General features: G+C 40.6%; 2 protein-coding genes, 2 long non-coding RNA genes and 2 pseudogenes across 4 annotated transcripts; 5 read left to right on the forward strand and 1 right to left on the reverse strand.

Annotated features, from left to right (window-relative positions):
- The first annotated feature begins 16,111 nt into the window (after positions 1 to 16,111).
- slc7a5 (solute carrier family 7 member 5) lies at positions 16,112 to 51,267 on the forward strand. The gene is made up of 10 exons (XM_088339657.1): positions 16,112 to 16,757; positions 23,821 to 23,946; positions 30,199 to 30,304; positions 30,395 to 30,439; positions 30,514 to 30,637; positions 35,541 to 35,644; positions 35,755 to 35,851; positions 40,212 to 40,361; positions 46,310 to 46,487; positions 48,548 to 51,267. The coding sequence occupies exons 1-10, from the start codon at positions 16,229 to 16,231 to the stop codon at positions 48,592 to 48,594; spliced, it is 1,506 nt and encodes a 501-aa protein (XP_088195783.1). The 5' UTR covers positions 16,112 to 16,228; the 3' UTR covers positions 48,595 to 51,267.
- LOC148362236 (U2 spliceosomal RNA) lies at positions 28,222 to 28,400 on the reverse strand (annotated as a pseudogene).
- Positions 51,268 to 57,063: 5,796 nt separating the features above from the next.
- Positions 57,064 to 57,183, forward strand: LOC148362237 (U2 spliceosomal RNA; annotated as a pseudogene).
- A 15,127-nt stretch (positions 57,184 to 72,310) lies between these two features.
- Positions 72,311 to 87,544, forward strand: klhdc4 (kelch domain containing 4). The gene is made up of 13 exons (XM_088339654.1): positions 72,311 to 72,556; positions 72,656 to 72,747; positions 73,730 to 73,808; positions 76,574 to 76,672; positions 78,822 to 78,958; positions 79,107 to 79,199; positions 79,393 to 79,555; positions 79,708 to 79,786; positions 80,821 to 81,029; positions 82,409 to 82,637; positions 85,078 to 85,257; positions 86,356 to 86,466; positions 87,041 to 87,544. Exons 1-13 carry the CDS (start codon positions 72,458 to 72,460, stop codon positions 87,223 to 87,225), a joined length of 1,755 nt encoding a protein of 584 aa, XP_088195780.1. The 5' UTR covers positions 72,311 to 72,457; the 3' UTR covers positions 87,226 to 87,544.
- Positions 87,545 to 92,340: 4,796 nt separating this feature from the next.
- LOC148362239 (uncharacterized) lies at positions 92,341 to 94,890 on the forward strand. Its single transcript, XR_015850808.1, has 3 exons — positions 92,341 to 92,568; positions 93,134 to 93,204; positions 94,763 to 94,890. It is a non-coding gene; the product is annotated as an uncharacterized LOC148362239 (long non-coding RNA).
- A 374-nt stretch (positions 94,891 to 95,264) lies between these two features.
- LOC148362240 (uncharacterized) lies at positions 95,265 to 98,205 on the forward strand. The gene is made up of 4 exons (XR_015850807.1): positions 95,265 to 95,387; positions 95,445 to 95,489; positions 96,633 to 96,704; positions 97,788 to 98,205. It is a non-coding gene; the product is annotated as an uncharacterized LOC148362240 (long non-coding RNA).
- Positions 98,206 to 103,593: the final 5,388 nt, after the last annotated feature.

Consider the following 103,593-nt stretch of genomic DNA (forward strand, 5'->3'; position numbering starts at 1 on the left):
TCTGGCTTTTTTTCTTAATTTTTCCTTCTTTTTTTCTCTTCCTTTTGTTTCTTTTTTTCCCAGCTTTTCACTACTTTTTCTTTTTTTTTCCCTTTTTTGTTCTATTCCCCCCTTCTTTTAAGTCATTTTGTGCATAGTTTTACATAATATTTTGTCATGTTTGGATTAAAGAAGAAAAAACAACCCGAAGAGCCGTTTGGGACCCGAAAGAGCCGGTTTCTTTTAGTAAGCCGAGCCGAAGAAGCCTGTTCTTGACAAACTCTACTAACTCTACTTAACTTCGTTCTATTTCGACTCAAAATATCGCATTTAGGACACAACGTCAGGGGAACCCGTGTATTTTTACCTTCATGCACTGTAACTTTGACTTAAGTCGCTTCTTAATAAGTAATTTTGAGCCCTCATTTTTGTGCACTGGCTAGATTTTCTTGTGCGCTGAGAACGTGCGAGCAGTGCGCAATTGCGCACGCGCGCAGCTTAGACATAGTCCCCCTCGGGCAAACAGAATGGAGCAGGAAATGACCTGAGTGCTGTAAAGAATGCGCGCTGCACCTGATGCATGCGTGAAAAAAAGTGAACATTCCTAAAGCGTGGAGAAGTGTTGGGTTTGAACTCTGGCCAGGTTTATCACGAGCGCAGCACATTTCCGTTGGTGACCTCGTCTGCTGCTACACAAAGACGAACAGCAGCTGCAGAATGCGCAATGAACAGTTCCTTTAAACCAGGGGTGACAAAAAGGCGGCCTGGGGGCCGGATTAGGCCCGCTAAGGGATTGAATCCGGACGGTGAGATGCAGCTCAGAGAAGCGCAAGAGAAAAACGAGCTGCAGGTTGAGATATGTCCACTTGATGTTGCCAAAGCCAGGTGCCTCTCACAAAGACACTGTACTTGTATTTTTTGGTCTGTCTTTCTCGCTTACTCTCTCTTTTTCATCCCCCTTTTTCTTTCACTCTATATCTCTCTCTTTTTCACTCTCCCCGTCCCTCTTTTTTTGTTCTCTTTCTTTGTCTCTTTCTCTATTTCTTTTACCTTCTTTGCTCACTCTTCCTTTTTTCTCTTTTTGCTCTTTCTCTCTCTTGCTTTCCCCTTCTCCCTTTCTCTCCTTCTCTTTTTCTCTACTTCTCCAGTCTCTTTCACTATCCCTTTTTATCTCTTTTGTTTCTCACTTTCTCTCTCTCTCACTTTCTCTCTCTCTTTCTTTCTCTCTCCCCCCTCTCTCTATTTCTCCCTTTCTTTGTCCCAACCTCTCTCTCTCTTTTTTTCTCTCTCTTTTGTCTCTCTATCTTGTGATTAAGGGCTATACAAGTAAAAATGACTTGACTTGAAATGACTTGACTTTTCTTTGTCCCGACCTCTCTCTCTCTCTCTCTCTCTCTCTCTCTCTCTCGTTCTCTCTCTCTTTCTCCCTTTCTTTGTCCCAACTGCTTTCTCTTTTATCTCTTTAGCTCTTTCTTTGTCCCAACCTCTCTCTATTTTCTCTCTCTCTCTTTCTTTGTCCCAACCTCTCTCTATATTCTCTCTCCCCCTCTTTCTCCCTTTCTTTGTCCCAACCTCACTCTCTCTCTCTCGCTTTTGTCTCTCTCTCTTTCTCCTTTTCTTCGTCCCAACCTATCTCTCTCTCTTTTTCTCCCTTTCTTTGTCCCAACCGCTCTCTCTTTTCTCTCTCTCTCTCTTTCTTTGTCCCAACCTCTCTGTATTTTCTCTCTCCCTTTCTCCCTTTCTTTGTCCCAACCTCTCTCTCTCTCTCTTTTTCTTTTTGCCAATTTGACCACGCTCCGATCTCCCGCCCCGGGAAATCCACTTCCTCATTCCATTCACGCTCCAATCCCGTGAGCTGCTTGCTTCCCCCGTCCAGCGAGCACCGGATCGCTGGCGTTTGTTTCCTCAATATCCCAATAAATTTTGAGTGAAAAGTTACGCGTTTGGGTTTACAATTTGTCCTGGTTCTGACACTTACAGCAATGTCCGGATACTTTTTTACATCCCGAAATTTTTTTTCGCATCAACCGTTTTGCGTAAGTCGAATGTTAGTAAGAAGGGGAGCGTCTGTACACCGAAAGTCACTATCTAGTTCAGGGGTATCAAACTCATTTGAACTCGGGGGCCACACGATAGAACAAACATTCTGTCGGGGCCGGACTAGTAGATTAAAGAGAAAGAAAAAGAGAGATAAAGAAATAAGAGAAAGAGGGAGGGAAAAGGAGAGAGGGCAGGACAAAGAAAGAAAGAGAGAGAGGGAGAGAGCTTGAGAAACAAAAGATAGAAAGTCGTGAGAGAGGGGGAAAAGAAAGGGAGAGGAAGAAAGAAATCCAATGAGTAATAGAAAGACCGAAGGAGAGAAAATAGAAAAGAAAGTGCGAAGGGTATGAGAGAGAGCAAAAAGGAAAAAAAGAAGTTAGAGCAAAAGAAGTTAAAAGACACAGAGAGAGAAAGAGCAACAAAGGAAGAGAAAAAGAGAGACACAGAGGGTGAAAGAGACGGAGACAGAGTGGGAGAAAAGGAGTGGAAAAGAAAGAGAGAGAACGAGAGAGAGAGAGAGAGAGAGAGAGAGAGGTCGAAAAAGGGAAAGAAAGAGGGTGAGAAAGAAAGAGAAAAATAGAAAAAAAGAGAATCAAAGTGTAAATTAGAGAGAGAAAATAGAAAGAGAGCGAGACAGAGACACAGAAACAGTTCGAGAGTGAGAGAGAAAGAGAGAGTGAACAGGAGAAAGAAAAAGAGGGAGGAATAAATAAAAAAGAAGTGAGTCAGAGAGAAATGGAGAAATACTACCACAATTGTTTTGCAAGTGTTAACTGGCTTTGGTGACGTGCGGTGGAAAACTACAGCTCATTTTCCTCTTGGGCTTCTCTCACTGTTGTCTTGCAGGTTGGATTTAGAGAGAGAGAGAGAGAGAGAGAGAAATAAATACAAGTACTGTGTCTTTGTGAGAGGCACCTGGCTTTGGCAACATCTCATCTCATCTCATCAGCCGTACCGCTTATCCTCATTAGGGTCGCGGGGGGGCTGGAGCCCATCCCAGCAATCTCCGGGCAGTGGGCAGGGGACACCCTGAACTGGTTGCCAGCCAATCGCAGGGCACACAGGGACAGACAACTCATTCGCTCACTAACAACTAGGGACAATTTGGACCGCCCAATTCACCTGAAATGCATGTTTTTGGAACGTGGGAGGGAACCGGAGTGCCCGGAGGAAACCCACGCAAGCACGGGGAGAACATACAAACTCCGCACAGGAAGTCTGGAGCTGGATTTGAACCCACAACAGGTTCCCATGACATGAACTGTGCCGCACAAGCGCTAACCACTGCGCCGCCGTGCTGCGCTTTCAAGTGGACATATTTCATCCTGCAGCTTGTTTTTCTCTTGCGCTTCTCTGAGTGTTATCTGTTTGACTAGTTACAAATTGCACGGCGGCTCAGTGGTTAGCGCTTGTGCAGCACACTTCTAAGGTCTTGGGAACCTACTGTGTGGGTTCAAATCCAGCTACCGACCTTACTGTGTTGAGTTTGCATGTTCTCCCTGTGCTTGCGTGGGTTTCCTCCGGGCACTCCGGTTTCCTTCCACATTCCAAAAACATGCATGTCAGGTGAATTGGCCGGTCCAAATTGTCCCTAGGTGTGAATGAGCGAATGAGTTGTCTGTCCCTGTGTGCCCTGCGATTGGCTGGCAACCAGTTCAGGGTGTCCCCTGCCCACTGCCCGATGATTGCTGGGATGGGCTCCAGCACCCCCGCAACCCTACTGAAGATAAGCGGTGCAGCTGATGAGATGAGACTCTAAAACTGCTTTAAAATAGCCACATAGTAGATCAACCTGCAGAAGCGGTGAGGCTTCATGTTTCTTGTTTAATCTTTACAAACAAACTCCGTGTTTCCCTTACGGCAACTGTTTTTCTTGAACAAATAAACGACTGTGTTTGAAATCAGATACAAGGCTAAGTTCATTAAGAAGTATTCTGCATAAAAAAACTAAAAAGCTGTCCAGTGAACGTTAGAAACGCTCCTTACCCTCGGGCTAATCACAGCTTACTGTAAATAGAATCTGGACACCATTTTGAATATCTGTAAAGAGACTTGGCAGGATCAAAGACGTTCAATTTATGATCTGAATCGTAACTCTCTGGGAGTTTTTTTAAGGTCATTAGAGGCACGCTTTATCTACACGTTAAATATGAAAGTACCGTATTTTCCGCACTATAAGGCGCACCTAAAAGCCTTTATTTTTTTCAAAAGCTGACCATGCGCCTTATAATACAGTGCGCCTTATATATGGATCAATATTAAGTCGCAAAGTCTTCCAACTAACTTGCAGCCGCCGACTAGATTTTCCCCCGAACACCAAGTAGTCCGCGGTGTATGCTGGGATTTATTTACCGGCGTTTCATTGGCTAACCAATGTGTCAATCATCATTTGAATCGATCACTATTGGCTAAAGTTATTCGGAGGTCAAGGGGGCGGATCCTTTTTATCAATTACAGGCTCGCATAGGCTAAAGGGGCAAAACAAAGCCTGCAATTGGCCAAAAAAGATGTGTCAATCATCAGTTGAATCGATCACTATTGGCTAAAGTTATTCGGAAGTAAAGGGGGCGGATCCTTTTATCATTTACAGGCTGGCATAGGCTTAAACGGCAAAACAAAGCCTGCAATTGGCCGAAAAACATGAATGTGTACAGCACGTGGTTGACGGCATACAGAAAGCATTTTTTACTATTCTGTATTTGTAAATATTTTATTCTCCTGGATTTACTAAACTCACGGATATAAGAGGACCACGGCTGCACATTATTATTGAACACAACGACTTCGGTGAGCTACTCCGGCTATATATTTTCCCTGTATCTTGTTTCAGACTGAACTCGATGTTTCTGTGATAAGCGGTGCAGATAACGGATGGAATGGAGTGTCTATTTTTAAATTCAACTCAATTACAAGTGTTTATTGTCATATGCACAGTAAAGTTGCGAGCGAAAATGAAAATAGAAACTAAGGAATGGTTGGCATTTCTTGAATCCCAAGACTTTAACCTTCCGAATGATATTTGGAACGATGCATTTGAGTGACATCGTACGGACACCGCATCCGCACGTGTCTACGACACGTATTTGCTTCTTTGCAAGCTTTGGGAATGTTAAGGGGGTAATAAGTTGGACTGAACTATCTGACTGTTTTGTCCACGTTCCCATTGTAGCGCCTTATAATCCAGTGCGCCTTATGCATGTCAAATATAGGACCAAAAACTATTTTTTCGGCGTGCGCCCTATAACCCGGTGCGCCTTATAGTGCGGAAAATACGGTAGTTCTTGAATTTGAGTACTAGTACAGTAATCCCTGGTTTTTCGCAAGGGTTTCGTTCCAGGAACGTTTTGCGATAGTCAAAACCCCTTAAAGTAGAACCTTTCATTTATTTTATTCATCATTCAAGAACAAACCCAATTTCCAGGGTCAAGTATTTGTTAAACAAATAAAAATACTGTACTTTATAAATGTGACTTTTTTTTTACAAACAACTTCTGTACTGTCCAATTATAATTCTTAAAATAATCTATGGATTAAGGACATAATCCACTATACTTTACATGATACTTTGCTGCCATCATGTGTCATGATTGCCGATTTGTTTCATCTCATCTCATTAGCTGTACCGCTTATCCTCAGTAGGGTTGCGGGGGTGCTGGAGCCTATCCCAGCCATCTCCGGGCAGTAGGCAGGGGACACCCTGAACTGGTTGCAAGCCAATCGCAAGGCACACGGGGACAGACAACTCACTCGCTCATTCACACTTAGGGACAATTTGGACCGGCCAATCCACCTGAAATGCATGTCCTTGGAATGTGGGAGGAAACCGGAGTGCCTGGAGGAAACCCACGCAAGCACGGGGAGAACATACAAACTCTGCACAGGAAGGCCGGTAGCTGGATTTGAACCCACGCAGGAGGTTCTCGTTTCCGGCTATTTTGTTCTGTTTGTTATTGATCTCCAGTTTTGTTCCTGGCTATTTTATTCTGTTTGATATCGATCTCCAGTGTCTGGTATCGTTGCCATTTGGTTTGTCCTGTTTAATTTTGATCTCCAGTGTCTGGTATCGTTTCCATCTTATGTCGTCCTGCTTGTCATCGGACTCCAGTCTCCGGTACCTGATAACAATCCTGTCTGTCTCATCCTGTTCGGTTTTTGGTCAGGATCAAAATCGGGTTGAAGCCGGGGGACAGACAGAAGCAAAAACAGGTGGGAGTCAGGGTCGAAAAAGGCCCGCCTAGTGTTAACTGAGGTTTGCAGATGGACTGACCCCAGGGGACGGACGTGGGTTTTGACTCCGTTCGGTTCCCTGCCTGTGTTTCCTGTCTGGTATTGTTCCCGTCTATTTTGTCCTGTTTAATATCGTTCTCCAGTTTCGTTCCGGTCTAGTTTGTCCTGTTTAATTTCAATATCAATCCTGTCTGTCCCGTCCTGTCCTGTATCGCCCCATCTGTCCGATATCTGCTCGTGCAATTGGTATCGATCTCGTCGGCCTCTGGGTTCCTGTCATTCCACGCCAGACTGCCGCCTTACGTCTTCCGCCCAACGATGGCCGAATCACTGGCGTTTGGGTTAACGTGCATGACTGTCCCGTTTCCCGTAAAATAAAGCTTGTGTGAAAAACGTCACGCATTTGGGTCCTCTTCCTGTTCCGGTTCTTGACAGATTAAGGGCTAAAAGCCCTCCCCTTAGTCTTTGTTTTAATCACATAAGCAAAGTTACATAACCAGATTCGCCTTAAAGCAGGGGTATCAAACTCGTTTTAGCTGGGGGGGCCACAAATGCTATAAAAAATCTCACGGGGGCCGGACTAGTAAGTTTAAGAGAGAGAGGGAGAAAAAGACAGAAAAAGAGAGGGAGGGAAAGAGAGAGCGATAAACAGATAGGGAGAACAAGGGAGACAGAGTAACAGTGAGAGAAAAAGAGAGCAGAATACAGATATGAATGGAGAAGAGGGGGGGAATGAATATAGAGAGAAAAAGAAAGTGAAAAAAGAGAAAGATAAAAAGAATAAGAGAAGTGAAATGACAGAAAGAAAAAAAGTCAGCGGGAGAAAAAGACAAAGTGAGGTAAGAGAGAGAGAGAGAGAGATCGAAAAAGGGAAAGAAAGAGGGTGAGAAAAATAGAAAAAAAGAGAATCAAAGTGTAAATTAGAGAGAGAAAATAGAAAGAGAGCAAGACAGAGACAAAGAAACAGTTCGAGAGTGAGAGAGAAAGAGAGAGTGAACAGGAGAAAGAAAAAGAGGGAGGAATAAATAAAAAAGAAGTGAGTCAGAAACAAATGGAGAAATACTACCACAATTGTTTTGCAAGTGTTAACTGGCTTTGGTGACATGCGGTGGAAATATGTAAAACTACAGCTCATTTTCCTCTTGCGCTTCTCTCACTGTTGTCTTGCAGGCCGGATTCAAACCATCGGCGGGCCTGATCTGGCCCGCGGGTCGCCTGTTTGACACCTGTGCCTTTAAGGGTGTGGAATCAAAGATCAGAGAATACTCTAATAGTCGAAACAACAAAAAACAGAATAAACTTATCATATCCCTCGTTTTATTTAACATAAAACCAATATATTTTTCAAATGGATTTCCATTTTTTACCACTAGGAGGCGCTAAATAATACACACTGTCTTAGAGAGTAGGGAATTCACCCCCCAAAAAAGGTTGAGAAACACTTATCTATACAATAGTTAAGCAGCTCATCAAAAAGGATATTTAAAGAAAATTACAATCAGCCTCTTAAGACATTGGTAAAAATGGCGGCGCCCTCTGTTGGCTGCGGCTGCATCGGCTCGCTACAACGGGTCAGGTGTATCGACATTTCGTTCTGTGTACATTGTTACAAAGAATGACAATACAAAGGAAATTATTATTATTATTTTTATGATTCTAGCACAGGGGTGGCGAACACGCGGCTCTAGGGCCGCATGCGGCTCTTGACCAATCGGAATGCGGCTCCTCATCATATTTTCTATATACTGTGGCTCCTTACCTTGTTTCCTGTTTAGTTTTTTGTGTGTGTATTGAGGGTGGACACTTTCCTTGAAATCAATACTTGTTGTATTGTGAGGAGAGGAGTGTGTTATGGGAAATAATATGTTTTTAATTGTTTGTGTTTGTGTGTATCAGTCTGTCATGGCAGGTCAGTGCGTGTTGTGGCTCTTTGACTCTCAAAGTTAAAAATTTTGGCTCTTTGTGTCAAACGTGTTCGCCACCCCTGTTCTAGCGCTACAAAACCTGTCTTGCAGGGTTGGGTAGGGTTACTTTAACTGGATTACTTTCAATGACTTTTGGATGACTCCAATACCAAATATGCTAATAAAAGACAAAAGAAACTAAATATGAACAAAATGACTAAATTTTGTGCAGGCTTGGGGTGTCATGGTCGCCGTGGCGACCAATCTGCCCCGCCCCTGGTCACCAGCTGAAGCAGATCAGCTAATTGCATGGCTGCTACTTAAGGTTGGGTTGTGGGTATTGCGGGGGTTGGCTCATTACATCTTTTCGGTTCTGTTATGCCTTGTTCTGTTTAGTTTAAGTCGGAGGAAACCTGTACCTGACCATTCTGAGTGTAAGAATGTTTTTGTTCTGTTTTGTCCCGGAGTTTTTGGACAACTTTTGTTTTGGTAAATAAAAGCTATGATCGTACGCAATTGAGTTCTCCCTTCCTGCCTCCGTTCTGGTCCGGTCACCCCTTCCACCTCGTGACATGGGGAGTAACGGAAGACATGGAACGGCAAAAATAATGTTGGCAAGCTGTTTGGATTTATTTTCATTTTGTTTCTGTCGCATTTTATGTTAGTTTTGCCGGAGATCAAAGCCAGGGGGGAAAGCTTACCACGTGTTGTGAGTCATCATTGTGTTCATATTTAGTTTCTTTTGTCTTTTATTAGCATATTTGGTATTGGAGTAATCCAAAAGTCATTGACAGTACCGTAAATTCCGGACTATAGAGCGCACCTGATCATAAGCCGCACCCACCACATTTTAAGAAGAAAAACGATTTTGTACTTACACAAGCCGCACCTGTATATAAGCCGCATGCGCCCACATTGAAATATGTCACACAATCACAAAATTAGCCCAAACCCGGCTTTGAGTCCCGCGATTATAACTGAATATAAAGTACACAGTCTAAATACCACAGCCGGCAAAATGAACAGAAAATGATACCGGTACTTAAGGTTTGATGCAGACCTGCAGAGTCCGGGTACTCGTTGAAACTAATCCAAGGAAAAAAAGTCTATATTTCCAAAGGTAAGGGTGGGAAAATATATATCCACTATTGTCCGCCGCGACAACAGGTCTCACTCACCTTTACCCCACTTCCCTTCAGCCCGCGTTTGCTTCGCCGCTTTTTTAATTCGCAAATCATATCAGAATAAGTGTCTCAAATAAATACATTACAAAAATATACAGGTGCTAATACATATTATACATTGGTTACACATATTTACAAAGAAAGACGGTACACCGAGAGAGTTTTAATTATAACATTATATATTTCATCCCAAACCGTGCCTGTGAAGGGTAGCAAAACGCTACTAGCAACACGCTCGCAACACAGTAAACGGGTCAGTTAAAAAAAACATACTGTACTTGTCGGGTATGGGTTAATTTTGTGTCTATATTGCCGGCTGTGGATTTTGGACTGTGTACTTTATATTCAGTTTGATGGCGGACAGACCAGGTTAGCACTGCTTATCCTCTGTGTTTACATTCACACTCGTGTCAGTTTTGAGCGCGCTATTAACCAAATAATTTTACAATTCTAATTTGTGCACAAGCTAAGAACTTGCAGTCTTCCTCGGCGCATATATTCCACCGGTCTAAATCGTACCTTTTGTACTCGAGCGCCGCTGGCGGCTGTTAGAAAAATTACATAAATTGGGCGTATCACTGAATAAGCCGCAGGGTTGAAGGTTTGGGAAAAAAGCAGCGGCTTATAGTCTGGAATTTACGGTAATCCAGTTAAAGTAACCCTACCCAACCCTGCCTGTAAGAAATTTGAATCCACTAGTGTAGCCACTTGTTATGTGGTTGCACAATAGGAGAAAACTTGGTAAGGAACGTGTACAAGTAACCTTCTCCAGGAGTTAACCAGCTGGTCGGTTGGGTAGGGTTACTTCTCAATCCTTCTCATTTTTACAATATTGCCACAAACTCTGTTAGAAGTGTAAAAGGAAGTCTGACAAAACAAATCAGGCACAGATGTTTAAAAGCGGCCTGTGAAAGCTTGTAAATGGAAGCTATTTTTTACCCATAAAAGCTGCAGCCAATCCCGACCGAGCGATGGAGAGGCGTGGCACGTGCTGCAACACACCCCAACCAATCACTGCAGGCGCAACGGCTGGCCATGTAAAAAAAGGGAAGAAAAAAAAACGTACTTGTACACATTCCAACAACATACAGTATATGCAGCCCCTCCTTGACGTCAATGACTCAAAGCTATAAGAAATACTAGTGAAAACTGATTATCAGGGTTGGGTAGGGTTACTTTAACTGGATTACTTTCAATGACTTTTGGATTGCTCCAATACCAAATATGCTAAATAAAAGACCAAAGAAACTAAATACGAACACAATGATGACTCACAACACATGGTAAGCTTTCTCTCCCGGCTTTGATCTCTTTGATCTCCGGCAAAATGAACATAAAATGCGACAGAAACCAAATAAATCCAAACCGCTTGCCAACATCATTTTTGCCGTTTCATGTATTCCGTTACTCCCCAAGCCTGCACAAAATGTAGTTATTTTATTCATATTTAGTTTCTTTTGTCTTTTATTAGCATATTTGGTATTGGAGTAATCCAAAAGTCATTGAAAGTAATCCAGTAAAAGTAACCCTACCCAACCCTGGTGACAAATGTAGCCACGCTCTTAGGATGATGTCAGTTCTATTGTAATCAGGGTTGGGTACGGTTACTTTAATTTGATTACTTTCAATAACTTTTGGATTACTCCATTACCAAATATGCTAAATAAAAGACAAAATAAACTAAATATGAATAAAATTATGACTCACAACACGTGGTAAGCTTTCTCTCCTGGCTTTGATCTCTTTGATCTCCGGCAAAACGAACATCAAATGCGACAGAAACAAAATGAAAATAAATCCAACATTATTTTTGCCGTTCCGTGTATTCCGTTACTCCCTAGGCCTGCGCAAAATTTAGTAATTTTATTCATACTTAGTTTCTTACTTGTATTCTTGAGCGTGTAACAAAAGCAAAGGACGTACTGTAATTTGTATTTTAACAAAATTATGAAAGCCACAAGCAATGTTCCCTGTAATTTTCCACGTGTCTGAGCGTTCACACAAAGTTAGTGAGCAGCGCTTGAAACAACAGTGAGCAACAGCAATCCCAAGTGTGGCAAGATAATTATCAAACATGTCCAAAACTTGACATCAAGTTACATTTTGCTGAGTTCCTCTACCCAAAAAAATGTCTTGGAGAAGAATGGGCGCTGCCAGGCTATACTTGCCCAAGACACACCACAGGAAGTGGCGCCTCTACGAAACAGGAGGTTAAGGGATCCAGCAACCGTGTACTTTTTACCATAAATTTTAAAACAATATTGCGTTGTTTCATGTGGGGAGTTACAAATACAAAACATACTGGTACATTATTCACTCGTATATGGTTTTGAAGAAAATATATGATTACTTATTCTTAATTACCATATTTTCTGCACTATAAGGTGCATCCGATATTAAGGCGCACTCCCAAAAATGTGTCTTTTGTTATATATTTTTCATATATATATATAAAGCGAACTGGACTACGGGGCGTATTATATTAAAAGATAGGGTTTCAAAAAAATAAATAAGTAAGTTTAAACTAAAAGAATGTATTTCATGAAACAAGTGTGCCCTGCGATTGGCTGGCAACCAGTTCAGGGTGTCCCCTGCCCTCTGCCCGATGATAGCTGGGATGGGCTCCAGCACCCCCGCAACCCTACTGAGGATAAGCGCTGCAGCTAATGAGATGAGATGAAAAGTTAACGCGATGAAATCTCATTTAACCACAAGAGGGCACTCGAAGACCACTTTATATGTTTCTCAACTGCAGAACAGTTATTGATTGCAGGATGTGAGTATGCATTTCCAAATGTATCTGCCGTAAATTCTGTCATACAGCGGTACCTCTACTTAAAAATGTAGTATTTGAACGGGAAAATATTGACTTTTGTTGCAAAGACGTTTCAGGATACAAAGTCAAAAAAAGGTAATTCAAGACACTGAAGACCTTCCAAAGTGCTTTACTCTTACCCATCCACATACACACTCACACACCAATAGCCAGAGGCAGCCATGCAAGGCACCTACCTGCCTATCGGGGGCAAAAGGGGTTCAGTGTCTTGTTTAAGGAAACTTTAACATTTAACTCTGAGGGTCTTGGAATTCAACATGCAACCTCTTTGTCGCAATATGAGTGCTTTACCTCCTGAGCTACTGCCGGCCCCGACAATATATTCTAATATGATGAAATACACCTACATTGTATTCTAGCTTTGATAGTAATCTTTAATCTTCAACAGGCACAAAATACACATTTCTTTCATACAAAAATCCCCATCAGTAACTTGTACTTTCTATTCTAGGAAAGGTGGAGTAAATGTACTTTAAAGAAACAAAATACCAGAAATTTTCTATCATTCACTCAACTGAGATATTTTTAAAACACATTTAATTGAGATACAATAAAACGAGAAAAATCTATTAAATCAAAAAAAAAAAAAAAAACTTTCTTCAAGGGGGAAGAACAGTAAAAGAAAATACACACTAACTCTGGTGTATGAAATAAATAATGAATCAGAAACATGAACTGACTACAAAGCTACCTAGATAACAGACAACAATATGTTACCCTGGATGGTTATACAACAAATCAGCACTATCAAAAATGTGGTGTCCCCCAGGGATCTGTTTTGGAACCAAAGCTTTTTATATTATACATATATTTTCCGTCATTTTCGGTATAGAAGAATCTTAAATTACTATTGTTTGCCAATTAAACAAACATACTGTGTCTAGATAACGACTAAAATAGTCTTTAACAAACAGTTAACCGTGAATTTGAAAGGTTACACGTGGTGTAATGCCAAGAAATTAACCCCAAATATATAATACTGGGCAGCACTGCGGCGCAGTGGTTAGCGCATGTGCGGCTATGTTCTGAGGTCGTGGGAACCTCCTGCGTGGGTTCAAATCCAGCTCCCGGCCTTACTGTGCGGAGTTTGTATGTTCTCCCCGTGCTTGCGTGGGTTTCCTCCGACATTCCAAAGACATGCATTTCAGGTGGATTGGCTGGTCCAAATTGTCCCTAGGTGTGAATGAGTGAGCGAGTTGTCCGTCCCTGTTCACGGTGTCCCCTGCCCAATGGTTGCTGGGATGGGCTCCAGCACCCCCGCGGCCCTACTGAGGATAAGCGGTGCAGCTAATGAGATGAGATATAAAAGTACATACAATTGAGAAGACAAATATATCGTTTTACATTTCTTATCTGACTTTATATTAACTGAAGTGTGTATTACTATTTACTTTCTTTTTGAAATGATGATAAGTTGTGATTCATCTTCAATAGAATACATTGTCACAAAAACTTGGTTACATGATTTGATTAAAGTGACAGTCAAGGAGATAGAACCAAGGTAAGTTCCGACTTTTTCCCGTCAGCACTTTATTTTCCTTTTTATCTTCTTAATGGTTTATCAAAGTTAATGATTTTGAATGATTTCACCTAGGATTTTATGAACAGAGGAAATAATAAAAATGTCAACCAAAAGATCATCTCAGGGACCCTAGAGAACCTTCTCGTGGGACGGATGTGGCCCGTGGGATTTGACTTTGCATTACATTTTTATATTTTAGATATTGAGAAAAAAATAAAATAAAACTAATGCTACATTTACACAACTTGACATTTTTTAAGATGATGTTTTCACAGTAAAACATAAAAGCCATGGCCCGTGGGCTGGATGTGGCCCATGAGTTTTTTTTTTGGTTTGTTTTTTACGGCCCTTGAGATAAATGAGATTATTATTGGGTGATTTTCTTAACTGTACATTACTACTCCTTGAAGACATTTTATTTAAGTTAATAGTTCTAAAAACTGTGTTTTATTGTATTTCCATTCAATTATATTATTACAAATATTCCAGTTGAGCGATTGATAGAAAGAGTTTATATTTTCTCCCAGTTAGAACTACTTAAGTTAGACCTTGATATCCACCAAAAGATAGTTCTGGCTTAATTGAAGTATTATTTTATTTATGTTTATAGAAAATCAAGAGTAAAACTTCAACATTGTTTTAATAAGATAAGTGTGCATTTGCCCCAAAAGGTTGAGAAACACTGAATTAGAACGGCAAATAGTAATTTGCATTTTACCACCCTTAAATGCGATAGCAATGCGAGCTGATAGTCTGTTATTTTGAGAGTTTTTGTGAAATAAACGTCATAAAAAAACATCACCGACACAGGGACAGTGCGTGTCGCCAGTGTTATACCAACGTTTGACTCTAGAGGGCAGAAAAGAAACAGTCGCGATTGCTGAACGATCAGGAATTTGAACAGAATAGTGATGGGAACTCTGGCTCTTTGTAGAGAACCAGCTCTTTCGGCTCACTGAAAAGAGCCGGCTCATTTGCTCCCTGACGGCTCTTCGGGATTTTAAATAAAATGGTATAAATGATCAATAATAATGAAACATTGGCACGAAAAGGATTAATAATAAATGTAAAAATGTATTATTCTAACTATATTATAAAATCATTTATTGTTTTGTGTTTAGTGAACTTCCTTGGGCAAGACACTGAATCCCTAATGTCCCCAATAAGCTGGTAGGCGCCTTGCATAGCTGAATCGCTATTGGTGTGTGAGTGTGTGTGTGAATGGGTAAGTGTGAAGCACATTGTACAGCGCTTCGGGAGGTCTTCATTGACTTGAAAAGCGCTATATAAATACAGACAATTTACCCTTATTTAAAATTGTTTATACTGAGCAAACAACATAAAAATAACGATCCGTCAGAAGTGCCTTCAAGAGAGAAAGAGAGCTAGGTAGGTAGAGAGAGAGGGGGGGGGGGTGAGAGAGAAAGTTAGAAAAAGAGAGACAGAAGCGATAGTGGGAGCAAGAAATAGAGACGAGACAGGAAAATAGAGAGAAAGAAAAAGGGAAGGGAAGTGATCGATGGCCAGGGGAAGAGAAAGAATGAGAAAGAAAGAGATAAAGGATAAAGAGACAAGTATTGTTAGATAAAGAGTGAAAGACAGAAAGGAAAAGAGAGAGAAATATGAGGGAGAGGAAAGAGAGAAGGGATAGAAAGAAAAATGGGAAGTGATATAGGGAGGGGAATATATCCAAAGAGAGAGAAAGGTAGAGATAGATAGAAAGAGGGAGATAAGATAAAGAAGAGAGAGAGAGAGAGAGAAGAAAAGGGAGGGAAGGAGAGAAAAAAGATAGAGAGACAGAAAAGGAAAGGAAATAAAGAAGGAGAGAGATAGAAAGAGAGGGATAAAAAGAGAAACAAGAGGCAGGGACCAAGAGAGAGAGAGGAAGGTGACGAGAGAGGGGACAGAAGCAGGGGAGAGAGAGAAACGAAGAGAAAAGGCAAAAGTGAAGAGAGTGAAAAGAGTGGGAAAGAGACAGAAGAGATAGAAGGGAAGAATAGAAGAGACAGAGATAGATGAATACAGAAGAAGGGAAGACATGGACAGGGTTGAGAAAAAGTGAAAAGAAGAGAGAAAGAGAGAGAACAACAGAGAGAGGGAGGGAAAGAAAGACAGAGAGAAAGTCATGAATATTCAATATCCGAAATGGAGGGATAGAAAGAGAAACAAAAAGGAGCAAGAGAGAGAAAATGAGAGACAAAGGAGGAGAGAGAGATGAATAGAATAGAAAGAGACAGAGAAGAGTAGAAATAATTAGAAAGGTAAAGATATAAAGAGACAGGGAGTAATCGAGAGAGAAATAGAAAACGATTCGAAGTCAACAGGCTCCTTGTTGATGGGGAGGCTCACTTCAAAGAGTCGGCTTACGAAGCCGTTTAGTTCGTGAACGACCCATCACTAGAACACAGGGCTGGCCTTGAGGGAGGGACGCCATAGTAATATCGACTACTTCTCAGCACACTGTCACACTTTGCGTAGTAGCGCGCACGCCGTTCCCACTCTTATCGACCCCGCCACCAGAGTACCTCCACTCAACATGTCGGCGGCTAAGAAAAGAAACTCCAGTTCTTCATTAAACAAGGAAGACGACCCGCAAGTCTCAGAGAAGATGCTGGGCAGCCCCGCCGCCGCCACCGAAGAGAAAGGCGAAGGAACCGTCGTTTTGAAACGAACCATCACGTTAGTCAACGGCGTGGCCATCATCGTGGGCACCATCATCGGCTCGGGCATTTTTGTCACGCCGACCGGCGTAGTAAAGGAATGCGGCTCCGTGGGCTTGTCCCTGGTGGTGTGGGCCATCTGCGGGGTTTTCTCCACCATAGGTGCACTGTGCTACGCCGAGCTGGGGACCACCATCACCAAGTCCGGAGGGGACTATGCCTACATCCTTGAAGTGTACGGCTCCCTGCCGGCTTTCCTCAAACTCTGGATCGAGTTGCTCATCATTCGGCCGTCGTCTCAGTACATCGTCGCCTATGTTTTCGCTACATATCTCCTGAAACCGATTTTCCCCGTGTGCCCGGTGCCGGAGACCGGGGCTAAGCTAGTGGCCTGCCTCTGCATCCGTGAGTATTGCCTGCCTGGATGATGCAACATCTCGCCGGTCGAGTTTTAAATTGCGAAAAAAAAGGAACAGAAATTCCTTTCTGGGACCTTATGCCGGTTAAATTAACCCCCGTATTATTTCCGAACAGTCTCAGGAAAAGCTACCAAAAAAGGCGGACGCGAGTTGTGACTACACCGCGCCACACGAGGAGGAAACTGGTCGCACGATATATTACGTCATTTTGCTTAAAATGCCAAAATAAATCATCGCTACTGTAAATGTAATATTGAAGAGAGTGTACAGTAAACAAACGTTTCAGAAGATATTAAAAACAACTAATACATGATAATAACATACCTGCTCCATGCCCTTACAAAATGTTGTATTTTCCCTTACAAAATACAAAATAATCTTACACCATATTTTTTTTCAAACGTATTTATTTATGTAGTTTAACATGTTATATTGTACATTTGTTTCGTTATATCATACATATAATTAACATTTTCTTGTGAGATACCGAGTTGCTCGTCATGAATGAGGTATATTATTAAAAAAAGTTCAAAAATGAAGTCGCTTGGACGTTCACTGTAGAAGGAAAAAATACATGCAAATATAATTAAGTAGAATAATACATTTTCTTATTTAAATTATGAATTCATTTTCTGCATTCAATTATTGTTGGTAATATACTGATTAAAGGGTTCACCACAAACCTGTCTTTTTTCATTTTCTCCTTTTATACTTCCTTTTTTTCTTAACTTCTTTATACAACATCATCATTCGTAATATAATGCATCAAAGCAAGTGAGCCGTTTGAGAGCCGGCTCTCTTTAACGAGTTGAGCCGAAAAAGCCGGTTTTCTAAAAAGAGACAGACTTCCTTTCACTACACAACTCGAACTCGTTTGACTTGATCGATTTCGTCATCGTCGGTGTATACCGAATGGTACCCATAATTGACAAATTTGCGTTTTTCTCTAAAAAGAGACGGACTTCCTTTCACTACACAACTACGACATGAAATCCGAGGCGGCAGACGCATGCGCACAGTCGCATCAAAACGCTCGCTTCGTTTGCAACGGGAAAAACAATACCGAGATAGAGGCTACCACGGCGAACTCATTTGACTGGATTGATATGCCGTTTCGTCATAGTCGGTGTATAATGGATGGTACCCATTATTGACAAATTTGCGTTTTTCCGTACAGATTTTCTTTTACGTCGTACACGTCTTAAAATGCATAATAAACGTACTTTGTACGGCAAAAACGTACAGGTTGACAGGTATATATTCACGTTAAAATCCATCTTCCAGTAAATTACAGGTGAAGCTCTCAAGCTAGAAGTAATGAAAAACGACTATTAAGTCATTTAATGCCAGACGTTTTTCATTATTGGAAGAGCCGCTGCCGCCCAATTTTTCTCTATTTTTTGGAGGCCTAAAAAATAAGTTCTGTAACTATATAGGCACAGGACTTATCAAAAGAAAGTCAAGTCATGTTTATTTGTATAAGTGTTAACTTTCTTCTTTTATTTGGAAAAATGGACGTATCTCTTACCATTGTTTAGTAAACAACAGTTGAACATTGCTAAGTTTCTTGAAAATACTCGTTTCCAAGGAAATTTCTGAGAAAAACAGCTTTCAGTGAAAGGATCCATTTCCAGCAGAACTTACACAACTTTTTTGGACATTTGTGATACCTCCAATATCTGAATTGTGCTTCCATGAACAAATTTACCAACAAATTTGATTCAAAATAACAGTTTATTGCAGGAACACTGAACTGATGCATCAACAATGCATGAACTTTGCAATAACTTTTCATCGCCCTGGAGCCGAGGGATTGCCCTGGATTCCAGCAAGTTGTAATTTAGTGTAGAAAAAAATGCAGCATAGAAAAATTGCTGCATTTTAGTGGAGGGAAAAAAAACGAGAAAATTGCTGCAGTGAAGTGGAGGGGAATACCTATAGTTGCTCACGGGTTGCACATTTCTGCTATATACACACACACACTTATAAAACCTTAACGACTAGTGTCGTAAGGGCACCATTTTCTGTAGTGTGTCTCAGGAAAGTACAGCGGTCAAATGCAGCTACCAGCCTTCCTGTGCGGAGTTTGCATGTTCTCCCTGTGCTTGCATGGGTTTCTTCCGGGCGCTCCGGTTTCCCCCTACATTCCGAAAACATGCATGCCAGGTTAACTGGCCAAATTGTCCCTAGGTGTAAATGAGCGAGTGAGTTGTCTGTCTCGTGCAGTGTTTCCTCTAAGCTGCACGCGTGCGCAATTGCGCAGTGCTCGCACATTCTCAGCGCACAAGAATATCTAGCCAGCGCACAAAAATGAGGGCTCAAAATTACTAATTAAGAAGCGACTCAACTCAAAGTCACTGTGCATGAAGGTAAAAATACACGGGTTCCCCTGGCGTTGTGTCTTAAATGCGGTATTTTGAAGTCGAGTCGAAGGAGAACGAAGTTGAGTAGTTTGTTGAGTTTGTCGTGGAACGGGCTTCTTCGGCTCGGCTCACTAAAAGGAACCGGCTCTTTCGGGTCCTAAACGGCTCTTCGGGTTGTTTTTGCTTCTTTAATCCCAACATGACCAAATATTATGTAAAATTATGCACAAAATGACTTAAAAGAAGGGGGGAATAGAACAAAAAAGAAAAAAATACCAAAATGAAAAAGTAGTGAAAAGCTGAGAAAAAAAGAAACAAAAGGAAGAGAAAAAAGAAGGAAACATTTAGAAAAAAAGCCAGAAAAAAAGAAAATAAAGAAATGTAGGAAAAAAGTAAATAGAGAACAAAAAGAAAAAAGTAACAGCTCGGAAAAAATAAACACAATGAGATTTTTTTTTAAAGGAATTTAAAAAAAAGTAGAGAAAAAAACCACGGAAAAAAGAAGAAAAAGTTTGTGTTGCATTCAAATAATTTCCAATTATATCAAGTGAATCTTGTTGCCGGCATTGTACTTCCACTAAAAAATGTGATTAAGTACAGTTCTGTATCTTACATCTGACTAAATAAGCCCCCAAAAATGTTAATATTATGCGACAAAATATATCAGGAAATAAAAAGAAATGGATATCGAACGTTTTTAGGCCGTACAACCTTTGCAATAGTACATAAGTCAATTCATTCAAAAGAGAAAAATAATTTTGCATTGCCGAAAACTCCGCAAAATGTAACTTGATGTCAAGTTTTGGACATGTTTGATAATGAATTATCTTGCCACACTTGGGATTATGGTTGCTCACTGTTGTTTCAAGCGTTGCTCACCGACTTTGTGTGAACGCTCAGACCCGTAAGGAACCGTACAGGGATATTGGTCTGGCTGGCAACCACTTCAGGGTGTCCCCTGCCCACTGCCCGAAGACAGCTGGGAAGGGGTCCAGCACCCCTTGCGACCCTACTGAGGATAAGCGGTGCAGATGACAAATATGTACTGAAGTAAACATTAGTTATCCAAATAATTACTTAAGTAAACGTGAAAAAGTACTTGGTGAAAACGCTATTCAAGTACTGAGTAACTGTAGCAACATCTCATTTATTTATTTTTAAAGCAACCATCTAATCAGATCTTCAAAGTCCACAAGAAATTACAAATCTGTGTAATTTTAAATCTGTGTACTCAGTTTGTTTAGGTAAACCCGCTGTGGGTTAAAAAAATATCTATGTGTGAGTCTACATCTATACACACTGCACATTCAGTACAGTTTAAAAAAAAATCCTAACCCTACTCACAAGTGTCACCTGGTGGTTGTTTGGGGTCAAAACAAGGTCTCAAAATATGGAAAAAATATGCCCTAGCAGAGACAGACAGACGTGTACTTACGTGGAGGGAATTGGAGTGTATGGCTTCTTCTTTACAAATCTACTCAAGTAAAAGTAAAAAGTACAGTGATTTAAAAATACTTCCAGGAGTACAAAATGTCCCAAAACATACTCAAGTAAACGTAACAGTAAATGTAACCACCATCACCAGCGGTTAGGAACTTCCGGTGAATTGATAATAGAATTTCGGTCACCTTGGCATTCCCTCGGGCGGCCACGTTACTGCAGATTTGCACCGAACGTCATCCCTCTCCGACCAGACAATGACGAAGGGAGTTTCAACCTTTTCCGAAAGAAAAAAAAGCTCGGGTGAAGAGTTAACAGCTCGTTTGTCCATGGATCGCGATTCTTACCACATTGCTTCACTACGCCTACTCGCCATATGGGGCCGTATACACACACTCATTCGACGGATATAGGAAGCAACTCTAGAAGGTTGGGCATCCTTTATGTGTTGACTGAGCACCGATCAAAGCTACTACTTCTGCCATGTAACAATGAATAATCATTCTAAAATCATTACCAGAGGTTTGATACTTACAGATGAGCAGCACCGAACCCTTTATAATAGTACTTAAAACAAGAATTGTCACGAGACCGGACCAGATCGGAGGCAGGAGGCAGGAAGGGTGAACTCATTCGCGTTAACGATTAGTTACTTTTGTTAAGGAAATAAAAGTCGTCCAACACTCAGGGACAAAAACAAAAACAGGCCTACAGGCAAACAGGAACTCAGACTAGGAATACTCACAAAACAGGCTTTTACTCAGAACGGGCAAGTACAGGTTTCCTCAAGTCAAACGGAACAGAATAATGCAAAGTAATGCAATGAACCCGCAACCGGCAATCCCCAACCCGCCCTTAAGAAGCACACACGCAAATTAGAAAATCTGCTACAGCCGGTGCCAAGGGGGCGGGGCCAGCCGGTCGCCACGGCGACCATGCTGGACATGACAAGAATAATAAAACATGAAAAACTTATTGTTATGTTTTGGCACTTAGGGACAATGTTTCTAAAAATGTATTTGTACGTTATGGCATTGAATAAGATCATATATCTAATAACAATATCGATGATAATAATAATAATGGGGATAATTACCGGGGATTTTAGCAACTACATTTTTCTACAAACAAAAGCCAATACAGATACTCAAATATTGAACAGTCATCAATACCATAAATACTCTCCGAAAAAACGGCCGGGGGAGGTATGGGCGCCACAGGAATTGGTGTCCTACGACTGTCACGGCGCCAGGAACGGAGACAGGACCCAATAGCGTTCGTTTACTCAGTTTTATTGATAAGAGGGAGAGAAGGGCTTGCTTCCACGATCTGAGGACCGACAGACAAGTGTAGCAGGAGACGCGGAAGTGGCACTTCCGTGTTGAGTGAGGAGGGTCGATGACAGGCAGGAATTACAAGTCGTTAGCCGGGACTGGAGAGCAAGGGCGGTGTCAAGTTTGGAAACGAGGTCGGCAACAGGAGGCAGGCAGGTAGCGGGGCAAAACAGATCGGATAAGGGGCAGGCAGAACAGGGCAGAGTCAGGTCCGGAAACAAATTGGCAACGAGGATCAGGCAGAGAAAAACAGGGCAGGAACAGAGTCCGACGTAAGAGCTCGCCGAGCTGGGAGCGTCGGTTCGCCTAGCGATCTGACAGGGATCTCCTGGAAGTTGGGGGTTTAAAAGGAGTTCAACAGCCAATCAGCTCTCAGGGCTGTTGGAGCCAATTGAACAGTCACAGGTGTTCTGAATCAGCAATCATGACAACGACCAAGGCGGTTAAGGGATCAGTGAACTTTGAACTTATGCTACATTTAAAAAGCTTAAAAAACATATTAAAATGTATCCGATTAATATAGTAATGGACATAGCAATTAAAATATTAATCAATTGTTAAATTCATTGCCAGTGGCAGCCCTCATCTGAAACTAAAGACCAACCTGTTTAGACACTTAGCATGTCAGGTGCGTGTATGCAGTGGAACCTCGGTTCTCGACGATAAACCCGTTCCAGAACCCTGTTCGAAAACCGTTTTGTTCGATCACCGAAATAATTTTTCCCATTAAAAATAATGTAAATCGTTTTAATCCGTTCCAACACCCTGAATGTTTACCTTGAATGTTTAACGTAAACATAAAGCTAACCCAGGCTAATCGTACGTTTGCGTTATCGTAATCTTCCGTACGAAACATTACGCTAACATGAATGTGTAAAAATTAAAAAATCAGATCGTTTACAAGTCATTTAGCACCTGGGTCTCCACAACAGGTGTTGATCGGTCTATTGGAAAGGGGACTCCGTTCCAACACCCTTGATGTTTACCTTGAATATAAACATAAAGCTAACCCAGGCTAATCGTACGTTCGCGTTATCGTAATCTTCCGTACAAAAGATTACGCTAACATGAACGTGTAAAAAAAAAAAAAGGATAAAGAATGGAATTATGCATAGGATTTCTTACCTTTGTGGTGGTCAGCAGAAGGCGCAGTTGGGCGGTGGGGAGAGGATCAGACACTCGCACACCTCCTTCATATTTTGCTATTATTTCTTTCTTAAATGCAATAGTTGTACGCACTACTTTTCTTTTTTCACCTGTAGCAACTTTGCTGCTTGCACTGAGGCAGAATTAGGAGCTAAAACACTTCGTACACCTATATTAAAAGCGAAAGCAAAACAAAGCACGTCCGCACCTGAAAAGAGCGATCTACACCCGTACGCCGCTCAGCATCGCACCCTAGCGTACGCACTCACGCATTACCGGCGTTCGAACTCCGATTTTTTGACCGAACAGCGAAGCAAGAATTTCTGGAAATTTTTGGTCGGACTCCGATTTGTTCGAATTGAGAGGCGTTCGAAAACCGAGGTTCCACTGTCCTTGGATTGCTGTGCTTTAATTTTTGTGAAGGGTATCTGTGTTCTCCACTGTACTGATCGTTAGGGATAGACTGGTTTTGCTAAACACAGAGCCTCATTGTGCTCATCCTCATCTTTGTGCTGAGGCTCCGACCTAATTTAGGAACTGTGAACTGACCTGTTGCTTTGGTTAATCACTTTGAATGGGTCGCAGTGCCGAGTGCCAGATGAGGCATGCAGGCACTGTACATTCGTGGGTAGTAGAACAAGTGCAACACAGGGGAGATTTTAGCGCCTTTGAATAGGTTTTATGTTCTGTGTTCAAAGCAAAGAGCATGAACACAAAAAGTGTTCTCTGTCACTGTCTAACTCTTTTCTCTTTTATCACTTTGCAGTCCTGTTGACCTTTGTGAACTGCTACAGCGTGAAGGCGGCAACCAGAGTTCAGGACTTCTTTGCTGCAGCCAAGCTTCTTGCTCTTGGCCTCATCATCATCATTGGCTTTGTCAAGATTGGCCAAGGTACTCCAATTGTCAACTAATCCCATTGCGTTCATTTTTGTTGCATTTTATTACCATCAATTTAAAAAATGTCTTGACCATCAAGTGTATTAGATTTACAAAACAGCCTATACCCTAAGGCAGTGTTCCCTCTAAGCTGCGCGCGTGCGCAATTGCGCACTGCTCGCACATTCTCAGCGCACAAGAAAATCTAGCCAGCGCACAAAAATGAAGGCTCGAAATAACTAATTAAGAAGCGACTTAAGTCAAAGTTACAGTGCATGAAGGTAAAAATACACGGGTTCCCAGGACGTTGTGTCCTAAATGCGGTATTTTGAAGTCGAGTCAAATTAGAACGAAGTTGAGTAAAGTTAGTAGAGAACCGGCTTCTTCGGCTCGGCTCACTAAAAGGAACCGGCTCTTTCGGGTCCTAAATGGCTCTTCAGGTTGTTTTTGCTTCTTTAATCCCAACATGACCAAATATTATGTAAAATTATGCACAACATGAATTAAAGGAAGGGGGGAATAGAACAAAAAAGAAAAAAATACCAAAATGAAAAAGTAGTGAAAAGCTGAGAAAAAAAGAAACAAAAGGAAGAGGGAAAAAAAGGAAAAATTTAGAAAAAAGGCCAGAAAAAAAGAAAAGAAAGAAATGTAGGAAAAAAAGTAATAGAGAACAAAAAGAAAAGACTTACAAAAATGTAGAAAAAAACACGGAAAAAAGAAGAAAAACTTTGTGTTGCATTCAATTAATTTCCAATTATATCAAGTCAATCTTGTTGCCAATATTGTACTTCCACTAAAAAATGTGATTAAATACAGTTGTGTATCGTGCAACCGACTGAATAAGCCCCCAAAAAAGTTAGTACTATGCGACAAAAGATACCAGGAAAAAAAAAGAAATGGAAATCCTGTGAAAGAATTGTTGTAAAAACAAATGACGTTTGTAGGCCGTACAACCTTTGCAATAGTACAAGAGTCAATTTATTCAATTGAGAAAAATAATTTTGCATTGCCGGAAACTCAGCAAAATGTAACTTGATGTCAAGTTTTGGACATGTTTGATCATGAATTATCTTGCCACACTTGGGATTATGGTTGCTCACTGTTGTTTCAAGCGTTGCTCACCGACTTTGTGTGAACGCTCAGACCCGTGGAAAATTACAGGGAACATTGCTCTAAGGGAATAATACCCCTTAACACTGCAAAATAACGCTGCAACAATTACAAGGGATGATTCATTATATTTATCGATCTATTTATTTATTATTTAACATGACTTACTTTTTTACGATCACCTGTAAGTTATTATTTTTAACTGTGGTATTTTCTCTTGTAAATGTCCTTGCACCATCAAGATGGCAACTTTTAATTGAGTTGTGCATTTATCATGTTACGATGAAGATAAATCATATTCTATTTTGTTCTATTCTATCCTATTCGATTCTATCCTATTATATTCTATTTCATTCTATTATATTTTATTCCTTAAACCATATTTGGCTGAGACAAATAAAAACTTTGCAGCCAAAATCAATCAAGTTATTAAATCAGATAATCTTACAATTATGTTAACATTAATATTTTGGATCTTTTTAGAACATTGGTTTTACTTTTGCTAGTCAAGTCAAGTCATGTTTATTTGTATAGCCCTTAATCACACAGATCAAAGACTGTTGCAAACTACAGATTAACCAATATAAACAGGGATCCAACCAACAGTCATTATTTAAATCAATATGAACAAACTTAAGTAATGGCTTGGACAACGCTTGACCCAAATTGGGTTATTTTTGACCCAACACTTTTTGACACCTGACTCAAATAGTCAGGAAACCAGCAGAGGTGAAAGGTAGATGTAGTAGTATGATAACTGACTCATCCTCATCAACTCAACATTTGGAAAAATGGTAGAAAAGAATTTTGTGGGCTCAGGTGGTGGGTCAAGCAAGCATGTGGTCTTCTCTTGGTTTGCTAGACCATTTTCCTTCACTAGAGGCTATGTTTTACGGAGGTTAAGTGGCTACCTTCAGAAACTAAAATAAAATGAGAATAGAATTAGGAAAGGCAGGCTGTTAACCACAGACACCAGTATCTTGGGTCAAGTCAAGTCATTTTTATTTGTATAGCCCTCAATCACAAGAAGTCTTAAGGGCTGCACAGACTATTGCAGACTACAGACTATTCCCTGATCTAAAACCTACATGACGGCAAGGAAAAACTCAGAACTTCAGTGTGGGGCACATGAGGTAATCCCCTTTCGGGATGACCAGGCTGCAATGGGTGTTGCAATACACAGACATCGTCAACACGAAACATCGGTCATTCATAAGCTATAGAATATAAGTGTGTTTTAAGCCTCGATTTAAATGGTTCCACTGAGGTTGCAAATCGAATCTCAGACGGCAGAGCATTCCACAGCACCAAGGCCTGAATGTAGAACTCTCTTGAACCTGCAGATCTCTGTTTGGGATCACTAGCAGATCAGTATTTTCTGAGCGAAGGCTCCTTGTAGCTACATGGGGGGAATTAAAACTGAAAGTTATGAGGGGTCAAGTCCATGCCTAATTTTGTATAATGCCAACATAACTTAAAATCGCATGTTAAACTGACACAGAGTGATCAAACTCACTTGTCTTAGTTAAAAGCCTAGCTGCAGCATTTTGTACCAGCTGCAGGCACTTGATACAAGACTTTGGGAGACCGGAGAGTAGTACATTACAGTAATCAAGGCGGGAGGTAACAAGCGCATGAATTATAACCTCAGGACCAGACTGGGTGATTTTGGGCAAATTTTAGCAATATTGCGAAGATGAAAAAAATCTGTTCTAGTAATATTCTTAAAGTGTAACTGGAAGGACAGATTAGGGTTAAATGTGATACCTAGATTTTTGACTGAGCCACTCTGGGTAATATTACATTTGTCAATGTTCAAAGCAAGTCAAGTCAAGTCATTTTTATTTGTATAGCCCTTAATCACAAAGAGTCTCAAAGGGCTTCACAGGTTATTACACAGACTATTTTTTCAGTTTATTATTACAGCATCCCCTGATCTGGAACCAACATGAGGGCAAGGAAAAACTCAAAAACCTCAACATGTGGAAACTGAAGAAACCTTGAGAAGGGACCGCACATGTGGCATCCCCCTTTCAGGATTACCAGACAGCAAAGGATGTTGCAATCACAAATAATACAGAGATATTGTCCAAGAAAAGTATAGTTTATTCATATGCTATAGAGTAGAAGTGTGTTTGAAAACAAGTCACAGCTTTCAGATGGACCAACATCTAATATTTCAGTCTTTTCAGGGTTGAGGTGAAAGATGTTAATTGACATCAATCTATTAACCTCAGTGTGGCAAGTCTTCAAATGTCCACAATTTAGTGGAGCAGATTTCACCAATGGAAGATAAAGTTCAGTGTCATCTGCATAACAATGGAAATTGCCATAATTGAGGACAATATCACCTAACGGAAGCATATAAATGCTGAAAAGAAGGGGACCAATTACTCAGCCCTGCGGAATGCCGCAGGTAACACTAAAGGTAGATGGGACAGTGTGATACCTGACTCTATCCCCGTCAACTCAGCATTCTGAAAAAAAAGGCACAAAAGAATTGTTGGCGTGATTATATAATTCATTTCACAACATTGAGTTCATACTGCTACCAATAAAACGGAAAAACTGTTCCCTAAATTATTTTTCCATGACATATCGTGTATATCGAGGTACTGTAACTACTGTGTATGCTACCACGGCATATTATACTTTACAATCACGTCAAAGACTTATTTCAGTTTATTATAAACAAGCAGGAAGCATGAGCACCCTGCCAAACCATTATTTGCATGAAAGAATATTGTAGTCAACAGCTCTATGTAAATACTGATTACAGTGTTTGAAAGATGTAAGGCAAACATGCTTTGGTATCACAGTATAATTGAACTACCGCAAATTCCGGACTACAGAGCGCACCTGATTATAAGCCGCACCCACCACATTTCAAGAGGATAACCGATTTTGTACTTACACCAGCCGCACCTGTATATAAGCCACATGCGGCCACATTAAAAAAATGTAACACATAATTAACCCAGACCCGGCTTTAAGTCTCGCGATTGTAACTGAATATGGGGTTTGGGGTTTTTAAGGGTTATTGATCTATCTTCGTTATTCATTATCCATTATCCGTTATCGGTCAGTTCATAATACGCTACAAAGCCTAGGAGCCGGGACACTTACTCTCAGCCAAAAGGCCAAGCTAAGGTCCTAGCCCTAAAGCCTTGCTGCGATCATTGCGAATGCACCGTTCCCGGAGGTACTGCAATACCGGGCCGATGCGTGGAGTGGACAGAGCAAGCTCATATTCCATCTCCGAAATGCAAAAATCAAAGATAGTGACTTCATAGAAAGTACACAAAAGGCCAAGCTAAGGACCTAGCATCAAAGCCTGGCCAAAAGGCCAAGCTAAGGACCTAGCATCAAAGCCAAAGGCCAAGCTAAGGACCTGGCATCAAAGCCTTGCTACAAACCGCTGCAGTGCACAGTTCAAAAACCAAATCCATGCCGAATCCTACCCACCATCCTTCATTAAAGAATGCAGTCCAATAATCACAACCGGCTAAATGAACGTAAAATGATACCGGTACTTAAGGTTTGATGCAGACCGGCAGAGTCCGGGTCCAGTTAAAAGTAATCCCAAGAAAAAAGTGTATATTTCCAAAGGTAAGGGTGGGAAAAATATATATCCGCTATTGTCCGCCGTGTCCACAAACACTCACCTTTACCGGTCCCGACTTCCCGTCAGCCCGCGTTTGTTACGCCCCTTCTTTTTAATTCGCCGGTCCAAAACATATCAGAATAAGTGTCCAAAATGAATACAAATAAATACATTACAAAAATATACAGTTTCAAATACATATTATACATGGTTACACATATTTACAAAAAAAGACGGTACACCAAGAGAGCTTTCAAAGCTTTAATAATAATAATATAACTTTCATCCCAAACGGTGCATGTTATTGGTAGCAACACGCTAGCAACACGCTTGCAACACAGTAAACGGGTCTGTTAAAAAAACATACCGTACTTGTAAAAATCACGGTAAACCGTCCTCATCTTCCTCCTTAAAACTGAAGCCATCAAAGTTGTCTTTCTCAGTGTCGTCCCACGCTCCCGCAGCCTCACTCGCACTGTCGCTGGTGTGCCCCTCCTCTCCGTCACGGCTTTTCGAAACCCGTTGGTGATGGTGGATTTTTTGATGCTGCCCCACGCTGTCAGGATCCACTGGCAGACTTGCAAAAAAGTTGCCTTTCGCATGCGGCCAGTTTTAGTGAAAGATTTCTTGCCGCTAGTCAAGCCAAGAAGTTGCAGTCTTCCTCGGTGCATATATTCCACCGGTCTAAATCTTACCTTTTGTACTCGAGCGCTGCTGGCGGCCGTTAGAAAAATTACATAAATTGGCCGCATCACTGAATAAGCTGCAGGGTTGAAAGTTTGGGGGAAAAGTAGCGGTTTAAAGTCCGGAATTTACGGTATATTACATAGGTGTGTTCTTTGTTTGCTCTCTTTGTTTTATCACGAGGTACCCTTGCACCACTAGTGTGTTTTTAAAAGTACTTGTGTGTCTACATGGTCTACCTACTTATGTCTGCATAATCTGATTATCTGCAGGCAATCTTGCGCTCAGGGAAGGCTTTTCTCTGTATATAGGTAGACTCAACTCCATCAGTGTTCAAACTTTATCCAATCACATTTTGCACCTTGACTACAGTGTCTGGTAACCTAAACAGCAATGGTTCTTTGACTCGCGGGCCAAAACCTAGAAAGCAACAAATGGACATTCACAAGTCAGTCAGGGTACAGTTTCTTGGAATGATTTGGTCACAAGTTCAGGGGGTGGGTTTTTGTACTGTACAGCTCTTTGGTCATCCGGCGTTTCTCATGCGTAGCATGTTAGGATTAAGGGCTAACCCATCCAATAGCAACATGCCCGGGGGTTGTTGAGTTAGTAACCGACCATGTGTCTGAGAATGTGTGTGCATGTTGCGGGGATAAGCTTTGCCAGGAATGTGGCTCGGATGCCCTGAAACCGACAGAAATCAGGAGATCTTCAGTGGGGGCTACAAGCTGAAGATAATAATTGATGCTCCTGCTCAACTTTTGTTGTTTTGGCACTTCTTATATGGAGTTTGAATCCTGCACTCTGTCCCTCACTGTATTCGATCGCTTATCGTCACTTGTTTTTGCTTTCTTGTTCTTCTTCACCAGGTGGCACCGATTCACTCCTTCCAGAAAACTCCTTTGAGGGCTCCAAGTATGAAGTTGGCAACATTGGTTTGGCGCTCTACAGTGGCCTGTTTGCTTACGGTGGTTGGTAAGTGTGATCACATTGCTAGCAACTATCTATCAACACATGTTTCAATTTTTATATGCTTATAACTAAACCTCCAATGCTATTTTTCAGGAATTACTTGAATTTCGTTACTGAAGAAATGATTGAACCTTACAAGTAAGTTTGGGAAAGTCTAATTGTCATGCAATTGTCATGTCATGTGAATTAAGTGGATCATTTTTCAATGTCAGAAACCTGCCCCGGGCTATCATCATCTCCTTGCCAATCGTAACAGCAGTTTATGTTCTTACCAACCTGGCATACTTCACTACCCTCTCAACTGATGAGATGCTCAACTCAGAGGCTGTGGCTGTGGTAAGGGCTTTCAAATGTTTATTGATAAAAATTAAATATTAAATATTCGGCAGTGGCTCAGGAGGTATAGCGCTCGTCTTGCGATCAAGAGATCGCAGTTCGAATCCCGGCTCCTCTGTGTTACATGTGGAAGTGTCCTTGGGTAAGACACTGAACCTCCAATACCCCCCAATATGCAGGTTAGCGCCTTACATGGCTGCACGGCCGCTATTGGGAAATGTGAAGCTCACTGTAAAGCACTTTGGGAAGTCTTGACTTGAAAAGCGCTATATAAATGCAGATCATTTCATTTCATTTCATTCTTGTGTTAACTGTTGAGGCTATTTTTATACTGAGATCAAAACACTTTTTAAAGTTTTTTCTCCGAGTGCCACAAAGCAAAAAGTTGCAAAAATGTCATTTTATTTTTACTTTTTGTCACCAAACCAAAGTCTGACAATCAAGCAATTCTATGTTATAGTTTTACATTTAAAAAAACACAACATCAGTTTTAAATGAGACAAATATTTCTGTATGTGCACTTTAGACCCTGTAATCCACCAGAAAATGTATTTTTTCTGCATTTAAAATCACTTAAACCCCATTTCTACATTTAAAACCAAACCTGGCGAAAGTTTTCACAAATTGGCCATTTTTACAACCCGTAATTCAACATATTCTAAATCTGATCCCTAAAACAGAACAGATAGCTTCTTCACTTCCACACTTTATACTTTTTTATTTAAAACTGACTATTTATAATTTTACATTTTACTAAATCACTGCTGCTTATAAAACTGAGGAATTAGTAGCAGGTGTACATTTTAGTGTGATTCACGGACCCCTTTGAAAATTATCCTTTGGCCACAGTTTGGATACCAGTGATGTAACGCTACCATACAAGTAAATATACCGTTCCAAAACTCAAGTTTAATAGTCAAGTTATGTTCATTGTACGGGCCTTAATAAAAAAGTCCAAGAGGGCAGCAAGAGACAACCATTACAACATCCCCTGAACTGAAACTTACAGGAGGGAAAGGAATAACAAAAAAAAAACAGGATGAGAAAAATGGAGAAACCTTGAAAAGGGGCAAGACATACGATAATTCCTCTTCAGGGTGACCAGGCTGCAATGGATGTTGCAAAGGCATCAGTAGACAATACACAGACATCATTAACATTGGCGTTCTGCAGGGCTTAGTACTCGGTACCCTCCTTTTCAGCTTCTGTTAGGTGACATTATTTGCAAGTATATTATTTTCCATTACTATTCAGATTCAGATATACTTTATTGTCATTCTTGTACACATGTATACAGAGCGAAATGTCGATACATCTGACCCGCACAGTTTCCTTGATTGTACAGATATAAATATGTAGTATTGAATTGAAGTATTGAAATACTAAATAATATACTAAATAATTATAGCTATGAGTACTATACAGAAGTGCAAAGAGTGCAAGAGGAGCAGCTGAACAGATGTGCAAAATGGGCAGTCAGGTAAACAAGTCACTATACAAAAACAATGCAGATAAAACTCAATTTTATCTGCCAATGGAGTAAACTGCTACATTAAGTCGAGGAATTCTGGAGGTCTTCACCACTGAGATAACAAGACGGATGTCACTAACTTCTTGCGTCTTGACCCTGACGAACAGAGTTGCCGGACACAACCGAATGTTTGATCTTACATTACACAGTCCAGCGTTTTTCCGAATTGCTCAGTCCACAATTTAGTAGATTTGGGAGTCCACAATTGAAAGGATTTGGGAGTACAGTCAATAAACATGCCCGATTAAAGTCGCCGTCGACGATAAAGCTCCGTTGGGGTAGTGCAAGCTGCTGTTTAGCAGCGGGCAGAAGATTTCGCGCTATGCTAACGTTAGCATCTGGTGAAACTGTTAGCGGTGGAAAGTATACAGCAAACACAAAGACCACAGTTAACTCTCCCGGCACATAGCTAGAAACTCCATATCGAGTGAGCAGTGTGTGTCAATGGTTCCGCTATTATTGTAGCGCGTAGTCTCCAATTCGCTCATTGTGGACGGATGGATCTGGCGTTGGTTGAACATGCTTGGGAGCGCTGGTCTGTGTGGTCGCCTTCTTAGCTTAGCTCAGTCTTTTCTCCATCGTTGTCATTGTCGGCAGGCGGCAAATCTTCCAGGGAGATCCGGTGGTCTCTGTATATCCCTCGGGATGTAGTGGATATTATTGTAAATGCGAAGGGAGTCGAAGGGAAAATAAGAGGGATCAGGGGACACTGAAAAACAAAAGACGAACTGGAGCCCGAGCCGCAGCGTCTACCCGACGCGCCGCCATCTTGATGCCATTTGACCCTAATCTGTTGTTTTTAATTACATGTTAATAATATTACCCGAATAGCTTCTTTCCATCTTCTCAACATGTTGAAGATAATAAAAAAAAACTAGACAATTCCCGCGGCAATTGTAAGAGTTGTGATTGATCTGGCAGATGTTGGTAGAGAACCGGTAGCGTTGAGTTGTTAGCATTATGAGTTAGCATAAAGTTTAGTTTTTTTCAGAGAGATGTATTTGTAATTTTTAACTTGGTTCTGTGGGGGGGACTCCGCAACCGCGGGCTCATTCTGTCACGAGGCGGGTTGGAGTGGAAGGGGTGATCGGACCAGAACGGAGGCAGGAGGCAGGAAGGGAGAACTCAATTGCGTAACGATCCAAAAGTTTTATTTAACAAAATAAAAGTTGTCCAAAACTCTGGGACATGACGAAACAAACAGTTAATTCTTCCAACTCAACTAAACAGGACAAGGCATAACAGAACGGACAATGTTTTAAACTAAAACAGGACAAGGCATAACAGACCGGGAGTGTGTATATGTAATGAGCCCGCACCCGCAAAGCCCACAATCCAGCCTTAAATAGCAGACACTCGATTAGTTGAACTGCTTCAGCTGGGCCCAGGGGGCGGGGCAGACCGGTCGCCAAGGCGACCATGACAGTAACAGCACAAGTAAAAGCCAAATATGGCAACTAGACTTTCCTACAGTATGAATAGAATAGAATAGAATAGAATAGAATAGAATAGAATATACCTTTATTGTCATTGTTACAAAATGGGTTAACATATTGTGACAACGAAATGGTAACCATGACAACAAATATCACATCATAGTTTCAAATTATTAAAAGTACAGCCCTAAAACCTCATTTTTGCAATGATAGAGTGAAAAAATATGGCCTTTCTTCCCATGTCATACAATCAATAGCATTTTTAAATAAAATATATGGGATGTTGAGAGACTTTTTTGAATAAATAAAAACAATAAACTAGTTACAGTGGAACCTCGGTTCTCGACCATAATCCGTTCCAGAACCCTGTTCGAAAACCGATTTGTTCGATCACCGAAATCATTTTTCCCATTGAAAATAATGTAAATCGTTTTAATCCAACACCCTGAATGTTTAACGTAAACATACAGCTAACCCAGGCTAATCGTACGTTCGCGTTATCGTCATCTTCCGTACGAAAGATTACGCTAACATGAACGTGTAAAAATAAAAAAATCAGGTCGTTTACAAGTCATTTAGCGCCACAAGTGGCTAAGCGCTTCATTGGAAAGGGGGCTCCGTTCCGACACCCTGAATTTTGGGCTCAGTTCCAACACCCTGAAAGTTTACCTCGAATCATAACGCTAACCCAGACTAATCGTACGTTCGCGTTATCGTAATCTTCCGTACGAAAGATTACGCTAACATGAACGTGTAAAAATAAAAAAAAGGATAAAGAAAAGAATTATGAATGGGATTTCTTACCCCGTTCCTCGATATCAAAAGCAAAAAAAGAGGGACGTGTGCACGTTGTTACAATGTATGTGTTTCACCCGGTGCGGTTAGAAGGGGGCACCTACTGTCAATGTAAACACTGAAGTTTCCGGTCCTTTGTCTTTGTTTCCTTATCCTCACTGTAAATGTGGAACTGGAGTCGTCCAATTTTGTTGTCACAGCATATCCCATGTTGTAACAATGACAACAAAGGCATATTCTATTCTATTCTATTCTAAAGCTGAGTGACATACTTCAGTGTTTACATTGACAGTTGGTGCCCCCTTCTAACCGCACCGGGTGAAACACATACATTGTAACACACGTGATAAAAGTTGGTCACGAGGGGTGGGGGCCATCTACACCCGTGCGCCGCTCAGCATCGCACCGTAGCGTACGCACTCACACATTACCGGCGTTCGAAGACCGATTTTTTGACCGAACAGCGAAGCAAGAATTTCGCGAAATTTTTGCTCGAGCACCGATTTGTGCGAACTGAGAAGCGTTCGAGAACCGAGGTTCCACTGTACTAATCTAGTTACTAAAGAATCCCTAGTTACCTCATGGTATTCGCTGCAATTTACACACTTGATTATTTTGAAAGACTGCATTTTGCAGGTGAAGCTCGAAAGAGGTTTTGTCTCCTGTGTAGTGTTTCTGTCACGAAACGGACCGGGAATCAGGAAGTTGGAACTCATTAGAGTGGACGGTCTGTCACTTTAATTGAGAAAGAAAAGTTGTTCAACACACAAACGGACCAAAAACAAAACAAGGCAGGCTCAAATGCAGGCAAAACTACAGACAAGGCATTTAACGGGATTAAACAGAACTTGCAGGAATCTCTCAGAATGTTACACCGAAGTGCAACAAGAATAAACAGGTATCAAACAGGCATGAACAGGTTTTCAACAAGGGTAAACAATGATCTGGCAAAGGGCAGTTCCCTTTCAGGAAAATGCAGGTCAGCCGGTGTCAAGGGGCGGGGCCAGCTGGGCAACATGACAACCGTGCAGGACATGACAGTTTCCATTGAATTGATGACCATTGATTGAGTAAATGAAGAAAATAGTCAATGAATTGTGTCAATCTTGTTTACCAGACATACCATTTTATGTCCTTATAGGATTTTGGCAATAGGCACCTGGGTGTGATGTCCTGGATCATCCCAGTCTTTGTGGGGTTGTCCTGCTTTGGTTCTGTCAATGGTTCTCTCTTCACATCATCAAGGTAAATCGTCTGCACGAATTCTTACCAAAGTATGAAAGTCAGGGTCATAGAAGAATGGCCTGAACATGCAATACCTTAATACATGTTGCATTTATACTGGTCAATCGTAGGTTGTTCTTCGTAGGCTCCCGTGAAGGTCACCTTCCCTGTCTGCTTTCAATGATCCACCCGACCCTGCTGACGCCTCTTCCATCGCTGATATTCACTGTGAGTAGAAATGCTCATATTCAGTGCTTGAAATTCTTGAAAATGCTTGAAGTTTATTGGAGAGTTTTCAAGGTTTGAAAAGGGCTTGAATTTTGGGAGATGTGCTCGTAAATGCTTGAAATTTTTACCATGTTTCTCGGCAGTCTGACTCGATAAACAACTCAATAAATATAGCAAAAATTAAAAAAACAAATCTGCTTAAAAATGATGCCAACACGCCTGCTCTGGTGGCTTTACTTCACTTCCTCTTCCATTGTGATTAAGGGCAGCTGGCATTAGTTTGTATGGCGTTGTCACGTGAAGCGTCATCGCCCCGTACACATCGCCCTGACGATGAAAAGTACCAAGATGCTGGCAGGCTGCTGTTTTAATGAACGATGTCTAGAAAACAGAAAATACAAACGATGGCTATAACATTGAATAAATCCACGCACAGCATGCTGCAAGGTATCAAAAAAATCAAATATATCCAACTTTTCATATTGGGAGAGTCAGGCTGATCCAGTCATACAAAAGGTACCGTATTTTCCGCACTATAAGGCGCACCTAAAAGCCTTTATTTTTTTCAAAAGCTGACCATGCGCCTTATAATACAGTGCGCCTTATTTATGCATCAACATTAAGTTTTCCAACTAACTTGCAGCCGCCGACTAGATTTTCCCCCGAACGCCAAGTAGTACGCGGTGTATGCTGGGATTTATTTACCGGCGTTTCATTGGCTAACAAATGTGTCAATCATCATTTGAATCGATCACTATTGGCTTAAGTTATTTGGAGGTCAAGGGGCGGATCCTTTTTATCATTTACAGGCTGGCATTGGCTTAAACGGCAAAACAAAGCCTGCAATTGGCCGAAAAAGATGTGTCAATCAACAGTTGAATCGATCACTATTGGCTAAAGTTATTCGGAGGTCAAGGGGCGGATCCTTTTTATCATTTACAGGCTGGCATTGGCTTAAACGGCAAAACAAAGCCTGCAATTGGCCGAAAAAGATGAATGTGTATAGCACGAGGCTGACGGCATAGAGAAAGCATTTTTTTCTATTCTGTATTTGTAAATATTTTATTCTCCTGGATTTACTACCCTCACGGATATAAGAGGACATTGGCTGCACATTATTATGAACACAACGACTTCGGTGAGCTACTCCGGCTATATATTTTCCCTGTATCTTGTTTCAGACTGAACTCGATGTTTCTGTGATAAGCGGTGCAGATAATGGATGGAATGGAGTGTCTATTTTTAAATTAAACTCAATTCCAAGTTTTTATTTTCATATGCACAATTAAGTTGCGAGCGAAAAAGAAAACAGAAATTAAGGAATGGTTGGCATTTCTTGAATCCCAAGACTTTAACCTTCCGAATGATGGAACGATGCATTTGAGTGATATCGTACGAACACCGCATCCGCACGTGTTCTCGACACGTATTTGCATCTTTGCAAGCTTTGGGAACGTTAAGGGGGTAATAAGTTTGACTGAACTATCTGACTGTTTTGTCGACGTTCCCATTGTAGCGCCTTATAATCTTATGTATGTCAAAAATAGGACCAAAAACTATTTTTTCGGGGTGCGCCCTATAACCCGGTGCGCCTTAGAGTGCGGAAAATACGGTAATTCACAGAGACGACCATCTTAACTATGATTTTTTTTCTGCTACATGCTACACCTAAACAGGGTACCATTAAATGGGTATCAGTGCAAGGATTATGTATCAACTATGAACATTTATTATGGGCGATGAAAAAAATTAAGGTAGCGTTTCCCAGTGGTAAATTATCCATCCGTCTGTCTGTCACCAAACATTTATTCGCTTTGGACGAACATTAAGCCCACAGCACAACAAGGTATGTTTCTGTGCCATGCAGAGAGGCCCAACAACATACACTGGTTTACCCCCTCCGCATCATATGCGTCAATAGCAATTATTCTTAACTATACTTCACCATTCACGTCTATCCCTTGCACACACTGTTGCATCCATTGAATTAACCGACCTCACATCCAGAGCACGTTTCATCCCATCCATCCAACCAGATTAGTAAATTGTAGTGAGAAGAATTTCCTGCAACTGAAAATGTAGGCTAATTGTTGCAGTCATTTTTACCCAACACCTATACCGAGAGATATTTGTCTCAAACATATTTACACATTCATTGTTCAGATCCACAAATATATGAGTAATTTACTCAAAATCTAAAACTCGTATTGATTAATTCACACGGAAGATAAAAATCTCAGATGTACCGTATTTTCCGCACTATAAGGCGCACCTAAAAATCTTAATTTTTTTCAAAAGCTGACCATGCGCCTTATAATACAGTGCGTCTTATTTATGGATCAACATTAAATCACAAGGTCTCGCAACTTACGCAACAGCCGCCGACTCGATTTTCCCCCGAACGTGGAGTAGTCTGCGGTGTATGCTGGGATTCATATACCGACGTTTCATTGGCTAACCAATGCGTCAATCATCATTTGAATCGATCACTATTGGCTAAAGTTATTTGGAGCCTCAGATAGGCTAGAGGGCGGAAACAAACCCTGCAATTGGCCAAAAAAGATGTGTCAATCATCCGTTAAATCGATCACTATTCGCTGAAGTTATTCGGAGCCTCGGATTGGCTAGAGCGCCAAAACAAACCCTGCAATTGGCCGAAAAAGATGTATCAATCATCCGTTGAATCGATCGCTATTGGCTGAAGTTATTCAGAGCCTCGGATTGGCTAGAGGGCCAAAACAAACCCTGCAATTGGCCAAAAAAGATGTGTCAATCATCCGTTAAATCGATCGCTATTGGATGAAGTTATTCGGAGCCTCGGATTGGCTAGATGGCCAAAACAAACCCTGCGATTGGCCGAGTTTAGCAATGGCGTAGCAAGCTTAGCAAGCTTGCTGAAGAACCATAAAGAAACATGTTTTATTAGTCTGTATTTGCAAATAATTTACTTTCCTGGATTTACTTCACTCACGGTTGTAAGAAGACCATGATTGCGTATCAATATTGAACGTGAGAACTTAGGTGAGCTATGCGGCTTTATATTTTCCCGGTATCTTGTTTTAGAACGATCTTGATGTTGCTGTGATGAGTTGAGTGAATTAAACTCAATTCCAAGTGTTTATTGTCATATGCACAGTAAAGTTGCGAGCGAAAAAGAAAATAGAAACTAAGGAATGGTACGCATTTCTTGAATCCTAAGACTTTAACCTTCCGAATGATATTTGAAACGATGCATTTAAGTGACATTGTACGGACACCGCATCCGCACGTGTCTACGACACATATTTGCTTCTTTGCAAGCTTTGGGAATGTTAAGGGGGTAATCAGTTGGACTGAATCATCTGACTGTTTTGTCGACGTTCCAATTATAGCGCCTTATAATCCGGTGCGCCTTATCTATGGAAGATATAGGACCAAAAACTATTTTTTGGGGGTGCGCCCTATAACCCGGTGCGCCCTATAGTGCGGAAAATACGGTACCTTAGATATATTTGTGGCTTACAAAATACACATCTCACACTGAACTTCTTATTTTAATGATACTAGAGAAATTGGAAATCTAGCTTTATTTATAAGTCCTTAGGGCAGCACGGCGGCGCAGTGGTTAGCACGTGTGCGGCACAGTTCTGAGGTCATGAGATCAGACCTCCTGTGCGGAGTTTGCATGTTCTCCCCGTGCTTGCGTGGGTTTCCTCCGGGCACTCCGATTTCCTCCCACATGCATGTCAGGTAAATTGGCCCGTCCAAATGGTCCCTAGGTGTCAGGAAACGGACCGGGAAGCAGGAAGTCGGAACTCATATGCGTAGACGATCTGTCACTTTAATTAGGAAATAAAAGTTGTCCAACACACAAACGGACCAAAGACAAAACAAAACAGGTTTAAAGGCAATCAAAATTACAAACTAGGTATTACTCAGATCGAACAGGCATGAACAGGTCTTCAACAAGGTAAAGCCACGGGCAGTCCCAAAAGGAGCGTTTCAGTACTCCACAAGCAATCAGTTCAATGCGTCTCAGCCGGTGTCAAGGGGCAGGGCCAGCTGGATGCCATGACAACCGTGCAGGACATGACACTAGGTGTGAATGAGCGAGTGAGTTGTCTGTCCCTGTGTGCCCTGCGACTGGTTGGCAACCAGTTCAGGGTGTCCCCTGCCCACTGCCAGAAGATAGCTGGGATGGGCTCCAGCACCCCCGCGACCCTACTGAGGATAAGCGGTGCAGATAATGGATGGATGGATGGATATAAGTCCTTGAAAAGTGCTTGAAATTGGCTATTAAAAGGTGTTGGAACCTTGCATATTCTCCATTACGTGAAACAAAAACTTATTGTAGAACTTGTTTTCTTTTCCCTTTGCCTAGTGCTTAATGACTCTGCTTTACGCCTTCTCTGATGACATCTTCTCCGTCATCAACTTCTTCAGTTTCTTCAACTGGCTCTGCATCGCCTTGGCCATCTTAGGGATGATGTACCTCCGTTATAAGAAGCCTGAGCTAGAAAGACCCATCAAGGTGAGACAATACAAACGTGTCAATTGATTTGGGGCTTGTGAATATGAGACCGGTTACCAGATATAGAAACTGATTTACAAATGGGGCCCACGAAGGATTGTGTCTGTCAAACAAGAAATATTGCTTGGAGTTATGTGATGTATCAAACCAGTGATGAATTTTGCTAATTGATTCTGTGCCTTAACATGTCCCGTCTACAAGACAGGCCCAAACAAACCAATATGTCAGCTGTGCCAAATTTAGCACAGGCATGGAGAACCTTTCTGCATGATTAATCATCGCTAATCCAGGTTCTAGTACGGGTGCTTTGAACTCCTTGAAAATGATTGAATTTCAAAGTTGTGTTTCAAGGGTTGAAAGGGGCTTGGATTTTGGGTGACAAACTTGTAAATGCTTGGAATCGTTGCCTTGTATCACAACAAATCTGCTTAAAAATGACACCGACACTGCTCTCTGGTGTCTTTGCTTTACCATTGCATTTCCTTTTCCCTTGTGATGAACGGATGCTGGCATTAGTTTGTATGACATTGTCCTATGAAGCGTCATCTCCCCCTACACTTTTTCTGCCCCCCCCCCAAAAAAATCCTCTCGCGCTCTCCCAGAAAATCTGTTTCCTTATACGAGTTAATTATTTTTCATGGGGTCACTTGAGCGTCTGCTCCACTTTTGTGTCTACACTTCATACTCAATGCTTCTGTGCTATATGCAGTGTGGAGGTTAAATGTAAACAAAACACTACCAATAAGTGTCACTGCTCCCTATTGTAGAAGAGGTGCAATTGCACTTGATTCTTTTGAAATTTAAATGAAAAAAATCAACCCCTACCCCACCGGTTGCACCCACGAGGAAAAGAGCATGTTACACCTAAATAGAAAAATCCTGTCTTGATAATTGTACACACAAGATAAAAAAATCGCATGTTAATCATAGAGATATCTGCAAATCACACGATTTACACCGGATTTCTTCATTTAATGTCATGATTCCCGATGTGAATCACCTGTGCCCGCTCCTTTGGCGCCAACTGCCTCGGACTCTGATTGGCTCCCTGTCCCTATTTAAACCCACTTCTATCTGTCCCCTTTGGTCAGTCTGTCTGCGAACCTCAGTTAACACTAGGCAAGCCTTTTTTCGACCCTGACTCCAACCTGTTTTTTGCTCCCGTCTGTCCCCCGGCTTTGACCCGTTTTTGATCCTGACCACGTTTACTCTCCCGTCCCGGCTTTCGATCCCTTTTTGTCCCCGACTACGTCTAACTCTCCTTTCCTGGCTCACGACTCGCTTACGACCCCGACCACGTTTTTGTCCCAGCTACTGACCTGTTTTTCCGTTCCTGACACGCCATCGCTCGCCACGGAAGATCCACTTCCGCGTTCAGAGCGACCTGCTTCCTGTGTCTAGCAATCACCGGATCGTGGGCGCGACCCTTTCTCTTTCTTCCAATAAAACTTGTGAAAAACGCAACGCAAGTGGGTCCTGTCTCCCTTTGAAAGTCCTTCAAAAGTGCTTGAATTTGGCCATGAAAAAGTGTGCGAACCCTATTAAGGGTGTGTTTTCTCTGCAATGAAATTGAAAAAAAAACATTAATGCTGAAGGTTTGTGTACCATTTTCAATGATATACCTGGGGAAAATAATTTCAGTGTGTATTATGTGTGTTTTTCCTATACCCAATAATACATTCTTAGCCTCGTGTGACTTGTAGTCCAGGAAACGGGCTTGTTGAAATCTAATTTGGATATGATTTTAAGATTAACAACATTTTGTCCTGCGTCTCACGCCACCCACAAAGACACATTCATTCGTTGACACAAATGAATGCACACTGATCTGAAATTAAAGGCCAGAAGAGAAGTGGAATGCTTGTCAGCTGCTGGTATAGTGACTGGTCCACTTGCTGGAGGACACTCCAAATACACAGAGGGGCCATTGTGCCATGGCGGCACTTTGTTTGCAAAAACTCACATGCAACCAGGGTTGGGTAGGGTTACTTTATCTTGATTACTTTCAATAACTTTTGGATTACTCCAATACCAAATATGCTAATAAAAGACAAAAGAAACTAAATATGAATAAACTAACATAAAATGCGACAGAAACAAAATGAAAATAAATCCAAACAGCTTGCCAACATCATTTTTGCCGTTCCATGTATTCCGTTACTCCCCAAGCCTGCACAAAATTTAGTAATTTTATTCATATTTACCGTAAATTCCGGACTATAGAGCGCACCTGATTATAAGCCGCACCCACCACATTTTGAGAGGATAGTCGCTTTTGTACTCACACAAGCCGCACCTGTATATAAACTGCATGCGCCCAAATTAAAATATATAACGTAATCATAAAATGTACCCAAACCCAACTTTGCGTCCCGCGATTTTAACTGAACACGAAGTTCACAGTTCAAAAACCACAGCCAGCAAAATGACGGAAAACGATACTGGTAGTTAACATTGGTTGCAGACCTGAAGAGTCCGGGTCCCGTTAAAAGTAATACAAGGAGAAAAAGTGTATATTTCCAAAGGTAAGGGTGGGAAAAATATATATCCACTATTGTCTGCCGTGTCCACAAACACTCACCTTTACTGGTCCCCACTTCCCGTCATCCCCCGCGTCTATTACGCCCCTGCTTTTTAATTGGTCAGTGCAATACTTATCAGAATAAGTGTTCAAAATAAATACAAATAAATACATTACAAAAATATGCAGTTGTAAATACATATTATACATGGTTACACATATTTACAAAGAAAGACGGTACACCGAGAGAGTTTTCAAAGCTTTAATAATAATATTATATTTTTCATCCCAAACCGTGCCTGTGAAGGGTAGCAAAATGCTACTAGAAACACGCTCGCAACACAGTGAACCGACCTGTTAAAAAAACCAATCCATTCTTGCAGAAACCACGGTAAACCGTCCTCATCTACCTCCTTATAATTGACGTCATCAAAGTTGTCTTCCCCAGTATGGGTAAGAGACTTTGTCATATAGACGACGTTCCACGCTCCCTTAATCAAAAACACGCTAGCAACACGCTCGCAAGGTAATTTACCTTGCGTGCAGTAGCTCTGTTTCCTTCTTTATCGGACTGCTCGATTGCGTTTAGCTTGTAAGCTGCGTCATGTGACTTGAACCCGAGCGCCGCTGGCGGCTGTTAGAAAAATTACATAAATTGGCCGCATCACTGAATAAGTCGCAGGGTTGAAAGTTTGGGAAAAAAGTAGCGGCTTATAGTCCGGAATTTACGGTAGTTTCTTTTGTCTTTTATTAGCATATTTGGTATTGGGGGCAGCACGGCGGCGCAGTGGTTAGCGCGTGTGCGGCAGTTCTGAGGTCGTGGGAACCTCCTGAGTGGGTTTAAATCCAGCTCCCGGCCTTACTGTGCGGAGTTTGTATGTTCTCCCCGTGCTTGCGTGGGTTTCCTCCGGGCACTCCGGTTTCCTCCCACATTCCAAAGACATGCATTTCAGGTGAATTGGCCGGTCCAAATTGTCCCTAGGTGTGACTTAGCGAGTGAGTTGTCTGTCCCCGTGTGCCCTGCGATTGGCTGGGGCAACCAGTTCAGGGTGTCCCCTGCCCACTGCCCGATGATTGCTGGGATGGGCTCCAGCATCCCCGCGACCCTACTGAGGATAAGCGGTGCAGCTGATGAGATGAGATGAGATGAGATTTGGCATTGGAGTAATCCAAAAGTAATTGAAAGTAATCAAGTTAAAGTAACCCTACCCAACCCTGCATGCAACCTAGTGAGTCTTAGTCTGATTCAAATATGGAGCGGACTGCCATAAATTTGAAACAAGCCTGAATGTTAATCTAACCATTTGACATATTTACCATCTTATAATGTTGTAAAAAGTAGCTTTCTAAAGAACCTCAAACAGCCTTGTGTCGCAGCAATAAAGATCTACAAGGACGGGTGACACTGCACAAATAGCAACTTTGGAAGGCAATGTTTATTGTGAAATGAGATGCCGAGTAGACACTGTGTGTGTGGTGGGACTGGAAGCCATTGTCTCCTTTAATCCCACTGTTTTCCTCTCCCTCACTGTCCCTTTTATTTGCCTGTCACATTCCTTTTGCTCACCAGTTGCATTTGTACCGGTTGCGAAGCCGCCAGAGCAATTGACTGCCCAGTTTCCCGATACTCACGAGCTAAGAAAATGCTGTAACACTTATAAGACAACTTCAGGGGTGTCCGAAATTTTTGGTCTAAGGCCAGGGTAGGCAACCCGCGGCTCAGGGGCCGCATGCGGCTTTTTAGTGCTGCTGTTGGCAATCATCCCAAAATAATCAGGGTTGGGTAGGGTTACTTTAACTGGATTACTTTCAATTACTTTTGGATGACTCCAATACCAAATACGCTAATAAAAGAGAAAAGAAACTTAATATGAATAAAATGATGACTCACAACACGTGGTAAGCTTTCTCTCCTGGCTTTGATCTCTTTGATCTCCGGCAAAACTAACATAAAATGCGACAATAAATCCAAACAGCTTGCCAACATAGGCGCAGTGGTTAGCGCATGTGCGGCACAGTTCATGTCTGGGGAACCTCCTGCGTGGGTTCAAATCAAGCTCCAGACTTCCTGTGCGGAGTTTGTATGTTCTCCCTGTGCTTGCGTGGGTTTCCTCCAGGCACCCACTTTCCAAAAACATGCATTTCAGGTGAATTGTCCGAATGAGCGAGTGAGTTGTCTGTCCCCGTGTGCCCTGCAATTGGCTGGCAACCAGTTCAGGGTGTCCCCTGCCCACTGCCCGATGATTGCTGGGATGGGCTCCAGCACCCCCGCGACCCTACTGAGGATAAGCGGTGCAGCTAATGAGATGAGATGAGCTTGCCAACATCATTTTTGCCGTTCCATATATTCCGTTACTCCCCAAGCCTGCAAAAAATTTAGTAATTTATTCATATTTAGTTTCTTTTGTCTTTTATTAGCATATTTGGTATTGGAGTAATCCAAAAGTAATTGAAAGTAATCAAGTTAAAGTAACCCTACCCAACCCTGAAAATAATGGAGGAGGAAATATATTTTCTTCTAATATGGTTAGGATAGGGGCAGCAGTTCTGAGGTCATGAGATTGAACCTCCTGTGTGGAGTTTGAATGTTCTCCCCGTGCTTGCGTGGGTTTCCGGTTTCCTCCCACATTTCAAAAACATGCATGTCAGGTTAATTGGCCGGTCCAAATTGTCCCTAGGTGTGAATAAGCTAGCGTGATGTTTGTCTTTGTGTGCCCTGTGATTGGCTGGCAACCAGTTCAGGGTGTCCCCTGCCCACTGCCCGAAGATAGCTGGGATGGGCTCCAGCTCCCCCGCGACCCTAATGAGGATAAGCAGTGCAAATACTGGATGGATGGTTAGAATAAATGTGACGTTTGCTTTAAAAATGAGTAGAATAAATATCACATTTCAACTCCGGGTGTTACGTGGGAACTGAGGGAAATCGGCTCCTTCGCCTGTTTTCCTTTTGTTAAGTGGTGAGCCGGCTCCCGTCGCTCACTTCAAAGAGCCGGCTCAAAGAGCCGTTACGTTTGCGAACGAAACATCACTTCCAAAGATTACTTGTGTAAACTATGTAAACTCTTAAATCATTGTTGTAAAGCAACTATTTTAATGAGCAGACCACATCCTCAGATTTTAGGCTCAGATACTGTTTTTCGGATTACCAATGTAATGATATCTCTTTTTTTTCTCTCTCCCTCCTTCTTTCTCTTTTTCTCTCCCTCTCTGTCTCTGCCTCCCTCTTTCTATCCTTTTCCCTCTGTTGCTTGCCCGCTCTCTTTCTCTCTCTCTGTTTCTCTGGTTCTCACTCTGTGACCCTCTATCTGTTTTTTTCTCTTTCTCTGTTTTTCTCTCTCCTCTGTCTGTCTTTCTCTATCACTATTTCTATCACGCTGCCTCTCTCCATCTGTCTCTCTCTCTGTCTCTCTCTCTCTCTCATTATCAGGTGAATATCCTGCTCCCGGTGGCGTTTGTGCTCGCCTGCCTGTTCCTCATCATCGTATCCTTCTGGAAAACACCAAAGGAGTGCGGGATTGGTTTTGGCATCATCGCCACTGGTCTGCCTGTCTACTTCTTTGGTGTGACGTGGAAAAACAAACCCAAGTGGCTGTTGAATGGAATCTGTGAGTGCCTTTCTTTTTTTCATTAACCCTCATTTAAAAAACAGAAGCAAAAAACAACCTGAGGAGCCGTTTAGGACCGGAAAGAGCCAGTTCCTTTTAGTGAGCCAAGCCGAAGAAGCCGGTTCTTGAAAAAAACTCTAAAAACTCACACACGCAGCTTAGAGGGAACATTGCGCAAGATAGATTTTACTGTACTAAAGTCTTGCAATGTCAATTTAAAGAACTCCTTCCTGTCTCTATTATCCACCGCTCATTGTTCTTCTTTGTCTCTCTGCCTCCCTCTTTATTAGACATGGAAAATGTAAAATCCGGGTATAAAATTAAGATTTAGTCTGTATTTTCCAATGATTTTCTAATGCATTTTGAAGACAGCATGTCCGCCATATTGTTTTACCTGTTGATTAGTCAAAGAGGGGGCAGCACAGCGGCGCAGTGGTTTGCGCGTATGCGGCACAGTTCTGAGGTCATGAGATCGAACCTCCTGTGTGGAGTTTGCATGTTCTCCCCGTGCTTGCGTGGGTTTCCTCCGGGCGCTCTCGTTTCCTCCCACATTCCAAAAACATGCATTTCAGGTGGATTGGCCGGTCCAAATTGTCCCTAGGTGTGAATGAGCGAGCGAGTTGTCTGTCCCTGTGTGCCATGCGACTGGCTGGCAACCGGTTCAGGGTGTCCCCTGCCCACTGCCCGGAGATGGCTGGGATGGGCTCCAGCACCCCCGCGACCCTACTGAGGATAAGCGGTGCAGATAATGAATGGATGGGTAGTCAAAGAGGTTACAAGTGTTTCAAGCAAAGTTTTGGTAATTTTTGTGGCGAATGCCGTGGCCGTAATCAGTGTTCCATCTAAGCTGCGTGCATGTGCAATCGCGCACTGCCCGCACATTCTCAGCGCAAAAGAAAATCTATCTAGTGCAATGTTCCCTCTAAGCTGCGTGTGTGAGTTTTTCGAGAACCGGCTTCTTCAGCTCAGCTCACCAAAAGGAACCGGCTCTTTCGGGTCCTAAACGTCGCTTCGGGTTGTTTTTGCTTCTTTAATCCAAACATGACAAAATATTATGTAAAATTATGCACAAAATGACTTAAAGGCAGGGGGAATAGAACAAAAAAGGAAAAAAATACCAAAATGAAAAAGTAGTGAAAAGCTGAGAAAAAAAGAAACAAAAGGAAGAGAAAAAAGAAGGAAAAATTCTGAAAAAAGCCAGAAAAAAAGAAAAGAAATAAACAAAGGAAAAAAGTAAATAAAGAACAAAAAGAAAAAAAAGTAGCAGCTAGGATAAATAAACACAATGAGATTTTTTTAAAAGGGATTTAAAAACGAAAAAAAAAACAGGGAAAAAGAAGAAAAAGTTTGTGTTGCATTCAAATAATTTCCAATTATACCGAGTCATTCTTGTTGCCAACATTGTACTTCCACTAAAAAATGTGATTAAATACAGTTTCATATCGTGAAACCGACTATATAATCCCCCGAAAATGTTAGTATTATGCAACAAAAGATACCAGGGAAAAAAAAGAAAAAAACAAATTGCGTTTGTAGGCCGTACAACCTTTGCAATAATACATTGGTCAATTCATTCAAAAGTGATTTTTTTTTTGCATTGCCGGAAACTCAGCAAAATGTAAGTTGATGTCAAGTTTTGGACACGTTTGATAATGACTTAGTTGCCACACTTGGGATTGCTGTTGCTCACTGCTGTTTCAAGCGTTGCTCAACGACTTTGTGTGAACGCTCAGACCCGTGGAAAATGACAGGGAACATTGGCCGTAATGCAGTAATAGTACAATAAAGGGCGGGAAGCCTAAACACATGGATAGCAGCCAACGGCAAAAGGCGGCCACAGCTTAGGCAGGAAAACACAAGGCTGACCTCACATCTTGTGTTAATCGGATTCGCCAGGCTTTCATTTGTTATCATAAATCACCTCTCCTCCCGAGTCCTCGCAAGTAAAATATGAAATTTAGGGTTTCCTGCAAAATCAAGTTGATCGCTCGGACCTGGGTCGGGTCCGGATGGATTTTTTTCCTCTGCACTGAGAAACTCTGTATGTGTATGTTTTGCAGTCTCAACCACGGCCTTTTGCCAGAAAGCGATGCAGGTGGTGCCTTAGAACTCTCCAGTGCGGCAAGGGTGACCTCCCGACTCCGACATCTCTGAGCCCCGAAGAGCTCTCTCACGTTTTCGCTCTGTGACTCTCTCATAAACACTCTCACAAACTCACACATACAGACACTCCTCTCACGATGATGCCAAGAATGGAGAAAGACATGCAAGAGCCTTAAGTGCATCAGTACTTCGGTGTACAACTTTTGTTCGCTGCTGTGTTGACTGCCGTTAGTCACTGACTAATCTGCACTTATGTTAGCATTTTCTAGACGTTGTTCCTCATTTTTTGTTGTTGTTGAATTCATGAGAACCGTTGGTTTTTACTGCCACGAGACAAGGTATTGAAAAGAAAACGTACAAGTCAACTGGATTTGTTTTATCTTTATTAGTCATGTTTAGTGAACTAGTTACGGGTTAGTGATGTTTTCATTGTCGTTTTGTTTTCAAATTGTCACATCATTTAACTGCAATATAAAATTAACGTGCACATTTATAGGCCACACTTAACAGGGTTGGGTAGGGTTACTTTAACTGGATTACTTTCAATTACTTTTGGATTACTCCAATACCAAATATGCTCATAAAAGACAAAAGAAACTAACTAAGCACGGCAGCGCAGTGGTTAGCGCATGCGCGGCACAGTTCATGTTTTGGGAACCTCCTGCGTGGGTTCAAATCCAGCTCCAGACTTCCTGGGCGGAGTTTGTATGTTCTCCCCGTGCTTGCATGGGTTTCCTCCGGGCACTCCGGTTACCTCCCACATTCCAAAAAAAACCCATGCATTTCAGGTGAATTGGCCGGTCAAAATTGTCCCTAGGTGTGAATGAGCGAGTTAGTTGTCTGTCCCTGTGTGCCCTGCGATTGGCTGGCAACCAGTTCAGGGTGTCCCCTGCCCACTGCCCGATGATTGCTGGGATGGGCTCCAGTACCCCCCCTGACCCTACTGAGGATAAGCGGTGTAGCTAATGAGATGAGATGAGATATGTTGGATATTCTACGTGTATTTGTGTCATTTATTGCGTATGACCCTTATGTTAGTCCAGCACAATAGTTCTAGTCCCTGTTTGAAGTTCCATTACACTTTTAGAAAATGTAGCACTGCAAATCTTGATCCATCCCATTGCACAGGCAAGCCATTTTATCTGTTTTTAGTCAGGTCATCTCTAAAAAAACTATTTAGTATATTATTTATAAATTGTATAACCAAAAAAGGTTGCTAAAATTCTTATACTATTCGGTTTTACAATTTTTAATTGGATGATGACAGTTGAGGAAAAAAGTCAATCCGTGTCCGCTTTGTAACAATAAGTAAAAAAAAATCTCTGAAGACAGTACTTGTACACGCCTTTAAAGGAGCACAACAATGTTGCATAAAACAAGTCTGTGCATAATTTCTAAAGCACAGTTAAGTTTTATATCAACAATTTAAAGAAGAATTTTCCAACTTCTTATTCCAAACCCCCTAATTTCTCTAACTGCTACCTTCCCTTTTGCAGTATTTCCACGGTGAGAGATGAGGGAAAACTAACTATCAATATAATTATGACTCACAACATGTGGTAAGCTTTCTCTCCTGGCTTTGATCTCTTTGATCTCCGGCAAAACTAACATAAAAAGGCGACAGAAACAAAATGAAAATAAATCCAAACAGCTTGCCAACATCATTTTTGCCGTTCCATGTATTCCGTTACTCCCCAAGCCTGCACAAAATTTAGTCATTTGATTCCTATTTAGTTTCTTTTGTCTTTTATTAGCATATTTGCTATTGGAGTAATCCAAAAGTAATTGAAAGTAATCAAGTTAAAGTAACCCTACCCAACCCTGACACTTAACTATAAATGGGTAGATGCTGCACAAAAAGACTTCAAAGTCTAAAAACTGAAGTGTTATCGACATAGAAAATTTAACTGATATCCTAATCGGCTTTTATGCCTCAAGAAAGATTATTGCTGTCATCATTTTTTGCGGTGCGTTTTTTTTTTTTTTTTTTGAGCTGTTGTCAAAATTGGGACAGCCCCCCCTGTGACAATCTTTTGTGTAACCAAATCATCGATCAAGAAGCAAGGTTAAAATCTTTTTAAAAGTATTCCAGAAAATGTGTTTAATTCCAGCTGGATCCATTTTGAAGCAAAATCTTATTCTAGTCTTGACAAACGATCATAATACGTTCTGTATATTTATTTGATTTTAGCACCTTAGTATTTTAATTCTATGTTTTCCATTCTCTTCTATGTAGTTCAAAAAAGAATTTGTGGGTGGGTGCATTTTTTTCTTGACATAAGCAGAGTTCAACGTAAAAATATTTCCTTTAGGTTGTAGTTAGTTTTTTATATTTTTTTAATATTCCTGCTTTGGGGAACAGTTCCTGTTTTTTCTTTTCCTATTTTTTCTTGATTAAAAAAAAACCAACCCTTTCACATCATTTGTAAGTACCAAATTGGTGTCCGACCGTGTTCCTTGTGCAGGTTGGTGCAGTCAATGTATTTTTTTTTTTTTTTAAACAACAACCACACAGTCATTACACTAAACTGGGGGAGAAACTAACTTGTTTAGGGCTGTAGATATTTTATTTATTTATTTTTTTTAGAAAATGCTGTCGGTTGATATTAATCTACTTTGTTTACAATGTGTTTTATGAAAAGTGCTTTTCAAATAAACGTTGAGGGTTTTTTCTGTATTCTTGTGTTTTGTCATTTGCTGTTGTGTCTGTTGTTTGTTTTTTATATTGTGTGGAATATTGGCGATACTATTTATTCTGCAATTTTTTTTCCCGTTACGATAAAAATGTCACAATTACAATATAATTTTAGTTAATGTAGATCTTTTAACAATTAAGTTCAACTCACAATAACGCAGACTAAAACAAAAGGGCAACAAATGACATCATTGGTCAAATCATGTTTATTTGTATAGCCCTTAATCTCAAAGAGTCAAAGGGCCTCACAGACCACAGATTAATCCTAACCACTGTCTATTATTACACCATCCCCTGATCTAAAACCTACAAGAGGGCAAGGAAAAACTCAAAAACTGTCACGGTTGCCATGGCGCCCAACTGGCCCCGCCCGTGTGGCAGATTGGCTTTCTGTCTATTTAAGCTCAGTGGTCTCACTCTTACTTTGTCAGTCTGTCAACGAACCTCTGACGTGGGTTTTCACTCTGTCCGGTTTCCGGCCTGCGTTTCCTGTCCAGTATTGTTCCCATCTATTTTTGTCCTGTTTATTAGTCTCTCCAGTTTTCGTTTCGTCTAGTTTGTCCAGTTTAATTTCGATATAGTGTTTCAATATCAATCCTGTCTGTCCCGTCCTGTCCGATATCGACCCCATCTGTCCGATATCTGCTCGGGCAATTGGTATCGATCTCGTCGGCCTCTGGTTTCCTGTCATTCCACGCCAGACTACTGCCTAACATGCATGACTCCCCATTTCCCGTGAAATAAAAGGCTTGTGTGAGAAACGTCACACATTTGGGTCCTGATCCTGGTCCGTTTCATGACAAAAACCTTTAACATGAGGAAAATGAAAAGAAAGAAACATTGAGAAGGGACTGCACATGAGGTAATCCCCCTTCCAGTATGACAGGGCTACAATGGATGTTGCAATAATAAATAATACACATATATTGTCAACATAAAATTTAGGTTATTCGTATGCGATAGAATAGAAGTGTTTTTTTACCCACATTTATTTAAAGTACTTTTTGCATTGTTCAGTTCCTTTTGATTATTTGTTTTGGCAACAGTACTTTAAAACCTGACATACAATATGGATATTAATAATACCAAGAAATACCTTAGCATATGCCAAGCTAATAGTGCCTTATGTGTTACAGAAATTTACATTTTAACTGTTAACGTAGGAATTTGAGTCCCAGTCTTCCCATCAATGGAGTTTAATTTATAAATATATTTCCCCCAGAAATAGGTGTGACTCAAATTGAGATGAAAATTAGCTATAGGAAATGTTCAGCCAACAAATAATTAGGCTTACAACGAAATAACAAACTTATGGGAAAATCTATGGGGCAAGCGTGAGAATATAGTTAAAAGTAAAAGTATTTATTTTAAGTTGTAAAATTATTTTTGCAATACACCATTACCCCCAGAAAAAAGGAAAATGTCTTGGACACCACCATGAATTGAAGGATATATTTGTATGTGTTGAAGACCGAAGACAAAATGGATGTGGAGTGTCTCAGCTAAGTGTTCAAGCTCTCAAGATTGCACAGGCCAAGAAATATAAAGATTGCACCCCTTTCACAGGCTGTCGTATACATTTTCATCTATTTATTTTATTATGTGGTTATTTTAATGGCGTTTAAGGGAGTCAGTATGTACGGTAATCTGTAACGAGTTATTTTTAGTGTACGTGGTACTTTTTTGGCATCAGTAACTTGGGGGCTAATTAAATTACTTTTTAACTGGAGTAACTAACTACTTATTTCAGTAATACGCTTAACACTAGTAGCAGGAAGGAAAATTACAAATTTGAACGTTGTAAAACCACAAAGCCAAAACATCATAGAGGTCTGCTAACCCAACTGCTATGACGGACAGTAGCACAGAGGGCCTAAAAGTAACTACCATCAAGACACTAAGAGGTGGTTAAATTTGTGTTTTCGGAATTAAAAAGACAAATTAACCAGGTCATTTGAATGTCATCCATCTCCAGGGTTGGTTAGGGTTACTTTAACTTGATTACTTTCAATTACTTTTGGATTACTCCAATACCAAATATGCTAATAATGGACAAAAGAAACTAAATATGAATAAAATGACTACATTTTGTGCAGGCTTGGGGAGTAACGGAATACATGGAACGGCAAAAATGATGTTGGCAAGCTGTTTGGATTTATTTTCATTTTGTTTCTGTCGCATTTTATGTTCGTTTTGCCGGAGATCAAAGAGATCAAAGCCAGGAGAGAAAGCTTACCACGTGTTGTGAGTCATCATTTTATTCATTTTTATTTCCTTTTGTCTTTTATTAGCATATTTGGTATTGGAGTAATCCAAAAGTAATTGAAAGTAATCCAGTTAAAGTAACCCTACCCAACCCTGTCCATCTCACAGAGGACGGCCATTTTGAATCTTGCTGTTTACTGAATGGCATTACAGAGGACCGCTCATAAAACGACCAATGATAGATTGTCTTTTTAAAAAAAGCAAATGTGATGTCATAAAGCCTGGCAAAACTATGGGAAAACCACGGGTAGATTTTGCTTATTAATTAATAATAATCAATTTTTTGACAGAAAAAAATCAAATCACTGAGGGGTATCATACAATTTTAAAATATTTGACCTTGTAGAGACTTAAATTTCCCTTCAACTGTTCCCCCAAAATGACGGTCTTGAGGTGACATCCTTTGTTCTGTTGTTGTAATGTATAACCCAGGATTATTTTGTTTCTGTCGCATTTTATGTTAGTTTTGCCGGAGATCAAAGAGATCAAAGCCAGGAGAGAAAGCTTACCATGTGTTGTGAGTCATCATTTCATTCATTTTTAGTTTATTTTGTCTTTTATTAGCATATTGGGTATTGGAGTAATCCAAAAGTAATTGAAAGTAATCCAGTTAAAGTAACCCTACCCAACCCTGCTCACTTTGCACCAGCACAGTGATACCTTACATACTAATTATATTAACGATATTGCATAATATAAAGTAAAAATTGAGTGATTTTGGAAAAAAAGAAAATCCCAAAATTGTGAATGAGAAATAATAAAAAAGAACTTTAACCCCGACTGAGTATGACTATCTCATACATTTTTTAATTTTAAACTTCCATGATGAATGAATGAATGAATGAAAACTTTATTCGAACATTGAAATAAAAACAGAACAAAAACAAAGACTCAACAACAAAATAATAGTCAGAAGCAAATGCTTATATTCCCTACCCCTTCATCTTCCCTACTAAACACACCAATTATATAACAACAATTGTAATACTATTAACAATAACAGTAATGGTATAACAACAGCAACAATAACACAAAGTTAATCATAGTTCTAGACGCACTATTCCCAATCTCTCGTATCACTCATACCCGATTTTCTTCATCTCTGTATTCCGCCAGGAATGTTTTTTTTTTTGTATTTAAATTTGAACAAGTGAATAGTTGGACATTGTTAGATCTCGTCTTGCAAACCGTTCCAGAGCTTGACTCCACACACAGACACACACATACTTTTCCTGGTGGTTCTCACCTTTGGGATCATGCATTCACTACAGCCCCTTAAGTCATAATTTCCTTCTTTCCGGGTTAATAATTTATGGATGTTTTATGGCACTATGTTTTTGTTGACCTTAAATAGCAGTTGTGCAGTGAAAAATTTTAATAATATGGACTGCAGGAATAAAATATGAGTATGATCTCGATATCCTACCCTGTGTATAGTTCTAATTGCACGTTTTTGGAGGATAAAAAGAGGGTTTTGGGGAGACCTTTGTAATTATTGCCCCGGACTTCTGCACACTATGTTAAGTAAGGCAGAACTAGAGAACAATATAATAAATAATAATAATAATAATAATAATAATAATTTCCTTGTATTGTCATTCTGTGTAACAATGTACACAGAACGAAATGTCGATTGCACCTGACCCGTTGTAGCGAGCCGATGCAGCCGCAGCCAACAGAGGGCGCCGCCGACCACTTTTTAAGTCTTAGGAATGACTCGGCCGGGGCGCGAACCACCGACCTCCCAGTCTCAAAGCGGGCGCCTTACCATCTAAATACAATGCATTATAGTTTAAAATGTATTTGGCTTTATTAAATATTGAAATGCTTAGAGATACTTTAGTTTGTATGTGTCTGATGTGTGTTTTCCAGCTTAATTTAATGTCTAGTATGACCCCTACCGCTTCTATTGCAGCACCTTGACAAGTGAGGCACGGCCTCACGTGCCTCCTCTGACTGCACCTTTGACTGCATTGCTGTGATTCTTAATCCTGAGTGTGTGTCAGACAAAACAAACACCTCAAATGTATTTTTTTTAATCATAAAAACATAAACGTCACGCTAAAATAGAGTGCATCCATGTCTGTTGTGTAGAAATCCCCGCGCCACATTTTACATTACAATTAGTTTGAATAATGCACGTCTCACAGTCTGTCTCTATTCACATGTTCTAGTTCAGAAATAGTCTTTGTGCTTTCAGGATTGTTGGTTGTCACATGCTTTTCTCACACTCTGTCCCTCCTCCGGGTATCCGGACTGGAATAGTGCTGATGGCGAGTTCTGCAGAATGCATAATACATAAACATGTACAGTAGGTGGTAAATTCCCATGGCCTACAAATTTTCACTGACGACCTCAGCATACACAACAGACTACATGTTACCCATACTAAAGAGAAACTATTGAGTTCAAGTCATGCATTTTGAGTTGTATTCTTTTAATTTGTTGACAAATGAGTTGTGCCATATGCAGCCATCAAAGTTTAGACACCCCTGATTTTAACTTTCATAGGTGCAGCACATTCAGTTCCATGAGAAACTGAGACATAAACATCATACATGCCAACCTTTTGACATTGAAAATATATGGAAAATCTCAAAGAAGCCACTAGGAAAGCACTAAAGAACCTACTACTGACCTCTGAGTTAGAGCCTATTTTTGCTGTTCTCTGAAAAGAGGAGTATATACCGTTTTAGGGAATCTTCCGTTTCTTGAGAATTTCTTGCCTTGAATAGCCTTTATTTTTCGGAACAAGAACTGTCGAGTGATACGTAAGAGTTGTTGTTTTCTGGCCATGACGAAAGTTTAATCACAACCACAAATGTGATGCTCCAGATACTAAACTACTGTAAATTCCGGACTATAAGCTGCTACTTTTTTCCCTAACTTTCAACCCTGCGGCTTATTCAGTGATGCAGCCAATTTATGTAATTTTTCTAACGGCCACTAGCGGCGCTCGAGTGTTGCTACCATTAACTGCCCTGTCAAAGCTATATTATTATTATTAAAGCTTTGAAAACTCTCTCGGTGTACCGTCTTTCTTTGTAAATACGTGTAACCCATGTATAATATGTATTTGCAACTGTATATTTTTGTAATGTATTTATTTGTATTCATTTTATAGACTTATTCTGATATGTTTTGAACGGGTGAACGAAAAATGAGGGGCGGAACAAACGCGGGGTGCCGAGTTTAAGTGGGGACCGCTAAAGGTGAGGGACAGACAAGGAAAGAAGAGGGGGTAAAAAGTTGGTTAAAGAAAAAGGAGTTGTGTGAGTAAATGTGTTCATCTGATATATTTTTCCCACCCTTAACTTTGGAAATATACACTTTTTTCCTTGGATTACTTTCAACGGGACCCGGACTCTGCAGGTCTGCATCAAACCTTAAGTACCGGTATCATTTTCCGTTCATTTTGCCGGCTGTGATTTATGGACTGTGGACTTTAATAAAGGACGTTTAGTTTCAATCCTAAAGGTGGTAAGGATTCATGTTGGCCTTGATGCCAGGTCCTTAGCTTGGCCTTTGCCATGATCTTTGATTTTTGCATTCTGGAGATGGAATAAGAGCTTGCTCTGTCCACTCCACGCATCGGCCCGGTATTGCAGTACCTCCGGGAACGGTGCATTCGCAATGATCGCAGCAAGGCTTTAGGGCTAGGACCTTAGCTTGGCCTTTTGGCTGAGAGTAAGTGTCCCGGCTCCTAGGCTTTGTAGCGTATTATGAACTGACCGATAACGGATAATGGATAATGAATAACGAAGATAGATCAATAACCCTTAAAAACCCCAAACCCCCCCGTTTAGTTTCAATCGCGGGACTTGAAGTCGGGTTTGGGTTAATTTTGTTACATGTTTAAATGTGGGCGCATGCGGCTTATATACAGGTGCGGCTTGTGTATGTACAAAATCGGTTTTCCTCTTAAACTGTAGTGGGTGCGGCTTATAATACGGTGCGCTTTATAGTCCGGAATTTACAATAGTTCAAAACAAGGTCATTTTTATAGCTTCTCTAACCAGTTAGGACGGGTTTCCTGGAGAAGGATTGGGGCCGCCAGGTTTTACTTGCCAAAGACACACCACAGGAAGTAGTACCCGATGACTGGTGGTTTAGGGATTCGGTAAACGTTAACCAGCTAAAATGTTTTAGGCTATGCTGACATCACTGTACAAGTATTTTGAAATCATCCATTAGCAAACAGTTTGCATGTGTGTGTTCATGTATGTTTGTATTGGGTGGATGTGACTGTCCGTGTGCGCAACTGTGTTCGGCTGATGAATGCTGTCAGTCGATTTCGGGCGCAAAAGTCAATGTGTTCGCCCAAAACAAACTGGAAAGCATGGCGAAAGCTAGCTTTTCGCGGCTCGTTAAATTTAAAATAGATTAATCAATTCAATCAGACTCATTACGTAGATATTAAATATAAGTATACTGGTAAAAACGCTTAAAATATAACATTTAAGCCATTTACTGTACTTTCCAGCAGCGCATCGATGGCAGACATTTGTCCACCATTTTGGTATTTCGCAATCATTTCCATCTTTGACTCCATCATTGTTGTCACTGTTTTCCACTTTTCTTTTCCTCTTCTCACTAACACCCGTGGGACCCATTATTATGGGCAAAGAAAGGAAATAAAACCAACAAAAAAATCATAAAATGAGATATGGTCCCTCTCAAGCCCAGTTGGACAGTGTCGATTGACTGGATAAAAAGAAGAGATCAAGTAGGATAGTTTTTTTTCAAGCCTTTGTGAACCAAGGTACACTTTTATTTATAAAAAAGTTCCGAGGCACACCGTCTGTCGAAAATGTTTGAAAATGAAGTTATGTCAAATATTTTCGCCAGGAAAACACCCCCACGTGGCCCCACCATCTCGGAGAAGAGCGTCGCGATGTCTGTCCTTGTGCGTCTGGCCTTCTCCGTCAGAGTCCTGTTATCAAAATTCCCCAGCCAAAACATTCCGCATTTGGAACGGCGTGACCTGAAGCTCACTCAGTGAAAATCTTCATTGCACTCGATAAATGTAACTTGTACTCAATCGTATAAAATATAAAATCCTTCAATACAAACAATAATTGTCCAACGCAACAACAAATTGAGGAATTTTGACAGAGCGTAACACCAAAGTGCTTCACGTGTTTCTGTTGCTTTCACTTTCTTTTTCAAAACATTTAACATGTTGAACTGAAAAGAGAGCTTAAGAGCACTTCATATTTTTTACCACAAGGCAGAATGCTAGTGTATATTATATGATAGTGAGATCTGATAAAAAATCGAATGTTTCTTCTTCAGGGGTTTTTACAATCGCCGGCCTATTTTCAAACACAACCTTCGCAAAGAAAAAGGGATAACTGTGTTCAATGTTCCCTCTAATTTTCCACGGGACTGAGCGTTCACACAAAGTCGGTGAGCAACGCTTGAAACAACAGTGAGCAACAGCAATCCCAAGTGTGGCAACTAAGTCATTATCAAACATGTCCAAAACTTGAGTTGCCGGCAATGCAAAAAAAAAAATCACTTTTGAATGAATTGACTCATGTACTATTGCAAAGGTTGTACAGCCTCCAAACGTCGTTTGTTTTTACAATTCTTTCACAAGATTTCCATTTATTTTTTTTCCTGGTATCTTTTGTCGCATAATACTAACATTTTTGGGGGCTTATTTAGTCGGTTGCACGATACAGAACTGTATTTAATCACATTTTTAGTGGAAGTACAATGTTGGCAACAAGATTGACTTGGTATAATTGGAAATTATTTGAATGCAACACATACTTTTTCTTCTATTTCCCTGTTTTTTTCTATATATTTTTTAATTCCTTTAAAAGAAATCTCATTGTGTTTTTCCTAGCTGTTACTTTTTTCTGTATCAATCACCCGGATTGGGAACACCTGTGCTTAGGATTTGGCGCCAGCAGCCAGGACAGCTGATTGGCGCACCCTGTACATTTAAATCCCCAGCTTCCGGAAACACCTTGTCTGATTGTATTATGCGATCTGTTGCCATCTGCTCAGAAAGCCCGTAACTCAGACTCTTTGCCTGCCTCCTGTTTTTCTACCTGATCTCTGTTGCCGACCCGTTTCCGAATTTGCCTACGACCTGCCCTGCCCGCCTGACTCCTGATCTCTCTTCCGAACACGACGACGCCCTTCTTCTTCAGCCCCAACCAACAACACGACGACTACGCCTGTCCACGACCATTCCCGCCAAGCCTTCACCCGCCTGTCAAGCCTCGACAATCCGTCAAACAACGGATCGAATAATCTCGCCTTGTCCTTCCTTCCTTCCAATAGAAACCAAGAAACGAGTGCAAGTGATCTCAGTTTTCCTTCCGTCCCGCCTGACATTTTCTTTTTGTTCTCTATTTACTTTTTTCCTACATTTTCGGGATTCGAACTGGGATCCCTCGATCCCAAGATGAGCGCTCTACCTCCTGAGCTACTGCCGCCCGCCCCTTTAGAAAAAATCTCATTGTGTTTATTTTTTCCGAGCTGTTACTTTTTTCCTTTTATTCTCTATTTACCTTTTTTCTACATTTCTTTCTTTTCTTTTTTTTGGGCTTTTTTGTAAATTTTTCCTTCTTTTTTTTCTCTTCCTTTTGTTTTCTTTTCTTTTTTTCTCAGCTTTTCACTACTTTTTCATTTTGGTATTTTTTTCTTTTTTGTTCTATTCCCCCATTCCTTTAAGTCATTTTTTGCATAATTTTACACAATATTTGGTCATTTTGGGATTAAACAGGCAAAAACAACCTGAAGAGCCGCTTAGGACCCAAAAGAGCCGGTTCCTTTTTGTGAGGCGAGCCGAAGCAGCCGGTTCTCGACAAACTCTACTAACTTTACTCAACTTCGTTCTACTTCGACTCGACTTCAAAATACCGCATTTAGGACACAGCGTCAGGGGAACCCTTTTATTTTTACCTTCATGCACTGTAACTTTGACTTAATTCGCTTCTTAATTAGCAATTTCGAGCCCTGATTTTTGTGCGTTGGCTAGATTTTCTTGTGCGCTGAGAATGTGCGGTCAGTGCGCGATTGCGCAGCTTAGAGGGAACATTGCTCCTTGCTCTTGTGTTGAAAATGCAGCCATCAGATGAATGAGCTTTTGCTTCCTATGGGAAGTGTTCAACAACAGCGCCACGTGATGTTGCGTTCACAGTCAACTGTTTCGGCAGCGATTACATTAAGGACGAGTTGGCTCACTCGTGTCAAAATGACACTCTGTCGCCGAATGCTCACAGAAGCAAACAACTTAATCCTCTCAAGAATTTTAAGCGTTAAGCTATGGCCGTAGCAAGTGTAAAGGATTTGTGCACTGTGGATTTTACACGCAGTCGTGAAGTGTGCGTTGCTGCGAATTCTGCATCACATTTTGGATTGCTGCCGACTGCACACTCGTTAAATCCGAGTCATTAGCCGCTTTTCAAACCTCGATAATGACGACAACATCTCCCTGTGAGATGTGCGGAATTTCTTTACACTCATCCTCCAACTTGAACTTGGTTTTGAGTAGGGGTCTCAAACATGTGGCCTGGGGGCGATAGCAGCAGGTGGGATGACAGTTTAAGGCCCCCGTCTTCAGGGTTGGGTAGGGTTACTTTAATCGCGGGACTCAAAGCCGGGTTTGGGCTAATTTTGTGATTGTGTTACATATTTTAATGTGAGCGCATGCGGCTTATATACAGGTGCGGCTTGTGTAAGTACAAAATCGTTTTTCTTCTTAAAATGTGGTGGGTGCGGCTTATAATCAGTTGCGCTCTATAGTCCGGAATTTGCGGTACTTTCAATGACTTTTGGATTACTCCAATACCAAATATGCTAATAAAAGACAAAAGAAACTAAATACGAATCAAATGATGACTCACAACACGTGGTAAGCTTTCTCTCCTGGCTTTGATCTCTTTGATCTCCGGCAAAACTAACATAAAATGCGACAGAAATAAAATGAAAATAAATCCAAACAGCTTGCCAACATCAGTTTTACTCCCCAAGCCTGCACAAAATTTTGTTATTTCATTCATATTTAGTTTATTTTGTCTTTTATTAGCATATTTGGTATTGGAGTAATCCAAAAGTAATTGAAAGTAATCAAGTTAAAGTAACCCTACCCAACGCTGGGAACACATAACGACAAAACAACTCATTTAATGCCTTAATATATAAAACCGTTTTTAGAAGCATTGTCCCTGAGTGCCAAAATGTAAAAATATGTTTCTTTGGTTTTATTTTTTTGAAAAGGGTTCGGCGCTGCTCATCTGTAAGTATCAAGCCTCTGGGAATGGTTCCAGCATTGTAAATCACCTTTAGATGGCTTTGATCGGATCTTTGTCCACACATCGAGCAAGCCCCCATTTCCTATATCCAGGGTTGAGTAGGGTTACTTTACTTGGATTACTTTCAATTACTTTTGGATTACTCCAATACCAAATATGCTCATAAAAGACAAAATAAACATAATATGAATAAAATGATGACTCACAACACGTGGTAAGCTTTCTCTCCTGGCTTTGATCTCTTTGATCTCCGGCAAAACGAACATAAAATGCGACAGAAATAAAATGAAAATTAATCCAAACAGCTTGCCAACATCATTTGTGCCATTCCATGTATTCCGTTACTCCCCAAGCCAGCACAAAATTTAATAATTTTATTCATATTTAGTTTCTTTTGTCTTTTATTAGCATATTTGGTATTGGAAGTAATCCAAAAGTAATTGAAAGTAATCCAGTTAAAGTAACCCTACCCAACCCTGCCCGCCTTATTATGAAAACCTAAAAGAACATCGTTTTATGTGGCCTCCGAAAGCTTAATGGTGTTCCCAAATTCCTAAACGTGCAAAATGAGGGAAATTGGACATGGAATTTCCATAATATCTAGCTATATTCCATCAGTATATTCCAATTATTTTAAGAGATACCGCAACACCTCGCTACTGTAGTTTTTTGTCATCAGGGTTGGGTAGGGTTACTTTAACTTGATTAAAGGCCAGATCAGGCCCGCTAAGTACAGAGAAGCGCAAGAGAAAAACAAGCAGCAGGTTGAAATATGTCAACTTGATTTTGCCAAAGCCAGGTGCCTCGAACAAAGACACTGTACTTGTATTTATCTCTCTCTCTCTGTCTGTGTCTTTCTCTCTCTCTCTCTCTCTCTCTCTCTCTCTCTTCCACACCTTTTCTCCCACTCTGTCTCTTTCACTCTCTTTTTCTCTTCCTTTGTTGCTCTTTGTCTCTCTCTCTCTGTGTCTTTTTAACTTATTTTGCTCTAACTTCATTTTTTCCTTTTCTCTCTTTTCGCTTTCTCTCTTCGCGCTTTATTTTCTCTTTTCTCTCTTATTCTGTCTTTCTATTTCTCTTTGGATTTCTTTCATCCTCTCCCTTTCTTTCCCCCTCTCTCACGACTTCTCTTTTTATCTCTTTTGTTTCTCACGCTCTCTCTGTCTTTTTCTTTCTTTGTCCCGCCCTCTCTCTTCTTTTCCCTTCCTCTTTCTCTTATTTCTTTATCTCTTTTTTTCTTTCTCTTCAATCTACTATCCGGCCCCCGACAGAGTGTTTGTTATATCGTGTGGCCCCCGAGTTAAAATGAGTTTGACACCCCAGACCTAGGGCGCAGTATTTTCCTGTTATTGTTGTTCAGTCGTGTGTTCGATTCTGGTTTTTGTTTGTTGTTGTCTAGTACGCTCCAATTGGCAGACAGAAGCAATCGAGCCTCCATGCAGAATGTCCCGATAAACTCTGTAATTCCGGGTTTATTCAATAATAGCAGGTTCAGAAGTATGAGCGTGTTCCCATTTTTTTTTTTCCCTAGTCATTTTTGTTGTTTCTTGGCAAAAAATGTTTAATACTTCTTGATTTCTTGACTGTTTTGTCTTTTTTGGTCTTATTTTTTGTTGTTTTAACGCTCTTTGGTGGGTATTTTATCCTTTTTGTTGATTTCTGGTTGTTTTTGCTTCCTACTTCGTAGAAATGAATACAGGCAGTTACGGAATGGATTAACCGAGAAAATCGAGGTAATACTCATCTCATCTCATCAGCCGTACCGCTTATCCTCATTAGGGTCGCGGGGGGGCTGGAGCCCATCCCAGTCATCTCCGGGCAGTGGGCAGGGGACACCCTGAACTGGTTGCCAGCCAATCGCAGGGCACACAGGGACAGACAACTCATTCGCTCATTCACACCTAGGGACAATTTGGACCGGCCAATCCACCTGAAATGCATGTTTTTGGAACGTGGGAGGAAACCGGAGTGCCCGGAGGAAACCCACGCAAGCACGGGGAGAACATACAAACTCCGCACAGGAAGTCTGGAGCTGGATTTGAACCCACGACAGGTTCCCATGACATGAACTGTGCCGCACAAGCACCAACCACTGCGCCGCCGTGCTGCCCCGAGGTAATACTGTGCATGAAATTTGATGTTGTTTGTTATTCCAGTTTGCTGTTTTTTTGTTCACATTGTTTCAAAATGAAAGAGGGGAAACCGGACAAGAAGGACTGGACCTAGTACATCAAACGGTGTTTGCGTATTCTCTTCCTTATAGAAACACGAACAAACGAAGTGAAATTTACAAACAAGACACACACACATTTATGGAAGTTCAAGTAAATTGTCTGTATGGAATGTATGTGTTGACGCACATGGTCGGACAAGCTGTGTAAAACACATGTTTAAGTAGTATTTCTTGTAATAACACTTTAAACCAGGGGTGTCAAACTCATTTTAACTGGGGGGGGCAACACGATAGAACAAACATTCTGTCGGGGGCCGGACTAGTAGATTAAAGAGAAAGAAAAACAGATAAAGAAATAAGAGAAAGAGGGAGGGAAAAGGAGAGAAGGCGGGACAAAGAAAGAAAAAGAGAGAGAGGGAGAGAGCGTGAGAAACAAAAGATAAAAAGTCGTGGGAGATGGGGGAAAAGAAAGGGAGTGGAAGAAAGAAATCCAAAGAGAAATAGAAAGACAGAAGGAGAGAAAAGAGAAAAGAAAGCGCAAAGGGTATGAAAAGAGAAAGGAAAGAGAGAAAAGGAAAAAAGGTAGTCAGAGCAAAAGTGTCAGGAAACGGTCCGGGAAGCAGAAAGTGTGAACTCAAGAGCGTAGACGATCTGTCACTTTAATTTAGGAAAGAAAAGTTGTCCAACACAAACGGACCAAAGACAAAACAAAACAGGCTTAAAGGCAATCAAAATTACAAACTAGGCATTTACTCAGAACAAACAGGCATGAACAGGTTTTCCTCAGGGGTAAGCAATAATCTGGCAACGGGCAGTCCCAAAAAGAGCGTGTAAGTACTCCACAAGCAATCAATTCAATGCGTCTCAGCCGGTGTCAAGGGGCGGGGCCAGCTGGGTGCCATGACGACCGTGCAGGACATGACAAAAAGAAGTTAAAAGACACAGAGAGAAAGAGACAAAGAGCAACAAAGGAAGAGAAAAAGAGAGACACAGAGAGTGAAAGAGACAGAGACGGAGTGGGAGAAAAGGGGTGGAAAAGAGAGAGGGAGAGAGAGAGAGAGAGAGAGGGAGAGAGAGAGAGAGAGAGAGAGAGAGAGAGAGAGAGAGAGAGAGAGAGAGAGAGAGAGAGAGAGAAATAAATACAAGTACAGTGTCTTTGTGAGAGGCACTTTTCTTTGGCAACATCACGTGGACACATTTCAACCTGCAGCTTGTTTTTCTCTTGCGCTTCTCTGAGCTTTGTCTCGCGGGCCGCCTGTGCTTTAAACGCACATTTAGTTTCATTCTATTCTATTCTATTCTATTCTATTCTATTCTATTCTATTCTATTCTATTCTATATTAGCGCCTCGTAGTGCTGAAAACAACATCATTCATTAAAAAAAAAACAATATTGATTTGAATAACAAGCAAAATACATGAACTTTGCATTTTTTAAATACACGTAGGTTGAGAAATTTGCATTTATTTTACATAACATGAGGCGCATCTAGAGGGAACTAACAAAATAATCTGACATTTTGCTACTAAGTGTATCCCGCACTGCCACTGTTTTTAGACATAGTAAGACACCGATCTTCTCCTTGTTCGTAGTCCTGCTTCCTCATATTTCCTCATCTTGGCTTTCGTTTATCTAATATCTGTTTCTCTCCGTCTACTCATCCCTGTTAAATATTGTTTTGATAGTTTAAGTTGAGGTTCTGCTACATTTCATGTGAATTTCTCACATGCTCAATGTAAAAATACTTCTTCACCTTGGGCGCAAATTCGGCCAAGGAGAGCGCTACAACCCCAAGAGTAGTGGGGGCGCAATTGTACAGTAAAAATACACAGTAAGAATAAAATCCCCACGGTCACACGCGCCCGCCCTCATAACCAATGTTTCCTGTAATTTTCCACGGGTTTGAGCGTTCACACAAAGTCAGTGAGCAACGCTTGAAACAACAGTGAGCAACGGCAATCCCAAGTGTGGCATCTAAATCATGATCAAACATGTCCAAAAATTGACAACAAGTTACATTTTGCTGAGTTTCCGGCAATGCAAAATTATTTTTCTTTTTTGAATGAATCGACTCATGTACGATTGCAAAGGTTGTACGGCCTACAAACGTCGTTCTTACAATTCTTTCACAAGATATCCATTTCTTTTCATTTCCTGATATAGTTTGTTGCATAATATTAACAATTTGGGGGCTTATTTAGTAGGTTGTACAATACAGAACTGTACTTAATCACATTTTTTAGTGGAAGTACAATGTTGGCAACAAGATTCACTTGATAGAATTGGAAATGATTTGAATGCAACACAAACTTTTTCTTCTTTTTTCCGTGTTTTTTTTCTACTTTTTAAAAAATTCCTTTAAAAAAATCTCATTGTGTTATTTTTTTCCTAGCTGTTACTTTTTTCTTTTTGTTCTCTATTTACTTTTTTCCTTTGTTTATTTCTTTTCTTTTTTTCTGGCTTTTTTCAGAATTTTTCCTTCTTTTTTTCTCTTCCTTTTGTTTCTTTTTTTCTCAGCTTTTCACTACTTTTTCATTTTGGTATTTTTTTTTATTTTTTGTTCTATTCCACCCTTCCTTTAAGTCATGTTGTGCAAAATTTTACATAATATTTGGTCATGTTGGGATTAAAGAAGTAAAAACAACCTGAAGAGCCGTTTAGGACCCGAAAGAGCCGGTTCCTTTTAGTGAGCCGAGCCGAAGAAGCTGGTTCCCCGACAAACTCTACTAACTTTACTCAACTTTGTTCTACTTTGACTCGACTTCAAAATACCGCATTTAGAAAACCGCGTCAGGGAAACCCGTGTATTTTTACCTTCATGCACTGTAACTTTGACTTCATTCGCTTCTTAATTAGCAATTTCGAGCCCTGATTTTTGTGCGCTGGCTAGATTTTCTTGTGCGCTGAGAAGGTGCGAGCAGTGTGCAATTGCGCACGCGCGCAGCTTAGAGGGAACACTGCTCATAACCGATCGTGGGAATGGGCGCGGGGCGCACCCCACTTTTTGAGAAGCACTTGCCTTGGCTCTGTGCTAGTTTGTTGTCTTCCATGTCATGACCCAAGCACCCTCGTCTCAGCCTTTTGTTCCCTAGCGTACCAAACACTTTCCTGCATTTCTGTCTCACGAGTACTACCTGACAAATTCTTGGAATCTCGCCCTCGCTGTTTGGATTTCCTATAACACCGACCTCTAGCCTGCATCTTGGACCACCACTGTTGCCTCTCTACCTGACTTTCCCATGTGCCGAAACAGTCTTTTGTCTTCATTTCCCTCCTATCACGACTCTCCCTTGTCACCATTTAAACACTGTCTCCTAAGTTCAGTGTCTACAATGTCATGTCAAAAGACCTTTTGTCTGGGCCACTTGTTATTCCAGTGTTCCGAGGCCTTGCCTACCTTTCCAGAGCACGAGTGCCGCCAGACAAACTCTCGGAATTTCACCCTCGCTTTTTGGATTTACAGGAACACCGACCCCTTGTCTGCATCCTGGACCACCACTGTTGCTGCGCTACCTGACTTTCTCATTTACCGAACTTGAATAAAAGACCAGTTTGCTGTACTAATCAGTATTTCTGCAATTTGCTTGTGCACCACTCCAAGTGGTGCACAAAGGATAAACATGCAATAAAGAGATGAAGGGACATTGTGTATTATTAAGCGCCTCCTAGTGATGTAAATATAACTTCCTTAAAATAAAAGTCCATCTTGTGATGTCTTATCTCATCTTCTAGCATACAACTATTTAGTTGAGAGGGGGAGATAATAAAGGCCTTCCTCTTTGAGATAACATAAATGTCATATTGAGATATTGGTTATGTCGTATTGTCACGTAACACCCAAGGCATATGATGTCAATGCTTAGCAAGGATTAGATAAAAATAATTCATTCAGTGGGTGCCAACTTTAAAAACAACGACAGAGCGGATCCTCACATGAGTAGTTTCCTCTTGTGCTTTTTCGAGCTACTTGCTTGTGGCTGAATAAATAATAATACCAGGGACATCAGATGCTGGATTAAAGTCTCATCTCATCTCATTAGCCGTAGCGCTTATCCTCAGTAGGGTCGCGGGGGGCTGGAGCCCATCCCAGCAATCATCAGGCAGTGGGCAGGGGACACCCTGAACTGGTTGCCAGCCAATCGCAGGGCACACGGGGACAGACAACTCACTCGCTCAGTCACACCTAGGGACAATTTGGACCGGCCAATTCACCTGAAATGCATGTCTTTGGAATGTGGGAGGAAACCAGAGTGCCCGGAGGAAACCCACGCAAGCACGGGGAGAACATACAAACTCCGCACAGAAAGTCTGGAGCTGGATTTGAACCCACGACAGGTTCCCATGACATGAACTGTGCCGCACAAGCGCTAACCACTGCGCCGCCGTGCTGCCCCCTGGATTAAAGTATTACTCTTAAATTTCAGGCAGAAGTAACTAACACTTCAACAACTCACATCTTTAAGATTTATGTTACGGTCCGGAGCCTTCGCTCTGAAAATGCCGGTCTACTAGTGATCCCAAGAGCCAAGAAGAGATCCGCAGGTTCTAGAGCGTTCTCCATTGCTGTGGAATGCTCTTCCCCCTGAGATTCGATCTGCAACCTCAGTGGAAATGTTCAAATCTAAGCTTAAAACACACCTATATTTGATGTTGACAATATCTGTGACTTAATTGGTTTTAGATCAGGGGATGGTGTAATAATAGTCTGTTGTTTGCAATAATCTGTTGTCTGTGCAGCCCTTTGAGACTCTTTGCGATTAAGGGCTATACAAATAAACATGACTTGACCTGACTTGTAAGGAGTCCCGTGCTGTCGTTTTTAATAATAATAATAATAATAATAATTTCCTTTGTATTGTCATTCTTTGTAACAATGTACACAGAACGAAATGTCGATACACCTGACCCGTTGTAGCGAGCCGATGCAGCCGCAGCCAACAGAGGGCGCCGCCATTTTACCAATGTTATAAGTCTTAGGTATGACTCGGCCGAGGCGCGAACCAGCGACCTCCCAGTCTCAAAGCGGGCGCCCTACCATCTAGGCTACTGACCTGGTATACACACTTGTTGTATGACACTAAAGTTCCCTATTGACTCTTCTTATCAATTTATGGGAGATCCACAAGAAAGCAGTTCAAACTTGTTCAATCACATTTGCAGAAGTTGAGGGGCGGCACGTTCTTTCAGCTGGGCATAAACATCCATCGGTTAGGAATTTACCATGCCATCTCACTATGGACTTCCTTCTCTGGTGGCTCCTTTCCAAATTTTCTGTGAAATGCCCCAAAACTTCTTCTCTGGTGTAGTGCACGCAATTTATGGGTCTGAAAAGAAAAGAAAAAATCAATGCCCAAACACCCAAAGAAGTTAAGCACCTCGGCACCCGAGTTGGTCATGCTTTCGTCCCTCCAGATGAAAATGGGACACAAGAAAGCGGCCATGTCACTCGGATCACGGTGACACAACACACTCTTCTGTTTAATAGCAGGGCCCGACAGCTTTCACTGGTTTACCCCTGCCGCATCATACAGGTGCCCTGCCCATCCCTTAGAACGCGTCCAAACATCCTCCTATCCTTTCACAACACCTCTCCTCTCATTCCTATCACCAACAAGTGTAACAGACCAGAAACAGACACAGGACCCAATAGCGCTCGTTTTCTCAGTTTTATTGATAAAGAGGGACAGTAGGGCTTGCTTCCACGATTCGATGGTTGACGGACAAGGGTAGCAGGTGGCTGGAAACGCGGAAGTGGCACTTCCGTGTCGAGCGAGGATGATCGTAGATTTGCAGGACTACTAGTCGGGACGGGAGAGCAAGGGCGGTATTGAGTTCGGAAACAAGGTCGGCAACAGGTGTCAGGTAGGTAGCGGGTCGAAACAGGTCGGATGTCGGGATGGCAGATCAGGGTAGAATTGGGTCCAGAAACAGGTCGGCAGCGGGTATCAGGCAGAGGAAAGCAGGGCAGGAAAAATGTCTGAATGTGTGAGCTTGCCTCGCTGGGAGCGTCGGTTCGCAACGATCCGACGGTGTTCTCTTGAAAAGCCGGGGGTTTAAATAGAGTCAATCAGCTTTCAGGGCTGTTGGCACCAATTGGGCAGTCACGGGTACCTTGAATTGGCAATCACGACGACAAGAGGTCTAGCTTCCACTAGATTTAGACCTCTTTCCTTCAGTGGACTCATAACACCATCCATCCACGTCAATCGCGGCCTTCCTCTTGGTCTCCTTCCATTGACTTCTGCTCTGTAGATCCTCCTCAACATTCGCTCCGCAACTACCATTAATAGTTAAGGAGATACGGGACCTTAGATATCCCAGATATTTTTGGAACGCCCTGTATTTCTTTTTTAAAATCCAGACACAACCTCGCACTGCACGTGAGGGAGTCTCAGAAAAGCAACAAAGGCATGCATCCCGTGCCGAGAGGAGAAAAGGTCATCAGCCATTTGCTCAACTGCTACCTATACAGTTTGGCCGGTCCAAATTGTTTCTAGGTGTGAATGAGCAAGTGGATTGTATGTCTCTGTGTGCCCTGCGACTGGTTGGCAACCAGTTCAGGGTGTCCCCTGCCCACTGCCCAAAGATAGCTGGGATGGGTTATGGTTAGGGTTTGGGCTCCAGCACCCCCGCGACCCTACTGAGGATAAGTGGTGCAGATAATGGATGGATGGATACATATGTAACGGGTGTAATAATAACTTTTTTTTATTGAAATTTCTGCTGAAATATGTTGTATAGTTTCTATACCAGCTCAGTAGCCTAGATGGTAGTGTGCCGGCTTTGAGACTGGGAGGTCGCTGGTTCGCGCCTCGACCGACACATACCTAATTGGTATAATGGCGGCGCCCTCTGGCTGCGGCTGCACCGACTCGCTACAACGGGTCAGGTGTATCGACATTTCATTCTGTGTACATTGTTACAAAGAATGACAATACAAAGGAAATTATTATTATTATTATTATTATATAAGTGTCCTGCAATGATGAGTCCAACAGTGCCACCTGCTGGTATTTGGTAAGGTTTGGCTTGGCTTTAGACTTTGCGACTGGAAGGTGGGGGTTTTTGGCAGTCTACAACGAGCTGCCAACGGTAAGACAAAATCTTTTGGTGCTCCGCAAAAAGTTACTTTCAAACATTAAAACCACAGCTGACAAATCTCTCAACATGCACAGTAATGTGATTGAACTTTACAGACATCACAAACAACCTTTACAAACATATTTCCACATATTATCCTCCTCACAGTAAGTGTGTTACCAGTATAAACATCTCACCTGCAAAATAGATGGTAAATGTCAGTCTCACAAGACACCATTTACTTGTTGACATTAAGAGTGATTTATCGAACAAGTCTCATTAAATCACGTGAGGTCCCGTGAGACTTGCCCCAAACACCCTTCTCTGACCTGTGAGACTATGTTATCTAGTGGTGATATACTGGTACTTCACTTTTTCTGCTTTACAAAACAACACCAAAATCTCAAAATATGACATTTTAACTAGTCAACAACCCTTGTTGCGCCGAATAAAATAGTTACTAATAGTTAATAATGAAAATAGTTCATAACTAAGGAACATTTTAATGCAAAAGTCCAACTTTATTATCAAATACAACTACACATATATGAAAAAAAAAATCAAAATGCTTTCTGGTATTGTTCAGGGGGCCGGACCAAATGTGAAGGCGGGCAACAAATTCCTAAGCATACTGTATATTATACAGTATGCTCAGGAATTTTACCTTTAAACATGTCACAATGTTGTTTTTTTAAATATTTATTTTCAGTTTCTTTTCTCTATTTTTCTACAGCAGTTTCTGTTCCCTTCAAAATTGTTAACGTGTTTGACTGTTTTATGTCCATTTTGTTTATAATGTAATAATGTTCAATTAAAAACAAGAACAACAACAACAAAGAAACAAACAAAAAACAACAACTCCAAAACCGGTTAACAACAGGAAATACCTCCTATACACTAAGAAGCGCTGTGACTTCAAACCGTTTCAATGTTTACATTCTGGATGCCAATACTGCTCGAAGGAAGAACATAGGTATGAACATTATGTAGATACGCTAGTGCTGTGTGAGCCGTGTAGCTATCGAATATAACCTTAGAGGGAGAGAGGGCTTGTGAATCCGACAAAATTGAAAAATAACGCCTCATATTGCACACAATGTTTTTAATTATAGGAAAGCAATGCATTTAAATCGAACAAAAGTAGTTTAGAACACCGATAAGGTGTATTGATGGTAATGTTGCCCCCACTTGCATGTACATTTCCCAAGCACGTCTCTAGTCTCGTTCTCACGAGCCCATGTTCGCATCCGGTTGCACTACTTCCGGAAGCAAAAGTCTCCGTTGAGGGATCTCATCCGATTTTTCTAAACATGTGGCAATTTTGCGTAGATGACAAGTTAAAGCTTTAACTGCTTATTGTGGAATACGATCACCAACAGCCATGGGGAAAAAAGGAAAGAATGAAAAGAAGGTGAAGGGGGCCGAGAAGACCGCTGCCAAAATGGAGAAAAAGGTTACCAAGAGATCCAAACGTGAAGAGGTGACACAATCAGTGCACTAATAGTTTCCTAAACATTTTGTGTTGTCATGGCCCCTTTGTATTGAATTCAAATGCAACACAACATTTTTGTTAATGTAGGAGGATTTGGAGGCTTTGATTGCCGAATTTCAGAGCATGGATGCAAAGAAGACTCAGGTATTAGAGACTTCATGCCCTCCTCCATCAGCAAGGTGAGCTTGAAGTGTCCATGTCATCGAATGTATTTATGTAACCGCGGTGTACTTGTCCCACCAAAGATCCACATTCACGCTGACTGGATGATGAGGTTTTTATTATTACATTTACTGCAAATGTAATGAGTCACAACATTAGCTTTTCTGCTGGCTTTGATCTCTTTGAATACTGCCCAACAAAGCATATCAAAGAGCTTTCTTTTCAATTTACATAAGATACATTTTAGAATATCACAATACATTTTTACATCCATTTGAAGAAGATACTTTTAACAAGAGATTGTATAGTGGATTTTTAACGTTTACAATGAATTCAACATATTTTCTTTAGTCTGAATTTTAACCAACATCATCCTTTTTAATATATATGAGAAAATAGAAATAAGAACAATAATGAGTATAAAAACGGGTACAATTTACCCGCAAATGAATGAGTCACAACATTAGCTTTTCTGCTGGCTTTGATCTCTACAAGGGGAATTAACATTTTAGTAAAACCGAAACAAAACAAACATAAATCTAAACAGCTTGACAATATCAATCACATTACTGTGCATGTTGAGAGATTTGTCAGCTGGGGTTATAATGTTTAAAATCAACTTCTTTTGTGGAGCACCAAAAGATATGTCTTACCAGTAGCATTCTCTCTGAATACTGCCAACAAACCCCGCCTCCCGGTCACATGTCAGAAGCCAAAACCAAGCCCCACCCCATACCAGCAGGTGGCACTGTTGGACTCATCATTGCAGGACACTTTCCAAAAACTATACACATATTTCTGCAGGAATTTCAATAAAACAAAAGGTATTATTACACCCGTTACATTTAGAGTCAGAAACTCTTAATTTACTTACTGTTGGGAATCAAACTATTTAAAATGTAGCGTTTACCAAATTGTTCGAATTAGTTATCTGACTCCATTTACCAAACATAACTGATTTTTTATCGTGATGTTATAGCATCTTTTCATGATTTTCAGATTGAGTGCATCCCTTTGTGCTCATCCGGAGAAAGATGAGCTCATCCTGTTTGGTGGTGAATTCTTTAATGGGAAGAAGGTAATGTATTCACAGAAGTTGATGATGTATTTTTGCTATTATGTAGGTATTGATGTGAACTTTTGGCCTCTTTGTGGACTCAACCAAGCCCAAACTAGTTTAAAATATTAGATTTATTGTGGTTTAATAGCATTAAAGAGAATGGATGTACATTTGTCTCCAATAGTCATTCATGTGTGTTGCTATGTGCAGTATACAACTTAAAGGACAGGCAAATTATTCATATTCAATAGTATGTGAAGTTAAATTTCCAAGTAAGTTAATCTCCTTCATGTCAGTCAATATTGTGCTCGTAATTTGCCAACTTTTAGATAGCAAGCGACTAACAAACAATGCAATCATTTGACATGACTTGATGAAGGTTTAGCCAGTGCTAGTATATTTATATATACTTAAGGTACTTGGGTTGTGATGTGACTGCAGTTGGTGGAATGGAGTGCGAGGTATTGCACAGAGTGAATCAAGGAAGCAAGGTTTTGGGTGCTCTGAGGAGAGTGATGAACAACAAGAGTATGAGTATGGATGTTAAGAGGGGACTGTATGAGAGTGTGATTGTGCGGACTGTGTTGTATGGTGCAGAGACTTGGAGCCTGAACGCAGATTTAAGAAGGAAATTGAATGTTTTTGAGATGAAGTGTTTGAGGACTATGTTAGGAGTGACAAGATTGGATAAATTGAGAAATGAAATTGTGAGAGACAGAACTGGAGTAGTCGTGGAACTGAGCAAGCGTGTTGATAAGCGAGTACAGTGGAACCTCGGTTTTCAACCATAATCTGTTCCATTTCTTTGTACGAAAACCAATTTGTACGATCACCGAAGTCGTTTTTTTTCATTAAAAGTCATGTAAAATTGTTTTAATCCGTTCCAACACCCTGAATTTTCACAACGAACGTAAACACGAAGCTAACCCAGGCTAATCGTACGTTCGCGTTAGCGTAATCTTCCGTACGAAAGATTACGCTAACATGAACGTGTAAAAATAAAAAAATCAGGTCGTTTACACGTCATTTAGCACCCGGGTCTCCACAAGTGGTGAGCGGTTAAAGGATAAAGAAAAGAATTATGAATAGGATTTCCTACCGGTCGGCAGAAGCCACGCTCTATTCCTGAAAGAAGGGAAACTCGCACACCTTCATATTTTGCTATTATTTCTTTCTTAAATGCAATAGTTGTACGCACTACTCCTCTTTTTTCACCTGTAGCAACTTTGCTGCTTGCACCAACCTTCTTCCAAGGCATAATTAGGGGTTAAAACACTCTTTTCACCGCTTTTTGAAACGTAAGCAGAAAAGGAGTGCGCGTTGCCGTGACAACAGTTCTTCACTAGGGTGGTCCTTAATGGGGGTCGAAAATTTTATTTTTGAAATATTGGGCTCTGACCCCCCGCATATGTTCTTATATCGATAAAAACACACTGTGTGCAATTTTGAACAATTTGGATAATAGTTAGAGGTAGCTCAACGACTTTGAAATTTGCCAAAATGGTAAAATTTTGGCAATTTTCGAGAAAAAACGGAAATCTTAACCCTATGTGTACGGCGTTTTAGAACATCCAATTTCAGTCCATTGCTTATAATTGTAACACAAGAAAAGTTACAAGTAACTTTGTACACTAGGTCTGATATAATGTGCGAAAAATCCTTATTTTTCATACCAAAATTTCAGAGGCCTTGAGCGACCTCTAAATATCCTTTGATTTTGATGAAACTTTGCCTAATTACGTTTTGTATATATTGGAACATATTCAAGGGGTCAGAGCATGAAATTTTAAAAGTCGAAAAATAAGGACCACCCTATTCTTCACGACGGGTGGGGGCAATCTACACTCGTACGCCGCTCAGCATCGCCCCTAGCGTACCGGCGTTCGAACTCCGATTTTTTGAACGATAAGCGAAGCAAGAATTTCTCGAAATTTTTGGTCGAGAACCGATTTGTTCGAACTGGGAGGCGTTCGAAAACCGAGGTTCCACTGTACTCGGTTGTTTGGACACATGGAGAGGATGGATGACGAGCGAATGTTGAAGAGGATCTACAGAGCAGAAGTCTATGGAAGGAGACCAAAAGGAAGGCCGCGATTGACGTGGATGGATGGTGTTATGAGTGCACTGCAGGAAAGAGGTCTAAATATAATGGAAGCTAGAGCTCTTATTGGTGATAGAAAGGAGTGGAGAGGTGTTGTGAAAGGATAGTGGGATTGTGGACGCGTTCTTAAGGATGGGCTGGGCACCCACCCGTATGATGCGGCAGGGGTAAACCAGTGAAAGCTGTTGGGCCTGCTGTTGAACAAAAGAGTGTGTTGTGTCGCCCTGACCCGAGTGACATGGCCGCTTTCTGGTGTCCCTTTTCATCTGGAGGGACGAAAGTATGACCAACTTGGGTGCCCAGGTGCCTAACGTGTTTGGGTGTTTGGGCAATTGGGTTGGCCATGGTCCAAAAAATGTTGTGTGTGTTTTTTGCTATTTTTTTTCCCTTTTATTTTCCTTGTTATTGTATGTGTTTGTCTTGCTGTCGGTCACGCCTCTTGAGGGATATGACCATGGTAGATAGATAGATAGAGAGTATATTTTGAATGCTTTAGAACGGCAAATGGCAGTACTTATCCTCATCAGTCGTAAATACGGAAGCGATGCCTACATGGAGCCCATTCCTCATCCATTCCATGTTATTCATCAGCAAATATTTTTTTCAAATAATCTGCATATATTTCATCTGTTTTACTTTATCTCAGATCTCTAATCTATGTCTTTGTTTTCATTTCTTGCAGACGTACTTGTACAATGATCTGTTTTTCTACAACATTAAAAAGAACATCTGGGTTAAGTGTGAGATCCCGAATCCTCCTCCGCCAAGATGCTCTCACCAGGTATGTCAGTTAAACCCTCTGTTTGGCTTACCCGTCTATTTTTACTGTAATAGTAACAACGGGATCGTGATATTTAACTGACTGAAGAGACCAGGTTGATTTCTATTTCTTTACAGTTTGCACCCAATAGTACTATTTTATTTAAAATACCCAACTTTGAGTTTTTTGTCTCCTATGTAAAGGACTACTAATCCCCAGGTGAAGGAAAAAATGGCAGAAGAACTCAATTATTTTGTTAAGTGTATTGAAGTTAATGTTATTATTATTACAATTACCTTGACTCCTGCATGGGTGTAATTATGATTTCAGCATTATATAGATGGTATTCAAATTAAGGTCTGGTCTAAGCCAATATCTTTTGGTCTGCTGTTACAGTATACACAAAATAGGGCTGCAACATTTAGTCAAGGTTGTCGACAAAAACGGATAAATAGAAATAGTCAGCAATTAATTACGTTGTCGACTTCTGTCGCCAGACACATTTTTCCAATAGAGGCGTCTATTAATGAATATGATCTATGCTGAGAGTTGCACATGCGCAATGGCATCTCAAGCGGTAACATACAGGACATCTAATTCTCGCACCAAATCTTAAAAAAAAATTCTAAAGTATAAAGTCTAATATAATGCCACTTGATAAATATGTAATACAGTGGTACCTCGCTAGTTTGCGGTTCAATTTTCGTGCGTTCAGAGCTTCACGGGTCTAAAAAATACACCTTACCTCCTCAATAAAAGCATTTACTGTATTGACTTGACGCCATTGAGCGTGAGCTTATGTCAACTGAGGACACGGTGTGGACACTCTTATTGTGAAGGGGAGGGGGAGGCCCTGACAGAATGCTTAGTCATGGTGAGTTACCGCTTTGCTCACCCCCCCTCCTTTAACTCCTCCTACCTCACCCCCTTCTTATGTGGCGCTCAGTTTATCGAAGAGAAACTCGGCGACTCGACGTAAGTATATTCTCTTCCGTCACATTTCATCTCAAGTTTGACTTTATTATACCAAAAGCGAGCGGTTGTTTGTACTACCTAAACACGACTAATTGTGTGTGGTTTTGTGTATTTGTTGTAAAAGCCGTTAAAAAGCTAGCTAAAGTATGTTGTTATTGTCAGAAGGTAGCTCTTTCACTTTCATTAAAATGAACACAGACCATTTTTTTAAACTGTTGTTTCCCAAAACGCTTCACAAACACTCATCAAATATCACATTTTCACTGTTTTTATTTTCAATATGTAACCGGTAGTGTTAACAAGCGAAATAAACTGCGATGGCTGCATGTGGTTGAGAGCGGTTAATACAATCCTAATGAATGGTTCGTAGTGGTTTCGCCGCAGTCTTATTCCGTTTAAATTGATTATGTAAGACATGGCTACACTTGTGGGTCATGTTTTGGTACATTCAGTTCCAGTGTGAAGAGTTCTGGATGAGTCACCCAATAACTCCTTGCCACCATGTCAGCGATCACTTCGGTTTAATGGCGGGGGGGTATGTTGTACACCTGTATACGTTTTTTTAAGCATTTTTGAAGGGGCGCTGCTACTTCGCGGATTTTCAGTTTTCGCGGGTGGTCTCGGTCCCCATTAACCGCGATAACCGAGGGATTACTGTATATATGTTTTCTTAGCCAAGGCATGTGTGCCATTCAGTATTGAAACTCTTGTTTTATGTTTAGCCTGATGTTTCACATCATGAAGACATCCATGATCACATACATAAGCACTTTCTGCTACAGCTCTAAGTTATTATCATGACAATATTTGGTCATAATCATGGTAGTTGTTATTGACAAATATTGAAGGTATTGATGATCTTTTTAAAGACATGTACCGGAGCTCTGTAATGTTATTGTGGTTTTAAACAAAAGTAAAGACACACATGAAAACAATTCATATGTTTTTCCCGCCTAAATATAGGCCGTTGGTTATTGATTTTGGTCCTCAAAGGCAGGATTTTATAGCTTATCTGTTTAGGTATGAAAAAAACGTTACTGTGCATCCCTAATTTTGTATCATTTCTTTTTGTTACGTGATCTAGTAGTAAATACTACTACATGTCATCTGACTGAAATACACAATACCGTTTATCCAATTTCTTTCAAATGCAATATATTCCTTCCTCCTACCCCCAGTGTGTCCTTTCCTTCAGGCATTGGTGATTTCTCAAGGAGGGGGCCAGCTTTGGGTGTTTGGAGGAGAATTTGCATCGCCAAATGGGGAACAGTTCTACCATTATAAGGACCTTTGGGTGCTGCACCTTGCTACGCATACCTGGGAGAATATAAAGTATGTAAGGCTCAATTAAAAATCAAACTTAGCTCGTCGGGCACAGCCTCTTTTGTCAGAATAAATGCTGATAATATCATTTGATAGTTGACAAATGTATTGTTAGAAACATTTCCTTTCTAAGTACTTGCTTAATGTGTTTTTGTAGAGCACCCGGTGGTCCATCGGGTCGCAGTGGCCATCGAATGGCACTCAGTCGAAGACAGCTGCTGGTCTTTGGAGGCTTCCATGAGAGCACAAGGTAGACAGTTTTTGTCCAATTTGATCGGATTTAGTACAGGCTGTGAAAATATTGTCAGACAATGAACTGGTCTTTCTTACAGAAAAGCTTGCCGACCACTGTTTTAAAAGGAGGGGTTTTGGTACTCTTATGAGACTGGTTGGTTCACAAGGCTCTTTTTTTCCTTACTCTGCATTTTTTGTTCACCTTTCAGAGATTTTATCTACTACAATGACATCTATTCCTTCTCCCTGGACACTTTCTCTTGGTCACGCATTTCGGTTTCAGGCGTGGCCCCTGCACCACGCTCTGCCTGTCAGATGACCTCTACACCTGATGGTTCTGGTGTTATTATCTACGGAGGATACTCTAAACTGGTGTGTTTTCAGTTTTAAGTGTAATCCTTTAAAAGCATTCCAAGTTGAAACTTTTTGTTAAATGTGTAACCTGACGAACAAACTTGGTCATTAACACGATTCTAAATTTTGTCATCTGTGTAACTGTAAATGGACCCTGTGTTCACATATAGAGACTAAAAAAGGACATTGAGAAGGGGACTATCCACTCTGACATGTTTCTCCTCAAGCAAGAGGGTAAAGATGGCCAAGGTAGGACCAACATATTATTGGTTTATTGTAAAAAAAACACATTATTATTTGTAAGTTCATTATCTAAATTTGTGCTTCTTAAGTGGTCTGACTCAAGGACCCACACTTTGGCCCCCTAAATACAAGCCATGACCCATAGTCAGAAAACAATTCCTCTTCATAAATGTACTGAATGAAAATATTGTGGCGTTTAACCCAAAGATAGGAGGATCAATTCATGTTTTTTAAAAGTAGACTTCTGAGTTAGCAGGGCGACTGAGTTGTTCTGAGGTCATGAGATTGAACCTTCCTGTGTGGAGTTTGCATGTTCTCCCCGTGCTTGCGTGGGTTTCCTCCGGGCGCTCTGATTTCCTCCAGCATTCCAAAGACATGCATGTTAGGTTAATCGGCCATTCCAAATTGTCCCTAAGTGTGAATGAGAGAGCTAGTTGTCTGTATCTGTGTGCCCTGTGATTGGCTGGCAACCAGTTCAGGGTGTCCCCTGCCCACTGCCCGAAGATAGCTGGGATGGGCTCCAGCACCCCCGCGACCCTACTGAGGATAAGCGGTGCAGATAATGGATGGATGGACCTCTGAGTTGATTCTGGTTTTTGTTTTCTTCTGTCTTGTTCTTATTCGTATTCATTTTGTTTTTGTTCTTCTTGTCTTTGTTCTTTTAGTTGTTTTTCTTCTTGTTATTTTTCTTCTTATTCTTCTTATTCTTAATCCTGTTCTTCTTTGTTTTCTAGCATTGTTCTTTTTCTTCTTATGCTCCTTTTGTTCTTCTTGTTGTTCTTATACTTATTATATCATACATGTTTTTGGTTTTGTTGTTGTTTTTGTATTTTCCCATTCTTGTTCGTTTTGACATTTCTTTTTATTCTTGTTTTTGTTGTTCTTGCTCTCTTCCTCTTATACTTTTCTCATTCATCCTTACTTCATGCTTTATTTTTCTTTCTCTTCTTTGTATCCTTTTCTTCATCACTTGTTGTTGTTCTGGCGGTTGTATTACTTAAGTTCTATTTTTAATCTTGTTTTTTGTCTGAATTTTGCAGAGAAGTGGACGTGGTCCCGATTGAATCCATCAGGAAGCAAACCTCCTCCTCGCTCTGGCTTTTCCATGGCAGTAGGCCCAGCAGGGCGTGCCGTGCTTTTCGGTGGAGTCTGCGATGAGGAAGATGAAGAAACACTGGAAGGCGACTTCTATAACGACCTTTACTTGTACGACACAGTGAAGAATCGTTGGTATCCAGCTCAACTTAGGGTGAGGTGCCATTAACTCATTCATGCCAAAATGTAAAAATACGATATTCTTGTTTTATTTAAAAAAAAATCTTTTAGAAATGGTTTGCCACTTCTCATCAGTAAGTATCAAGTCTCTGGGACTTAATTCAATATTACAAATCACCATTAGATGGCAGGAGTGGCTTCGTTCAGATCATCAAAGCAGCCCCCACTTCCTCTTCTCCCTTTTATCCAGCAATTAGGTGAGTGTAGGCAGCCCCATATGCTGAGTAGCTTTAGTGATGCAATGTGGTGATAGTCGCAAGATTTTTGACAAATAGTAATATGCAGTCGACTCCTCAACAAAGCTTATTCCTTAGAAAAAAATTACTAAGTCCCATCCTCATCGTCTGTTCAGAGAGCAATATTAGCAATGTTCAATTGTTTTTTATTAAACTGATAAAAGAAACATACTTGTTTTGTAACAAAATATGAGGGTTCAAAACAAGGTGCAAGCAGAGTCATTTAGCAAAAATGTCACCAAAAACTGCAAACAAAAAAGTTCACCGATCCATTTCCATTCACCGCAGTGAGTGTGTGTAAAATCCAGGGGAGCGTGCAGAGATCCAATCAAATTGCTCTGTGTGCTTGGCTAGCGTTTTTGAGCGTTGACAGTTTGTCGTGTGGGTTTTGATAACATTTCTTTACAGTGAACATCCATTATACAATGAGCTTTCATATAAAGGATTCGTTAGCGACATACAGCCAAAATAGGCTCTGTTGGTTTGACACCTTGACTGTAAACTGTAGTTAAAACAGTGCCCTTTATTACTGCACCAAACAGCCCAATTATTAGCATTGCTTTGGCTATGCACGCACCCATCTGGCTCATGCGTCATAAGTTCCCGATCCCTGTCCTATGCATTTACAGCTATAGAACAACATTTTCTGTAGGCCTTCAAAAATGAGTCAAAATGGAAAAAAATATCTTCCAATTTGAACAAAATATCTGGTATTAGATGAGTTAACAAACCGCAAACATGACTTGATTGCAAAAAATACATTTATTAATTCTATTTGAGTTTCAAGAAGTAAATAACTATTCATAAATACGTGGTTAATAATAATGTGCATTATTAACCACTACATAAATTTAGTTATAAATGATTGAAATTATCAAATGGTTATAGCTGAAAACTTATACAATCATGACTGTATATGCAGTGACACATTTTTATATTACTAAAATAAAGTGTAATTTGAGTTCTTGCTTTCATGTTTTATTTTAAACGGCAATAAGCTAAATCTATTTTGAACCCACTAACCACTATTTTGACATTCCACAATATGGTGCATATGCGACCAAGGAAATATGATCCAGCAGTGGGATATTCCAAAAATGTACATCTCCCTTTTCAGGGTAACAAGCCGGAAAAGAAGAAACGTCGGCGAGGGAAGAAGGAGGAAGTTGACGGGGAGGCGGCAGATAAGGAGAAATCCGAGGACGCTTCTGCGGGGCCCACCGAGGTCATTAAAGAGATTGTTACGGACGACGGCACAGTGATGACCATCACGGAGGTCATCCCGGGAGCTCAGGAGGCAGAGGAGGTTATTGACGGTGATGATGAAGAGGAGGAAGAAGAAGAAGGTACGTGGGATCGAAATCTTCGGCCATCGAGAGCCTTTTGTTTTCTTGTTATTGTGGAAGCGACAGCATCATCGATTTTGCACCGGACATGAGGTCACATAAGCTTAGTCAGGGCAGGAGGGTGATGTGCAAAAACAAATCGAAGCATATGCAAGAATCATGTTTGAAAGGATAATCGACCGATTTATTGATTATTAAAATGATCGTTAGTTGCAGCTCTACGATAAAGCACAGATAACCTTCCCGTTTTGCACCTGTTACAGTATGTGTTATACAGGGTTGGGTAGGGTTACTTTCACTGGATTACTTTCAATTACTTTTGGATTACTCCAATACCAAACATGCTAATAAAAGACAAAAGAAACTAAATATGAATAAAATGACTAAATTTTGTGCAGGCTTGGGGAGTAACGGAATACATGGAACGGCAAAAATGATGTTGGCAAGCTCTTTGGATTTATTTTCATTTTGTTTCTGTCGCATTTTATGTTCGTTTTGCCGGAGATCAAAGAGATCAAAGCCAGGAGAGAAAACTTACCACGTGTTGTGAGTCATCATTTTATTCATATTTAGTTTCTTTTGTCTTTTATTAGCATATTTGGTATTGGAGTAATCCAAAAGTAATTGAAAGTAACCCTACCCAACCCAGGTGTTATATGATTAATGTAAGCAAAAACTTCGACTAATTTCTCCTCTCAAAGGCCGTCATAAGTGTTTTCAGACGTCATTGCGTCATTTTGTATTTAAAGCGCAAGCATTTTGTTAAAGGGCAGTTCGCCACCACGAAAAAAAAGAAAGAAAAACTGCTCCGTATTTATAGCCAAAGTGTTTAAAATGGTACAAAAAGTAGTGGTAGTCGAGAATTCTAAATTAAAATAAAATTAAAAATAAAATAAAAATGAATATAAAATTGCTACTTGACCGCACATCATACTGAGACTTATTTTGTATTTGATTTTGTTTGTTTGTTTTTGTATTAAAACGTTTTTGTTGTTGTTCGTGATGAAAATGTTATTGTTTTATTTTGTAATTGAGCTATTGTAAGGAATTAGAGGTAAAATGAGACTTGTCTTATTTCTGTGGTATCATTTTTAATTTTGACAAATGGATGACATAACCCATAAAACCTTAAAAAGGAAAAATGCAAAGGCACAAAAACGCAATTACATTTTTGTCCAAGCCCTTGCCCCACTCCAACATAATGGCTGTCTCTACCTCCTATTTAAAGCATTAGTCAGATGAGGTTTTCCGCGTACTCCCCTTCTTTGGCCTGATTCCTCTGGACCGCACAATCAAAAGATTGACTCTTATTCAAACACTTTTTCATACTGGACACGCAGTATATTTACAGTGCATGACTCACGAAAATATTGGTGTTGTGAAGCGTTTCTTTCTAAGGCCAGAACAGTACAAGGCCAAAAAGGTCTACTCTACTCTACATGTAACATATCCAATACAGTGGAACCTCGGTTCTCGACCATAATCCGTTCCAGAACCCTGTTCGAAAACCGATTTGTTCGATCACCGAAATCATTTTTCCCATTGAAAATAATGTGAATCGTTTTAATCCGTTCCAACACCCTGAATGTTTACCTTGAATGTTTAACGTAAACATAAAGCTAACCCAGGCTAATCGTACATCCGCGTTATCGAATTTTTCCGTACAAAAGATTACGCTAACATGAACGTGTAAAAATAAAAAAATCAGGTCGTTTACAAGTCATTTAGCACCCGGGTGTCCATAACAAGTGGTGAGCGGTTCATTAAAAAGGGGTCTCCGTTCCAACACCCTGAAAGTTGGGCTCCGTTCCAACACCTTGAATGTTTACCTTGAATGTTCAACATAAACATAAAACTAACCCAGGCTAATCGTACGTTCGCGTTATTGTAATCTTCCGTACGAAAGATTATGCTAACATGAACGTGTAAAAATAAAAAATAAGGATAAAGAAAAGAATTATGAATAGGATTTCTTACCTTTGTGGTGGTCAGCAGAAGGCGCAGGCAAGATCAGACACTCGCACACCTCCTTCTTATTTTGCTATTATTTCTTTCTTAAATGCAATAGTTGTACGGACTACTTTTCTTTTTTCACCTGTAGCAACTTTGCTGCTTGCACTTACTTTCTGCGGAGGCATAATTAGGGGATAAAACACTTGGTACACCTATATTAAAAGCGAAACGAAGCACGTCCGCACGCAATAACAGTTGGTCACGAAAAGAGCGATCTACACCCGTACGCCGCTCAGCATCGCACCCTAGCGTACGCACTCACGCATTACCGGCGTTCGAACTCCGATTTTTTGACCGAACAGTGAAGCAAGAATTTCTGGAAATTTTTGGTCGGACTCCGATTTGTTCGAACTGAGAGGCGTTCGAAAACTGAGGTTCCACTGTATATACATCTAAAATCGATTATTTCTCTCTCATCTGGATCCAGAATCGTCCCTCGTGGAGCCCTGCCCAAGGTCCAGCGCTATGACAACGGTCCGTCAGGGCAAGCTGTTTCTCTATGGCGGAATGTTTGAGGTGGGAAGTCGCCAGTTCACTTTGAACGACTTCTACTGCCTGGATCTCCACAAGATGGACCAGTGGGAGGTCTTAGTTGAGATGGATCCAAGTGAGTCAGCAGACAGTTTGGAAAAATTGCTCGTACCGTAAATTCCGGACTATAAGCCGCTACTTTTTTCCCAAATGTTCAGCCGTGCAGCTTATTCAGTGATGCGGCCAATTTATGTAATTTTTCTTACTGCCACCAGCGGCACTCGAGTACAAAAGGTAAGACTTAGACCGGTGGAATAAGTGCGCAGAGGTAGACAGCATCCTCTTAGTTTGCATACGAATCGTCAGTCTGTCAAAGGTTCTTTCTGATAATGTGGAAGTCGCCCTTGATGGCGGCAGTTATAAGGAGAAAGATGTGGACGGTTAACTGTGAATTTCGCAATTACGGTATGGCTTTTTTTTAACAGATTCGCATGTTGCTTTGCGAGCGTGTTATTAGTAGCGCGTTGGTACCTTTCACAGGCACGGTTTGGGATGAAAATATATTATTATTATTAAAGCTTTGAAAACTCTCTCGGTGTACCGTCTTTCTTTGTAAATATGTGTAACCCATGTATAATATGTATTTTCAACTGTATATTTTTGTTATATATTTATTTTAGAGACTTATTGTGATATGTTTTCTACGAGCGAATCAAAAAGAAGGGGCGGAGCAAACGCGGTCTGACGGGAAGTGGGGTGTAGCTGAATTAAATCTGTTTGTTGTTGCAGCGGACAATAGTGGATACCGGTATATATTTTTCCCACCCTTCACTTTGGAAATATACATTTTTTTCATTGGATTACTTTCAACGGGACCCGGACTTTAAAGGTCTGCATTAAATTCTGATTACAGGTATCATTTTCCGTTCATGTTGCAGATTGTGGAGTTTGGATATTATACTATATTTATAGTTCCAATCGCGGCACCTAGTCAGATTTGGGATAAGCTTTTGACTTTGCTACATCTTTTAATGTGGGCGCATGTGGCTTATTTACAAGTGCGGCTTGTGTAAGGACAAAACCAATAATGCCCGTAAAATGTAGTCCGTGCGGCTTATAATCAGGTGCGCTCTATAGTTCGGATTTTACGGTACAGATGACTGTTGAAGTCTCACAAATAAACATCAGGTTTTTTTTTAGTTCTGAGGTCTTCTTTTTAATTCACTCTTTTTAGAGACCCAAGAATGGTTGGATGAGTCGCAGTCAGAAGACGACGATGAGGAAGAGGAGATAGGGGAAGGTGCAGAGGGAGGGGAAGAAGAAGAGGAGGAATCTGATGAACAAGGTAAGGATTTTTTAATGTTTATTTTGTTATCCTATTTGCTAACAGTTAAAGAGACAGAGATCTGACCACCCTTACCACTCACCCAAACAAATTGCTCTGGGTACTTGGCTGGCGTTTTTGGGTGTTTACAGTTTGTTCAGTGGGTTTTCATCATTAAGTGTCTCAACATTGTACATAGATTGTTTAATAAGAATTTCTTTGGGACGTACAGCCAAAACAGGTTTTGTTAGTTGCACCCTTAGACTGTAAACTGTAGCCTAAATGATGGCCTATATATTCTGGACCGAGCAAATAGTCTACGGTGTCGCTTCAGCTTTGCATACATTGACATTTGAAAGGCCGCATAAAAAATATTTATTGTCCTTAATTTTTTTTCTCCAAGTCAGATGTCGTCATCGAAAGAGCCGTATCTGTCTCGCGAGTTGTTCATTCCCGAACCTTGAGCTAAAGGAAGAACTGTTTAAGTTACACGTTATGATCATTGGATTTGTCTTTGTCTGTAAACAAACCTAAACTTGTTGCTGATTTGAGTATAGCATTTGTCAAGAACAAGGTGAATCTTATCTTTGTCCAGATGAAGACGAGCACCCAGCGGTAAAGGATGGGGAGACGTTGACGGACTACCATGCCCGCACGGAGCAGTACTGGATCGAACTCTCACGAACCAACTTGGGAACGGAGACCAAGGACAAAAAAGTTGCCAAGGTGGCCTCAGCCATGGCCAAAGTCTTCTATGAAGACCAGACAAGGGACGTTTGAGCCTATTTTGTAAACAGTTTGGATTATGCTTTATGAAATCGATTTCATTGAAGATTTCTTTAATTGATAGAAGACACTGACATAGCTGTCAACTGCTATGTTTTCCCCGTATTTTATAATTTTTCTGATCATTTCGAATTGTACACAGCGTATAACAACTTTTGCATTGGAATTGTTTTTTGTTTTTGTTTTTTTTGCCCATTTTTGCTATAATCCGTATCGTCTGGTAGCAGACGACAATGTCATTGTAGATTGCTAATGAAGAAGTCTGCAAAATCCTGCACTGCTACGTATAAAAGTATCTATCTATCTATCTATCTATCTATCTAAAAGGAACACTAAATTTACTGCATGGGGGAAAAAAACTAAGAAAGATGCTGAAAGAATTGTTTTTGTCATACCTGTCAACCTCAACCAAGTGCTCCCTTCATTAACAGGGTTGGGTAGGGCTACTTTAACTTGATTACTTTCAATTACTTTCGGATTACTCCTATACCAAATATGCTAATAAAAGACAAAAGAAACTAAATATGAATAAAATGACTACATTTTGTGCAGGCTTGGGGAGTAACGGAATACACGGAACGGCAAAAATGATGTTGGCAAGCTGTTTGGATTTATTTTTATTTTGTTTCTGTCGCATTTTATGTTAGTTTTGCCGGAGATCAAAGAGATCAAAGCCAGGAGAGAAAGCTTACCACGTGTTGTGAGTCATCATTTTATTCATATTTAGTTTCTTTTGTCTTTTATTGGCATATTTGGTATTGGAGTCATCCAAAAGTAATTGAATGTAATCCAGTTAAAGTAACCCTACCCAACCCTGTTTTTAAATGATTTTGCAGTATTTCCCCTTATTAAGGGATGATGAACCTTGCAAACACAACGCAGTACTTATTTACTCACAGCAAGTTTGGTAAATAACTATGGTAAATAAAACAATGATTGTAAAGAACTTTATTTTATTTACCAAATAAATGCATTTTTCTAGGATTACACTTGCTGAGCAATTTACTATGACATTGTCATCTGCAACCAGGGACATAGATGTTCCAAATTTGAGCCGTAATGCGCAAGACAAGAGCTGTCTCAACAAATGAGTTAAAAAAATGTTCCCTTACAAAAATGGTTGTACACATTTTGAAATAATCAAAAAACATATACAAATCATATGGTGGTTTTTGGTGGATACAATTGTTTTCACTAATTATTTTTTTCAACACCGTATGTCTTGTTGTCAAGTCAAGTCATTTTTATTTGTATAGCTCTTAATCACAAAGAGTCTCAAAGGGCTTCACAGGTTATTACACAGACTATTTTTTCAGACTATTATTACACCATCCCCTGATCTGGAACCAACATGAGGGCAAGGAAAAACTCAAAAAACCTCAACATGAGGAAAATGAAGAAACCTTGAGAAGGGACCGCACATGTGGTATCCCCCTTCCAGGATTACCAGACAGCAAAGGATGTTGCAATCACAAATAATACACAGATATTGTCCACGAAAAGTATAGGTTATTCATATGCTATAGCGTAGAAGTGAGTCTTAAGCGTAGATTTAAACATTTCTACTGAGGTTGCAGATCGGATCTCAGGAGGAAGAGCATTCCACAGCGGTGCCCGGATGGAGAACGCTCTCGAACCAGTGGAACACTTCTTGGCTCTTGGGATCACCAGAAGACCGGCGCTCTCAGAACGAAGGCTTCGGACCATAACATAGGGGGTAATCATATCTGAAAGATATGAGGGAGCAAGTCCATGTATGATTTTGTATAATACTAAGAGAACCTTGAAATCACATCTTAGGTTAACAGGGAGCCAATGCAGGTTAGCCAAAATCGGCGTGATGTAATCGGACTTTTTTGTTCTAGTTAAAAGCCTTGCTGCGGCATTTTGTACCAGCTGAAGACTCTTGATTCTGGACTTTGGGAGACTGGACAGTAGTGCATTACAGTAATCGAGACGGGAGGTAACAAACGCGTGAATTATAATCTCCGTTATTGTAAGTAAATAAACGCTGCGTTGTGCTTGTAAAATTATAATTGCTAATTAATTATTAATTAGGCGAGCAATGAGCAGAGTTTGACAGGTATGCCCTAATGCAGATATGTCCAAAGTCCGGCCCGGGGGCCAAATGCGGCCCGCAGCCTCCGTCATAAAATCAGTTACGCCTGGCCCGCGTGTAGAATTATGAACCGGTAATACATTGAGCAGCAGCGCTGTTACCTGCGTGATCTAAGTGCTGCAATTGAATTTTGATATGCATGTTTCAAATGAACCAAAACATATGCTTAAGATAGCTGAAATTAAAATTAAGAAGCAAATGTGAAACACAGAACGGCATGTATTTAAATTAATTGCGGTTATATGTAAAGAAGGTCCGCCAAGGTTGGCCCCCCTACATTTTTAACACACCAAATCTGGCCCCCTTTGCAAAAAGTTTGGACACCCCTGCCCAATGTTCCCTGTAATTTTCCACGGGTCTGAGCGTTCACACAAAGTCGGTGAGCAACGCTTGAAACAACAGTGAGCAACCATAATCCCAAGTGTGGCAAGATAATTAATTATCAAACTTGTCCAAAACTTGACATCAAGTTACATTTTGCTGAGTTTCCGGCAAGGCCAAATTTTTTTTCTCTTTTGAATGAATTGACTCATGTACTATTGCAATAGTTGTACGGCCTACAAACGTCGTTTGTTCTTACAATTCTTTCACAAGATATCCATTTCTTTTTATTTCCTGATATATTTTGTCGCATAATATTAACAATTTGGGGGGCTTATTTAGTCTGTTGTACAATACAGAACCGTACTTAATCACATTTTTTAGTGGAAGTACAATGTCGGCAACAAGATTCACTTGATATAATTGGAAATTATTTGAATGCAACACAAACTTTTTCTTCTTTTTTCCATGTTTTTTTCTACTTTTTTTTAAATTTCTTTAAAAAAAATCTCATTGTGGTTTTTTTTTCCGAGCTGTTACTTTTTTATTTTTGTTCTCTATTCACTTTTTTCCCTACATTTTTCTTTTCTTTTTTTCTGGCTTTTTTTTCTAAATTTTTCTTCTTTTTTTTCTCTTCCTTTTGTTTCTTTTTTTCAGCTTTTCACTACTTTTTCATTTTGGTATTTTTTTTCTTTTTTGTCCTATTCCCCCCTTCCTTTAAGTCATTTTGTGCATAATTTTACATAATATTTGGTCATGTTGGGATTAAAGAAGCAAAAACCACCTGAAGAGCCGTTTAGGACCTGAAAGAGACTGTTCGTTTTAGTGAGCCGAGCCGAAGAAGCCGGTTCTCAACCAACTCTGACTTTACTCAACTTTGTTCTACTTCGACTCGACTTCAAAATACAGCATTTAAGGCCACAACGTCAGGGGAACCCGTGCATTTTACCTTCATGCACTGTAACTTTGACTTAAGTCGCTTCTTAATCAGTAATTTTGAGGCCTCATTTTTGTGCGCTGGCTAGATTTCCTTGTGCGCCGAGAACGTGCGAGCAGTGCGCAATTGCGCACGCGCGCAGCTTAGAGGGAACACTGCCCCTGCCCTAATGGACGTATTTCAATTGAACTTTCACCTGCATTGTTCATCATGATCAGCAGGGGGCGACGGGTAACTAAAAATATGGGCAGTCATAGGGGAAGGGTTATGACGCAAGAAGTTAAATAAAATACAGTAAGTGTCATGATTTATTTCATATTTATTTACATTTTGAATGAAATGTATTCGGCGTGTTAAAGTTTTTAAACAATTTAGTCGGTTGAAAACAAGCTTTGGTCAGGAAAGCGTGTCAAAATGTGTTACAATTGTATGTATCAACGTAATGAGCTACACTTGTTAAGCTAGCATCAGTGCAACAGCAAAATATACACTTATACCTTTATTAGGCTAGGAAACATTGTTATGGCAATCTCACGCATTTTAGATAAGCTGAAACTATATTTTGACTTGATTTTTATATTGTTCAACCGTTTTAATAGTAAATATATAAACACAAAAGGGAGTTGGAGGAACTGGGACTAGTAATGTAGAAATACTAACTTCTCTGATATACCTGAGTAATGTTTTCCATTAATAGTATATAATCAGGGTTGGGTAGGATTACTTTAACTGGATTACTTTTAATTACTTTTGGATTACTCCAATACCAAATATGCTAATAATAGACGAAAGTAAATATGAATAAAATGACTACATTTTGTGAACGGAATACATGGAACGGCAAAAATGATGTTGGCAAGCTGTTTGGATTTATTTTCATTTTGTTTCTGTCGCATTTTATGTTAGTTTTGCCAGAGATCAAAGCCAGGAGAGAAAGCTTACCACGTGTTGTGAGTCATCATTTTATTCATATTTAGTTGCTTTTATTAGTATATTTGGTATCGGAGTAATCCAAAAGTAATTGAAAGTAATCAAGTTAAAGTAACCCTACCCAACCCTGTATATATTTATAAAGAAACAAATTCCTCAATTAAAACAATTATTCGTGGAAAATACCCGAAAAAGAATACTGGAATGAGCTCAAATCACTATTAAAGGGATACAGTGATATTCGACCACTAGATGTTGCTTTATTAAATAGTGAAACCATAAACGACTGCGTAAAAGCACAAGGATCATAACAAACTATGGAGACTCAAAGTGACCAAACCACACCATTTTTCTTCTATTTTTGCCCAGCCTTTTACACGGTTTTGGGGTTACCCTTAGCAGCAGGGTTGGTTAGGGTTACTTTAATTGGATTACTTGCAATTACTTTTGGATTACTCCAATACCAAATATGCTAATAAAAGACAAAAACTAAATATGAATAAAATGACTACATTTTGTGCAGGTTTGGGGAGTAACAGAATACATGGAACAGCAAAAATGATGTTGGCAAGCTGTTTGGATTTATTTTCATTTTGTTTCTGTCGCATTTTATGTTAGTTTTGCCGGAGATCAAAGAGATCAAAGCCAGGAGAGAAAGCTTACCACGTGTTGCGAGTCATCATTTTATTCATATTTAGTTTCTTTTGTCTTTTTTTAGCATATTTGGCATTGGAGTAATCCAAAAGTAATTGAAAGTAATCAAGTTAAAGTAACCCTACCCAACCCTGCTTAGCAGTAACAAATAGCAGGCATGGTGTGAAGGGGAAGTGGGCATGTCTTATACAGGAACAACAAACTAATGAGAATTCAGTGAGGCAAACGTGAGCTGAATTTTGGTGTTTTTATTTATAATTTTTTTTTGCAATAACTACTCCTGGAGAAAAAAAATTCTTGGACAGTACCCAGAAATGGAGACGGAGATCTTTGAGTGGTTTGGAGCCCAGAAACAAAATCTATATGGAGTGTCTAGGCCAGGGGTCGGGAACCTTTTCGACTCAAAGAGCCATAAAAGCAAAAAATATTAATTTTATTTTGGGAAAGAGCCACACCATATATTATGAGACAAATTTACTAAAGAGATGGGAGGGAGTGCTTGCACTTTTTGCATAGCTCCACCCATCCCTCCCACTCACCCAATCAAATGACTAAGTTCTCTTCCGGTGTTTTGGCGTATTTACAGTTCTGTGGATTCATCATAAGGTATCTGAACACTGAACACAGATTATATAGTGAACTTTTATATAAAGGATTCTTTAGCGTTGTACAGCCAAAACGAGTTTTTTTTCCCCCCCTTTTTTTGTGTAACACCTTGACTGTAAATTGTAGTGAAAAACGTGCCCTATATATACTGCGAAGTAATGCCATGTTATTTAGTTTTGGTTAGGCTTTGCGTGTACCTGAGAAGAATAGTTAACTCAAGTTTTGAACAAGATGGAGAAATTTTGCATGCAATCAAATTTGTCTCTGAGCCACAGATACTCGTAGAAAGAGCCATATATGGCTCGCGAGCCATAGGTTCCCGACCCCTGGTCTAGGCCAAGTGTTCGTTTGAAAGCTCTCAAGATTGAACAAGCTTAGAAATATGAAGACTTCACTGCTTCCATAGGTTGGTGTAAACATGTTCTTCCATCTATTTTATCTCATCTCATCTCATTAGCCGTACCGCTTCTCCTCATTAGGGTCGCGGGGGGGGCTGGAGCCCATCCCAGCCATCTCCGGGCAGTGGGCAGGGGACACCCTGAACTGGTTGCCAGCCAGTCGCAGGGCACACAGGGACAGACAGCTCATTCGCTCATTCACACCTAGGGACAATTTGGACCGGCCAATTCACCTGAAATGCATGTTTTTGGAATGTGGGAGGAAACCGGAGTGCCCGGAGGAAACCCACGCAAGCACGGGGAGAACATACAAACTCCGCACAGGAAGTCTGGAGCTGGATTTGAACCCACGACAGGTTCCCGAGACATTAACTGTGCCGCACAAGCGCTAACCACTGCGCCGCCGTGCTGCCCCCATCTATTTTATGATATGGCTATTTTAAAGCAGTCTCAGGGGCTCGGCTTTTATGCGAGTGTAAATTGGAAATTTGTAAATAGTTACTTTTGGAGGAACGCACTACTTTTTGGTGCCAGTAATCTGGTGGATTACTGAGATACTTTTGAAATAGAGGAACTAGTAACTGTAAATAATTAGTACCGTAAATTCCGGACTATAAGCCGCTACTTTTTTCCCTAACTTTCAACCCTGCGGCTTATTTAGTGATGCGGCCAATTTATGTAATTTTTCTAACGGCCGCCAGTGGCGCTCGAGTGTTGCTACCATTAACTGCCCTGTCAAAGCTATATTATTGTTATTAAAGCTTTGAAAACTCTCTCAGTGTACCGTCTTTCTTTGTAAATATGTGTAACCCATGTATAATATGTATTTGCAACTGTATATTTTTGTAATGTATTTATTTGTATTTATTTTAGACACTTATTCTGATATGTTTTGTGGGTGAACGAAAAATGAGGGGCGGAACAAACGCGGGGTGCCGAGTTTAAGTGGGGACCGCTAAAGGTGAGGGACAGACAAGGAAAGAAGAGGGGGTAAAAAGTTGGTTAAAGAAAAAGGAGTTGCGTGAGTAAACATGTTCATCTGATATATTTTTCCCATTTTTACCTTTGGAAATATACACTTTTTTCCTTGGATTACTTTCAACGGGACGTGGACTCTGCAGGTCTGCATCAAACCTTAAGTACCGGTATCATTTTCCGTTCCATTCGCCGGCTGTGATTTTTGGACTTTGGACCTTAATGAAGGACATTTAGTTTCAATCGCGGGACTTGAAGTCAAGTTTGGGTTAATTTTGTGTTTGTGTTACATGTTTAAATGTGGGCGCATGCGGCTTGTATACAGGTGCGGCTTGTGTATGTACAAAATCGGTTTTCCTCTTAAAATGTGGTGGGTGCGGCTTATAATCAGGTGCGCTCTATAGTCTGGAATTTACGGTATTTTTAAGTAATGCGCCCAAGGATTTAACTATGACGGGGATTTGCGTGAGGTGTGTAGAGAAAAAGAACAAAAAAGGTGGTGGGGACAAAGTGCATGACATGTCAGGGAAGACATCAATCACGAGATGAGCAGCAGTCTTTCCTGCACTGACCTATTTTTTTCTCTATCAGCATGTCGAATGAGGGATGAGAAGCGGCTGATGAATAATAGAAGAGGAAAGATGGATGAGAATGTAGCAGGCTTCAAATCCTCCTTCATAGCCCCTTTACTTCCCACTTCTTCCACACTGATGATAACCGGTCAATAATGGAAGCATTTGTGCAGCTTCGTTTTGTGTGTGGGTGTGTTTTTTTTTAATAGCATTTTGAGTAAACTGTCCAATTGATTTTTCCCCTTAATTTGGAGACATCTACTGTACATTCAAAATAGCAGTCCACCCTAAACTAGGGGTCCGGAACGTATGGCTCTTGAGCCATGTATGGCTCTTTTACCGGGATAAAACTCAGACAATGCTAATCCTCCCTGATCATTCTAGCATAAGTATATGCAAAGCAGAACTATGCAAAATATACCTGGTTCAGTCCAGAATATATAGGGCAAGGTTATAACTACAGGTTACAGTCGTGGTGTTACACCAACAGACCTTGTTTTGCCTGCTTGTCTCTACAGAATCCTTTATACGGAAGCTCATTAAACAATGTATGTTCACTGTTGAGACACTTTGTGATGGAAACCATTAGGACAAACTGTAAACACCCCAAAGCGCCAGCCAAGCACACAGAGCAACTTGATTGGGTGAGTGGTAGGGGTGGGTGGATCTCTGCACATATAACGCAATCCCCCTCTCTTTAGTTGCATCTGAAAAACGTGAACTGGGACCCCGTCACTGAGCTGAAGGTAAATGCATCCGTATCCTTCTTGTTTGCAATATTTTTTTGCATTTTATAAAGAACTCTGCTCACACCTTGTTTTTAAAGTATTATTTACGACAAAAATGGGAATCGGATGTTAAGTAGTGTACTTGTTAATCAGGTACACAGGCTCTGCAATTATTTCAGGGATTTTATGAAATCATCAAATGTTACACAAAGCATGTTTTGCAGTTTTGTTGATTTTTGTCTTTAAAAAAATTTCATTTTCACTTTAATGGCTCTTTGAGTCCAAAAGATATTCAAAACTTGTCCTAAACACTTGCTCCAGTTTTAATCTGAATACTCTCAAATAACACAATGATTATATGTTAATTGTTTTCAACTTTATTCAGAATATTTTTTTGTAAACAGCTTGAATAAAAAAAAAAAAACGAATCTCACTGCTTAACTGTATACATATTTTTATATTTACGCAAACATCAGTTTTAGCAATAGAAGACAAATCCAATTAATTTTATTTTTTTTGAATGGCTAATTTACAATCATTTCCTTCTTTGTCTCTATCGGTTTTGTCTCTATTTTTAACTATACTTCCCCTTATCATTAATTCCTTTGACCCATTATCATGGGCAGAAAAGGTTAATAAAATAAACAAAATCACAATAAAGTGGCAGCACGGTGGAGCAGTGGTTAGCGCGTGTGCAGGCACAGTTCTAAGATCTTGGGAACCTCCTGTGTGGGTTCAAATCCAGCTTCCGGACTTACTGTGCGGAGTTTGTATGTTCTCCCCGTGCTTGCGTGGGTTTCCTCCGGGCACTCCGGTTTCCTCCCACATTCCAAAGACATGCATTTCAGGTGGTCCAAATTGTCCCTAGGTGTGAATGAGCAAGCGCGTTGTCTGTCCCTGTGTGCCCTGCGATTGGCTGGCAACCAGTTCAGGGTGTCCCCTGCCCACTGCCCGATAATTGCTGGGATGGGCTCCAGCAGCCCCGCGACCCTACTGAGGATAAGCGGTGCAGATAATGAGATGAGATGAGAGACAATAAAGTGAGATGTAGTCCTTAACTAACACAATTGGGCGCCAATTGGCTGAACAGGAAGAAGAAATCAAGCAGAGCATTGTTGCCATTTACCGTGCAATTGACCCTCTGTTTTTTCCACTTCTCAGCATTATATCATAAGCGCAACCCACAGAAAACGGGTCTGCACTCCACTTTTGGATCCCAACCTACCAGCTGAGGTGATGCAACAGATCATTAATGCAAACAATGTCTACTATATTCGAAAGACACGTGATTTGCGGATCACTTTAACAAAATATTGCAACCTGCTTCATCCAAACATCCATTTTGGAGTCATTTTTGTCCCTGAAACCTAAATACTTTTGAAACCACTCATCCTTCCGCTCTCACTCCCAGCCGAAAAAGACTTAACATTATCACCGTTTCTAATTGTCTTAACACGGTTGATGTCACGTATCCATCGCTTATGTTGCTTACCCTGATCCCATTGTCCCCCAACCTTCATCCTTCTCTCCGCCTACACATTTCTCCTGTTCCGACCAGCGTGTTTAGAGGCCTTAGCCTTAATCCCTAACCTCGCAGTGATTTTATTACCATAATCTGGCCCAGAATGGTTTTAGCGCTCGGAAGGACAAAGATGACAGTTGAGAGACTAAAGGTTGTATTTGGGGATATAATCGCTACCGAAAGGCATTTTAGCATCGATACATTGCAGCCAATGTTCCCTGTAATTTTCCACGGGTCTGAGCGTTCACACAAAATCGGTGAGCAACGCTTGAAACAACAGTGAGCAACCATAATCCCAAGTGTGGCAAGATAATTAATGATCAAACATGTCCAAAACTTGACATCAAGTTACATTTTGCGGAGTTTCCGGCAATGCAAAATTATTTTTCTCTTTTGAATGAATTGACTCATGTACTGATAGAGACATACCCCAAGCGACTTGCAGTTGTAATCGCAGCAAAAGGTGGCGCTACAAAGTATTAACTCAATGGGGCTGAATCATTTTGCACATCCACTTTTTCGTTTCTTATTTGTTAAAAAAGTTTACAATATCCAAATATCCACTTCATGATTGTGTCCCACCTGTTAATTCTTTACAATAAATTACAGTTTTATATCTTTATGTTTGAAGTCTTAAATGTGGAAAAAGGTCCCAAGTCACTGTATATGTAAATGACATACACTAATACTATTTTCTTCAGTGGCCTACATGAGATGAGCATTGATGAGGAACAAATTGTATGTAATATTGGCGTTCAAACTGGTAAATCTCGTTAAAATATTGTATCTTTCAGGATTGGGCGAGGATTGTTTTGCAATACATTCAACTGGACACGTTGACAAGAACAGCTCAGATGAAGACTATATGCCATCGATTTCATTGCGGTATGTAAATACCCATAAACTGTGTGTGTATGTGTATGCCAGTGTCAAATTAAGTTAATCCGTCTGCTCACAGAATGGGAGGTGGAGTAAAGAATCAAAAGCTTATTGATTAGCTTCCAGACGAAAGTACAAGAAAATTGCCAGGAGACTGTATGCATTAAAAGAAGGTACAGTGGAACCTCGGTTCTCGACCATAATCCGTTCCAGAACCCTGTTCGAAAACCGATTTGGTCGATCACCGAAAATCGTTTTTGTCATTAAAAGTAATGTAAAATCATTTTAATCCGTTCCAACACCCTGAACGCTTACCATGCACGTAAACATGAAGCTAACCCAGGCTAATCGTACGTTAGAGTAATCTTCCGTACGAAAGATTACGCTAACATGAACGTGTACAACTGAAAAAAATCAGGTCGTTTACACGTCATTTAGCACCCGGGTCTCCACAACAAGTGGTGAGCGGTTAAAGGATAAAGAAAAGAATTATGAATAGGATTTCTTACCTTTGTGGTGCTCAGCAGAAGCCATGCTCTATGTATAGCGAGATCGGAAACTCGCACACCTTCTTCATATTTTGCTATTATTTCTTTCTTAAATGCAATAGTTGTACGCACTACTTTTCCTTTTTCACCTGTAGCAACTTTGCTGTTTGCACCGACCTTTTTCGGAGGCATAATTAGGGGCTAAAACACTCCGTTCACCGATATCTAAAGCGAAAGCAAAAAGAAGTGCGCGCGCATGTCATAACAGTTCTTCACGAGGGGTGGGGGCAATCTACACCCGTACGCCGCTCAGCATCGCACCCTAGCGTACCGGCGTTCGAACTCCAAATTTTTGGACGAAAAGCGAAGCAAGAATTTCTCGAAATTTTTGGTCGAGAACCGATTTGTTCGAACTGAAAAGCGTTCGAAAACCGAGGTTCCACTGTATATTAATGAGACTGCAGCTTATTTCTATAACCTTTTCTGAACATTTTTTCAGGAATTTTCGATATTGATCAAAATTGTTTTGACAACTACCCTTTATACTTTAAGAACAGATAGGGACGAAGGACGAAAAAACGTTATTGTCAACGCTACTAGGTAACTGGCTAGCCCGCAGTTGGAGCATGACACTTCTTTGGATTTTCTATTTAAGATGAAATGTAGGTTCCAAATCAAAAATTGGAGCAGAGTGAGGACCTGACCCACATTAAATAGCATTTGAAACTCAATTGATATTTACTGTATACTCAAAAATAATAGCGTGTGTATGTGTAGTCAAAGGAAAAATATTTCAAAGAACTTCAAATCGAAAAATAAAATAGAAAATTTTGGAAATAGGGAAACCCAGTCAATGCAGAATGTTTACGAGATTTATTACTACTTGCTCAGCTCAGCAGTGCAGTGGTTAGCGCACTGGTGTCAAACAGGCGGCCCGCGGGCCAGATCAGGCCCGCTAAGGGATTGAATCCGGCCCACGGCACAACACTCAGAGAAGCACGAGAGAAAAACAAGCTGCAGGTTGAACTATGTCCACTTGATGTTGCCAAAGCCAGCTGCCTCTCACAAAGACACTGTACTTGTATTTATTTCTCTCTCTCTCTCTCTCTCTCTCTCTCTCTCTCTCTCTCTCTCTCTCTCTCTCTTCTTTTCAACCCCTTTTCTCCCACTCTGTCTCTGTCTCTTTCACTCTCTGTGTCTCGCTTTTTCTCTTCCTTTGTTGCTCTTTGTCTCTTTTTCTCTCTGTGTCTTTTAACCTTTTTTGCTCTGACTTCCTTTTTTCCTTTTCTCTCTTTTCTCTTTCTCTCTTCATACCCTTCGCACTTTATTTTCTCTTTTCTCTCCTTCTGTCTATCTATTTCTCTTTGGATTTCTTTCTTCCTCTCCCTTTCTTTCCCCCTCTCTCACGACTTTTTATCTTTTGTTTCTCACACTCTCTCCCTCTCTCTCTTTTTCTTTCTTTGTCCCGCCCTCTCTCCTTTTCCCTCCCTCTTTCTCTTATTTCTTTATCTCCTTTTCTTTCTCTTTAATCTACTAGTCCAGCCCCCGACAGAATGTTTGTTCTATCATGTGGCCCCCTAGTTAAAATTTGTTTGACAACCCTGGGTTAGCGCATGTGCGGCACAGTTCTGAGGTCATGGGATCAAAACTTCCTGTGTTGAGTTTGCATGTTCTCCCTGTTCTTGCGTGGGTTTCCTCCGGGCACTCCGGTTTCCTCCCACATTCCAAAAACATGCATGTCAGGTTAATTGCCCGGTCCAAATTGTCCCTAGGTGTGAATGAGCGAGTGAGTTGTCTGTCTCTATGTGCCCTGCGACTGGCTGGCAACCAGTTCAGGGTGTCCCCTGCCCACTACCCGAAGGTAGCTGGGATGAGCTCCAGCACCCCCGCGACCCTACTGAGGATAAGCGGTGCAAATAATGAATGGATGGATTACTATTTGCTCACAGGATCAGATGAACGGGCGTCTGAAATCATGGAATCATTTGTGCACAATAACAATCGCTGGTGAAGAGTTACATAACCACACCATTTCAAACAGTGGTGCATTCATAAAAATGAACCATCCATTCATTATCTGCACCGCTTATCCTCAGTAGGGTTACGGGGGTGCTGGAGCCCATCCCAGCTGTCTTCGGGCAGTGGCCAGCCAGTCGCAGGGCAATAAAAATTAACCCTTCCGCTAAAAACTTGGTGAACGAGTGGAGTGACTACATTTGTCTTGTTACTGTACTTCCTACAAGCTATCTTTGTTTTGCTGCAAAAATATCGGAAGGTGGGTGCAATTTGGAGTTGTAAGTCCCATCTACAGCACAATATACCATACCACTGCCACTGTGCATATAAACATGTTATAAATCATTCGTATATTGAGTCTTTGATTTTTTGTTTAATCCTCTTGCACATTTTACTTTATTTTTAATTTTTAATTGTATTAAAAATAGAAGCCCTCCAATTTTGCTGTACTTGAATAATGCCAATAAAGGATATTCATCGATTGATTGATTCAGTGATGCATTCATTCATATTCATAAGTATATTGTTTGTTGTGCCGGTCTTCTGAGATTGACAAATTTCAATATTGTCATGTCCAGCATGGTCGCCGTGGCGACCGGCTGGCCCCACCCCCTTGGCACCGGCTGTAGCAGATTTTCTAATTTGCGTGTGTGCTTCTTAAGGGCGGGTTGTGGGGATTGCCGGTTGCGGGTTCATTGCATTACTTTGCATTATTCTGTTCTGTTTGACTTGAGGAAACCTGTACTTGCCCGTTCTGAGTAAAAGCCTGTTTTGTGAGTATTCCTAGTCTGAGTTCCTGTTTGCCTGTAAGCCTGTTTTTGTTTTTGTCCCTGAGTGTTGGACGACTTTTATTTCCTTAATAAAAGTAACTGATCGTTACCGCGAATGAGTTCACCTTTCCTGCCTCCTGCCTCCGATCTGGTCCGGTCTCTTGACAAATATTATATTTCTGGTCAAGTAGTCTTAGGGCATTGAATGCCACACATTCATGTTGACTCAAAAATAGCTTTTTTCTGAATACAAAAAAATATTAAAACAATAGATATTTACTTGTTGCCTTGTAATTAGATCCCAGGTAAACTGAGTAAGTGTTTATTTCTCCAACACAGTCGCTTGGAAAAACTCGCAGGATGCCTAATCAGCAGGTCTTGTTTTCAATCGATGTCATTTCCATGGTGAGTCTGCCGGAGGGTAATTGTATGAAGATTTAGCAAACAAACCTAAGCCTATAACGAAGGGAAAAGCAAAATATTTCACAGCCATACATTAACACAATTAAAAAATATAATTGAATAAAGTTTTTGTACTTTAAACCAAAACGTTTTTATCCCTCCCTATTTTATCAACGTTTGCTTACGAATTTGACAACGTTGTAAAGTTGCCGTTTTTATTTGGAGATCACCGAAAACCAAATTGTTCAATGTGATGTCGAATCCTTTTGAAAATCTTCATCAGAGAAAAGGCTTTTTAATGTACTAGTTGCCAAAACACCCTTTTCTCGAGTGGTTGCTTACGACCAATGTTCCGTCTAATTTTCCACGGGTCTGAGCGTTCACACAAAGTTGGTGAGCAACGCCTGAAACAACAGTGAGCAACCATAATCCCAAGTGTGGCAAGATAATTCATGATCAAACATGTCCAAAACTTGACATCAAGTTACATTTTGCTGAGTTTCCGGCAATGCAAAATTATTTTTCACTTTAGAATGAATTGACTCATGTACTATTGCAAAGGTTGTACGGCCTACAAACGTCGTTTTTTACAATTCTTTCACAAGATATCCATTTCTTTTTATTTCCTGATATATTTTGTCGCATAATATTAACATTTTTGGGGGCTTATTTAGTCGGTTGTAAGATACAGAACTGTACTTAATCACATTTTTTAGTGGAAGTACAATGTTGGCAACACGATTCACTTGATATCATTGGAAATTATTTGAATGCAACACAAACTTTTTATTCTTTTTTTGGTGTTTTTTTTTTCTACTTTTTTTGGGTAATTCCTTTTAAAAAATCTCATTGTGTTTATTTTTTCCGAGCTGTTACTTTTTTCTTTTTGTTCTATTTACTTTTTTCCTACATTTCTTTCTTTTCCTTTTTTTCTGGCTTTTTTCTAAATGTTTCCTTCTTTTTTTCTCTTCCTTTTGTTTCTTTTTTTCTCAGCTTTTCATTACTTTTTCATTTTGGTATTTTTTTCTTTTTTGTTCTATTCCCCTCTTCCTTTAAGTAATTTTGTGCATAATTTTACTTAATATTTGGTCATGTTGGGATTTAAGAAGCAAAAACAACCTGAAGAGCCGTTTAGGACCCTTTTAGCGAGCCGAGCCGAAGAAGCCGATTCTCGACATACCATATTAACTTTACTCAACTTCGTTCGACCTCAAAATACCGCATTTAGGACACAACGTCAGGGGAACCCGTGTATTTTTACCTTCATGCACTGTAACTTTGACTTAAGTCGCTTCTTAATAAGTAATTTTGAGCCCTCATTTTTGTGCGCTGGCTAGATTTTCTTGCGCGCCGAGAATGTGCGAGCAGTGCGCAATTGCGCACGCGCGCAGCTTAGAGGGAACACTGCTTACGACAATAGCGTTTTTCTTTTAAAAAATCAAACTCGTCTAAACGTATATCACTCACTTTCTAAATGAGTACATAATGAATATTTAACAAGTATGATAGATTTACCTAAATACTTCGGGAATACTCAAAGTCGTGGGCAATGACAGTTGGATAACGAACATCTCAACAGGCCCAGGCTAGCCTGTATTATAAGGGAGAAGGCTACTGTCGCTGTTGTTAGTTCTTCCTTATGCTTTGTAGTACTCATTCTCAGTCGCACTATACAAAAGAGTGACACCTAGCGGTCAAATATTACATAATGTCCCTTTAATAAATGAATAAATGTGCGGTCCCTTCTCAAGGTTTCTTCATTTTCCTCATGCTGAGGTTTTTTAGTTTTAGGTTTTTAGTTTTTCCTTGCCCTCATGTTGTTTCCAGATCAGGGGATGGTCTTATATTGCCTGGTCCTGAATGTTGACAAAACTAAAGAGATCATTGTCGACTTTAGGAAAAACCAGCCCAACCATGCCCCACTTTGCATCAACAACAAGGCTGTGGAGGTTGTCAGCAGTATCAAGTTCCTAGGGGTGCACATTACAAACAAACTCACCTGGTCCGTGAACACTGCATCACTGGTTAAGAGGGCACAGCAGCGC

This window comes from Urocampus carinirostris, chromosome 7, assembly GCF_059441175.1.
Source record: "Urocampus carinirostris isolate Australia breed hairy pipefish chromosome 7, RoL_Ucar_1.0, whole genome shotgun sequence".
Lineage (NCBI taxonomy): Eukaryota > Metazoa > Chordata > Actinopteri > Syngnathiformes > Syngnathidae > Urocampus > Urocampus carinirostris.

What these genes read in the sequence shown, in the direction of transcription:
- klhdc4 (XM_088339654.1), top strand. Translation starts at nt 72,458, where the DNA reads ATGGGGAAAAAAGGAAAGAATGAAAAGAAGGTGAAGGGGGCCGAGAAG. An exon ending in CGCCAAGATGCTCTCACCAG is followed by an intron (nt 76,673 to 78,821) that starts GTATGTCAGTTA and finishes CCTTTCCTTCAG; the next exon opens with GCATTGGTGATTTCTCAAGG. An exon ending in CTTAGTTGAGATGGATCCAA is followed by an intron (nt 85,258 to 86,355) that starts GTGAGTCAGCAG and finishes CACTCTTTTTAG; the next exon opens with AGACCCAAGAATGGTTGGAT.
- slc7a5 (XM_088339657.1), top strand. Translation starts at nt 16,229, where the DNA reads ATGTCGGCGGCTAAGAAAAGAAACTCCAGTTCTTCATTAAACAAGGAA. An exon ending in ACTCAGAGGCTGTGGCTGTG is followed by an intron (nt 30,638 to 35,540) that starts GTAAGGGCTTTC and finishes ATGTCCTTATAG; the next exon opens with GATTTTGGCAATAGGCACCT. An exon ending in GTGGCTGTTGAATGGAATCT is followed by an intron (nt 46,488 to 48,547) that starts GTGAGTGCCTTT and finishes TATGTTTTGCAG; the next exon opens with TCTCAACCACGGCCTTTTGC.